Source organism: Lissotriton vulgaris, chromosome 9 (genome assembly GCF_964263255.1).
Source record: "Lissotriton vulgaris chromosome 9, aLisVul1.2, whole genome shotgun sequence".
Classification (NCBI taxonomy): domain Eukaryota; kingdom Metazoa; phylum Chordata; class Amphibia; order Caudata; family Salamandridae; genus Lissotriton; species Lissotriton vulgaris.
This window is the reverse complement of record NC_141697.1, coordinates 294,848-439,026: the sequence shown is the minus strand read 5'-3', so window position 1 is coordinate 439,026 and position 144,179 is coordinate 294,848.

The window sequence follows — 144,179 nt, the reverse complement described above, 5'->3', positions numbered from 1 at the left end:
GCTCCTTATAACTCATATAGGATGTTTGGCAGAGCTATCCTTTCAGGCAAACTATGTGCCCCCTGGTTGGAAAACAGCGCAGGTAATCCTGATAAAAAAAGGCCAATCTCAACCTGTCCCATCTGGACAATTTTTGCCCCATTTCGCTCTTACCTTTCTGTGCTAAAGTGGTGGAGAAAATTGTTAATGCCCAGATAGGTAAATTCATGGAGGAATGCCAACTTCTCCATCCCTTACAGTCTGGCTTTAGAGCCAACCACTCCACGGAATCGGCTCTACTTTTTTCCACAGAACTGCTTCGGAGGAAAGTAGATTAACGGCGGACGGCCGCTCTGCTGATGCTAGACCTTAGTGCGGCATTCGATACCGTCTCGCACCCTCTACTACTTGCCCGCCTTAAGGAGGCGGGGAATGTAGCGCCGGCTCATGAGTGGCTGTGTTCGTTCCTTGCAGATAGAAGGTTCCAAGTCCACTGTCCCCCCTTTAAATCTGAGGTACGATCCTTAAAGCAAGGGGTTCCTCAGGGCTCTATTCTGAGCCCTACTTTATTCAATCTCTATATGGAACCCCTTGCCAAGATAGTGGAAGCCTATGGGGTGGAGATAGTGTCCTACGCTGGTGACGCTATCCCAACCATCGGAAGAGGCAGCGGCTAATTTCTCCACCTGTCTAAGGGAACTGGCAGGCTGGATGAACAACAACTACCTTCGCCTCAATGGGAGCAAAACCGAGCTTCTAGTGATGGGGAAAATGCCGTCGATCTGGTCTTCAGCATGGTGGCCGCCCGAATTAGGGCCCACCCCCAACCCTTCTGAGCAGGTGAAAAACCTGGGAGTACGACTGGACGTCAATCTGTCCTTTGAACACCATATCAGAGGGGTTGCAGGCAAATGCTAAGGCATTCTAAAAAGTCTGCGAAAAACCTTGGACCTACTCCCCGCTACTGGTAGGAAAACGCTAATTCAAACCCTTGTCACCTCCCACCTGGACTATGAGAACTCACTGTATATCGGTCTGAGTAAGAAAGGTCTGCACCAACTTCAGTGCGTGCAGAATGCGGCCGCCAGGTTGGCATTGAATTTTTCCCGGAAGTCATCTGGGAGCCGTGCCCTAGCCACCTCTCATTGGCTTCCCATTCGAGAACGTATTGTGTTCAAAACGATGTGCATGGCCCAGAGCATCGCACAGGGTAAGGGACCTATCTATCTAGAACATTTGCTGACCATGTATTGTCCTAGGCAGTATGCTCTTCCAGGTTCCGCGTATTTATAAAGCACGGATTGGCGGTCGCTCATTTCGATACCTGGCCAGTAAACAGTGGAATGCACTTCCGATCGAGCTCCGTATGGAGCCATCTGAGGTGAGGTTTCGTCAGAAAACTCACCTATTCCCGAAGTAGTTATTTTAGCTTTTCTTGGTCTGTATCCATAGCGCGGGGACACACTGTTCCAAGTGTAACCAGGCGCTTTATACATTTTTTTATTATTATTAACTATTATGTGCTTGTTTTTCCTTACGTAGCTCCTGAAATCTTGGAGTTATTTTTGAGATCGCAACACGCATTTCCTTTTCAAGGTTAATTTTTGCCCTATATTTGGACTTTATTACTGCAACTGCTGAGAAACCAGCTTCACAAAGGTATGAGTAGCAAACGGGATCAAAGCATGCAGGGCTCTCTTGCTTATCTTTGGGTATTCATCCCCAGCTTGGCACCAGAACTCAAACAGTGACTGAGACTGGAACCTTACTTTCAATGCGGAGTCACTTGCAACATCAATAAGCTGTTCTGCTTCCTCCTTGTTGAAATGCTGAGGTATCTCAGTATTGAAAGGGTCGCTCACCCATTTTATTGGCTCCACTTCATCAAGGTAAAAACGCAGTTGAGACAAATACAGAACAAACACTGTCTGCAGTTCCTCCTTTAACACCATTCCATTCTCCTGCAGAAACGGGTCCAATGAAGGGAAACATTTATAGTCACCTTTGCTTACACTGCTTTTCCAAAGGATCACTTTGTTCTTGAAGCCTGAAACTTTGGCTGACAGTTACAAGATGTTAGTGTTATTGCTTTGCAAGGACTTGTTCAGTACATTCAGTTTTTCAAATAGATCAGACAGAAAACCCATTTGTATTAGAAAGTCTGCATCAATACATCATGTAAATATGAGTATATTTCATTCCTCAGCTCATACACTCTAAGCAGGGAGTTACCGAGAGACAGCCACCGAGAGCTGCTGTAGAACAAGAGGCATGAGTGGTCGGCACCCATGTCCTCACACAGTTTAGCAAAAAATCGTGCTTTCATTGGTCTTGTTTTAATATGATTTACCACTTTGATTACTATTTTCAAAATACCATGCAGTTCTTCACTGAGGTTTCCTGCTGCCAGTGCTTCTCGGTGTATTATACAGTGTGTCCATACAGCATTGGGCGCTTTAGATCGTATGCAAGCTTGAAGTCCTTGGTACCATCCTGCCAGGACCCCCATCTGTACAAACATCAACACATCTCTCCCAGTCAATTTGATTCTGTTGCATAAAATCATCCATAACTTCATACAAGTCTTGACCTGTAGTTCCACCTTTGATTTCTTTACAGAACAACAAATCCTCAACAATTTGTTTTTCGTGTAGAAACCAGACGTAGCAAATAAGATGGGTCTCTTTGTGGTTGTCTGTTGCCTCATCCAACTGGAGTGCAAAGTCTTTTCCTCTTAGATTTCAGATGAGCTGATCATTAATATCTTCAGCCATATCATTTATCCTCCGGCTGACAGGATTATTAGAAAGAGGCCCTTTCAGCAGATGTTTACCCGCATCTTCGCCGACCATGTTTGTTTCCATTTTAACAGCAGCAGGCAAAATCAGCTCTTCTGCAATTGTGTGGGGTTTTTTACTCTGTGCAACTAGATAGGCCACTTGATATGAGGACAGGAGGGCATTACTATTCATTTTGGTTTGTTTAGAGGAAGTGGACTTTTGTAGTTTGGCTTCTGCAACTTTTCTTACAAAAAATTCCCTTGGCTTTCCGACCACATTTGGGTGAAGACTTTCAAGATGCCGCTTAAGTTTACTTGGAAGCATGGATTCCAGAGCCGAAACTTTTCAACAGATTGCACATTGAGGACGGTCCTCATTATTAACCTGAACACACGTGAAACCATAATCCAGATACCCGTCATCGTACTTTCTGTACTTGGCCTTTCGTTTCCCGTCGTCTTTGTCAGAAGAACCTGCAACTTCACTTTGCGCAGTTGAACTTGAACTTGGCATTAGAAATCTCTTCATTGTCAATCAGAAAGATGGAAATCAGTTCCACGTGTCTGAATTATTCAGATGGAGGAGTCTTTCTATCTGTAAAGTTCCTGGTCTTCTTTTCTTTTCCTTTGCTCAAGTATTTCCAGGTTTCTTCCGGGTCTCATCCTGTCTCAACGGTATAATAAGTCTGAAGTACCAAATATCCAGGTAAGACAAGTATAAGAAGAACAAAAGTTATCCTCTTTCTAATGATGGATTTATTATTGATGTTCATTTCCAATAGCAGCACGTGATGATGATGACCATTTGGATTAATTATTCCGTTTTGTAATGAAATCTAAGATGGCGCATTTTTGCAAACAATGAAGAAAGCCAAATGGCAGCTAATGTGTACATCAGACTGATGTGTAACACCAAAGACCACACTTCAACAATTCCTGGGCCCAGCCAAGGACATATCGCAGTAGTACAGAGTACGCTATAGAATGGACATATAGTTTCTAATCCAAATCAGTCTAGAGATAACAGCACTACCTGCATCAACTTTGGTGAAGGACTACAGCAACTTTGAAAGGAAGCGTACTGCATTTACCAGGATGCAATGGGATGAACTCTGCTGGGATGAGAGGCAAATGCTGCAAAGCACGAATAATTTCTGCAAAAGCTAAATAGGCATCCAAGTAGCTTAGTAGCAAATGCAACAGAGCACATTCAAGTCATTGAAGCAAACACAAGACAGCACACACAGATACACTACCATTCACACACAAATGCATGAAAAATGCTAACACAGCGCTGCTCACACATACACACCATCACAGAAAATGTAACTACAACACCCACACCAATTCAGCAAATGCTGTGGAGCACACAAACACCACTGCAAAAGTGCAGTACAGCACATGTAAGTCACGCATCTAGGTGCAGGACTGTGCGTGTCAGTACCTGCTCAGAGGCTTGACGCTGCGCCGCCCAGGCCTATGCGGAGAAAGCTATGTGCCTGACTTCATAACTCATTCACCACTAGCAAGAGAGAATCTGGAGTGAACCAGGGCAGGCAGCGACATGGAAGTGCAAAAATCTGTCAAACGTGTGCATGCAGATGAGTGTGTGTGAGCGAGAGACAGGAGTGGACAGTCTGAATACCCCCACCGCATTTATGGTTCCATTCCTGCCCTCCCTCTCACTCCTGGAGGGGGCGTGGGCCTATGCCTCCCCCACTGAAATTGAGTGAAGAGATGTGTGGGATAGATATACTGCAAAGGAACGGCATTTGGTAAAACCGCGTGCTTACCACACAGCAGTCAGCGCCAAAACAGGGCATCAAGGGCCAAGTACAGAACGCTTGCATTAGTGCAAAAACTAAATAACATCCTTGATAAAGAGCCTTCAGACACTGTGCGCGGCACCTGTCAAAGCAATAATGGGAGCGCAGCAGAACAGCTTTGAGCCGCAGATAGACTGGAGTTATGAACAGAGAGCATGTTCATCAAAGTATTGCTGCATGGAGGCGCCCCCTGGATCAGCCAAACTCCGTTTACCAGTCACTAGTTTCACCAGGTAGTGACAAACTCGCCCTGCTTGGGGGCCTTTTTCTCAAAGAAAACCAATTTTGTCTGCATGTGTTCGGTAGCCACCACCTCCTCCCAGGCCTTCAAAACTGACCTCAAAGTTCGCCTCCTTCAAAGACACTTCCTAATCTAACTCACGCCCTCTCTATTATCTTAAGGAAGACCTTCCAGTACAGAAAATTCTTTTCCCCATGACTATGGAAGTACGTTCCCAGTGTGTTCTTGTGGTTTGAGTGTCTGCCATTTATTGCAGTATTATCCTTCTACCTGTGTTTGGTACTCTTTTGTAACATGCACACGTCACTTTTCTCTTGTAACACTGTTTGCTACCTCTTACATTTTGTTTGCTCTAGATACTTGCACAAGTGCCACTATTGCCTACATAACGTTTGTTCTTCTGCTTGAGTGTCTGCCATTTATTGCAGTATTATACCTCTACTTGTAGTTTGTAAGTTTTTGCAACTTGCACACATGTCACTTTTATCCCCTGTAATGTACCTTTTGCTACCTCTTGTATTTTGTTTGCACATATTACTGCCTCATGTAACTTAACGTTTGCTTTTGTAATTTGGTCACTTGTAATTTTCTCATGTATCATTACTGTTCCTATTGTGAAGCGCTCTGACACCTTCGGGCATTCCACGTAGGCCAACGAGTGCCTGACCTGTGCAGCAAATTCACGATAGCCATGTGAGGTTAAATTACATATAATGATGCCCTGATTTGGCATAGGGTGGGGCACTTAATGCACCTGCAAATACTGGAAGATGAGGATCGGGTATTTACTGGAAGTGGTAAATACCTCCAAATTCTGAGCTCCACTCCATTGTAAATGGGGCATAACATGAAGGTGTGGCATTAAAGCACCAGACTCTGTTGTTTTGCCTTTTTGCCTTTTTACCCAGAGTTTTTGCAAATGCATTTTCGGAAACCCATCAGTGAAAAACTGCAAGGGTGCAGTCATGACTGCTAAATACAGATGTTTCATTTGTGTGTGCTTTGCTTTGTTCCCACCTGTCCTGGTTAATTTCGGACTATTTAACACTCCCCCAGACCTGCCACCGTGCGGCCCCTGTAATGTACCTTTTGCTACCTCTTGTATTTTGTTTCCTCATATTACTGCCTCATGTAACTTAACGTTTGCTTTTGGTCACTTGTAATTTTCTCATGTATCATTATTGTGCCTATTGTGAAGCGCTCTGACACCTTCGGGCATTCCACGTAGACCTCCGTTCACACTATCTCCCACTGAAAAGCCGAGAACACACGGGTACAAGGAAGACAAGCTGGAAAAAGACTTTGAAAAGCAACTGTTCTGAAGGGTTTGATCAACTGGCTCGCTTTTAAAGCTTGGCATGAATCTCACGTTACCAGCAAAATCGAAGGGCTTTTATGCGGAGCCCCGTGAAATCGTGCGCCACTAAACTTGCTACTGTTCAAATGATTGAAGAAGCATTATGATTAGACATTCCTGCATTCGTCTGCGACTACGCTTACTTACCGATTTGAACAGGGTCCTACGAGGCGAGGCAGGACAGGGCACAACACAGGGGTCACAGCAACGTTTCTCGGACGCTCCAAGTTACTATTATCCATCACAGAGGTTGAGGAATCCCCTTACACCATGACACAACTCTTAGAGGAACTGGAAATCGATACAGACCTTTCTTTGTCCAGTGGTCTTGAGATTCCGTGACGATTTGAACCCGTGTTTTCAATATTGTCGGAAATACATAATATTGGTATCAGCGAACCGCAAATGATCCATTTAGCATATCCTGGTGTTTTCGCTATGCTACGAGCAAGAGCACTCCTGTTATGAACACATTTCTGATCTACCCACGGCATCCATCTTAGATCATGGCAGCCATTTTGTGTTTCTTGCCCTCACATACGCAATAACCTCTGATCACTTCATTTCGATTAAGGACACGTAGCCTTAGCCGGAGATTCACCCCTTTGATGACACGTGCACCTTAAAACCAGATCACGCTGTAGCTGCATGACTCGACAAAGGCTGCCTCCTCTGCCCGAGGCCAGTCCTGCTAAACTGGTCTTCGTGTCCATTGTCCTGATCACGATTAGGCGGCCGAAGCCGGTAGCCTTGCCCATTTACAACCCACAAACATCTCTTATCCCGCTTTCCTATCTTCCACACCTGGCTCCGTTCCTTTCTTTCTGAATCTTTATTAGGGGGAGGTAACGAAATTTACGATGAGGCGGTCCGGCTCCTGAATGCAATTTTGACAAGGGATTGTGATGAACTAGTGGGAACCCCTCTTCGTAGATGTTTGGTATCAGATTTTATCGACGGTTCCTGTGTAACGCCAAATATTTATTGTTTTAGACACAAAGGTTTTGGGAATGTATTACATGTAAAGAATTCGCCCCCAGCTTAAAATTTAGTATATAAGGAGCAACCCTCTTTGTACAATTTGAACAGGCTCCTAGACACTGCCCATGCGTAGTTTCTGTGACTTCTGTGTCCCTGCAGTAATAAACCTTTGGTCTTTGACGCCACCATCGAGAAGCCCGTGTTTCTGTTCATTTGTGCACCAAGGCAGGTGGAACTCCGGGGTCTTCGGGTGTTGTTCCCTGGCACCTCTGGACGGAACCAAAAAGTCCAGAACTCCAATTGGCGCCCAAAGTGGGGCGACGTCATTCGGTACGGGTCCAAAAGCCTGAAGAGTTCGAGAAGCTTCGTGTGAAGATTCCTGAGGGAGGCGCCCCACTTCATCGATCCCGGCATATCGCAAAAGTGGCCCGAAGTTCTCTTCCACGAGGGTTCCCGTTCAGGACGGCTGCAGTGGGCCGTTGCCTTGACCGTCGCCCTGTCTTGGACCCGAGGTGCAGTCCTTAGTACAGCGAAACGTGACGGGTTTCTCCTTGGTGACGTCTTCAGTGCCTCAGTTAAGTATTTAGTGGTTGCTAGTTGGTAACTTCGTGAGGGTTGTTAAAATCCTTTTTGGTTCTTGGTTTGGTTTGGTTTCGTAAGATTATCACTGGTTGTTCTGGTTACGATAATCTATTTGGTTTAGTTTGGGTATCGATACATCAGTTCGTTTTGGTAGGCCTAAGTTCTTGGTTCAGGTGCACATATCTGTTTCTTGTTTGTTTGTTTTTGTGTTCCGGACTGAAAATGGTAAGTCGGAGAAACTGTATGTTGTCTTGTTTTGGTTGCAACAGTGACTCACGATTGGAGGACTCATGTCTGGTTCCTCCGATTGGGACTCCCCTATATGACTTGTACTGTAAACATGGTGTGGGTCCTATATCTTATAATGAGGTATGGGTCCGTTACACTGCGAAGGATGGTGTCCTTAGTTGGCCACTGCATGGTAGTTTAGAAGCGAAATTGTTTAGGAAGAAAGCCCGGCCGGCAATGTTTGATTCTTTCCGTTACTGGCGAAAAGAATCCAAACAGAGAGAAATGAAGAGGTTAAAGAAAGAACAGAAAGAGCAAGAAGAGTTGACTCTGGAGCAAGCGGCTAAGCAGCTGCAAGATAACGAGTGTGAGAAGGCCATAGAGGTGGCCATTAGAGAGCATAATTTGGCGATTGACAAGTGCTATCCTGCCTTGCCATCGAAAACAGCTAAGATACTAGAGGACCCCGAAAACGATCCTCTGTTATCTTATCTGTTACGGTCACCTCCACCGTATGCACAAGGTGCTACGGCTCCACCTTTACCGAATGTTCAATTGCCGGTTGCTGGACAACCTGGTATTCCTGCTCCTGCCCCTCAGAATCAAGCTCCTGTACCTCCTGTGGTCAATATAAATGTTCCTACGGCTCCTCCTCCTCCTGGGTTGCCGACTTCTCTACCTGTATCTGTCTCGCTTACACCTACTGTTCCACAAACTATTTTCCTCGATACTCCTACTGTTCCGCTATCTGTTCCTACCTCTACTGTGTTCTCTACGTCTGCGAGTGTGTTGACTCCACTTTCTGTTCGTCGAAGAATCACTGATTCTGTTTCTAACATTCTGTCTCCTTTCTATAAAACCTTAATCAAGACTCCTACTTCTGACTCTGTTCAGAGGCGTAGTCAGCTTCCGAGTACTGAGGAACGGGGAATTTTAGATTCCACGGCTCTCAGATGGATTTCGAAGAGTAGGAGATGTGCTAGACACATTTATGCAGTGGAAGGAACCAACGCAACGGTATGTCTTCGATGAGATGTGCTTGCTGTTACGTGAGGAGATAGAAGAAGATGATGTTGAATCAAATTTAGAAGACTTAATTAAGGTTCAGAAAGAGTTTGCTGCAGGAATGATAGTAGGTCAAAATATAGAAGAAGCGATGGAACTAATTTTAAGTTATAGGAGTGATCCATCACTTCGTTCACCGAGAGATTTAGAAAAAAGCAAGATGAAGTTAAGTCGCCAATATCCAATGAGGGAGGTTCCTCCAATTTGGCGCGAAGCTGTGCAAGCTGATAATGTTAATGGTATTGTAGCTGCTCCGGCGCAATTCCAAAGAGTGTGGATACACATTCCGTGGAAGCGAGCCGAAGTGCTAGCAGTGAAGCAGGCCTTGCCAGACCCGCGTAAGAACCCTGCTGGATACTATAAAGAACTGACGCAAACAGTTGAGGCTTGTATAATGAACTTAGCAGACATCGATATGTTATTTGGAAATGTAGTTCCGCAACCAATTTGGGCTAAAATTCGTAAAGAGAATCATCCAGTTGCCCTAGGTGGTGATTGGGCAGCTATCGTTGCAGCGGATGGTCAGCAAATAGGTGGTGCAAAACCCGAACCCATAATTGCTAATCTTCCAGGTAGGATAATAGACTTAATGAAGACTCTGATGCCCGCATTGCGTGTTAATTGGGACAAGTTATCCGCATGCAGGCAGAAGAAAGACGAAAGTGTCTTCGACTTTTTCACGAGGTTCGAAGAGACTTTTGTAGATCACAGTGGGCAAGATATGAGCACAGAAGGAGGACAGAGACTGTTTGTCGATAAATTCGTGCATAATTTGTTACCTGAGTTATGCAATAAATTAAATGATTCAGAGAGTGCGTGGGCTGTTTCTACAACTGCGCAAATACTTGCAACTGCACAGTATTATGAAAATAGGGATAAAGAGGAAAAAGAGAAATCAGACAAGAAAACGACAGATTTAAAGACTAAAGTTCTTTTGCAACAGGCGTATCCGCCTCGCATGAATCAGACTAATACGCAGCAAGGTTTGTATCAAAGGACAGATTATAGTTCACCTAGGCCTCAATATCAGTGGAACCAGTGTGCGTACTGTAAGAAAGAGGGTCACTACAAGAATGAGTGTCCGATCTTAGAATAAATCAAGGAGGACACCACCCCTACCAGGTGGCAACGCCATTGATAATCTTTACACAAACAAGTTTTGGAAGATTTAGATAAATACAATTCTAATACAAAGAAAAAGAACAACAGATATCCAGAATCTGGAGAAAGACGAGCACTTAAAGATCTAGGAGAGGATCACACCATTTTAATTAGAGAAGCGGATAAAGGGGCAATGTAGTCATCATGGACAGAGATGACTACAACAAAGAAATACTGTCCCAATTGAGCGATACGACATGCTATGAGGAAGTCAATCACAACCCGATGGGACCCCTTAGCACCGTGATAAGCAAACAGCTACTCATTTAGCACACTCAGGGTTTGCTGGATGATGACGAGTTGGCATATTTGAAGGTTTTTCGCCCTTGCTATCCCATTCTCTACACTGTACCGATGGTACATAAACATCTGCCATTTCCCCCTGGCAGGCCAATTGTTTCTGGAATTGGTGGGCCAACAGAAAGATTATCCGAATGCGTATATCTTTTTCTTGGTCCTCTAGTTCGCACATTGGCCAGTCACATTCAAGACTCCAACAGATTTACAATGGCAACCTGATCTACTTTTAGCAACACTTGACGTGGTGGCACTGTACACCAGCATTCAACCGGAGACGGGATGGAGAGCCATCACACAGTTACTTAACAAGACACCAGCCACTCGGTGGCTATATAATGAAATGCTCATTGGCATGATGAGACTCATATTGGAGAACAATGCTTTCATTTTTGAAAACAAGTGGTTCAGACAAACAAAGGGTATGGCGATGGATTCCAAGTTCTCACCCAGTTTTCCCAACCTGTTCATGGGCTGCTTAGAAATGGACTGGATCTGGGGTAAAGAAGGTGCCACCTGGATCAACCACATAATTTACTGGGGCAGGAACATCGATGATTGTCTGTTGGTTTATAGCTAAGGTTTCACACATCATGCATTATGCTTTTACGTTTTGTCTGCAAGTTATTTCCTGTTGTCAACATTTAAAACATTCTAAAGCTCAATTCTAAATCAATTGACAAGTCACTTTTCAAATGTTGCACTATTTCCCTCAAATCCCTTCCCCTTTGATGATGCGAATCATCACAATTTGGTTTCACATTCAATTCTGATTCTAAAGTTTCATCCTCATATGTATCCTGTCTTTTTGTTTGTCCCCCTAGTGTGTTGCACTGTTTACATGTAGTGGTCATTCATTATTCCCACTAACTCCATGTCCTTTTTGATACATTTTTATTGATCGGCATCATGTCTTTTCTGCAAGAAATGTTTGAAGTTCAAAAATAGAACATACAGAAACATTATATGCCAACTCGTCGTCATCCAGCAAACCCTGAGTGTGCCAAATGAGTAGCTGTTTGCTTATCAACATTAAACATAGTCCTATTATTAGTATAGGCATTAGTATAGCTTTTATTATTTTTTTCCCAACTCTTGAGACCCAGTTGCCAATTGTATTTAAACCCTTCCCAAAATGTTTGTGCAAAGTTGGTGTTTTCAATTCTTGTAAATCGGGTTTCAAGTTTGATATGTTCCCTGCAGTTCTTCCATCTTTCTTCTGTCGTCTGGAATGTATGTACAGCAGTGAGTTAGCTTAAGCATGTGGCAGACTTCTCCTTTCTCTGCAAGAAGGTTGTCTAAAACCATAGACCTCATAGCAACTAATTCAGTGTTAATTAAGAGCAAAGCTCCAGTTGTGCTTGTTGCCAGTGTATCCACTATGGTAGCTGCTTCCTGATCTTTTATTCATTCACAATTAGCCTCACTGGTGGTATCACTGCTCCAAATATTTTTCCACAAACGGAAGGTGATTTGCTATATGGCGTTTATGTTTACATGATGGTGCTAGTGCCAAAACGTCCATGTTCGTAACGTGATGCATTTTCGGAATTAGTATGCCCAACTAACATGTTTCCTCCCAATCAGCAGGTAACCGGAAGTAACCACTTTGTAAATATATGTAATATACTCCAGGAATCTTGTTTCCGTCTCCTTGTAAAATTTGTCAAGACCCCCTAAATTTTCAAACGTTTGTTCACAACCACTAGTCCTGCATGTCTCCTTCTTTTCTGTGTCCTTCTTTAATAAAAACAAACTTTCCCCTTGTGTCGACTGTGTGATTTGAGTTGTGGATAAATCATTTTCTTTTTAAGTTCATTCTCTTTCTTCGATGCATTCTCTAACACATCTTCCTTTCGTTCTGCAGTCTGTCATGTTCATGTAACTTTCCTCTAGGGCTATAAACATAAGCTTTTTCTTTGGGATGCAATAAACAGGTCAAATTATTTTTAGAAGCGTCTTTATTACTTATATGTAAGTGTAGAAAGAAATAATATGAAGCAGTGCCCATTGTATTCCTTTGCAGGTATAAAGTCATAGTGTTTATCAGTGGCATTTGTGACCGCACTATATCCTAGTTTGAGTATGTCCTCCTATAGACTAGTAAAAGCAAAATACTACAGGAGATCGCATAGGACATAGTAATGTGAGAGTTTGAGACACATTCTGAAACTAAAGCCAGCAATTGTGCACAAACACAGAAATCCTCAACATCTAAATAATGTGTATATTCTTGAACTAATCTAGAATGTACATTCGTGGAATAATCCTCTTTTCTAAAATGTGTCAAGGTTTTAGTGAAAGTGTTATCTCTATAATTCTGAGCATACACCTTAGTGGCATTCATTCCAGGAGACTCTAGATCATGAGTTAAACACAATCCTATCAATACTATAGAGATCATGATCACTGTTATTACGAAAATCACACACAATACATTTGCAATGTCTTCTAATATGACACATCTTTCTGAGTCAGATATTAACTTTTGAGGAATTTTTCATTTTCTTCACTCATGCTCTCTGCCTGTGCGGACACTCGTGCTCTTTACATACCCCAGACCTGAGGATCTCTGCTGGACCCTCGGCATGGCTGCAGTGATCCCGCCACCGACCAGGTGCACATGAGGAACCTGGTGGAGGATGCCTGCTGATGCCCCTGCAGGGGGACAAGGAGGAGGCGTACGAGGAGCCTGGCGGCCTTCCTCGCGGACGAGGCCGTTCTAAACCTCGGCCTTCTGCAAGAGATGGAGGCCCTGCTGGGGGCCCGGCACTGGCTCTGCATGCGGCTGCAGCGTGGGTTACTGGGGGAGTTCAGCACGGCGGCGGAGGACCTAGAGACATCTCCTGACCCGGAAGCAGCATTCCCAGTCTCAGCATCAATCATCGGTGCCAAGGTGCACTAAACACCTGCTGCAAAACCAATGAGCGACCCCGAGGAGCTCGTGCAGATGTCTACGGTAGTAAAGAGAAAGGTCGAGAGTGACTCAGATCACGTGCACCTGGCCATTGGGGACCGCAGCAGCAAGGTAGGATACTACATGGAGATAAAAAAAAACAGAAGCAAGAAAGTGCTGCTGGTGGGCCGCGAGAAGCTCAGTTCTATCCTCACAGCGGGGGCCCTCAGCGCCCCGGGGCGCTTCAGCCCCACCCACAAAAACAGAGTCTGCTACCACCTGGTCTTCTACTCCGCCGACAAGCTGGGCCAGGGCACTCCGCCACGCAGACCTGAACAAGGTCCTGAGGATGAGCAGCACCTCAAAGCAGGAGGTAGACGTCTATGAGGAGGCGTGGGGCCTGCCCTAGAGGGAGGTGGGGGCATGCATAAAGGAGGTTAGGCTTCCCTTCTAAGGCACCTCCTACAAATAAATATACAATAAAACCTTCACACATTATGCCTCATCAACAGACTTGTATTTGCATGTCTCCCACAAGCTGTCATAAACAAAAGCAGATTCATTGAGGGTTACACCTAGCTGAAACAGGGCAAAACGCTTACAAAGTGACCACTTGTGTTCCATGTTAAAAGGGATGTTTGGGAGAAGCTCCATAGGTTTGTCTTGTAAGAACTGGGATCACCAATTCCACAGTGGTAGCTTGGCGTGAGCGGGAAGGCACCCGAAAGCTAGGTGTGAAGTTGCAGTGCAGCACACTGAGACAGGGAACGCACACAATAAACTGACACCACAACCAGCTATTCTGTTCAAAACAAGATGTGTTTATCTAGATTAAAGAAACAAGAACAAATCGTGGCGAACTTCATTTTTTTCAAATTTCATTTGATTTTACAAACATTGTTGTTGATTTATGTGTGCACAGGTCATTTGTTTTCCAGATCAGATCAGACGAGCCTGCCTGTGGATTGTGCCGACCCACCACCGTGCTCCTGCCTCCCTCCAACACTCTCTCTGCCGGCTGCCCCTGCCAGCCAGCCTGTCTGCCTCCCTGTATGCACCAGCCGACAGCCCCTGCCTGCTGGTACTCCACAGCCTCCCCACCGCTGACCCCGACCGCCCTAGATGTCTGGATTGACGCCCACCCGACCCCTGCACCTCTTGCTCCACAATACTTTGGAGGCGGCCTACCGGCGGGTGCTCCGACGCCTCCGGGAGAACGTGCTCTTCAGCCCGGAGGGCGAGGATACCCTGCGGCGGTGCGCCGCCGTCCTCCTGCAGGCCGTCCACTGCCTGCCCACCCCCCCACCAGGCCCGGGATGTGGCTCTGCTGCTTCTGGAGGCCTGCAGCTGCAGCCTGCTGCCCCGGCGCTCCGCCTTCTGGAGGCGTTGGACCTGCCACACCTCCAGCAGGCCGTGCTGCGCGAGCGGCGGCTGGCGGCCCTGCTGGCCACCCAGGGCGGGGTGAGCTACGCCCTCCACGAGGAGCTGGAGACCCATTGCTACTTCCGCCAGGCCAGGCTGACCACAGCTGCCGCCCTGCAACAAGGCCAGCGGCAAGTCAACCATCAGGAAGGGGTTCTATGTCACCATCTGCCGAAACCCAGAGAACTTGGAGGCCGGGCGGGCCCAGCTGCGGGACATTCTGGCGGGCGAGAGGGTCAGCGCACGCGGAAGCATCATCACCGGGCCGCACCTGCCGCCTGGTAGTCTTATATGGCACCAGGGAGCTGGGCCAGGGGGCAGACCACCACCAGGAGGCCCTCATGACAGAGCTGGCAAACCACAGCGCCTGAGAGCAGGCGGATGATCCATATGAGGCGGCCTGGGGGCTGCCCTCCCGGGAGGTGGGGGCCTCCATCCTACCTGTCAGGCCGGATATTCAGCAATTGGCAGGCGGCTCCGCTGCGGAGCAATAAATATCCATCTATCAGCCGCCTTTATTCATTCTTCTGTAGCGCCGCCCGCCGAGGGCCGCAGCTTTACAGCCAAGAGCCCTTTTTAAACGTGTGGAGAGAGGCCTTGTCCTCACATGGATCGATGAGGGGGAGGGTGGGGGCCAGGCTCACCGTGCGTCATGGGCCGTCACAGCTGCCAAGGTTTCAGATTCACATCTCTGACGTGTTGTGTCATTTTCCTGTTTCCAGTAGTAGATTTTCTAACCTATAAGCATTGTGTGGGTTTGAATTTGTTTTGAAGTTGTGTATAGTGCGTTGGGCGTCTTCTCTTCTGCCTATCACAAACGGGGCCATTGCCTCTTGTTCATGATGCAGCCTGCAGTTTGCTGCCTCAGAAGTGTGCAATAGGGAATCCTATTCTACTCCTCATCAAAGACGCATGTGGCTTACAATATTACAGCAGAGCACAGTCCGCAGTAGCAGGATTCAGTATTGTTTCACCAAAGCAGCGTGCCAAGTCCGAAATGCCACTCACAGTACCTTCCCAGAAGAGAATTTCGGCTAGTTTGAGTTCATTCGGGTGAAGTGGTGAACCCCGTCCGATATTCTTTATTCAAGACCTGATAAGAAGAAGCTCAGAAAACAGTTTCATTAGAAGTGAGCTTGAAGGTTCAGTTTTCAGGTCTTTTATTGAACTAATTGTTCAGTTTAGCCTATGGACTCGGGAAGTTCTACACTCCGCCATCCAGAACACTATCCACAGTGCTGTCTGCAGAACAAGAGGGGCCATGATGGTCTTATAGGTGAATGTTCCACTTCAGAGAACAGTACAAGATCTGTGGCTCTTAGTATTTTCCACTGGCTCTTGCCATACAGTCGCATGAAATCTCTGTTTCTGTGCCTCGAAGTTAGGAACGTCTCTTCAAATTATTGTGCGTATGCTTTTCTCTGACCTCTGTTTATCTTACTGTGAGGCTTAAAATGTCGTCTTTGCAAAACAAATTTATAATCCTCCATGTCACAATTTCTCTTCCTCCTGTTACATTTCTCTACAGATTGGTCAGGGCAAATGTATTGCACTCTTCTTAGCACGGTTCTTTACTTGTTTTTCCATCATTCAACCACAAAGGACACTGATCTGTCAAATTTTCATTCTCTCTACGTAAATGCTGTTTAGCCTTTATGCGGGTTCGCTACAGTTTTGTATGGAACCCTACAGCCGGCCTTCTTGAAGCTGATTCACCAACAAACATCCAGTCAGCAGAAACTTGAAGGTAGATTATTGGGCATTAAGAGCCCCAGACTCTAGATCTCTTTAACTCCACCTTGTCAACAGAATTCAACCATAGTCTTGAAGAATCGCTGGCAAAAACACAACTATTTGGGCTGGCCGCTTTTGAGACATTGATTCATCCAAGGTAGCACACAGTGTATACAGCATAGGCGTGTATGCTTCGAATTCCGTCGGATCCTTCACACAAATATCCTCAGCAGAGAGTTCTCAGACTCAGATAAAAATATAAGCAGGACAGGAACAGATGACGGGCCACCGAATTTTCAATGGAACGACCAATTTAGCAGGACAGACCGAGAATCACAACTCGGCTCTTTTTATTTCTGATGAGCAGGCAGCCCTACCAGATACCCCACGGAATCGACAAGGATGGCCCACTGCCAAACCCACTTTTTCAGAAACCGTAATTCTACCCTACATGAATCAGAAATCACCTTTTAACTTTAAAATCATTTCATGGAACGTGGCAGGAATACGTAAAGCACTCAAACACGAAACAGTAATTAAGTCACTGCAAGAGGGGGACATAATATGTCTACAAGAGACCTGGGCCACAGAGCATGTCCACCTCGAAGGCTTTGCCGGTTTTCACACATTGGCAACTAAATACAATCGGTTTGGTAGACCATCAGTAGGAATATCGATTTACGTAAAACATCTAAAACAAATAAAAGTAAAAAGGATCCAAATAGAGTCAGAAGTGCTACAGGCGCTCCTAATAGAGGGATGCATGGACAAAGATGTACGTGCTGTAATCCTAGTTATAAACAAATACTTAAATGCATCTGGCCAGAAAAAGCTGGAGGTTACAAAAAATACCATAACTTTAATAAAGGATATTTTACACGCAAATGCACTATTGCCGCAAGTGATAGTAGGAGACTTTAACCTCCACCATCTAGGGAAAAAAAATGATATGTCACGACCAGCCAGCTCGGAAAGAATTTTTAATGCATTTCTGAAAAACTATGACCTAAAGTCCGTCAACGAAACCTGGAAAAGCTTAGATCTCAAATATTCAGATACTGCCACTTTTAAGAACTGTTCTATAATCGACTACATTCTCCTATGCAATCTACTTACTCAGAAATTGGTCACATTTGAAGTAAAAACACATGAAACTAGCGATCACAAACTGTTGCAGGTGGAATTAAATTTCAGTATTTTACAGAAGGAACAAGTGGCTGTAGTATCCCATTCAACAGGGACTGAAGACCATACATTAGTTAGAAGGTTAAAATGGAACGAGCATCAGGCTACGCTATTTAATGTATGGAAAAAATAACAAGAGCACAATGGGAATCCTCTTGGAAAATAACCTAGTGTGGCGAATTGGACGAGTTGGATTGGTGCCTTGAAATCTATATTTACTAAAAACGACAAAGATAGCCCACATGGAACGACAACATCCTTTTCACATTTTAGATACAAAAATAAAATACTACGCACAATAACAAGCAAGCTTAAGACGGCTAAAAGAGCATACAGGAAGGCAGGAACAGAAGAAACAAGGGAATTGTGCGAAGATCTATCGAGAAAGCGCAGACACCAGTTATGGTCTCTGAAACAAAATAAATTAGAAAAAGACTGGATAACGCTACACGAGCTCTCTAAACCAAACCAACAACGTCACCTCTGGCAATTTATAGCTAGCCTGGAGAAAGGTAAAGTAGACAGGCGCAATTCCATACACGCAGACGCCTGGCTCAGACATGTTGCCACAATCTACATTGACAAGGAGGGTATCATAGTCCCTGGAAGTCCTGACATTTGTCCCTCAGAGAGCGAAATAACAGAGGAGGATGCCTTAGTGGAATTCTGGGGTAAAAAACAAGACCGTACGGCAGTTGAAAAGGTAATAAAAAAGATAAGAAAAGACGGTGCACCCGGACCGAACGGTCTTCCAGGAGCCATTTTTAGAGAAGATCCGGTATACTGGGGCAAAATGTTATCCAATTTGTTTATTGAATGCCGATTGAAAGCAAAGGTGCCGGATTCATGGCGAGGATCTTTTTTACATCCTATCTTCAAAAAAGGAGATAACACAGATCCAAAAAATTATAGACTAATTGCCCTTTTAGATGTTGAAGGAAAAGCCTACGCCAGCACCTTATTGAATGAAATAAATAGTTGGATTAAAGAGAATGAAATCCTCCCCTCCTACCTGACCGGATTCCGCAAAGGCTGCTCCACAATTGACAACATCGTGGCCATGTCGTATCTGAACTAGCACGCTAACTGCAAAAATAATAAACCAATCTTTGCATGCTTCGTTGACTACTCAGCGGCCTGTGACGGAGTGCCTCGACACAAGCTTTGGAATATCCCAGTAGGTCTTCTTAGCGCCATTATTTCATTGTACAGTAACACCTGGATCAAAGTGAAGCTAGCAGATGATACCACAACGAAGAAGTGTTGGACAAACCGTGGCCTAAAACAAGGATGCGTTCTTGCCCCCACATTGTTTAACTTATATACGGCAGACCTGGGGAAGAAGCTTCAAAATGCTAGTCTTGTAATTCCGAAAATTGGAACCAACAAACTGCAAATATTACAGTATGCAGATGACTTGGTGGTAATGGACCACACAAAAATCGGGCTACAAAGGGGCCTAGATGCACTCAATAACTACAATGAAAGAAATGAACTTATAATAAATGCTCAAAAAAGTAAAGTAGTTATTTTTGGACACTATCCAAAAAAGGCTCTTTTGAAATGGTATGTGGGCAAAGAAGTCATCGTCACAGCAAAATCCTATAATTACCTAGGTTGCTGGCTAAGTGAAACCGGTAAAGCAACAATATATCTACTTAAAATGAAGGCTAAAGCAAATTCAACAACGTACGCCTTATGCAAATAAAATGAGATGATGCAAAGCCCAACAACTGTTCCGATTAGGAAAGTAATGCAAGCAAAAATGAGGGCAATTGCGGGTTACGCACAGCAGGCATTCCCGGGTAAAATGGTATTAATGTTAGACAAAGCACAATGCCAGGCCTACAAACGCATTTTCAAACTGCCCAAACACACACGCAACAGCCTAATTCGTCTAGAATTCGGTCTGAAGCAACAAAGTAAAGAATGCTTGGGAACGCACGCGAAATACTACTACCAAGTCCTAACAGCTCCAGCTGGAACCCTAAAGAGCATGCTGAAGCCAATCTTTGGGGAGTTAATTAACCCGTGGTATTGTTACACAGAGGAAGCAGTGGAAACACTGGGATTAGCAACGGAAAATTGGGATCAGGGAACGGTAAACTACCAGGCCATCAAAAATTCAATCAATAAACAATGTTATCAACTGTCGCACCAAAGTGATCTAGCAGAACACGCAACAGGAAGAGGCTCACCTTGGCTGAAAAAATCATTTGCCGGGAGTAAAATCCAGCCATACCTGAAGCAAGCTCTGGGAAGGAAAGCACTAAAAAACATTGTATGGGCCAGATTGGTGCCCCTCCCATTAAGGAATTAAATCCCGGGTGGAGATCTCTAGAAGATAGAATCAGATGCAGAATCTGTGATTATCAATTTGAATCTTTGCTACACTTGATTTGTTGTTGCCCCGGTATGTCGCAGTCCCGTAGGATTCTTTTAAAACAAATATGGCTCCGTAATGGGATACGGACAGTGAAAGAAGCAACTTCGGTTCTCTTTTCCCGTACTACACCACAGGACTTGGCAAGATTTGGGAGATACATGGCCGAGCTGCGTCTTAGGCTTATGGAATAAGAGGGGACAGGCATTATTAAAGGCAACTTGGTCTGTTAAACCAGTATTTTCCAACAAGGCCGAACCGACAATGAAATGACAATCATTCGCAGACTTTTTAAATGTATATAATATATCCTCTTACTTAGTATTTACACGGTTGCAAGTAAACCCAATGTTCTTTTATTGTATAAGTATGTATTTTTAAAATAATTGTTTCTAAAACCGCATGTAAGTTATATTGCAGATGGTTTTAAGTAACTGTGCAATTAAATACAATAAATACGAAAAATAAAAAAAATACGAATACTCTCTGGCACTCTGCAGTGGTCATAAGGCCGCGTGTGGCTGTTTATAAAAGCTGCAAATAAATAAAAAATGCTTCGAGGCGTGGGCCCTGCTCAAAACGGGTGCCCCACAAATAACACTATGGTGTCTCCAGATGTAAAAAAATAAACTGGACTTGAATGCTTCTGCTACCGTGTAATGAATGTGTAAAGCAATTTGAGCTTAAAATATGAGCATCCACTTTGGGCAGGCGTCTCATTGGGCGTTAATGACACGTGGTAGCGTTTGGTGGCCTTGCCACTTATGTGGCACTGGTGCAATGCTGTCTCCTCTCATTGTCTCACTGCCACCCCCTATGAAGACAGCAGCGCGAGGCTGCATAGGAGGAAGGTCTTGCACGGCTCTGAGAATCCGAAAAGATGTGTACTACTGAGCGCTTAGTGTGCAAATGGAATAAACACTTGCGACTGGCGTAAAATGTGGCTTTGTGCATGTAACAGACACATTTACGAGCACAAACTTCATTTTAAGGGGGGTGCTGTTTTTGATACTTTAGTTTGGAAATATACTCAGGCGTTTAACAACGATCCCCCAGGATGCAAGATATAAGTGACTATTCTGTGGCCTCCATTCACAGGCCAAGGTGCGTGTGATGTGTCACAATCAACTTCTTAAGCTGTTGACATGATGGCAGAAAACATACAAACATAGCACAGACACTGTGTGATCTTAGACAAAAACCGTTTCCATTGAGAAATCTGAGATGACTGTTAAGAAATACTGCAGCCCTGTCATATTGAAGTGAAATACCAAGCAGAGCGCCCGATGTTTTCAAATGAAGCACCTTCAAATAAATGTAAGGATAGTGGGAATGAAAAGCCACGGAAATGCGTGCACTCACAGCACTTAGTGCACAGCAATCCCATCCAGTGCAACTCTCAGCAATATATGAAACGCAGCAATCACACGGCAGGCTTGGAAATAAAGAGAAGCCACTGCAGGTGTGAGAGGCGCTCTACAGGCCTATTAACCCCTCTACTGCGCCCGCGATTTTGCAGAAGTGCAGCAGTTCCACAAAAGGGTGGTGCCATTGGCCGACGGCAGCACTGAAGGGGTTAAGGCCCAGCTCGAGCCCAGATGAGCCTGCTTCTTTCACCCTGTGGATTGTGCTGACCGTGCTCCTGCCCCTCTCTGCCGGCTGCCCCTGCCTGCCTGCCTCCGCGGTGACCCTCCCCGTCCTGCTTGACCCCATATCGGTTGTCAGTTACCCGTTCCATGCTTAATTTTGAAGGTACATGCTTTTTATCCGTGGCTTGATAAGTCTTAGCCTGCCGACTGACTCTGCCTGCATCTGTCTGCCTGCAGACTGACTCTGCCCGACAACTGACTCTGCCTGCATCTGTCTGCCTGCAGACTGACTCTGCCCGCATCTCTGTGCCTGCAGACAGACTCTGCCCGACAACTGACTCTGCCTGCCTCCGTGGTGACCCGCCCTGACTGTCCCCGTGGTGACCAACCCTGTCTGCCCCCGTGATGGCTGGAGCAGCAACCCATGTCTATTCATCAGGGACCTCCTGGAGGAGGCCTGACAGCGGGTGCTGCGCCGCCTCCGAGAGGCCGCGCCGGTGCGCTCCAGCGCACCGCCGCCAAGCTTCTGCAGGCCATCCGTGTCCTGCCCGCCCCCCCGCCAGCCCCAGCACGTGGCCCTCCTGCTGCTGGAGGCCTCAAGCAAGTGCAGCCTGCTGCGCCGCCTGCGGGAGCGACGGCTGGAGGCCCTGGCCACCCAGGGCGGCCTCACCTATGCCCTGTACCAGCAGCCGGAGGGCCTGCTCCGGGGCCGCTGCCTGCCTCACCTCCACCTCCAGGTACACTATCAGGTCCAGCTGACCTCAGCCGCAGGAGAAGAAGACCCGTGGCGCGTGGACCTGGCCCTGGGCGAGAGCAGAAGTCAGATGGGCTTCTACATGACCATCTGCCACAACCCGGATATGCAGGCCCTGCAGGCCGGCCGAGCCCCCCTCCAGATCATCCTGGAGGCCAAGCAGGCCAGCGCCCCAAGACAAGTCACCACTGTGGTGGAGGGCCGCAGATGCTGGTCTACAGCTATGAGGCCCCACTGGAGGTCACGGATGTGCTGAGGCGACACAGCACCTGGGAGCACGCAGTGCAAGTCTACGAGGAGGCCTGGGGCTGCCCCCCGGGAGGTGGCGGTCGCCATATTACACATCCGCTTGGACTTCTAAAACCAACTCCTATTGACTATTGAGTCACACTCCTGGGTGAGTGTGTGTGTGTGTGTAAAAAAAATAATAATACTGTGTTCCACGCACAGCAATTCCACCCAGTGCAACTCTCGGCAATATATGAGAAGCCGCCACAGGTGTGAGAGACGCTCTACAGGCCTATCAAGGCCGAGCCCAGATGAGCCTGCTTCTTTCAGCCTGTGGATTGTGCCGACCGTGCTTCTGCCTCCGCGGTGACCCTACCCGTCCTGCTTAACCCTATATTGGTTGTCAGTTATCCGTTCCGTGCTTAATTTTGAAGGTATGTGCTTTTTATCGGTGGCTCGATAAGTCTTAGCCTTGGCCTCTGCTAGCTCCCCTTATAGGTCCCCTCCCCTTACTTCCTATGTGTCATTATTTCAGTGCAGTATCCCGTACATTTGAACCTGTAGCTCTAGATATACCCATCCCTTGGTTTTTCAGATTTGGATTCCTCTTAATTTCTCTTCCAAACCCAGGTATGTCCCTCCATCTTTTTGGTTTATTTCACTTTGAGCTTGAGATGGTCACAGTGATTTCAAAACTCCTTCCCTCTTCCCCACAGTGAAGATTCCTGATTGACATACGTTTATTTAATTTCCTGTTTCTTAAGACCCCCGACCATGTTGGAATTATCACCGGCAAGTGGGTAAGTTTCCCAACCCCCACTTTTTTTACCGTCCTTTACCTTGGTGGCCGAGTCCTCTTTTATTAAAGAGTACGACTTAAATCCATTATATACTTATATTTTTTTCATTCCATTTTTTACTTATCCAGATTACTGTTTCTGCCCTCTCGGACGAGGGTATGTGTGCTTGGTCTACTTCGCACGTTGTATTTCGCCGCAATCCATGCTTTTCTCTCTCACCATGGTAGCACTAGGGTGGTTGCTCCAGTGCGTAGAATGAATCAAGATAAAGAAGCTAATGAACTATTTGGGAACCTTAGAGCAGGTACAGATAGCAATATCCCGTCCACCAGTGGGAACCAATCCCGCAGTATAGGTTTAAGGTAAAAGTTTCTTAAATTAGAAAGACTCAAGAAAACTGAAAACGCGCGGTGGTGGGATGGTACAACATTAAAACAATATCTTAAATTAACAAGCATTTACAATGCAATAGGTCTCGGGTTAATTAAGTTTGAGCTATTGGCACTGCTAAATAATGCAATACCAACAGCAACAAAAGTCTATAAATTGCGACCAGGGGAAGCCCGCGTAAATAGAATAAAATCTGGGCACCTTGAAATACTTTCAGGGGAGATATATGCGAATTGCTGCCAGAGGACGACATGGATAGTTCAGATGGAGAGATATAGCGATGCAATGCATAGATGGACCTGAACAGTCAGTTGAGAAGTGTAATATATGACTAATGTCTTGAGAATTGTTCGACTGCCTAAGTTTTGCGGATTGAAAGTGATATTAATATAGGATTATTCTCATAACTGCCACTGTTTTATTCAATAAAAACATTAAAAAATAAATTTTTAAAAATCTATAAATTGTAGGCCAAAAAAATGTGTCATTATTTTTGTAGCAATGGTGGCATGCTGCGCTTTAGATAAATATGTTTAAAAGTAAAGTGCGCCTTACTGCGATTGCTACAATAGTTAATTGGGGATTCGCTAACAATTGATGTGTGCGCTGGTGGTGTGTGTGCGCCTGGTGGAAGTGTGCACTGCCGGCTGGTGGTGTGTGTGCCTGGTGAAAGCGTGCACTGACGGCTGGTGGTGTGTGTGCCTGGTGAAAGCATGCACTGATGTCTAGAGGTGTGTGCCTGGTAAAAGCGTGCAATGACGGCTGGTGGTGTTTGTGCCTGGTGAAAGTGTGTGCTGACGGTGTGTTGTGTGTGTGGCTGTCTGTGTGTGGCTGTGTCTATGTCTGTGTGTGGCTGTCTGTATGTAACCCAGAATGCACCTAATCAGAGTCTCCCAACTTACATAAAACCAATGATAGAAACCGGCCTAGATCCTAAAGGGCCGAGCCAGAGCACCAGATGAAACCCACAAGCAGTCCAACCAGCAACACCGGAAAACTCCCAGTCATTCAAATCCCAGACAAGAGTGTCATGCAACCCGCTCTTGTTAAAATAAGCCACAAGAAACAAAGATATATCCTAATTCTTCCCCCAAGCTAGCGGCAAACCCAGAATGCAATTTACTCTAAGTCTTGACAGAGCACAACTGCCTCCTGTGGGCCCGCCCCTAGAGACCGGTCGCATTTACGGAGGCATACACATACAAAACCGGTGTTGATTCCTCCTAGGAGCCGGAATCAAGCCAACCGCCGCTGAGGCTCCATGTTTCCAACAGAGCCAATGCAAACTCGCTTCTGGAGGGGCCTGTGCCCCCAAAAGCCAAAACCGAGCGTTCTCCCTCACCACCCAGAGAAGGGCCGTTTTACCACGCCCCAGGCGTGCCGAGAAAACGCTGCAACAGCAGTTCTCGGAAACTAGTACAGCGCCAACTATTTAACAGAAATTACATGTATTGGGGGGACGTTAACACCCCACACAATCCACCCACCCTCCGCTCCCACCCCCGAAGCTTTGCCCTTGGCTGAACTAAGTAATGCCAACATCTATGCTCCAGGTGGGGTTGTGTACATAGAATGTTGTACCTTATCGTGTAGAACATTAACCGCCCGATTGCACTGTAACTCCCTGCGTTTCGACGGCGGATTCTGATTTCTGCAACCCCTGAGTCACCGGCGCTCTCTAAGGTCGAGGTGGTGCCCTTGAAGGACCTCTGAACGTCTCCCCATATGCGCTTCTATTGTTATCCATGCGACACAAAGAACTTTTCAGGCAGCAGAAACTAAAATAATACAAGTAAAAACGAAACCTAAGAGCCGCGCGCGTGAGCTTCTACCGTAGACAGCTAACGTTGCGCTGCTCTTAGGTTTCTAAGGCGCATGGCAGATTCGGATTCCGACGCGCGTGACCCAATCCCAAGGCGCTCATCAGATTCCGACTCTGCCATGCTTTTTAATGGTGCGCGCGGCCACCTCTTGTCTCCCGTCATTAGGTCTCGGCTAGAAGCTGAAACGATCACTATAGTTCTCTGGAGAGAACGCGCTTCTAGCCGAGACCTATAAAGGATCCCTAGAGGCCTACAGGTACAAATACTGCCCACCTATGGCGAACTAGATGATGATTTGTTAACCAAATGGGAAGAATCCCTTAATATAAATTCCTTCACACTAATGGATATCCTAATAGAGAGTACTAATAGGAAGGTGGGCAAGTTACAAATAGAGATTAACACACTGGAAGGAGAGATTAGGGATCTTAATTTAAAGGATGCTACTGAAAATAACTATGCTATTCTTAAAGATGTGCTGATTGTCCACCAAAAAGATCAAAGACCGAAAACTAAGACAACTTAAAAGAGATGAAATTGACTATAGAACAGGCAGAATTTTCACTTACGCAAGGAAGTACGACTCAGTGATTCAGACTAATTCCAAATCTAAGGACACAATCAAAACTGACACCATTTCAATCTCCTCCAGCTCAACCTCAATGAGTGCACCACCATCTAGCGACAGTGGGTCAGACAACAATCCTGGTAGCGCCCCAATGATTTCCTCTTTTTTACGGGAGGTACGAACTGTATGCAAAGGCAACAGGCTGCAGGGCACACGCATGACACATACAGGAAAACCCGTAGAGGCAAACGGGGGGGGAAACGAGGAGTACAAAAAGAAACTGAGATCGGGCAAAGGTGTGAACAAATAGTGACGCAGGCTAATGACGTACAAGTGGTCAATCTTTCTTCCAAGATATTAACCCCAGATATGATTTCTTTGTTAAAGAGGGGTCTTAGCTTGAATCCATGCGAGACTGGAGATATTTGTAAACTTAAAGTGGATCTGTACAAGTTGATACATACATTGAAATTAAAGAAACACTTTTTGTGTAATCCTACTCCAAATAAAAGAAGTTGCAATACGACGTTGGGTTATGTGTGTGTGATGTTCCTTCCATTCATGACATCCAGGCCACCAAGTTATTGGAAAACGGCGGCCGGGAAACAAAGGAGGAGGGATGCCACAGATTTGAAATTCCCATGACTCCAGCTATACCCGCAGGATCTGGAACCAGATTGTGGATCCCCTCCCGGTTATAAACTTAATATATACACGTATTGAGCGTGACTCATATGGCACTCGTTGACCCTATGTGCTCATGAATGCCAAGATTTTTTCGAATATTGGACTACAAAGATAGACAACCAAACCGATGTTACTGTGATCAATGATTTCTGATTCCTTGTGAATATTTTCGTCCAGACCTGTAGGTCGTCCCACAAGCCCTGATGAGTCGTTGTGAGTTGTTCCCACACGACGAAACACGTGTCGGCTGGTTGTGGATTCATTAAACTACCCATCTTTAAGAATATACATAAGAAATTGCATCTGTCAATTCATTGGCTATATGTTTACAATATTGACTGTTACATAACTACCATTGTAATACCTTGCTTGTTGTGTTCAAGAGCTTTGCTGTTTTCACCAAGTTACTATTATCCATCACAGAGGTTGAGGAATCCCCTTACACCATGACACAACACTTAGAGGAACTGGACATCGATACTGACCTTTCTTTATCCAGTGGTCTGAGGAATAAATCAAGGTGGACACCAACCCTACCAGGTGGCAACGCCATTGATAATTTTTACAAACAAGTTTTGGAAGATTTAGATAAATATGACTAATACAAAGAAAAAAACAACAGATATCTAAATTTCAATCTAGAATCTGGAGAAAGACGAGCACTTAAAGATCTAGGGGAGGATCACACCATTTTAATTAGAGAAGCTGATAAAGGGGGCAATGTAGTCATCATGGACAGAGATGACTACAACAAAGAAATCCTGTCCCAATTGAGTGATACGACATGCTATGAGGAGGTCAATCACAACCCGATGGGACCCCTTAGCACCTGTATAAACAAACAGCTACTCATTTGGCACATTCAGGGTTTGCTGGATGACGATGAGTTGGCATATTTGAAGGTTTTTCGCCCTTGCTATCCCATTCTCTACACTGTTCCGAAGGTACATAAACATCTGCCATTTCCCCCTGGCTGGCCAATTGTTTGTGGAATTGGTGGGCCAACAGAAAGATTATCCGAATACGTAGATCTTTTTCTTGGTCCTCTAGTTCGCACGTTGGCCAGTAACATTCAAGACTCCAAACATATTTTGGGGATTCTTACAGATTTACAATGGCAACCTGATCTACTATTAGCAACACTTGACGTAGTGGCACTGTACACCAGCATTCAACCGGAGACGGGATTGAGAGCCATCACACAGTTACTTAACAAGACACCAGCCACTCAGTGGCTATATAATGAAATGCTCATTGGCATGATGAGACTCATATTGGAGAACAATGTTTTCATTTTTGAAAACAAGTGGTACAGACAAACAAAGGGTATGGCGATGGATCCCAAGTTCTCACCCAGTTTCGCCAACCTGTTCATGGGCTGCATAGAAATGGACTGGATCTGGGGTAAAGAACGTGCCACCTGGATCAACCACATAATTTACTGGGGCAGATACATCGATGATTGTCTGTTGGTTTATAGCTAAGGTTTCACACATCATGCATTATGCTTTTATGTTTTGCCTGCAAGTTATTTCCTGTTGTAAACATTTCTGCAGCATTTGAAACATTCTAAAGCTCAATTTTAACTCAATTGACAAGTCGCTTTTCAAATGTTACACCATGGGTGCCTTTCTTTTCTATGACTGAGTTGCACTGTGCTCTCAGAGACAGCCCAGGGCTGGGAGGCCAGTGGACCCCAAAGGGCGCCCTGTCCAATAAAACTCCCCCATCAGCAGATTAGGGGCACCAAAGCTAGCAGCCCTAGCAAGGTGAAAACTTCAGAAACTCCTGAGGGATCCCCCTTACACCTAGTTAGTAACCTCCCCCAGATGGACACTGTTGGGCACAGCCAAACCTGGGACCTAAGGGCCCCAAACCAGACCTGTCCCTCCAGTAAGCCAACAAATGGGACCCAGCCAGAGGTTGACCCTGAGAGCACAGTGCAACTCATTCATGGAAAGCAAGGCACCCATGGTGGATCGTGATTGGAGGAAGTTGAGCCCTACATTAGTGGATCCTCACTTCAGTACTCCATCTCAACACCAGCCTTTTACTTTGCCAAAACACACCACAGGTAGTAATTCCCAATGGTGGAGACCCTCTGATACCCCTAGGGCAGTGTTTCCAAACTGTGTGCCGCGGCTCCCTGGTGCGCCGTTAGGAGTTGCCAGGGGCGCCGCGCACGATTTGGGAAACAGCTGGTGCCGAGAAAGCAGCTAATCATGTGAGAATGAATCAATTAAAAAATGATGCGTCTTTTGACGCCTTCTAACGGATTCCGATTCCACCAACAACTGTAGTACTGCTCTCTAATTAGAGCTCCACTCTAGTCTGTATTTGTTTTCGTCTGAATTATATTTGTCCTCATTTTATCTGCATTTATCCGAATTTAGCGTTTTCTGAGACAATGAACTTGGAACTGGTATTTTTCCTATTTTCTTTCACCGGAAAAGGTACACTTGAAATTTGATGGCTGATGGGTTTTACTGATGCTACAAGAGGCAATGTATAATGCATCACTCTTAGTTAAAACATAGATGTAACATTAATATTTTGGTACAAGCACACCTGCAACTGTTTAAAGCTTCATTGGAAAAAAATGTCCCTTTTTTATTAATTCTTCTCGTCTCCTCGTTGGTCTGCACAGCTATTGGCATCATGATGGGCAGCACAAAAGATCCGAATGCCTCGTTTCTGTGTTTGTTTTCATATGTAACAATAAATGTAGACAGAGAAATTGTGTTCTCTCTGTAGTTTCTGTTAAAGGGCGGTACTGTACTTCGAAGTGAATGACAGAATCACAGCCGCCTTGTCTATTTTGGAACAGATTATTGAGTTTGCGGCAATTGCAGGGGTTAATTTTGGCCGGTGCTTGAAGGTGGGGCCCACGGGCACACATGTTTTTGGGGACTGGTGCCTGTTTTTCCTCAACAAACTTTTATCCGGAGCACGAGACAGAAAGACAACACAAAAGAGAAATATGGAAACGCCATAGCAAAGGGAGAAAGTAGGGATGAAAAAGAACGTGCGAGCGTGAGCTGAAGGGGCAGGAGTCTCAGATGTGGATGAAGGTCGAAGTGAAGTGAAGTGGAGTGGAACTATGGGCACCGAACATCTCAAACCTCTCATAGTTTAATAATAAAAATATCTAGTCTTGGATGTATAATCCGCTTTTTTTACGTATCAGAATCCGACGGGATGAACCTGTGAAATGTTCCACTTTGCTGTGAGCAACAAGCATTGGCAAAGGCTTTAGGTCTCACCTATGCAAGATCTATTGGCTTTGTCAGTTATTTTTGAGCCATGCTGTGCAGCAGCGCAGCTTCTATTCTCCATTGCTAAAAGCAATGAGGGGGCAGTAGGATGTGGCGCTAAGGCAGAGCTGCCATCCTCAGAACTGGGGCACCTGGTTTGAGTCTCAGCATCAGCTCAACATCCTCTGGATCTGGGCCAATCACTCAATCACCTTTTCTTTCCAAAAATAAAAAATGTGAAGTTGTTCGATGTAATTAGTGCTCATTTGAAGCGCTGAAAAAAATATGAATTTGTGGAATGTAACTGGTGCTCCTGTAAAGCGCTGATACCTTCAAGTCGAGTTTGCGCTATAAAATACAATAAAATGCCAAAAAAAGAAGAAATGGTACATTAATCACAGCACAAGCAGCTGAGGGACATTAATTAACATTAATTAATTTGTACTTTGGTCATAGGCTTGCAAACAAAACGAAGTGACGCCTCAAATATTCTGCCGAATTAGAAGGGAGCAAAAAAGAGTGATAAGGATGGCAAGAAATGTTAAGTAATGGGGGGCTAAACGCTCCATTTTAGGTTGTTTTTTTTAGACACAAGTGATCATCACCATTGCGCGCTGCCTGCAAGTGAGACCTAAAAACGGGCTTACCCCCCCCCCCCCCCACCCACCCACCGGTAAAAAAAAAGTGACATGATGGGGAGCCATGGCCAACTGCCAATTAGGTCGAAAAAGTTTGGGAACCACTGCCCTAGGGTGAGGGATTGCTTAGTGGACCATGAGGCAGGGGGTAACCATGCCAGTGCATGTCCCTCCTTATATGGCCACTCAGGCAATATAGGCTTACCTGGCCAAGGATAGCCTTATCTCCTTTCGTTTGGGGGGGGGGTTGTGTAGGAGGATGGATATCTGACTATGGTTACCCCAGATTTTTGCCTTGTGTTTAGCTAGTTCTCGACTTAGTTGGCCTGGGATCCTGCTAATCAGGACCCCATGTACTCTAGGTACATCTCCAATTGGTATTTGGGTCACTCTTGTGAGCCCCTGTACAGTGTGCCATAGGCACCCAGGGCATAGAGGCACCCAAGGCCTACCAGGGGCTGCAGCATATCGTTTGTCACCCCTGGCTGGCTATCCAAACTGACACAACTGGCTGACCACTCAGCTGGGGCAAGGTGGTGTAATCACCCCTTGCCTAGATATAGTATTCCTATATCTACCTTTACATATAGACACATATACACCTATAAGTCACTCCTATGGCAGGCCTTAACAATCCTGGAGGTAGAGTGCTTGGTTTTATGTGAGATTGTGCTCTAGCATGAGCTGAGCCTGTCTGCAGCTTTCGGAACCATGTCCTTATAGCTGATCTATGATATTGCCATACCATATACTCTTAAATGCATTATAATCCTAGCGGTTATTGCTAACTTTGGTTTGGCTATGTCGTGTAAGGTGTCATACGCTTTGGAATACTACCCCCTTGCCAGACTAGCCCTTGCTCCCCTGAAAAGGAGCAGCCCATCAGACTTCGATTCCTGCATGGGTTGCATTTGCTAAGGCTTGTTGACTCCAATCCGGAAGCCGACACCGCGAGCCTTTGTGGGACGGTCCGTGCTCAGCTCCTGGTCATCGTCGATACCTCCTGGTCCACGTGGCAGCAGAGACAAGCTTCATGACAACCACCTGATTGCAACCCGACATCGCCTGGTTCCTTCCTCGTCACTGGCTAGTGACCCAGACTCTGTCTCCTCTGCTTTCAGGTACTCTACATCTTCGATCCATCCTTGGATCCAACGGGACTCTTCTCTCCTGTTCGCCTACAGCATCTTTTCTCCAAGGCTCCATAGAACTCCATGACGAAACCCGACACACTTTGACCCCTATGCACCCGCTTCCTGAGGGTTAGGTAACGCAAGTACTACGGTGCTCCTGTAGAGATTTACATCCCTAGTGTCCTAGTTTTAAGTGGTTAAGTTCTAGTCCAGTCGGAAGACTTCCAAATCTGCAACTTTCTAACTTTTACGCACTATTGGTGCACGCGTGTGCATTTAGACACTGCATCCGCATCCTGTGGGCCTCCCACGTCCTAACTTCTGTTAGTCCAGTGTAGCCCCAGGGATTCTCAAGGCCCTAGGCCTTACCATTGTTCGTGACGTGGTTCTCATACCACTATTTTAGTATATGGTTTTAGGGGCCACCAGGGCCTATCCATATTTGTGCAACTTTTGTATGTTATATGAAGTTCTTTGTTTAACGCTTGTGCTTCTGGCCTCATAAAGAGTACAGAGGATTATTCTAGTAATAAATACATATATTTTATAATATATAACTTGTGTGGTGTCCTTTCATTTGGTATTAAAAGCATTGCATCTGGTTAAACAGCTGGCTTCACATGCCCTCTTGAGTTTAGCCTAAGACTGCTTTTGTCCATGCTACCCCTAGGATAGCTGGTTTATAAGGTTGACTTACAACCAATCTCCATAAGGGTCGTTTGGACTGGTGCAAGATGCTCACTAGAATAGTGAACATCATATACCAGGCCAACTTCTCACACAATGTTCAGGATACTGCTTGGGGCAAAACACCTCTAACTACGGCCTTGCACTGTAGGCCGCTTCCATTGTAGTGACAAAATTGCTTACGAGTCTAATGATGCTAGGATACAAGCAGTATGTTTTCATTATCTAAACCACTGTGTCTTTCCTTCTTCCTACAAACTCACCCTGCTCTATTCATCCCGCACCGCAGTCTTGCTCCCCCCCCCCGAGCCACACTGGCACCTGCAGTCCCACCACCTCACCCTCACTGTTTCCCCGTTTTCCATACTCACCTCTGTGTCACTTATGTTCTGTATCATGCATGTCCGTGTCTATATACTTATATATTTTCATATTGAAATTTACAGCCCTGAAGAAGTTCATTGTTATGAGCGAAACGCGTTGGCTGACAAGTTACTTTATTTTGGATTTGCTTTTCAATAAGACTGTCAAAGACAACTTAACAAAGACTAAGACTTATTTACAAGAATCTTCTTACACAAAAGGGTGGTGTACCATTCCATTCTCTGGTTTCAATTGTGCTCTCTGCCTGTGCGGACACTGCTGCTCTTTACATACCCCAGAATCGAGGCTCCCTGCTCGACCCTCGGCATGGCTGCAGTAATCCCCCCTCCGATACCTGCCACCGACCGGGTGCACATGAGGTACCTGGTGGAGGAGGCCGATGAGGAGCTGGCCTGCGAGATTGTGCAGTGGTGCATGGGCCACCTGCAAAAGAGCGACAGCAGCTTGGAAGTCCCGCAGGACCCCCAAGAGGTGGCTCACCTGCTGCCCTCCACTGTGCTGGAGGCCCTTGAAAGGAGGCTGATTAGGTCCAAGGACTACCTGTCGGTGGTGCGCCTGGTGCTGTTCCGTGAGGAGAGGCTGGCGGCCTTCCTGAGCCGCAACCTCCTGCAAGAGATGGAGACCCTGCTGCGGGGACGGCGCCGGCACTGGCTCTGCCTGCGGCTTCCTGGTGCAGTTCTGCGCAGCGGAAGAGGACTAGGCTGATGGCCTCGAGAGATCTCCTGACCCGGAAGCAGCATTCCCAGTCTCAGGACCAATCACCGGGGCTGAGGCTCACCAAACACATGCTGCACAACTGATGAGCGATGACGGGGAGCTTGCGCAGACCTCTACGAAACTCAAGAGAAAGGCGGAGAGTGACTCGGAGCCTCATCAACTGGCTTGTATTTACATGTCTCCCACAAGCTGTCATGAACAAAAGCAGATTTATTGAGGGTTACACCTAGCTGAAACAGGGTAAAACGCTTACAAAGTGACCACTGTTGTTCCTTGTTAAAAGGGATGTTTGAGAGAAGCTCCATAGTTTTGTCTAATGTTTTTACTTGCAAATGTTCCTCTTGTGTTGGCTTTGATTGATTCACGCTATGTGAACCATCTACAATTGTAGTGAATGCATGACATCATTTGTTCAGGATCCTATAGACACTGAACCCTTGGGTGCGCTCCCATCAGACCACACCTCTCACCTGAGCCCCTGAACCCTTGGATGCGCTCCCATCAGACCACACTCGCCCCTGGCACCAGAGCTCCTGCACTCTTCCGTGCGCTCCCATCAGACCACTCCTTGCCCCTGGCGCCTTAGCTCCTGAACCATTGGGTGCGCTCCCATCAGACCACGCCTCGCCCCTGAGCTCCTGAACCCTGGGGGCACTCCCTTCAGACCACACCTTGCACCTGAGTTCCTGAACCATTGGGTGCGCTCCCATCAGACCACACCTCGCCCCTGAGCTCCTGAACCCTGGGGGCACTCCCTTCAGACCACACCTTGCACCTGAGTTCCTGAACCATTGGGTGCGCTCCCATCAGACCACACCTCGCCTCTGGCACTTGAGCTCCGGAACTCTTCCGTGCGCTCCCATCAGACCACACCTGCCACCTGAGCTCCTGAACCCTTGGGTGCGCTCCCATCAGACCACACCTCGCCCCTGGCACCTGAGCTCCTGAACTCTTCCAGGCGCTCCCATCAGATCAATCAGTCAGTTGTTAGGTGCACTACATACCCGCGAGGGTCTTAAGGCGCTGGCAGCTACTGATCGAACAGCCAGGTCTTTAGTATCCTCCTGAAGGTCAGCAGGTCTTGGGTCTGTCTTAGGCTCAGTGGGAGGGTGTTCCATGTCTTGGCGACGAGGTGGCAGAAGGATCTCCCGCAGGTGGTTGTTCGTCGGATGCGCGGGACGTTGGCGAGTGAGAGGTCAGCGGTGTTTAGTTGGTGGTTGGGGGTGTTGAAAGAGAGCCGTCTGTTGAGGTAGGCCCGGCCGGTCTTGGGGAGTGTGGTCAGGGCTACTGCGTAGAGGGTGTTTCTGTAGTCGAGTCTGCTGCTGACGAGGGCCTGGGTGACACCTCTGCCCATCGCAGCTGCCTGAGCATTTAACTAAAAACCCTTTCAAGTTTCGTATTCCACTACATCCTTGGATTAAATGTCACGGTGCTCATGCCAGTATAGGAGTTGGGCCAAATGTCACCGTGCTCGTGCCTATGTAGGAGTTGAGTTTCCTAATCCACAACATCTTTGGATTAAATGTCACCGAGCTTGTGCCTACATAGGAGTTGGACCTGAGCCTTTAACTAAAAACCCTTTCAAGTTTCTTTTTTCACAACGTCCTTGTTTTAAATGTCACAGTGCTAGTGCCTACGTATGAGTGCCCCTGCTCCTGCCTGCCTCCTCGGTGACCCTACCTGCTTGTGCTCCTCAGCCTCCCCACCGCTGACCCTGAGATGGCTGGACTGATGCCCTCCATGCCCGCCGACCACCGGACCTTGTGCCTCTTTATCTGCAACACCCTGGAGGAGTCCTGCCAGCGGGTGCTCAGCCCCCTCAGGCTGGACATGCAGTTCAGCGAGAAGACCCTGCGGCGCCGCGCCACCGATCTCCTGGAGGCCCTCTGAGGCCTACCCACCCCCGCCAGCCCCAGGACATCACCCCGCAGCTGCTGGAGGCCTGCGGCTACAGCCTGCAGGCCCTGGCGCGCCGCCTGCTGGAGGTGGTGCAGGTGCACCATTTCCAGCTGGTGCTGGGCAACCTCCAGCAGGCCCTGGTGCGGGAGCGGCTGCTGGCCACCGAGGGCAGCGTGAGCTATGCCCTCCAGCAGGAGCTGGCGGGCCTGCTGGAGGCCCACTGCTACAATTACTTGCACCTCCAGCTGCTCTACAAGGCCAGGCTGACGACAGCCGCCACCCCTGATGAAGGAGACCTGCCGCAAGTCGACATGGACTTCGGGGAGAACACCAGTAGGATGGGGCTCTACATCACCATCCGCAGCAACCCGGAGGATATGCAGGTCCTGCAGGTCGGGTGAGCCCAGCTGCAGGACATTCTGGCGGCCGAGAGTGTCACCGCGCCCGGAGGTGTCATCACCAGGCGCCAAGGCTGCGCCTGCCAGCTGGTTGTATTTTACAGCGCTGGGGAACTGGCCAGGGGGTGGACCACCACCTGGAGGCCATCACGGCTGTGCTAGCACACCACAGTGCCTGGGAGCAGGCAGTGGAACTATATAAGGCGGCCTGGGGGCTGCCCTCCCAGGAGGTGGGGGCCTCAATCATGCTGGTCTGGCCAGACATTGGAACAATGCGCAGGCTGTGGAGAAATAAATGTCCATCAATCAGCCGCCTTTATTAATTCTTCTGTAGCGCCGCCCAGCGAGGGCCGCAGCTTTACAGCCAAGAGCACTTTTTAAACGCGTTGAGAGAGTCCTTGTCCTCACATGGATCGATGAGGGGGAGGGTGGGGCCAGGCACACCGTGCGCCATGGGCCGTCACAGCTGCCAAGTTTCAGATTCACATCTCTGACGTGTTGTGTCATTTTGCTGTTTCCAGTAGTAGATTTTCTAGCCTATAAGCATTGTGTGGGTTTGATTTTGTTTTGAAGTTATGTGTATAGTGCGTTGGGCGTCTTCTCTTTTGCCTATCACAAACGGGGCCATTACCTCTTGTTCTTGAGGCAGCCTGCAGTTTGCTGCCTCAGAAGTGTGCAATAGGGAATCCTATTATACTCCTCATCAAAGACGCATGTGGCTTACAATATTACAGCAGAGCACAGTCCGCAGTAGAAGGATTCAGTATTGTTTTACCAAAGCAAGGTGCCAAGTCCGAAATGCCACTCACAGTACCTTCCCAGAAGAGAATTTCGGCTAGTTTGAGTTAATTCGGGTTTAGTGGTGCACCCCGTCCGATATTCTTCATTCACGACCTGATAAGGAGAAGCTCAGAAAACAGTTTCATTAGAAGTGAGCTTGAAGGTTCTGTTTTCAGGTCTTTTTTGAACTAATTGTTCAGTTTAGCCTTTGGACTCGGGAAGTTCTACACTCCGCCATTCAGAACACTATCCTCAGTGCTGTCTGCAGAACAAGAGGGGCCTTGATGGTCTTATAGGTGAATGTTCCACTTCAGAGAACAGTACAAGATCTGTGGCTCTCAGTATTTTCCACTGGCTCTTGCCATACAGTCGCATGAAATCTCTGTTTCTGTGCCTCGAAGTTAGGAACGTCTCTTCAAATTATTGTGCGTATGCTTTTCTCTGACTTCTGTTTATCTTACTGTGAGGCTTAAAATGTCGTCTTTGCAAAACAAATTTATAATCCTCCATGTCACAATTTCTCTTCCTCCTGTTACATTTCTCTACAGATTGGTCAGGGCAAATGTAATGCACTCTTCTTAGCACGGTTCTGTACTTGTTTTTCCATCATTCAACCACAAAGGACACTAATCTTTCAAATTTTCATTCTCTCTACGTAATTGATGTTTAGCCTTTATGCGGGTTAGCTACAGTTTTGTATGGAACCTGAAGTCGATTCACCAAAATACCAAGGTGAAGCCGAAGTGACCGCTAAGGGGCGTGGCTAGCCATCTAAGATGGCGGTCGCTTGATTGTGCTCCGGAACCTCCCGGGGGAATCATCCTCTATACGCCGAGATCTCGGAGGCTACTGACCTGGGGGGAGACGTACCTGGAGAGGTGTTGAAAACTGCCTGACATTGCGAACGCCATCTGGGGGCCTACACGCCACTCGCCGTCACTGGAGACCGGGGCCTGGAGTGGAGGCAGGGCCCGAGCGTGGCATGTTTGGCTGGGTGTGCTGCGGTACAGAATGACCCCCTCTGCTTGGAGACGGAGACCAGCAGCTGCCTCCCCACTTGATCACAGCCCACGGGAGTCCCTGCCCGTCCAGCGGCGGCAGCCCTGGTGGAGAAGAAGCCCAGCTGAGGACTCCGAAGGTGCTGCGGCCCTGCTGTCCTGGGGCGCGGCAGGAAGATGGCGGCGGCCCACTAAGATGATACAGCAGGGACGGTCGCGTGGTCCCACAGTGCCGTCTGCTTCCCGTCTTCCAATGACTCTGACCAGGGTTGATCTGAGTATCCAGCCCCGGTCCTGGAAGCGAGCGGGACCAGGTGAAAGGGGAGCCGGGGGTGTCTCTGGGCCGGGAGTGCAAATGCTTGTTTTGTTTTATAGATTTTAGATGAACGTACCTGAAATCCATAATTTGTTGGTTAATATTTCAGGACTGGAGGCAGTGGTCGGAGGGGGTCATCCTACACATCAGACTCTAGATAGAACCCTACAGCCGGCCTTCTTGAAGCTGATTCACCAACAAACATCCAGTCAGCAGAAACTTGAAGGTAGATTATTGGGCATTAAGAGCCCCAGACTCTAGATCTCTTTAACTCCACCGTGTCAACAGAATTCAACCATAGTCTTGAAGAATCGCTGGCAAAAACACAACTATTTGGGCTGGCCGCTTTTGAGACATTGATTCATCCAAGGTACCACACAGTGTATACAGCATAGGCGTGTATGCTTCGAATTCCGTCGGATCCTTCACTCAAATATCCTCAGCTGAGAGTTCTCGGACTCAGATAAAAATATAAGCAGGACAGGAACAGATGAGGGGCCACCGAATATTCAATGGAACGACCAATTTAGCAGGACAGACCGAGAATCACAACTCGGCTCTTTTTATTTCTGATGAGCAGGCAGCCCTACCAGATACCCCACGGAATCGACAAGGATGGCCCACTGCCAAACCCACTTTTTCAGAAACCGTAGTTCTACCCTACATGAATCAGAAATCACCTTTTAACTTTAAAATCATTTCATGGAACGTGGCAGGAATACGTAAAGCACTCAAACACGAAACAGTAATTAAGTCACTGCAAGAGGGGGACATAATATGTCTACAAGAGACCTGGGCCACAGAGCATGTCCACCTCGAAGGCTTTGCAGGTTTTCACACATTGGCAACTAAATACAATCGGTTTGGTAGACCATCAGTAGGAATATCGATTTACGTAAAACATCTAAAACAAATAAAAGTAAAAAGGATCCAAATAGAGTCAGAAGTGCTACAGGCGCTCCTAATAGAGGGATGCATGGACAAAGATGTACGTGCTGTAATCCTAGTTATAAACAAATACTTAAATGCATCTGGCCAGAAAAAGCTGGAGGTTACAAAAAATACCATAACTTTAATAAAAGATATTTTACACGCAAATACACTATTGCCGCAAGTGATAGTAGGAGACTTTAACCTCCACCATCTAGGAAAAAAAAATGATATGTCACGACCAGCCAGCTCGGAAAGAATTTTTAACGCATTTCTGAAAAACTATGACCTAAAGTCCGTCAACGAAACCTGGAAAAGCTTAGATCTCAAATATTCAGATACTGCCACTTTTAAGAACTGTTCTATAATCGACTACATTCTCCTATGCAATCTACTTACTCAGAAATTGGTCAAATTTGAAGTAAAAACACATGAAACTAGCGATCACAAACTGTTGCAGGTGGAATTAAATTTCAGTATTTTACAGAGGGAACAAGTGGCTGTAGTATCCCATTCAACAGGGACTGAAGACCATACATTAGTTAGAAGGTTAGAATGGAACGAGCATCAGGCTACGCTATTTAATGTATGGAAAAAATAACAAGAGCACAAAGGGAATCCTCTTGGAAAACAACCTAGTGTGGCGAATTGGACGAGTTGGATTGGTGCCTTGAAATCTATATTTACTAAAAACGACAAAGATAGCCCACATGGAACGACAACATCCTTTTCACATTTTAGATACAACAATAAAATACTACGCACAATAACAAGCAAGCATAAGACGGCTAAAAGAGCATACAGGAAGGCAGGAACAGAAGAAACAAGGGGATTGTGCGAAGATCTATCGAGAAAGCGCAGACACCAGTTATGGTCTCTGAAACAAAATAAATTAGAAAAAGACTGGATAACGCTACACGAGCTCTCTAAACCAAACCAACAACGTCACCTCTGGCAATTTATAGCTAGCCTGGAGAAAGGTAAAGTAGACAGGCGCAATTCCATACACGCAGACGCCTGGCTCAGACATGTTGCCACAATCTACATTGACAAGGAGGGTATCATAGTCCCTGGAAGTCCTGACATTTGTCCCTCAGAGAGCGCAATAACAGAGGAGGATGCCTTAGTGGAATTCTGGGGTAAAGAACCAGACCGTACGGCAGTTGAAAAGGTAATAAAAAAGATAAGAAAAGACGGTGCACCCGGACCGAACGGTCTTCCAGGAGCCATTTTTAGAGAAGATCCGGTATACTGGGGCAAAATGTTATCCAATTTGTTCATTGAATGCCGATTGAAAGCAAAGGTGCCGGATTCATGGCGAGGATCTTTTTTACATCCTATCTTCAAAAAAGGAGATAACACAGATCCAAAAAATTATAGACTAATTGCCCTTTTAGATTTTGAAGGAAAAGCCTACGCCAGCACCTTATTGAATGAATTAAATAGTTGGATTAAAGAGAATGAAATCCTCCCCTCCTACCAGACCGGATTCCGCAAAGGCTGCTCCACAATTGACAACATTGTGGCCATGTCGTATCTGAACCAGCACACTAACTGCAAAAATAATAAACCAATCTTTGCATGCTTCGTTGACTACTCAGCGGCCTGTGAAGGAGTGCCTCGACACAAGCTTTGGAATAAGTTGCACAAATCGCATATCCCAGTAGGTCTTCTTAGCGCCATTATTTCATTGTACAGTAACACCTGGATCAAAGTGAAGCTAGCAGATAATACCACAACGAAGAAGTGTTGGACAAACCGTGGCCTAAAACAAGCATGCGTTCTTGCCCCCACATTGTTTAACTTATATACGGCTGACCTGGGGAAGAAGCTTCAAAATGCTAGTCTTGTAATTCCGAAAATTGGAACCAACAAACTGCAAATATTACAGTATGCAGATGACTTGGTGGTAATGGACCACACAAAAATCGGGCTACAAAGGGGCCTAGATGCACTCAATAACTACAATGAAAGAAATGAACTTATAATAAATGCTCAAAAAAGTAAAGTAGTTATTTTTGGACACTATCCAAAAAAGGCTCTTTTGAAATGGTATGTGTGCAAAGAAGTCATCGTCACAGCAAAATCCTATAATTACCTAGGTTGCTGGCTAAGTGAAACCGGTAAAGCAACAATACATCTACTTAAAATGAAGGCTAAAGCAAATTCAACAACGTACGCCTTATGCAAATTAAATGAGATGATGCAAAGCCCAACAACTGTTCCGATTAGGAAAGTAATACAAGCAAAAATTAGGGCAATTGCGGGTTACGCACAGCAGGCATTCCCGGGTAAAATGGTATTAATGTTAGACAAAGCACAATGCCAGGCCTACAAACGCATTTTCAAACTGCCCAAACACACACGCAACAGCCTAATTCGTCTAGAATTCGGTCTGAAGCAACAAAGTAAAGAATGCTTGGGAACGCACGCGAAATACTACTACCAAGTCCTAACAGCTCCAGCTGGAACCCTAAAGAGCATGCTGAAGCCAATCTTTGGGGAGTTAATTAACCCGTGGTATTGTTACACAGAGGAAGCAGTGGAAACACTGGGATTAGCAACGGAAAATTGGGATCAGGGAACGGTAAACTACCAGGCCATCAAAAATTCAATCAATAAACAATGTTATCAACTGTCGCACCAAAGTGATCTAGCAGAACACGCAACAGGAAGAGGCTCACCCTGGCTAATAAAATCATTTGCCGGGAGTAAAATCCAGCCATACCTGAAGCAAGCTCTGAGAAGGAAAGCACTAAAAAACATTGTATGGGCCAGATTGGTGCCCCTCCCCATTAAGGAATTAAATCCCGTGTGGATATCTCTAGAAAATAGAATCAGATGCAGAATCTGTGATTATCAATTTGAATCTTTGCTACACTTGATTTGTTGTTGCCCCGGTATGTTGCAGTCCCGTAGGATTCTTTTAAAATAAATATGGCTCCGTAACGGGGTACGGACAGTGAAAGAAGCAACTTCGGTTCTCTTTTCCTGTACTACACCACAGGACTTGGCAAGATTTGGGAGATACATGGCCGAGCTGCGTCTTAGGCTTATGGAATAAGAGGGGACAGGCATTATTAAAGGCAACTTGGTCTGTTAAACCAGTATTTTCCAACAAGGCCGAACCGACAATGAAATGACAATCATTCGCAGACTTTTTAAATGTATATAATATATCCTCTTACTTAGTATTTACACGGTTGCAAGTAAACCCAATGTTCTTTTATTGTATAAGTATGTATTTTTAAAATAATTGTTTCAATCTGTTTTTAAAACCGCATGTAAGTTATATTGCAGATGGTTTTAAGTAACTGTGCAATAAAATAAAATAAATACGAAAAATAAAAAAAATACGAATACTCTCTGGCACTCTGCAGTGGTCATAAGGCAACGTGTGGCTGTTTATAAAAGCTGCAAATAAATAAAAAATTCTTTGAGACGTGGGCCCTGCTCAAAACGGGTGCCCCACAAATAACACTATGGTGTCTCCAGATGTAAAAAAATAAACTGCACTTGAATGCTTCTGCTACCGTGTAATGAATGTGTAAAGCAATTTGAGCTTAAAATAAGAGCATCCACTTTGGGCAGGCGTCTCATTGGGCGTTAATGACACGTGGTAGCGTTTGGTGGCATTGCCACAATGCGGTCTCCTCTCATTGTAGCACTGCAACCCCCTATGGAGACAGCAGCGTGAGGCTTCATAGGAGGAAGGCCGTGCACAGCTCTGAGAATCCGAAAAGACGTGTACTACTGAGCACTTACTGTGCGAATGGAATAAACACTTGTGACTGGCCTAAAATGTGGCTTTGTGCATGTAACAGACGCATTTACGAGCACAAACTTCATTTTAAGGGGGGGTGCTGTTTTTGATACTTTAGTTTGGAAATATACTGGGACGTTTCACAACGATCCCCCAGGATGCAAGATATAAGTGACTATTCTGTGGCCTCCATTCACAGGCCAAGGTGCGTGTGATGTGTCACAATCAACTTCCTCAGCTGTTGACATGATGGCAGAAAACATACAAACATAGCACAGACACTGTGTGATCTGAGACAAAAACCGTTTCCATTGCGCGATCTGAGGTGACTGTTAGGAAATACTGCAGCCCTGTCATATTGAAGTGAAATACCAAGCAGAGCACCTGATGTTTTCAAATGAAGCACCTTCAAATAAATGTAAGGATAGTGGGAATGAAAAGCCACGGGAATGCGTGCACTCACAGCACTTAGTACACATTCTTGCACCACACACAGCACGTGTACTGCGCACAGCAATCCCACCCAGTGCAACTCTCTGCAATATATGAAACGCACCAATCACACGGCAGGCTTGGAAAGAAAGAGAAGCCGCCGCAGTTGTGAGAGGCGCTCTACAGGCCTATAAAGGCCGAGCCCGAGCCCAGATGAGCCTGCTTCTTTCAGCCTGTGGATTGTGCCGACCGTGCTTCTGCCTCCGCTGTGACCCTACCCGTCCTGCTTGACCCCATATTGGTTGTCAGTTATCCGTTCCGTGCTTAATTTTGAAGGTATGTGCTTTTTATCAGTGGCTTGATAAGTCTTAGCCTTGGCCTCTGCTAGCTCCCCTTATAGGTCCTCTCCCCTTACTTCCTATGTGTCATTATTTCAGTGCAGTATCCCGTACATTTGAACCTGTAGCTCTGGATATACCCATCCCTTGGTTTTTGAGATTTGGATTCCTCCTGATTTCTCTTCCAAACCCAGGTATGTCCCTCCATCTTTTTGGTTTATGTCACTCTGAGCTTGAGATGGTCACAGTGATTTCATCACTCCTTCCCTCTTCCCCACAGTGAAGATTCCTGATTGACATACGTTTATTTTGTTTCCTGTTTCTTAGGACCCCCGACCGGGTTGGAATTATCACAGGTAAGGGGGTAAGTTTCCCAACCCCCACTTTTTTTACCGTCCTTTACCTTTGTGGCTGAGTCCTCTTTTATTAAAGAGTACGACTTAAATCCATTATATACTTATATTTTCCTGGCTGCAATTTCTTCTAGCTCTTCTGAATTCTCCCAATGGATTAGCCTGAATCAGATGAGGGATGTGCGCTTGTGGCATGAAATAAGGAATGGTAGGTTTTCGATGTTGTCTAATCTGTAATTTGTTCCACACATAAAAAGACTATGTCAGTGTTACTGTACAGGTAAGTGAATTTAATGTCCAAGGTGTTTGTATTTAAGAATTCACATAATTGTATGAGCTTTGCGAGGCCCCTGACCATTAGGCAATCATCTAGGTAACGTCCCCAATTTATGATTGAGTCGTTCCATTCGCCCCCCTATGAGCCCAAATCCATTCATCTTCTATCTATCCCATGAACAGGTCTGCAAAGGATGGAGATAATTTGGAACCCATGGCCACCCCTTGTGTCTGTCTATACCATTGTCCCTCGAAAAGGAAGATGTTATTGCTAAGTATCAGATACACCATAGTCAATAACATTTCCGTCTGCTGCCACTGAGAGGCCGATCTCATGTTGAGATATCATTCCATTGTTTTCAAGTTCGATTTGATGCTTGGGTATAGTGAAACTACGTCCAATGTGGCCAGGGTCATTCCTTCTTCCCATGGTAAATCTGCAAGTAGACTTAAGATGTGCTTGGTGTTCCTGATAAAAGAGGAGAGTTTCCGTACTAATGGTTGAAGGAAGAGGGCCACATACTTGGCTAATCTTTCTGTCGGGCCCCCAATGCTGGACACAATCAGTCTCCCTGGTGGGAAGGGTAGGTGCTTGTGTATTTTGGGCAGTGTATAGAGACGTGGGAATGTTGGTCTAACCACCTTTAAATGCATGTATTCAACATCATCAAGAAGGCCATTTTCATGCCATTCCTTAAGACTGGCATTGATTTTACTCAAGAGAGACCACATGGGATTCAACATCAGTGTTTCATAACAGCTAGTGTCATTCAATTGTGTCATTGACTCTAGATCATAGTCATCTTTATTCATGACAATGTGCCCTCCCTTGTCTGCTTCTCTAACTATGGTCAGTCTGCCCGATTCTGGTTGTGTGATTGCTGAACGTTCCCCCTTGTTCCGATTGTCTTTGAATCTGTGTTTGTGAGTTTGATGTATCCGACAGTGCTTCTCCCGATCCTCTAAAACCGGTTTGTTGAAGGTATCCATCGTGTTACCACCCCATAGGACCAGAGTACATTTTGATAACATTTTTAAACTGCTCTATTGTGCGATCTGTGTCAATGTTCAAGTCCTCTAATAGTCTGGCCATGTTGCTGGGAGCTTGTTTTAGATCTGTAATGGACAACAGTAATGGAGTGTCATGTATATCCTGTATACTCAATGTATCAGACACTATAGAAGATGGAATATTTACTCTGGTTTTATTATGTGCAGCATTATTACTAAAAGAAAATTTCAGTTTTAACCACCTTACAAATTTGAAAAGATCCACTTTAATTTTCAGAAATACCCCTCCTCATTCAGATAAAAACTCAAACCTTTTTCCAGTAGTGTTATCAGGTCGGAGGTGAGTTTTGTTGGAGAGATTTATAAACTTCACCCCCATGTTCTAGGCGTTGAATAATTACTTTTGTGCCCTGATCTCAACTTCATGCTGTCTTCCTCCATTTCCTGCTCTCTTGCCTCTACGGGTTTTCTTTTTTTTCTTTTTATGTTTTTATTTAGAGTTCATACAGACAGAATAAACATGACAAGCCATATTTGTAGTAGGATTAATACAGTACAGGACACATAAATACAGAAACGTGTTCAGATTTCATCAGTTCAGGACTTACTTATAAAGTGCAATGTGTATAAATAAAAACAATCTAGCAGACTGATATTAAGAAGATGTGGTTAAAATTAGATATCGACAGAAAGCAAACTAGGATTCGAACAAACTCCAGAACTTTTCATATTTCTTAAGGGCCCCTGATCTCAGTGCATATTTTCTTTCCCTGCCCTGGATTCGTAGTCATTTTACCTTCCATGCCTGAAAGGTTGGCAGTAGATTTGTTTTCCAGGACTGCAAATAAGGGATTTAGCTATTAAAGAGGCTATAAAAAGGGACTCATCGTATGGAGTGTGACTCGAGGAGCAGCCTAGGACAGGAATTAAATCATCGAATATTATAATGGCTTTGAGCTCAATAGAGAGGTATTTTTCTATTTCCTCCGAGAATAAATGAATTTTTGAGCACTCCCAGACGATATGCTTCCAGGTGCCTTTTTCTTCACACCGAAAGCATTTGTCGGCGACTTGGGGAAAGATACTGTGGAGGAAAGAGGGGGTTCTGTAAATTAACCATTTATTATAAAATTGCATGCGTTTAAAATTAGCGCCGCGGAAAATGGTTTTATTAAATTTTTATTTATCTTATCCCATACCTGCTGGCTAATTTCAATGTCTTCCCTCTTTTTCCACCTCTCAATGATCATACTAGAGGATTCCTCCCCAATATTTTCTTTTAGTATTTTAATCCAAATACTCATCTTCTTTTGTATTTGGTTATTCAAAGCTGTAGAGATATTTTCTTTATGAAATAAATTTCCTATATCAAGCTCTCTGAGTTTTGGATTAAGCATAAGAAAAGACCAGTTCAACATTGTATAGGAGTGGTGTAACTGTCTAGAAATTTCATCCCAAGACTTCCACCTATTACCCATAAGGAAGTCTTCAATTTTCTCAAAGCCATTCTCCTTCCAGAGATTTATTATATTATTGTCCATGCAGCCCTCTTCTCCTAAACTGAGGTTGATTAAATCCGTTGTATTACCTATTTTAGGGATACAATAGAATTTCAAAAACTGAGTTTTCTGTTTAAAAAGTCCACTGTAGGGACTTATAACAAACTTTCTTTGGGTCTTTCGTAATTCTAACCGGGTCAGCGATTTTTTTTAATTCTGACAACATCTTCTTCATAAAAAAATTGTCTGCCTCGTGGGTTTCTAAAAAAAAAAAACTAAAACTATGGTGTGCAAAAGACGTAAAATAATATTCTCTAATGTTTGGAAGGGACAACCATCCTTGTGCGGATGGGAGATATAAAGTGCTAAGTGCAAGTCTAGGAGATTTTTTTGCCCAGAGAAAAGAAGAAATCAAAGCATCTACTTTTTTAAAAAAGGAGACCTGGATTTCACAGGGTACGGCACTGAAAACAAAATTAAAAAGAGTTAAAATCGCCATGCGTACCAACGCTGCCTGTCCCATTAAAGACAAGGGTAATAAATTCCAGCGATCTAAAAGAGACCCAACCTTTTTTAACAGAGGTAAAAAATTCAGCGAATACAGATCTTCCAAATTGTCCGATATGACTATTCCCAGATATCTCTTTGGGCATGTGTTGTATATCTGCCTGAATTCCAGTACTAAAGTGTCTACAGTGCAGTTTTTCTAAGATAATTTCCGTTTTGTTGACATTAATCTTGTAGCCCCCTAATTTTTGTAAGTCAGAATTTTTTTTTTAATTTTCAGTTGACTTGAGTGATTGCTATCTAAAAAAAGGGCAATATCATCCGCGTATAATTTTATATTTGTCATTCCAATTACTGGGGCTGTGTCGGTCCTTGTATCCCTAATTGCAATCGCCAAAGGTTCAATAAATAACGCAAATAAAATTGGCGACAAGGGGCATCCTTGTTGTGTGCCTCTAGTGACCTGACATGTCCCAATATTATTATTATTAATGATAATCTGTGCCCTAGAATTCATATAAAGGTGTTTTAAAAGAGAAATAAAAACAATTGGGAAATTAAAACTGTGCAAAATAGCAAAAAGGCAGTCCCATGACACTAGATCGAAGGCTTTCTCCGCGTCTAAAAGCCAGATTTGAGCCTTCACCTTGTTAGTCTTGAAATAATCTAGTGCCTCCAATAAATTCTGTATTTGAAGGAAGATGCCTGCCTGCAATAAAACCACACTGATCATGGGCTACCAGGAACCCCACTATTTTATTCAATCGGTTTGCTAAAAGTTTTGTAAAAATGTTATAGTCTGTATTTAAAAGACTTATGGGTCTGTACAAATTTATGTTTTCCTTGTCCTTTCCTTTTTTTGAAATGCTATCCACCGCCGCTGAATGAAAAGAGTCCGGTGGAGGTCCTCCTTGAAGTAAGTAGTTGACTAAAAGCAGAAGTTCTTTACGCAGGGTTCCTCCAATTTTTTTAAAAAATTCAATAGGAAGACCATCATCACCATTGGGGAAGGAGCCAATCACCTCATCTAACTAACATTGAGAAGTCCTCTGTGAGGCATTTCTTGCCCCCAACATCTAATTTAGGTATTGCGAGTGATGGAATCGGATGTAGCCCCTTCAGTTGCTTGATAGGCTCCCTCATAGTGTTTCAAAAACAACCCACCAATGGAGGCGGTGGTCTTAACATGTAGTTTAGTGATCGGGTCAGTTAGTTGGTCTATCCTATTTCGGGCCTGCTTTTCTTTGGCTTGCCAGGCCAAGAGCTTCCCTGTGTATCCACTCTCCTCGTATATCTTTTGGGCATAGAGATTACTATTAGTTTTTAACTTCCCGAAAATGCAGCATGAACAAATGCCATATTCTATCAATAAAACTCCACGTCTGCGCAGATGCTTGAATTTCCCTGCATCAGCCAATCATAAAGGAGAAAATATTATATATCATCCTTTAAGCCAACAATGTCCCATTAGTACGAATGCACAATTTCTGGAGGTGTATAAAGCTTATCAAGACATAAATGATTATTTTATGTTAGTCGATAGGTGGTCTTTTAATGCAGAACATTCTTTCATTTTTACATTTTATTGTGTACAAATCACTTTTGAGTGAGAATTTTCGAGCTCCGCAATGTAATGTTAAAGTAACAAACAGCTGACTGTTCTACAGTTTTATATTGTCTTTATGTTTTATAGATAGATAACTGTGAAAACTGCACCTTTTAAATTATAATGCCCGATATAATTATTTAAATAGATAGCAATCGTTTGAAAACAGTAGAATTGCATTGGACTTTTGGCGCTCTAGGCGCTGTACCGCCTTTGCCATCCCGGCTGTGGCCCCCAACCAATTTGAAATTTTACCGCCAAGCAAAAGAGAAAAGTAGTTAAAACAGTATTTACATTAAATAAGTTTGCGTATCTGGTTGTGTATATAAGGCGGGATCAACCTAAGAGCATCAGGACCTGTGAAGCTACTATTTGCAATAACTGGTGCCTCCGTGAAACATTTCTGTCCCACACCATGGTTGCAGCCTGTAATAGGTGCTGAACATGTGAGATTGGCTATTTTTCAGCATATTGACAGTCTTGACGAGGCACTGTGATAAGAGTGAGGCAGGTGGGTGGGCCGTTCAATGGGGTGATGCATGAGTCCTAATGTCGATGAAAGCCGTTGTACAGTACACGGGGCAGTGTTTCTCACGTTTTAATAGTGTTTGACAAATGCACGTAATTTATATCAGCAACAATTTGTTTGTGTTTCAGTAACTTAAATGACTGCAGTACGGTTCTGTATCGGTAATTCAGCCAGCAACAGTTCCACTGAAGGTAGATTTACGCCATCCGAGTAGAACCTGCCCATTTTACACTACCCCATCTGTAAATCACGCCCAGTTATCCTACAATGGATATTACTTGAACCGGATTCAGCTAGTGGAAGCCGTCTGTGAAGGACCATCCAGCACTGATGGTTGCAAATGGTCGACTGGTGCCCCCCTTGAGATGTCTCATCGCCCCCACAGGGGGGTGGCCCCACGGTTTGAAGACCACTGCACTAGAGTAACAAAGTCAGGAAGTGTCAGAGTGAATTAACGAGGTCTAGTAACCTACAATAAACACTATACAGCCTTGGTATCGGGCACCCCAAGCTTCCATAAAACCAGCTGCGCTCTTAGGAAACAAAACTTTGGGCCAGATTTTTTTATTTTTAAACAAATTAAGCACTGACATGTTAGGTATTTCTGCAAATTTAATTAAACATTAAGCATTTACAATTGCAAGGATTTTCCCTAAAATGCATTGAATCGTTTTATATAAACTCAAAAGCAGGAGCATTGATTAGAACCCAAGAATACTTCTGCTGAACTTAAAACATTGAGCGCAGGCTGGCACCCCCTTCATCTCTCTTGGTGGGGCCGTCTTGACACAATCAAAATGATGCTTCCTCCAATAGTTTTGTGTATCCTCTCCAACATCCCACTGCCTATTCCATCTAAATTCTTCCAGAGGTCAATTCTATTCTAATCTCCTTTTTATGGAATGATAAAAAATCAAGAATGGCGTTACAGAAATAGTAAAACCAAAATCTGAGGGCGGTGTCCAAATCCAAACAAGCTTTATTCGATTTAAAATGTCAAATCATAAAAGCACATAATATTTAAAACATTTGACAACAATCGGACACAAAGCCCGTCCACAAGACATCATTATGGCTAATAGTCTTAGGTTATTAAGTTAAAAATATAGCAAATCTACAATGAAGCTAAAAAGACAATCTTACTTTAGCAATGAATATTGATACAAAGGATGTTACATTGTTTTCCGAAATTTAATCACAATTTTTAAAAAACTAGTAACTGCAAGAATGACATAATCTTCATCTAGTTGTTGGAGCTTGATGAAAGCTGCAGAACATGATCTAATCCCCCAGTATTAAAGAACCGGTAATAAGAAGGCCCTTCGTGGTGCATGGTCAAATTTACAAAACAAAATAACATGCATGTTTGTTTGGGAGGAAATATTGTCACAGGGACAGAGGAGTTTGTCCATTGACCAATTATTACATAGGGGAAAAGTAGTTAAACGAAAAAAGGTACCTAGCCTAAACCGGGTCAGCAGTGTGCGAGCTAGGTTCAACCACAAGATACTTTTGAAGCCCCTCATGAGCAGTAATGTGCTGATATCTAAGGGTGGTATTTTTCTGTTTTTCAAGGTTCCACCTAACACCAACTAAGTGGTCTAAGGCCATCTTTTCAAGGAACCTCTTGACAGCATCTCCAAACTAGCAGGGTTATCGAAGAATTCTGGATGTCCTATCTCATGACACATACGTCTAAGATAGGAGAGCCATGGAATATTAGAGACCCCATCCAGAGATAAACAGCCCTTTATTAGGTCTCTGTTTAAGGCGGTCTCGCTGGTAACCCAGACCTTGTGCCAAAGGAGTATAGGGGCAATCCTGATGGTATCCAATATATAGGGGAGACCCACTTCTATGTGTGTCAAGTATGTTGAAGACGTTTTAGGGAGGCCCAAAAGATGACAGATAAAATTATTTTCACCGGTTTGTAGGACCTGAACTTTTTCCCCTCCCCACACACCCGCTCCATATATTGCTACTGGGACACATTTGGCTTTATATATATAAATCAGCTCTTTTGCTGGTTTCCCTCCTAGTTTTGAAGAAAAGGTTCTTAAGGCGCCCATGGAACGCATGAAGGACAGATGCCTGGCATGTATGGCTGCATTCCAAGTTCCCCTCCTATCAGAATTTACCCCTAGGTAAGAGAACTCATCCGTGGATTCAATTCTCTTACCATCGAGGTAAATCGGGAACGGCACCCTCTTTGACCCCTTCCCACAGGACATTGTGTAAGTTTTTGATATATTAATTTTAAGGCCTCTAGCCCTCTTAAAACCTGAGAATTTATCCACGGTCTTCTACAATCCTAATCTGGTGCGCGACATTAATGCCGCGTCATCCGCGTACAACAATATTGGTTTAGGGGTCCTACCAATAGTTGGGTAATCATACTGCGACTCTCTGAGGTGATGTCCGACTGAGTTTATATATAGGGTGAATAACAGGGGTGCCAAAATGCACCCCTGTCTTACCCCCCTCTTTATGGGAAATTTGTCGGAACACTCCCCCTTCAATCCATATCTTACCCTAGCACCAGCTCCCCTATAAAGTTCCTTTATAAACAAAATGAGGTGGATGTCAACCCCCAAATCACTCAATGTGTCCCACATAAACTCATGATCTACGCAGTCGAAAGCGGAACTTAAGTCAATAAAAGTGATAAAAAGGTTCCCGCTCTTTGCATGAGTGTACTTTGAATTCAGTAGGGCTAGGTCTAAGCATTGCTCAGCAGTCCCCCTGCCAGGTCTAAACCCATACTGGAGATTTGAGATGATGTTCTTCTCCTCCCCCCGGTTCAAATCCTGTTGAGGATAATACGAGGGCGCTGTCAATTTCCCTCATTTCACAATTATCACAAGGCCTTTCAGTTACGCCAACTAACAAATTGGATTACCAATCAGACCGAGGATACACCTCTCTGGGTCGATCTGGAGACCTCATTTTTAGTTCCCATCTCATTTCAGGAATATCTCTCCTTCACCCGCAAACCGCAAACGCTCTCTACTCCCATGATTAAGCAATCCTGTAAATTACTATCTATTGCACATAATTTACATACTTTTCTCAATTCTACAATCTGGCACAACAAACAAATCCTTCTTAAAAAAAACACCTATATACTGGAAGAGCTGGAGACACAAGGGTCTGCTCTGGGTTCATCAACTTTTTGATCAGGGCACCCCTTTTCAATTTACGCAATTACAGTCTTTATATCATCTACCTTCTTCCTTTAAACCTACATTTTTGATCTTGCGGAATGTAATACTTGATACGAAAATCAGGAAATCATCTAGAGCAGCCCGCACAACACAAACACTTTTCTTTCTTTATAATCAATTATTTTATCACCTGTCCACATGTTTTTATATTTTGGGGGCATCAAACTAACACTATTTTTCACACAACAACCCCCTCTACTTCACAAATGTTTTCCCAGGCCGTCTCACACCGGACTGGGAGGGAGGCCGATCCCAATTGCTACTTATTGACTTATTAAAAGTCGTAGCTTTTCAGCAGATATCAAAGAACTGGAAACATTCCTCCAAATGGTCTTATTTACTTGGTGGTATGGTTATGTCACAACCATCTCCTTGAGGCAGCATTTGTCCATCCCATCTCTCTTGCTACAAAACAACTCCACCTCTGGGGCCTTTCACACAATATCCAGACGATACGGGGAAGAGAAGTTCTTTACGCGATCTCTCACAAGGAGAAGCCTCCGGACTTCCTATTACTCATTTTACAGATTTGTTTAATTCATTATTTCCTATTATGTATTTTAAGATCATGTATTATTCACAAGTATTGGTATCTACATTTCATGTGAACCTGCGACTACACTCATATCCTCTTCTATAATTCCTTTAATTATTTCATGTGTAGTATCTCATTACTACTTTTTATTGTACCTTCTTGTATTTGTGCTTTAAAAAATAATTGCTTATACGAAGTATTATGTTTTTGTGACCACATTAATATTGCTTAATAAACCTCTTCTTGAACTTTTTTTTTTTTTAAAGAACCCAAGAATACACTTTACACGTAGACAGCTTGGCCACCGCGCCTCTTTCTTGGTTTTATACCCCTCAGTAGTTATGCAATCTGAACTGCCTCCCCTGCAGTGTAACCACCCGCTCAAAAACGTGTAAAAAAGAATCCAGCAGATGAAGTGATTGAACGTTGAAACAGACCACACTTCATTTTTTTGCGAAGAAAAAAAAAATCTACTGTCACAATATAAGTTTGATTTGTAGCCCAAAAAACGTGTAAAAGTATTCAAAAAGCTGAATAAATTAATTTTGTTAAATTATTCTCACATAAAAACAAGCACAGAGTCCACAGACAAAAGTGTCTGAACAACTAAAAAATAATTCCCATCACATTATCGACCCCCCCAAACCACCCACCCTGCCTCGAACGTTTCAATCAAACAACTAACTCGGGAAGGCTGCCAGCTGCTGCTTTTAAAGGCACCAAAAACCCCACAATCCTTCAGTGCAGGAAGTGATGACAGTGAGGGCCCAGCCAATGGAAGCCCCGAGAAAGAGTTCAAACTGGCGCCTTTCAGAGTGCCTCACCTGGCATTAATTATGCAAATGAGGCAGGTACATAGGCGGCGGGGCTCCGCCCGCTCGGGTTTGGTCCTTCTCATCCGACAGTAGCGCCTCGAGGGTGTTGGCGCTCTGAAGGCCTGCAGGGAGGGGTTCTATCGGTAAGTAGCGCCTTTGAGGGGGTGAACAGGGTACAAGTCAGGGGGCCATGTGGGTAGATGTCCCCCTTCCTGGAAACTGCACTATAGAATACGGGGGGGGGGGGGGCACGACTCGCGTCGCGGCCCCCTTAACCTTCAGGGCTGGCGTTAGCCGGGTGTAGAGGGGGGGCGGGGGGGGTCTCCATGCCTGGGGGGGCCGCGCGGGGTGGGGGTCTCCATGCCTGGGGGGGCCGCGCGGGGTGGGGGTCTCCATGCCTGGGGGGGCCGCGCGGGTGGGGGTCTCCATGCCTGGGGGGCCGGGCGGGGGTCTCCACGCCTGGGGGGGCCGGGGCGAGGGTCTCCACGACTGGGGGCCGGGGCGGGGGTCTCAATACCTGGGGGGTCGGGGGGGGCATCATTTGCTGTTGGCAGCACTGGCTTGGCTGCTTCTATGCGCTTGCGAAGCTTCACAGCGTCCTGAAGTCCAGCTCGTAAGTAGCGCCTCTGAGGGAATCTTCAGGGCAGGAGTCGGGGGGCGACGGGGGTAGACGGCGCCCCCTGCTGAAAAGTTGACCTGGGGAGTCACTCGCTCCTCCCCCCCCCCCCCCCCTCTAAGATCCTTCCCCGTATGTCTCTCTACCCGAGGCCCCCCCTCCAGGGCCGGCGGTGAAAGCGCAGGGGCGGCCCTGGAAGAGGGAGCCCGGGGGAGGGGGCTGGGGCAGGGGCGTAGGAGACACTACATTTCTGGGGGGACAGGGACAACCTTGTGGTCTTTCCAGTGACCCTTTAGAAATCGCCCGTTGCATGAGACCGTCCGCCCGTTGATATGATCAGATCGTTTCAAAGTGAGACATTGAGGAGGGGCGCGCGTGTCGTCACAGCTTGTAAGCTTTCTTTTATTATTTGTATTCACAAAGTAATTAGACAAATGTGGAAAAATCATGTATACCTTTTATAGCGCTACTCCTAGTGCACTCCGTTCTGTGATCTGCAAGGTGCGCGTTCTCTGAAGCAGGCACATTAACCCTCCGCACTACTTTACGATGAGATAAAACTTCCACTGGACACAATTTCGAACGCTTATTAGTAGGAACACGAATAACCAGCGTGATCTTGACATTTTTATTGTTGCCGGAAAACTGCCTGATGCGCAAGGAAGTTCATTTACTTAAAAACCAAATACTATTTTTAACACAGCGCCCCGACCAAAGTCAACGCCGGGTGCGGCTGTACCGGTTGCACCGCCTTAAAGCCAGTCCAGCTCCCAGCAATGGGGTAGGACAGGCATTTACAGGAGTGGGGTCAGAGGTGACCTCAGCCATTATAGGAGGAAAAAGACCTGTGTAAGGGGTGGAGTGCAATGCACCCCCAAACTGCAGCAAGCAACACGATTGAACAGATTTCTTGTACATGTTTAAGGGAGAGTCGACTTCAACTACGGAGAATTGTTTAAAAATTGGGATCAAATTTCGAAAAACGCAGCAGACCCTTAGGGGCCTTCCTGAAATATATTCCAGTTCTTCCATGGTGCACCTTGGAAGCCGGGCTTTTCCTAGGAGTAAATCTGATTTTTTTAAATGTCTTAAGTCAGAAATAACTTCCACTCTACCAAGGTCCTAATATTTCATGGGTGAGCCGCTGAGGCCAATGACTACATTCCATGGGGCAGTGCCAGCATGTCACCATGGATACTGCAGCCACAGTCGTGGGTACCTTTAAACATTCCCTCCAGTATGCAAGAGACAGAAGTTTGCCATTGACGACCCATTTATAAAATGAGTCCTGGAAATCTTATGACAAGTGTTACCTCAAATATGAGTTCCAACATGTTGCTGCGGATCCAGCCCTTGTGTTAAGAATGATGTGCATCATGTCAGGACCTTCAGCCAGGCGTGGTGGTGGGTGTTCCGTGTCCCTGTTGCTGGGTATGAATGGGTGATCAGCTTTGAGACCCCACAGCCACTGGCGGTGCCTTCAGAGAAGCACGTCAAGGCCTGCAGACGGCCATAGGTAACGCGTCCCATGTATATGCTGTTAGTGTCTCATCTCTAGCCCATCTTTTCTGTGTATGTCCGGCACTGACAGGTTGAGACCCCACAGCCACTGGCGGTGCCTTCATAGAGGCATGGCAAGGCCTGCAGACGGCCATAGGTAACGCGTCCCATGCATACGCTGCTAGTGTCTCATCTCTAGCCCATCTTTTCTGTCCATGTCCGGCACTGACAGTTTGAGACCCCACAGCCACTGACGGTGCCTCATAGAAGCATGTCAAGGTCTGCAGATGCCATAGGTAACGCGTCCTATGCATATGCTGTTAGTGTCTCATCTCTAGCCCATCTTTTCTGTGTATGTCCGGCACTGACAAGTTGAGACCCCACAGCCACTGACGGCGCCTCATAGAAGCATGTCAAGGCCTGCAGACGGCCATAGGTAACGCGTCCCATGCATACGCTGCTAGTGTCTAAGCTCGAGCCCATCTTTTCTGTGTATGTCCGGCACTGACAGGTTGAGACCCCACAGCCACTGACGGTGCCTTCATAGAAGCACGTCAAGGCCTGCAGACGGCCATAGGTAACGCGTCCCATGCATACGCCGTTAGTGTCTAAGCTCTAGCCCATCTTTTCTGTGTATGTCCGGCACTGATAGGTTGAGACCCCACAGCCACTGGCGGCGCCTCATAGAAGCATGTCAAGGCCTGCAGACGGCCATAGGTAACGCGTCCTATGCATACGCTGCTAGTGTCTAAGCTCTAGCCCATCTTTTCTGTGTATGTCCGGCACTGACAGGTTGAGACCCCACAGCCACTGACGGTGCCTCATAGAAGCATGTCAAGGCCTGCAGACGGCCATAGGTAACGCGTCCCATGCATATGCTGCTAGTGTCTCATCTCTAGCCCATCTTTTCTGTGTATGTCCGGCACTGACAGTTTGAGACCCCACAGCCACTGACGGTGCCTTCATAGAAGCACGTCAAGGCCTGCAGACGGCCATAGGTAACGCGTCCTATGCATACGCTGTTAGTGTCTAAGCTCTAGCCCATCTTTTCTGTGTATGTCCGGCACTGACAGGTTGAGACCCCACAGCCACTGACGGTGCCTTCATAGAAGCACGTCAAGGCCTGCAGACGGCCATAGGTAACGCGTCCTATGCATACGCCGTTAGTGTCTAAGCTCTAGCCCATCTTTTCTGTGCATGTCCGGCACTGACAGGTTGAGACCCCACAGCCACTGGCGGCGCCTCATAGAAGCATGTCAAGGCCTGCAGACGGCCATAGGTAACGCGTCCCATGCATACGCTGCTAGTGTCTCATCTCTAGCCCATCTTTTCTGTGTATGTCCGGCACTGACAGTTTGAGACCCCACAGCCACTGACGGTGCCTCATAGAAGCATGTCAAGGCCTGCAGACGGCCATAGGTAACGCGTCCCATGCATATGCTGCTAGTGTCTCATCTCTAGCCCATCTTTTCTGTGTATGTCCGGCACTGACAGTTTGAGACCCCACAGCCACTGACGGTGCCTTCATAGAAGCACGTCAAGGCCTGCAGACGGCCATAGGTAACGCGTCCTATGCATACGCTGTTAGTGTCTAAGCTCTAGCCCATCTTTTCTGTGTATGTCCGGCACTGACAGGTTGAGACCCCACAGCCACTGACGGTGCCTTCATAGAAGCACGTCAAGGCCTGCAGATGGCCATAGGTAACGCGTCCTATGCATACGCCGTTAGTGTCTAAGCTCTAGCCCATCTTTTCTGTGCATGTCCGGCACTGACAGGTTGAGACCCCACAGCCACTGGCGGCGCCTCATAGAAGCATGTCAAGGCCTGCAGACGGCCATAGGTAACGCATCCCATGCATACGCTGCTAGTGCCCATGTCCATAAGGCATGAATAACCTCCAGTGTGCCAGACCAGCACCACACTGGCATGCACAACAAACATACACTCACACACACACACACAAACACTTCAATTAGTACATTTGCTTTTATTGTGTTAGAAAAGCCTGCCCTGCTGTTTCTGCTTTACCTGCCTTGCTTTTTAGTAAAACTGAATAAAAACAGATTCTCAATACGTTATTCAAAATAATATATTGCCTTGACAATATTTGTTACAAGTATGATGTGAATGAAAAATGCACTTCTTAAAATAGCTGTGCGGGGCTTATGTTTGGTTTCACGAATTGATCAAGCAGTTTCAGTATTGAACATTGATTAATCCACATTCTAACATGTGGTATCACAGCTTCCAGCTGACCTTATGAAATGCTTGACTTCTGCTGCAACTATGGATTTCATCAAAAGCACTTTACATTTTGGGGTTTTTGAGACCCAACTTGCAATGTAAGAAAAGAACTGCATGTCTCGCGATGAAGCATTGTGGTGAATGGAAAGCTAGGAATGGCTGAAGGTGTCACATGTTCTTCAATCCAGCACCATACCCTAAAGCCTCCGCCCTAGTCTCCCTCATTCTCAGTCCACTCTCCCCTCTTGCCCCAGCCCCATTGTTGCAGATGGAATTAAGTAGGCACCTAGTACTACAGAAAGAGCCGGTATTCTGTGGGTGCCTTTGTACAAATGTGTGGATTCATGAGTTGTGTATTTTTTATATGTGCAGAGTGATGTGTGCTCATGTAAGTGCTGGATGATGGTGAATAGTGTGAGTGAATACAGCATGAGTGGTGCGAGTGTAGGGTGAAAAATGAGTCGATGTGAGTGTTAGGTGAGCTACATGAATGCAGAGTGAGGGGAGGGCCCATGTGAGTGTCTGTGATATGAGTGCATGCAGTGAGAGGAGCAAGTGCAAGGCAGTGTGAACGGTGTACATGTAGGATGAGTGATGTGCCTGTGTGTGGTGCAGGGTGAGCTGCAAGAGGGAAGGGTGATCAGTGAGAGTGACTGGTGAGAGGAGTTGGTGCAGGGGGAGTGGTGAGTGCACGGTGAGAGGAGTTAGCGCAGAGTGAGTGGTGTGTTCCTATGAGTCTGGAACACTATTGTCCCTGTGTGCAGGCAGGATGAACTGGGTGTCTGCATGAATGCAGACTGAGAGGTGTGTCTGCGTGAGTGCAGGGTGAGAGGATGAAGTGCCGGGTAACTGGTGTGACTCCAGGGTGTGTGCTGTACTCGTTTATGTGATATGAGTACGAGTACAGGGCGAGTGTTGTGCCCATGTGAATGAAAATGTGCTTGTTGAGTGAGACTACAAATGAGCAGCGAGATGAGCAAAGTGGCACATGAGTGCAGTGTCAGTGGTGTGCTTGTGTAAGTGCATGGTGAAAAGCATGAGTGCATGGTGAATGGTGTGAGTGCAGTGCGATCACTGAGTTCAGGGTGAGCAGTGTGCTGATGTGACTACAGGGTAAGTGGAGGGACAACGGCATGAGTTAATGGCGGTGCGAGTGCAGTGTGATCACTGAGTTCAGGGTGAGCAGTGTGCTGATGTGACTACAGGGTAAGTGGAGGGAGAACGGCATGAGTTAATGGCAAGCGGCATAAGTGCAGTGTGGTCGCTGTGAGTATAGGGTGAGCAGTGCGTTTGTGTGAGCGCAGGGTAAGAGGAGGATGAATGGTGTGAGTGTAGGGTAACAGCGTGAGTTCAGTATGATGGTTGTGAGTGTAGGTTGAGCGGTGACAGGGACAAGTGAGTGGATTGTCATGTGCATGCATTGTGATCAATGCGCTCGTGTGGGTGTAGCAAAGGAGGAGGGTGAATTGTGAGTGCATGATGAGCAGTGTGATCGCTGAGAGTGCAGGGCGAGGGTGAGTGATGAGAATGAGGAGTGAGGTGTCTGAATGCAGGGTGTATACCCAAACACCAGAGTAACGTATCCTTGTATTGATGTGTGAGTGCATGATGAGCAGTGTGATCGCTGTGAGTGCAGGGCGAGGGTGAGTGATGAGAATGAGGAGTGAGGTGTCTGAATGCAGGATGTATACCCAAACACCGGAGTAACGTATCCTTGTATTGATGTGAGTGCATGATGAGCAGTGTGATCGCTGTGAGTGCAGGGCGAGGGTGAGTGATGAGAATGAGGAGTGAGGTGTCTGAATGCAGGATGTATACCCAAACACCGGAGTAACGCATCCTTGTATTGATGTGTGAGTGCATGATGAGCAGTGTGATCGCTGTGAGTGCAGGGCGAGGGTGAGTGATGAGAATGAGGAGTGAGGTGTCTGAATGCAGGGTGTATACCCAAACACCGGAGTAACGCATCCTTGTATTGATGTGTGAGTGCATGATGAGCAGTGTGATCGCTGTGAGTGCAGGGCGAGGGTGAGTGATGAGAATGAGGAGTGAGGTGTCTGAATGCAGGGTGTATACCCAAACACCGGAGTAACGTATCCTTGTATTGATGTGTGAGTGCATGATGAGCAGTGTGATCGCTGTGAGTGCAGGGCGAGGGTGAGTGATGAGAATGAGGAGTGAGGTGTCTGAATGCAGGGTGTATACCCAAACACCGGAGTAACGCATCCTTGTATTGATGTGTGAGTGCATGATGAGCAGTGTGATCGCTGTGAGTGCAGGGCGAGGGTGAAAGTGAAGGGTGAGTGATGAGAATGAGGAGTGAGGTGTCTGAATGCAGGATGTATACCCAAACACCGGAGTAACGTATCCTTGTATTGATGTGTGAGTGCATGATGAGCAGTGTGATCGCTGTGAGTGCAGGGCGAGGGTGAGTGATGAGAATGAGGAGTGAGGTGTCTGAATGCAGGGTGTATACCCAAACACCGGAGTAACGTATCCTTGTATTGATGTGTGAGTTGTATATGCACAGTATAGAGCCGGGGACAGACTGAAGCCTTTTGGTTAAAAGTTGTGCTCGTAAAATGATCTTTGAAGTGGTAAATGAATTAAATACCAGTTACAAAGATACAGGAATCCTGGCACATTGGCAAGTGGTTTCTGTCCAGTACTTCTAGCAAGTCGGCAGACAGACTCCGCTCTCTGACCTGTTTCAGGCAGTCCTGGTCTTTGGTGTATTCCTTACAGCCATAGCCTTTGCTCCAGCGCCAGCAGGAAGGCAGGGTTACTCTGTGCAGTCAGAGGAGACCCCAAACTAAGGCACAAAAGATGGAGGCTTCTCCATTCAATTTCCCTCATCTTTCTGTGGGGAACACCGTCAGGAAAGAATGGAGCTAGAGGGGGCAAAGGGTTTCCCAACACTACAAAAGGACCTTCGTCTCCTTCATGCCAATCCTTAGTCCGGTCCAGCACAAACGATGCCAGTAATGCATTGGAGGAACCCCACAATTCATAATGGTGTCTGGGCTCTTTCTAACCACTACCTTATGCACTTCGCCAGAACAGGAAATCAAAATGGATTCCTGAGGGCCCATGGCCTCATGTAGCGTTTAATCTACACACACATCTTACTTGACACACTCATAAGTCATCCATGTCTAAGGTCCCAGCATCCAAAGACATTTTTGAGGATTACCTTCACAGGGGGGGAACGGACCCATCTCAAAGGGGAAAACCCCTGGAATTCCATCACTTGATTCCTCCTAAATCTCAGCACATCATCAGCAAAACACCATCAGATGCGCATGATCCTCCATCTGGATGTTGTCATGCTGAGTGCCACGCGGCTTTTATTGTTTAATGGCTTCCATCCTTCTCTAGCTCACCTGTTGCACCATTGGCTGTCTGGAGGCGCTTCGGAACACAATTCCTGAATTTCAATTGGAGATCGCAGTCTGTATCGTCCTAGTAGGTGCTCCTTGCTTACTGCTGAGACTCTACATTCACTAGGGATCTTGTAATCACTCAGCAGAGTGGGGGTGCCGCTACATTAACTTCATGGGCAGTGTGTGTTGTAACGGTCATCACTACCAACAGCACAACACAAAAAGCTCTTCACTTTAGAGACACCAAAATGATGGGTCTTATTTTACTAATTGTTAGAAGGCTTAAAATACAGTTTCGATCACATTTGACTACAAACATAATGTGAAGAGTGCTTGAAGTACCAGTGCTAAGTGGGGAGTGGGGAGTGCTGCCTTCTTGCCCCAGGGAAATTACTAAACTTGTATATCTTATGAAAGCAGCTTCAGGTGTGACCTCCAATCCTTATGCCAGGGGTTCTCTTAACCTGGAAGTGGGAGCCAGTAGGAGGAATCACAAGGTTCATTTACAGCATCTTTCCCACTGTCCAGCCACAATCAAAAACTCCTTCTGCCTGTTTCCTCTGCCCTTTCTCGGGACCATACCCTGCTCACCTATGTTCTGTTCGGTTTGCCATCCTTTCCTCTGTTCGCTGTGTCGGGTGGGGGGGGGGACCTTCTATCCACTCTGTGCCACAGTCGAGCCTGCATACAACTTTATATGTACACCGCCTGCACCAGTGGTAGAAGTGGGCAGGGACGGAAGGGCACGGCGTGCCCTTACTTTTAAAATGTAACTTAGTCCGTTCCCCCACTTCTATATTTTAAAAATGCGTCCCAGGATGACAGGAATGGTCCGAATGTATAAAGTACGGCGCGATTGTCCAGCCCTGTGTGATGCAGATTGAGGAAAGCCTCTGTAGTCGCCACAACTTCCTCCCCCTTCCCATCTGTATCTGGGCCCAGGAGCCCGCCCACCCCTTCCCATCTGTATCTGGGCCCAGGAGCCCGCCCACCCCTTACCGTCTGTATCTGGGCCCAGGAGCCTGCCCACCCCTTCCCGCCTGTATCTGGGCCCAGGAGCCTGCCCACCCCTTCCCGTCTGTATCTGGGCCCAGGAGCCTGCCCACCCCTTCCCGTCTGTATCTGGGCCCAGGAGCCCGCCCACCCCTTCCCATCTGTATCTGGGCCCAGGAGCCCGCCCACCCCTTCCCGTCTGTATCTGTGCCCAGGAGCCTGCCCACCCCTTCCCGCCTGTATCTGGGCCCAGGAGCCTGCCCACCCCTTCCCGTCTGTATCTGGGCCCAGGAGCCTGCCCACCCCTTCCCGTCTGTATCTGGGCCCAGGAGCCCGCCCACCCCTTCCCATCTGTATCTGGGCCCAGGAGCCTGCCCACCCCTTCCCGTCTGTATCTGGGCCCGGGAGCCTGCCCACCTCTTCCCGCCTGTACCTGGGCCCATGAGCCTGCCCACCCCTTCCCGTCTGTATCTGGGCCCAGGAGCCTGCCCACCCCTTCCCGCCTGTATCTGGGCCCAGGAGCCTGCCCTCCCCTTCCCGTCTGTATCTGGGTCCAGGAGCCTGCCCTCCCCTTCCCGCCTGTGTCTGGGTCCAGGAGCCTGCCCTCCCCTTCCCGCCTGTATCTGGGCCCAGGAGCCCGCCCACCCCTTCCCGCCTGTATCTGGGCCCAGGAGCCTGCCCACCCCTTCCCGCCTGTATCTGGACCCAGGAGCCCGCCCGACACTACTTTAGGAGAAGTGTTTCACTGTAGGAGCAGTGACACCGGCTCCCTTCGATGGCCCGGCTGCTGCAGGGATTTCCACCTCATTTAGTGAGGCGGCCCCTGCCTGCCCCCACTCTGACAAATACGACGGTCACATCAGGACGTATTTACACCCCACCCGTGACCTCATCTGCCCTTTGTTCTCGGGCTCACTCAGACTGACCACACCACAAAGAATTCCTGGCAGGCTGTGCCCAATCCGTGGCGCTTTTAAAAATAAGTATTTACAATGCAATAGGTCTCGCATTTGCTAAATTTTAAGGTAATGGTATTATTAATGACAATGCCTTTATTTATCTGTTTTCTAAAACCAACTTAGATAAAAGATATGTAATTTACAATGTCAAGAGCTCAAAGTCTCGCAAATGGGAGACATATTCCACTGTAAATGCTTGTCCATGCTTTTGAAAAGCAAATTTTTACAATCTTGTATACCGAGCGCTGTGTAGTAAATTTTCAGTTAAAAAAGCACAGACAAAGAAAATCACAGTATACACGTAAAAACAGCAAACAAAGCAAGAACTTAGGGGCAGTTTTGCAATAACTGGTGCATCCCCAGGGATGCGCCAGTTATTGTGCGCCATGCCACCGCCACCTTGGATGCGCCGCATTTACAATGCGGCGCACCATGGGGCAGAAACGGCACAGATGCGTCACGCATCTGTGCCGTAAAAGCAGCGCATTGCTGGAGTTGTCGGAAGCGCAACGCAGCTCCAGCAATGCTCTGGGGGGCCCTATTCTCACAATGCTGCGTGAATCCTTATGCCTGCTTCAAGCAGGCGCAGGGTTTTGACGCAGCATGGGCCCCAAAGTGACTGAGTGAAATCTTGTAGATTTCACTCAGCCACTTTTAGGAGGCGTTCCTGCGCCGGAACGCCCCCACCCCCTGCACAGGAACGCCTCCTTCTGGCGCTGGCCTTTACAACATGACTCATCTGGGAAATGCGTCACGTTGTAAATACCCTGCACGATGGTGCATCTTTTGCGCCACTGCTGCGTCACAAAAGTGACTCAGCGGTGGCGTAAAAGAGGCGCAAGGGCTGGTAAATCTGCCCCTTCCAATGTACAGAGAACACGCGGGGTCTCCATACCATTGATTATGATCTCTGTCCAACAGCACCGACCCTTATAAACCTACTCATAAGGAAATATACAAAACCTGCCCAGACACGTGATCAGCGGTTATTGAACGGCACTTCTATTAATTAGACATAGTTTCACCGGACCCGGTGAGAAGCATCAGGCAACGCAGCCATTAACAGCAAAGAAAAAGGTTTAAAAGGCGACAGAAACAAAAACCCAGGAGTAATGACCGTCGTCCAGCTGGATTGTGGCAAAGGCTGGAAACAAACTAGAGAACATCTGTGTTCACTGCAGCGACAGCTTAGAATTGGCACCTCTTAGTCTTTATTGATTTAAACTATTATTTAACCAGTGCAAATCCCCTTCTTAATTACATACATTCTTTATTTTATATATTTTGTATTTATCATTTGTTCAATAATACACAATAAACAACTGATAGGATGCAAGCGGATCCAGTTTCAACCCCTTCAGACCAGTTCAAGCAGAGCCATTTACAATTGTTCAAGTCGAATTTTCACCAGTCAGCCACCTGACCACAGACTAACTATTTAAAGCTTAACAAAGGTTGCTTCTAAATAAGTTCTGACAATTCACAGAACTACTGTATGAAATAATAAAGTATTCCTTTACTGTGGTGACCACTCTGGCATGGCATACAGCATACAAGGTCTGACCGCCCCCTGCCCCAGGAAACCCACACAAAGTAGTGAGCCATCAGCCACACATAGGGTGAACTGCAAGACTATTTCAAGCCTACCCTACAAAGAAACTCAGAGTAGTTCCCTTCTACCTCGCCGGACGGGTAGTCGCTTTGAACACCCCTATTCGTTCCATGAGATCAGCTCACTATCATCCTCTCATCGCGAGAAGCCCTGTCTTGCCCTCCAATGTGCTCCCTCAAAGTTCTAACTCTTTCGACTACTCTGAACTCTTCCACGGAAATAAATGTCTTCCAAATCACATATGGGGTTCACTCTTCCTTATGTGATTCAAATAAATAAATAATTTGGAACAAGGTTCCCCTATATCTTAGAGGTATGTCGAGCCTTATGGCCTTTCGAAAAGCTTTAAAAACCGGGCTATTCACCGATTAGCATGAGGCAAGATTTCACATAGCGCCAGGATACCTACAGTAGGTATCAGTAGGGCTCAACAAATGTTATAATAATATTAATAATAAAAATATTAACTTACCTCATTCAAGCGAGGTCTAACTCGACCTTAAACCTCCCACCACTAGCCTAGTCCTCAAATGTAAGTATGAATATATAGTATATAATAGTGCATTATCATTATTTGTATGCATGGACGTACAAACTGCGACGTACTACTGGCAGCTATGCAAAAAACTATCCTAAGCTTTAAAACTCAATAAAGTGAAAGCGCAATACAAAAATAAACACGAGGCCGCCATTGCCAAAGCCGGCTGGGGGAGCGCAAAACAACGACTGGCTTCGAAGCTGGCATCTCACAAGTATATTTAAAGTAAACAGCAGGCATTAAAGCGAAAGCGCGCATGGCGCACTGCTCAAATACAAACAGGAAGGGTGCACTTTCTTTACGCTCTGACGTGCCTGCTTCAGCAAGACTGGAATTAAGTAAATAGTGCATCCAACCTCTTAATGAAATGCAGAGAGCAGGGACACATGTAAAAGGGGCAGTCCTGATAGGAGGTAACAGGAGGCAGGGAGGTACTCAGGAGGGACTAATGAGCCTATTAACAAACCAAAGCCCAACATTTACAAAGGACAATACAAAATTGGGGGGAAGAGTGGATGCAGCTCCAACTCTACACCTCAATACAGCGCGGCTCGGAGAGACCGCGCAAGCGATGCCGAGGCAAAACCTAAAAATAACTGTAGAAACCTTTGATGTCTTAGCTGTTTTCCATATTTTATTTTATACAATGGGTAATGCTGCTCTGTCTGTGTTCAGGGATGCAGTCTTTTTAAAAATACTGTTTACCTTTTTTAAGGATATGAAATAAAAAGCAGCCCTAGGTGTCTAGTTCTGTGACACTCGAGCATCAGAGCCACATGTGTACCCCATCCAAAGTGGGAATGTGAAAACAAATAGGCCCAGGCACCAAGGCAGGACTGGTGTAGTGGGCATCGGATGGGAGATAGGAGGCTGGAGGGGTGAGACTGGTTTTGTTACTGGGGGCTGAAAAACCACCCCTCAGTAACAAAACCAGCAGGACTGTCCAGCACAATTTCTTCTCACTCTCAAAAATTAAGTCACATCCAGGTGTTTATAACTGGCATTGTATGTTGATGTAAATGGTCTTTAAAAGACCTCTGAAAAATCGGGCGCTCTGGAGATAAGACTCCAGACACTGCCCTGCCGAGCCAGTCAACCAGCCCGGGCTGAGACACACGATGACGGTGGGTGGGGGGTGGCTAAATCCCTTTTAGCACCTTCAGGCGTGTAGCCTGATCACGGGTAACTGGGGGCAAGTCATAGGTCAAGTACAGCCTGGGCAGGGCCATTGTACAAAGCGCTTTCGCGCGCAAATGGCCCTGTGAATACAGAAAGGAGAGGGGAACATTTCCCCTCGTCCCCCCAGTCTTGTCCCCCGTGTACCTTCCACTCCAAAATCTGGGGGGATATATCCCCCTCGTCCCCCACACTTCCTACGCCCATGGGCTGGGGGCTGGCAGGTAGCTGGGCAGGTAGTGAAGTGCTATAGCGGGTACAGATGTGGTTGGCGCTAAAAAGGATTGTAGGAAGGGGGAGTCTCTAGTTGGCGCAGTGCAACACTAGCGACAAGCAGGGACTCTCCTCTTCCTCGTCAGGGCTGAGGGTTACCTTCCAGACAACCTCTGCTTACCCTCTAGGTAGTGTGGCTTAAGCAGTCGTAGGCTAATCTTTGGGGCACATAGGGTTAAACACTTGCAACAGTACACCTTTACAACCAACCCACCACACAACGAGACCAGACTGTATTCTTGTAAAAATATATATCTTTATATAGATTTTAAGCAGGTTTGTGAATACAGTCAACGTACTTTAAGATAACGGTTGCAAGTTACTCAGTTCAGGTTACCACAGTTCTTTCTAGCAGGTTAAGCGTTCTCTTAGGGCCCTCAGGCCGATGTCAACAAAAGTTCTTGTGGAGCAGGCGGCTCCCAGGGGATCTGTCCCACGTCGCGTTGCCTTCCCGGGGTCGCTGTTCGTTGCGGCTCTCAGCCGAGCAGTTCACGGGTCATCCGGGGCAGCGGTGTTCTGTGGCGGCAGGGTCCTCTCCTCGTCGTCCGCTCCGACCCTGGAGGCGGCGGCTGTGCGGTGGCGGCAAGTGGCAGTACGGTCCCCAAGTGCAGGACGTACCCAGCCAAGTGCCGGTGCAGCTGTATGCTCACAGCTGGGCTGTCGGGCAGGTCACCGACTTTGCGGATTCTCACAGGGCAACTGTCCGTCTTTGCAGGTGAGTGGCTGCTCGTAGCGCAGTCAACTCGAGAGCTCGGACCGGACGGGTCCTCCTTTGCCTTGCTCTCGGGCTCCCGGTGCAGTTGCGGTCATGGTGTTCGGGCCAGCGGCGGCTGGTCCTCACTTTGCTTTCGCTGTTGCTTTGGGCCCCGGACACGGTGGTCAGGTGGATGTCGTTGCCTTGGAGGAGATTCCTCCGTCGGTACTGCAGCGATGGTCAGCACCCGCAGTCGCTTCCTTTCAGGGGGTAGCGTCCACTGGTCCTGGGACGCTGGTCAGGGGGCAAGTTCAGTTGCAAGCCCTTGGAGATCTCTTTAGCAGAGTTTGGCACAAAGTAAAGCAAAAGTCTTCTCGTAGTCTTTTCTTCTTCCTCTCCTTCGGCAGCAAGGCACCAGACACAGGCAAGAGTCAGCACCCCTCCTTGTCTCTCACGGTCCTTCTCGTCGGGCAGAGTCCTTCTGTAGCCCAAACAGGATCTAATTCTCAAGGAGCAGGGCTCCTTCTTTTATAGGCCAATTCTTTTGTTCTCGCAGGCCAGGGGGGCCTTTGCATAGCCACTCTCAGTCCTTGAGTACCCTGGTGGGTGTACTCCGGCTTCTGCTTTCAGTGTGAGGGGCAGGCGCATCAGACGCCCCACAGGAGGTGGAGCCAGCATTGTGCGGACAGGGGCGGCCAGAGTACCTTGTTGATGGGGGCTTCGCCCTTCCTGGGCCAGGTGCCGGCCGAGTCATCCGCCGCTCCCCAGGAGGGTGGAGCCAGCATTGTGGTGGCCGAGCACAGCTACGGTTCGAGTCAAGAGGCACTCCTACCTCCCACTAAGGTGTAATCTGCGCATTCACCACCTGTCATCCCCCAGCCCTGTCACTCACACGTCCCAGACAGTCAGATACACATACCAGCAGAGGCGGACTGAAATGATTAGGCAAGCAAAGGCTAACTTTCTAAAAGTAGCATTTGCAAACCCAGGATACTAAAATAAACTTTACTAAAAGAAATATTTTATCATCCTGAGTTCAGGCATACTAAACATGACTCGCTACCATGCTCCTTGAGCCTGCCGGGGTTATAGGGTGTAATAACTCCAGCAGCTCAGTCTGGCCTAATGGAGCAGGTAGCCTTCAATAGTGAAGTACGGTTTTGGTTGTAAGTCACTACTAGGACATGCCACACACATCAGGGCTTGTCCTACCTTACACCTACAACGCACCCTGCCCGCAGGCCTACCATAGGGGTGACTAATATGTAGTCAAGGGAAGGTTCGAGGCTGGCAAGTGGGTGCACTCGCCCAGCTAGCGTGACAGTACGAGACCGCACGCGGGTTCTGCGGTCGCAGTTCCCAGACACATCTTTACGGCTGCTTCGGTGGGTGGCGCAACCAGCGCTGCAGGCCCACCAGCAGTATTGGCATCTACAAGCCCCGGCACTCTTTAGTGCGCATTACTAGGGACTGACAGTAAATCCAATGCACCAATCGTGGATACCAATCGCATATACAATTTACAGTAGGGAGCACTTGCACTGCGGCACGGGTCAGCCGTGGCGCAGTGCCCTGAGTATCGGAAAACCAGCAAAACATCGGAGGCACATCAGCAAAAAGTGGAAGGGAGACTCACGCCAAGGTGCCAGGTCTAACAAGGATGTGATGTGTAAATCATGGAGTCGACATATTCACGGACTGAAAACGAGGTGATGGAGCTGCTAGAGATGCGATGTGAGAAGTGAAACGATGGGAGCAATGGATGTGAAGAGAAGTGGGAGAAGAGGCGGCAGATGCTGGGGCGGAGGGGGGAGAGGCGGCAGGTGCCAGGGTGGGGAGAAAGGCGGCAGGTGCCGGGGTGCGGAGAGGCAGTAGGTGCTGGGGTGGAGGGGGGCGGCAGGTGCTGGGATGGGGAGAGAGGTGGTAGGTGCTTGGGGGGGAGAGAGGCGGCAGGTGCCGGGGTGGGGAGAGGCAGTAGGTGCTGGGGTGGAGGGGGGCGGCAGGTGCTGGGATGGGGAGAGAGGTGGTAGGTGCTTGGGGGGGAGAGAGGCAGTAGGTGCTGGGGTGGGGAGAGGCAGTAGGTGCTGGGGCGGAGGGGGGCGGCAGGTGCTGGGATGGGGAGAGAGGCAGTAGGTGCTGGGGTGGGGAGAGGCAGTAGGTGCTGGGGTGGGGAGAGGCGGTAGGTGCTGGGGTGTGGAGAGGCGGCAGGTGCTGGGGTGTGGAGAGGCGGCAGGTGCTGGGGTGGGGAGAGGCGGCAGGTGCTGGGGTGGGGAGAGAGGCGGCAGGTGCTGGGGTGGGGAGAGAGGCGGCAGGTGCTGGGGTGGGGAGAGAGGCGGCAGGTGCTGGGGTGGGGAGAGAGGCGGCAGGTGCTGGGGTGGGGAGAGAGGCGGCAGGTGCTGGGGTGGGGAGAGAGGCGGCAGATGCTGGGGTGGGGAGAGAGGCGGCAGGTGCTGGGGTGGGGAGAGAGGCGGCAGGTGCTGGGGGTGGGGAGAGAGGCGGCAGGTGCTGGGGGTGGGGAGAGAGGCGGCAGGTGCTGGGGTGGGGAGGGGGGCGGCAGGTGCTGGGGTGGGGAGAGAGGCGGCAGGTGCTGGGGGTGGGGAGAGAGGCGGCAGGTGCTGGGGGTGGGGAGAAAGGCGGCAGGTGCTGGAGTGGGGAGAGAGGCAGCAGGTGCTGGGGTGGGGAGAGAGGCGGCAGGTGCTGGGGTGCGGAGGGGGGCGGCAGGTGCTGGGGTGTGGAGGGGGGCGGCAGGTGCTGGGGTGCGGAGGGGGGCGGCAGGTGCTTGGGGGACCAATCACAATAAGTTGTGGACCGTAAAAGTTTCAAATTTAGTTATATAGCTAGAGAAAAAAGGGTATGGAAGAGCTTCTTCGAAAAGGGTAACAAAGCTTGCTCCTGAATTTTACTTTGCACCACGACATGCTGTCGGTCTGAGCGATTCGATGGCGCCAGAGTTGGAAATATTGTGGACTTTAACTTTGGAGCAATGAAGATGACTGATGCAGGTTTTATTTTGAAGCGTGAAGGAGAATAGAGGCAGTTTGAGACTCGTGCAACTGTTATTTTTTTATGGCAGAGTGAGGTCATATCATTTCTCTTCCATTTCTTTTTAACATGTACTAAATAAAAGGCTAATTTCTTGTCTGAATAAACTAATTCCTGTCTACGAAATGAATAGATAAAGCTGATTTTAAAATTTAAAACTTGCGTTGTGATTTTATTTAAATTAAATGTCATGACAGAATAAAGTTAACGTTTTATGTGGATTACTAGGATTAAGCTGGTCTTAGTCTCCAACTAACTTCTACTAGATGATCTATTGACCAGATAGTTGAGTGCCTTGGTGCAGAGTTTCCCAGGTAACGGGTTAGCACATGTATAAAAGAGTCTATAAATGTATATAATGTATAAAGCATAGACCTAGGTACCCCGCTAACCAGCAGCTCTACTGTCACTGATTCAGATGTAATGTGGATGTTTGTGTGAGCCTCACGGTGCTATGGGCCCCACTGATGAGCAAATAGTGGTTATATCGGAGTTAGGTAAAATGAGATGGGAAGGTTGCTAGAGAGCCGCGCTGGATCAATCTCTGGTACCAAGACACTCCGATTGGATGGCTAGGTGCTGCCCTTGGGCAACTGACTACATAAGAGTAACATGGTTGAGCAGTGCAGACTTACTCCAGTAGGAGGAACCCACCACACAAGACACTACTCACAGCTGTACCTGTGAATACACAGTAAGTATTTTATTTACAGGTAACAAAATAGGGAGGTTACATTTTGGACATCACAAAAACAGAAGTGTGGATCAACTGTTGCCTGGCGACAGCATAATATAGCACTTTTATTCTGAGGTCTGACATGATTTCTCAGCAGCCCTGGGTTCAAGGCTTGACAACTGACTGAATTTGATAAAAGTAAGTTGTGAATCCAGCAAAACAGTCCCAAAATGTTAAACGTACCACCCGAAACAAAAAAGGGTGCCAGCCAAGCAGAGGCGCAGATTTCATGTGTTGAATGTCCATTAGCTTGAAGCCTTGATGTTGGGTGAAAGGGGCTACTGTGAACTAGGACATCTTTGCCTGGGGCACGTGACTGAGCTCAGACTTGGGACTTGGTCTCCCCGCAATCTGGGGCTACTACGGGTGGTGCAATGGGGCAAACAATCAAGGTATGTCCGTCAGAGCACCAAACTTTGTGGGCGCGTATCCCAAAACTCCTCCATAGCGGTCAAGACTTTTAGTTGGTGGGCGGACCCACTAGTCCGGGAGCAGCGACTTCACTGGACACAGAAAAACCAGTTGGAGCTGGGATTAAGGGAGCACACTTCACCTTCAGTAGGTAGTAACTCGGAAAGCAGAAACTTCAGATGGAAAATCTCAAGTTCTAGGACTACAGTGACCGCCCTCAAACAGGAAACTGCAGTGTGGCCCGAAGTTGAGGGGAACCTCTGTGGACCCTAGAGCAGTTAGGGCAGAAACAAACTCCTATAGTCATGGAAAGTACTGAGATCAGGGCCAGACAGGGAAATTAAAACAACCCTGGCAAAAATGATAAATTCAACACCCATGTACAGACATTCTAATGTGCTCTAGAACCAGATTAACTCTTTCAAGCTGCCGCCGGGATCTCGTAACATGCACCACCACTCCTGGAGGACGAAACCGGCCTCTAAGTGTAAAAACCAGCCTCCTGGGGCTCCAGCCGCCGGGGGATTGCCCGGCTGGCCAGTCAGTTCATGACTGAGGGTTGGGATGATGCAGGTACACCAGACATGCAGGCATGGAACACCTCTTAGCAGGCCCTCAATCTTCTCTTCACTCAAATGTTCTTGGCCTTTTTGTGGCTGCGGGGTCTTTAGGACTTCTGGGTTGCTAGCTCCCTGGAGATGGCCTTCGGCATCTGGACCTTGCTCTCTATCCTACCTGTCAGATGTCTGCTCCTCTTCTGACACTGGCCAGTAGACACTCCTTTCCTTCCAAGGAAGTTCCCAAAAAATGGCTTCACTAGTTCTTTGCACCAGTCTTGAGTTCTTTTCTCTGGTCCTGAAAGATAGAGGGCCAGTTTCGCAAAGGTACACCTATACTTGTGTGTAAGTTTACTTTTCGATATTCACAAAGGTAAGCTTAGACCAAAAGTGTAACTTTACTACTTTTCGGTATTCACAAAGATAAGTTTCTACTAGTAAAGTTAGACTTTGTGTCAAAATTTCCATTTGTGATAACCGAAAGTAGTAAAATTATATAAAGATGTAAGTTTACGTTTGTGAATTCATCCCACAAAGAGTAAGATAGAGAAAGATAGGGCAGGGTATAGATGGAAAAGGCATGAGAGTGAGAGATGGCAGGAGAGAAAGGTTTGAGGGAGTGCAGGCAGCAGCAGTGTCCACTTCCTGGTAAAGGTCTCACATAGTTGGTGAAAAAACTCTACCTTGGAAGACTTGCTTGGGGGTGATTGTGTGCTTTGGGGACATCCGCAGGATACGAAGGCCAAGCAAAGCCCCGTCTTTTTTCAAAATGTCGATCTCCGTGTATATGTGAACGGGCATGTGATAAGCGAACGATGTATCATTTCATACGACACGGTGTCCTACTGGTCGTACTATGTCTTACTGTCAACCTTGTGTGATAATTGTGCTGAATCTTATCATATGGGATGGTGTCCCACTGGTCATATCTGGGATATGCTACACTGGGCCATACTAGGCAGGAATGTGACGCTTGATCATCAAAACTCTACAGTCGCCTCCCATCTGTTGACCAATGAATGGCACGGAGCTGCCTCAAATTGATCAAAGAAAAAATACTCTTGTGGTGACTGGAAACCTGACTCTCTCGGAACCTGGCCTGAGGACCTAGGGTCACTGTAAAACAAATTCTTTGGAGGTCCGAATCCTTGGAATTACCATGGACGCCAAGCTGTCAATGAATGCACATGTGGGCAAGGTAGCTAATTCAAGCTTAATCACAATCAAAACACTGCAACACATCTTCCCGCACCCAGGAGTCCCTCACAAGATTCACGCTCCCTTCTCACTTGTTCCATCAAAACTGGAATAAGCTAATGCTCTGTATCACGGCTCACCTCTGTCAACTATAAGAACATCACGGAGAATTCATAGCCCTGCGCTAGACTACTCCTTCATGTAAAACCACAAGAACACGTATCTCCCCTTCCTCCAGAGCCCTACACTGGTTTCCAGATGCCATAAGCTCCACAATCAAGCTGCTTTGTATCACACACACAAAGCAAAACATGGCAAAGGCATAAAGACCACTCTTCATCAGGAAGGAAATCAACAAATACATACAGCAAAGGAACCTGTGCTCGAGAATGTCTCCCCGCCTCAATGTTCCTACATACAAGAAGAACAACTTGAATGGAACATCTTTCTCTGTTTAAGCAGGCAAACTATGGAATCACTAGTCAAGTCAGTATTTATATAGCGCACTACATACCCAGAGGGTCTCAAGGCGCTTGATGAAGGGGGGAGAATTACTTATCGAATATCCAGGTTTTAAGCTGTTTTCTGAAGGCTAGGTGGTTTTGAGTAAGGCGGAGGTGGATGGGAAGGGAGTTCCAGGTTTTTGCCGCTAAGTAGGAGAAGGATCTTCCCTCCATGGTGGTTTTGTGGATGCGCGGAACAGAGGCGAGGGCTTGGTTGGACGAACGCAGCTGGCGGGTGGGGGTGTAGAAGGATAGGCGCGTGTTGAGGCATTCGGGTCCAAGTTCGTAGAGGGCTTTGTGTGCGTGGGTGAGGAGACGGAATGTTATCCTCTTATTGACTGGGAGCCAGTGTAGGTCTTTCAGGTGACCGGAAATGTGGTCTTTGCGAGGGATGTATAGTATGAGTCTGGCTGAGGCGTTTTGGATGCGTTGGAGTTTTTTCTGAAGTTTTGCGGTGGTACCGGCGTACAGGGTGTTTGCGTAATCCATTCGGCTTGTGATCAGTGCGTGGGTGACTGTTTTTCTAGTTTCGGTGGGGATCCAGCGAAATGTTTTTTTGAGCATGCGTAGGATGTTGAAGCAAGATGATGAAACGGCGTTGACTTGTCTGGTCATCGAGAGTGAGGAGTCCAGGATGACGCCCAGGTTCCGTGCGTGGTCTGTCGGTATGGATGCTTTTCCTAGGGCCGCTGGCCACCAAGAGTCGTCCCAGGCAGAAGGGGAAGTACCTAAGATGAGGACTTCCATTTTGTCCGAGTTCAGATTAAGACGGCTGTGCTTCATCCATTCGGCTACTTCTTTCATCCCTTCATGTAGGTTGGTTTTGGCGGTGTTCGGGTCTGTGGTGAGTGAGAGGATCAGTTGAGTGTCATCAGCGTAGGAGATGATGTTGAGGTTGTGTTGACGTGCGATGGTTGCAAGGGGGCTCATGTATACGTTGAAGAGGGTGGGGCTGAGAGAAGATCCTTGTGGAACGCCGCAGATGACTTCGGTGGCCTCTGACTTAAAAGGTGGGAGGCGGACTCTGAGTTCTTCCAGCGAGGAACAAGGTGATCCAGTCCAATGCTTTTCCTTGAATTCCGATGTTTCTGAGGCGTTGTATCAGGGTGCTATGACAGACTGTGTCGAAGGCTGCAGAGAGGTCAAGGAGGATGAGGGAGACTGTGTCTCCATTGTCCAGAAGTGTTCGAATGTAGTCTGTTGCACTCACATTAGATGCAAAGACAACCGGTGCTTAATTTGAACCAGTGATTTCTGGTGCTCGGCACCGGCACTTATTTGTCAACACCGTCACTTATAGCACGAACCGACCCAAAGGTACTGGACTGCTTTTCATGAGCACCAGTTAAGGACACATTCATTTTTTGTAGGCACTAGAAGATTAAGGGATTTGCCCAGAATCGCAGGATGTTGAGCCTATGCCGAGACTCGAACCTGGTTCTCCATCTCCAAAATCTGCATCTCTTGCCATTATTGTACATCCTCTCCCTACTTGTAGAGTTTCATGGTTACTAGTTATGTTGTATAGGCTGCACTAATGGGAGCAATGGGCTGGTGCAAGATGCCCCTTGAGAGCCCCTGCACTTATATTTTCACAAATTAACCACTACTGACAACCATCTTTCCTTCTGAAGATTAGTCAAAAGCTGGCTCTTCCCCACATGGCAAACTCACTGCACAATAGTGCAACAGTATACTCTGACATGACAACAACTATGCTTCTAACAGAATATACATGAAGTTGTTGTTATACATGTCATTGCACGTTGAACTATGCCTCCTGTTATAAGAAAATACATTCATATGAGGAAAAAAATTGTATTCCACTACAAAATGCATGTGCATATCTGGAAATGTCACAATTGCTGCTTCTATGTTCATATGTTGGTGCATATATAGAAGAGTATATGACTGCTACAAAAAATCTAAGAAACTACAGGAAAGCATTTGCATACTTTGCCACAACACGTGTGCACATCAGACCTTGTAAATGACTGCTTCTGTACCCATATGGGTGTTTATAGAGGGGTTTTCTCCAGTCAATACAACCTTACCAAGTATCATGTGCATATGTGTATGCATAAGCTAATTCCTGTTTTTACATTTAAAAAAATCCACCTTTCATCCTTCATCCTATACCTCCTCTCTCTGACTCATCCCAAATCTTTCTAACTATTAGAAACCCCCAAACATCCTTCTCAAACTTCCCCCTCCTTTTTTAGCCATGTCATCAAACTAACTGGCACATAATACCACTGCTTTTAAAAATATCTACTACTTCCCTTTCAAATCCTTTCTTATCATTCATTCCCTGCGGTTGTCGGAAACTAATCCCTTGTTCATTCGAGAAGTTTCTAGTGACCTCGCAGTTAGCTGGCACACACAAGTAATTAAACTGTGTCAAGGTGATGACTGACACTCTGCACACTTGCACAGTGCTGGCGAATAAAACCTTGTTTTTAAACTGAAGTATTTCTGTGCTTGCACCCCTGTTAGAAGGTGTAGTCTGAATGATCTTGCGGCGCCAGTCTGTAAGAGCAGATCCTCCATATTTGTCGGTCAGCCTTCTAGTCTTTCACCTAAACGTATTTAAGCAGCATGCTGGCATGGCCGCACACCGGCTCAGCGCCCTCCATGCTGCCCGTTACGAGGAAGGGAAGGAAGCTCACAAGAAACTCTGCTATACCAGTGAGGCTCTCCGACAATTAGGTAAGAATGTGGACGATAAGGCTGGCTTGCTCAGACTTGAGGACACTGCTGGCTTAGTCGGACTTTTTTTAGAGAAGATGTCTTGGTAGGAGGGCTTCTCAATGTTATATCTTTACCAAAAGATTATGTGGAGATCCAGTTACTATTGGAAAATCACTGCTTAGATGCCCTCTTCATGACTGAAACCTGGACACACCCTGGATCTGGTCTAGAACCAGAATGGCCTGTCCTTTAGGTTATAAAGTTTTACATAAACCACGAGTTGGAGGTCGAGGAGGTGTGGTAGAGTATTTTTAAGGAGTCCTGGGATTTCGCCCTAATGGAGGTGGATGAGATAGAGGCGTTTGAACTCCTGGGATTCTCACTCAAAGACCCCAAAGGACACCTACTGGCGGGCATTCTCTGTTATAGACCTCCAGGAGTAATTAGCTCCCTACATATGCAGGGACTGATGGATGTCATCTGCAACATGGCCCTCACTCATTCTAATCTGTTAATTTTGGGTGATTTTAATTCATGGCTAAATGGAAACTTGGATTCAGTATACAATAACCTCATCCACTCCTGTGCGAGCCTGAACGTGTACCAATGGATTACAGAGGCAACCCATAAGGGGGGGGGGGATACACTGGACTTGGCTTTCTCCAAGGAACAGGCCTTGGGAGCAGTAGAAGTTTTTCCAGTCGACTGGTCCGATCATTATTTGGTCAAATTCCGGGTATATATTCCTAGGATGAAGCTGTTGGTTACTAGTGGGACAAGGAAGTTCAGGAGTAGAGATTGGAAGGGACTTCTTAAAGGGAAGACCACATCATCTTCAATCTTCTTCTTTGAAGAAGATTTTAACAATGGGAAGAAAGGGGAAGATAACTATGCACATTTTTGTGATCAGATTAAGTCGAGGCTTGATCAGGTCGCGCCCATGAAAAACTGTAAGAAGACTGGCAGACCATCCGCTTGTTGGTATAATGAATATCTTAAATACCTTAAACTGACTTCTGGATCAGTATCAGCCTGTTGGAAACAGGCTGTGGTTACCCCACTTCTGAAAAAAGTGACACTTGATCCCATCTGCGCTAGTAACTACAGACCTATTTCTCTTTTACCTTATCAGGTTAAGAACATCGAGCCACTGGTCAGCAGGACCTTGTCCCAGTTCCTAGAATGTAACACCAGGCTAGATGATGTGCAGTTTGGTTTTCGTCCTGGATGTGGAACTGAGACTGCACTGGTGACTGTGTTGGACGATCTTAGACTGCGTGCAGACAGAGGAATTTCTGGCATTCTCATTCTGCTTGACCTGTCCCCTACTTTCGACACGGTCAACCATGAAATCCTGCTGACCAGACTTGGAGAGGCTGGAGTATCAGGCATGGCTCCAGATTAGTTCCGTTCTGATCTATCTGGTAGATGTCAGGCGTTTTCCCTCCCTCCGTATCAATCCGAGTGTTCCGACATCTACCATGGCGTTTCTCAAGGGTCTGCAATCCGCCCCATTTTGTATAACATGTATATGAGACCACTGATTGATATTATAAAGACGTATGGTGTAAAATTGGTGAATGATGCTGGTACTCAGCTTTTTTTCTCCATGTAAGCTAGCCAATCTATATCTTTAGAGACCATCCTGCCAGCATGCAGGACACTGTTTTTATGCCAGTGAGAAACAGCATTAAGCGGACTACACTGGAATCCTATCCGATGCAGTGCTACATGATTTCATCTATTTGGCTATTATAGTAGAGGGAGTGCAGGAATACAACTGGGTGAGAGTTTGGGTTGTACAGTGGCATGATTTCCCATGGGTGTCACGCACACCCTCACCACAGGGGAGGTTGGTATGTGACTATTTGTATTTAAGGTTCTGGTTGTAGGCTATTCAATTTCTGCACCAATGGGAGTTCCTAGATGTTTGACTAAACAGTGCTTGATCTAAAATAATCTATTAATTATTAAGTGGTTGAAAAAAGGCTTCTGGTTCATTGTATTTTTGTTCCTCCCTCTCTATGATCGTTTTGCAGTAACTACAAGCTACTTTAAAGGTTAGACATCTTTTTTTTTTAAAGGAGTGAGTTATGAAATGCACGAAAACAATGGAAATAACAGATTTCAGCCATTTTACCATCATTGGATCCATCTGTCAAAACATTTAATTGTCTGTTATTTTTTTACCAAGGGGAGAAATGGTGCTCTGAGGAGCTGAAGAAAGAACTGAAGAAAGTTCAAGGGCAACTGAAGCAAGTAAATATTTTAAACTACTTCTAGTAGCTTTCTAGTCATTGAAATGCAAAATATGTATTTTTAGGTCTCGCTCGAGACCTATTGTGATTATGTCGGCTCTCAAGGGACGTAGACAGGGGCACGCGCGGCTATTTCACAGCGTGGACGCGCATGCCCCGCCCCCCCCCCGAGCCGTGCACATCTCCAGAAGCCGATTGCCAGGGTCAGCCATGCCTCTCCAGTCACACGCGCACACACACTGCATACACGCACGCGCACACACACACACTGCATACACACACGCTGACACACAGGTGCCAAGCCCCCCAAGCCCCACTTACCGCCTCAGCCGCCTCTCCTGACTTCTGCTGCCATCCACTTTGTGAGAGTGGGCGCGGGCTTCTCCAAAAGACGGAAGTCCCGCCCTACGACTGCCGCGAGCGTGCACATCCCGAGACCGGAAGTTCGGGAGAGTGCACGCTCACGGCTTGTTGGATACAGTAAGAGAGGGCGAGATTGTTATACTGATGCTTGTGCAGGACACCTAGCGTGAATGAAACTTGCTAAATTGAAAGCAGTTAAGCAAATTCAGTTACGTGTGAGCGCTACACCTAAACGCTATAATTTATTAGCAGAGACCGGTATTCAGGTAAAATTTCTTACAGTGCCTGACTCGATTTGTCGAGGATTGTGTTCAACTTCTAAATGTTAGTTTCAGCTGATCAATAAGTTAATGGTGGTTTAAATGGATGAAACGCCAGCGTTGCCCTTTATGGACAGCTGTGTGGTGATTTTTTTTAATACATCTGCTGTTTTTAAGGATTTGGACGTCTTGGTTTGAGAGTGGACTTTTATTGTGGCCCAGAGTCTTTAATGTGTAGAACGTTACTTTGAGGGATGAACAATTTTTTATTTCTGTTCAGTGGGACGGCGATACGGTTTACTTGCTACATAAAGGGTAGAAATTAGGCTCTGAATCCCGCAAATCGATTTTATCAGACGGAAATGCGCTTTTCTTCAATTCCAGGCAGGAATGCTTCTTGCCCAAAAGTGCAGAGCAGATCGTTTGGTCTGTGGTGTACTTTCCAAAGTGGGTCGCGTCTGTATCTGGGATTCATTGGCGGAGTTGACGTGAGGCCTAATACGGGCGGGGCACAAAGGCTTAAGAGTTAGGATCACTAATAATGTACATTGGCAGAGCTAGTTAAAAGCCTGTCACCAAAATAACTACCTCTTAATGCCATTAAGGTGCAGGTGGCCGTGGCATTGGAGTAACATGGGAGTATGTCAGTGAGGGGTGTAGCGACAGGGTGTATGACAGCCCCCAAAACAAATGCATACATGGCATGGTAATGGGCGAGGGGGGCTGAGTCGGGTCTACTATGTCTGTTTTTTTGTAGTTGTCTTGATTTCACTAAGCGGTTTTAATGAGTTCATTTTTTTGGATCAGCAACTTAAATATACATAGTGGCCGGTTTATCAAACAAGCATTGGCGATACCAGTAGGTCTGCTTTTTAAGGAATGTTGTATGGTAATGTGAAGCATTACAAGTAAATAGCATGGCAATAGCTATGTATTTGCGTGGAAGCAAATAACTGTAGAATAATAATGGTCTGAGTTAAAAGGTAAGGTGACAGTTGCACTGTCAAGCAAGATCTAAAAATCTATGTAGTTTAATGATTGCCCTCCTATCTGTGTTGCTGCTAGAGAAATCAACATAAATTATTTCGTTATCTGAGACACTTTAATAGCATTGCAATATCATATGTGTGCCCCTGAAAGATCAAGCTTTGGCTGCTGGATAAACAAAATGATCACAGCTGCGTGGAAGGTAAGCACATTTTTTTCTGGAAGCAAACAACTGCCCAATCGAAACATGAATTGGCTCCCAGCATGTGGGCAGAGTCAAAGCCCGTCTCTAGTGATTCTCACATGTTGTCTGATGAAAGCTGTGCTGTCAAGCCAGACCATAAAAAGTAGCAAATCTACACCTGTATAAATAATTCTTGATTGGATGCAAATGTTCTACTTGCTGGAATTCACAAATATTGGCAGTAGTAGGTTCGGAAAGCTGTACTAGTCTCAGGTTTGCTAGCATATACTGGTAATCAAACTCGTTAAAGTTAATGAAAAAAATGAAGGCAAATATTTTAATCACAGTCGGTTTCTTGTGGTAGCATTCCAGCCCATCATTTTTCACAGAGTGTGCCACTCTAGATAGAAGGCTTAATTTTGTTTTTGAAAAATGACCCACACACACCACCAGACATTTCTCCCACGGCCTGGTGTTCATTTTTAGGTCTCGCCTGTGTGAGCTTGTGCTAGGGCATGCATTCTCGCTGGCAAGACTCTTGTGTTCAATAATGGGGGTGGAACCGGCCGATTGGTTACCATTCAGTTGCTGTGTTGTCACACTTCTTTGATGGCTTCTAATGTGGCAGTGCTTGCCATGTGCCACTTCCCTTTCTTTTGGTGGTGCATGCACCAAGCACAGATTAGAGTAATTTGTGTCCCTCCTGTGACCATCCGCTGATCGTGCTGTGATTTGGGTGATATTTTATTGCATTAGCCCTTTGCAACTTAACTTTCAGTTACCGCTTGGATATCCGATAGGGGGTCATTGACCAGAAATGCTACTTTATTTGTAGAGGGGTTTACAGCACCATAAGACAGCATTACATCGCTGCAGCTCGAGGTCTGGCAGACAGGAGAGATGAAAAGTAAAATGCTGTGGTACATAAATAATTTCTGACTTAACCAGTGAACGGCTTACAAGGTCCCAAGCAAAATGACATTTTCATTTTTTCGGTGCACCCTCTTTCCTAGGACAGGGTATTTTTTTATTTTTTGTAAAGACCTTTGTTCTAAATTTGTCTTTGTCTTGTGGTCATGTGTAGTGGATCCCCAAGGCAGCAGCCTGAAGTGGTTTTAATGTAGCACCCAATCTGTTTACTAGTTTCACTTCAACATATTAGCAGACAGGTTTTATTATGTTCTTGCCTCATGTAAACAGATTTCACACTTAACTAGGTGAGACGGAGGCAATACAAATTGTATAGTGCTGACGTTCCGCATTTTAACGAAGGAACTGGCAAAATAGACACCACCAGCTCTAAGCTAGCTAAGAAGAAAACCCTCAGGGTTTAGCTGCAAAGCTCCCATGTTTTTTTGAAAACTCCACACTGGTTTGTTAGCTAACATTTGACTGCTTTCTGTGACCTGCAGTTTCACAGTTAAAAATCCCACAAATTTCCCAGTTCCTTGTGCGATTGGCTTGTACAGTCCATATTTATTATTTGCACTCTGGGATTGAGAATCCTGATTTTATAATTGGACAAACAGGACTGCAAATAGTAGAATGCATAGAAGCTGGCTGCTTCGTACCACTTTTTTAAATAGCTCAGTTACACTCCCAACCTGTTATCTACTGAAATCCATTTGCTAATGCCAAAAGCTTTTCCATAGGTGTGACGTATGGGGTTTGCCAAACTTTGTTTGTTTTTGTTACTATACCTCATCGCCAAGATGTACTTGGTTATGACAGACAGTTAAAGAAAGCCACCCAACCGTCCACTCTGAATAGGATGGACTGTCGGGTGGCTTACCGCTGATGACCCCTCCTTCTTCGGGCCTCAAAAGGAAGTTTTACTTCAATTGAGTACATTTTACTCTGTTGATGTAAAACTTGCAGTCCGCTAGACTCCAAAATGGGTAGGCTGTCCTTGAGTTTGGTGGACAAGTTATGCTGTCTGCTAAACAAAATCTGCTCCAGAAGCCCACCTATTGCAAATCTGTACTGACCCTGCTCCTTATATAACAGTCCATCCCGAGCCGTGGTCATCTCACCCTTTTACCCTGCAGCCCTCTGCGTTTTTTAGTTTGAAAATTTGACATCCACACCCCCTGAATCTTACCATGCACCCCAGGGTGCATTGTCACAGCTCCTTGGATTCCAGTAATGTAATTGTGGACTGCAATAGAAGGGGTGTTGCAGTGAATGACTGCTGTGTATCAATACGTTTCTGAATCTCTTGCGTGATTTGCAGGGCACTCGCAGGAATTTATCAATTGTGTGTGGGACTTTAGAGAGGACAGCAAGGTGCGCTGCTGGTACTACTACACACAAGAGCCCCATCACTGACACAGACTGGCTTCTGCAGTTCAGGATTGAGGTGCAGAGGCCTGAGGGTCCCAGTATCACTTGTAGCTCCGGGTGGAATCTGTCACGGTGCATTGGCAGAGATGTGTGTGTGTGTGTGTTTGTGTGTCAGTAACGGAAAGGCTGTGGGTGCCATAGGTCATGACTGGGGTGCACTGGAATAGCTGTATGTTTGCTTCTGAACTACTACAACAGTGTATGCTATATGTCAATGTCACAGTCGAAGTGTATTGCCAGAGTGAGTGTGCATGTAGATCCCTGCTCTAGAGTAACCAAAAGTGTTGTGGTTATGAATTAATTTGTATTGGCTAAGCAGGTTTGGGCATCAGTTCTGGAATGGAGTGGGCTGCCTTAATCCTTCTTAATGTAATTCTGCAACTGGCGGATACTCCTCTTTAAAACCCTATCCCTGTAATATAATATTACCTAAACTTCGCTAGCCTTTCCATCTCACTAACCATTCACCTGAAACCACAGCTGTGAGAAGTTGGCCCGATATGCAACGTTCGCTATTCTAGCGACCGCTATGTATCGTTCCAACGACCCTTATGGTGTTTGGTTGTAAGTCAACCTATAGACCAGCTATCCTAGTAGCGTGGATACGAGCAGTCTAAGGCTAAAGACTCGAGAGGGCGCGTTAAGCCAGCTGTTTACCACACATGTACCCCTTGAACACCCAGTGAAAGGACACCACACAAGTGTTATGAAAATAAACAGTATATTTATTAAGAATCACAACAGCCCTGTACTCTTTATGAGGACAGGGTACTAAGCACAAACCAAATCTCTTTAGCAAATACTTCAAGTGCACAATTAAAACAAGTGTCCGAGGACACGGAAAGGTTAAGGTCTCGGGCGGACCCGATAAGGCAAGTCGGAAGCGAGGGACTCGGGACCCTAGAGTAAAGAGGCTATGCAGGCACCGAAATGCCGAGTTACCTAGCCACGAGGGCTGCGGCTGCACAAGTCTTACAGGCGTCGGGGTCTTCGCTGACGAGCCAGGAGCCGGAAGAAAAGGAGTTGCTGGCCGGCGACCAGTGCTGAATAGTTCGTAGAGATCCAAGCCTGGATCAGAGATTGATACCTGAAAGCAGAGGGGACCAAGTTCGTACTACTAGCCAGTAGTCAGAGGGTACCAGGAAGGCACCGGTTGGCCGTCACCTCGACCAGGTGAGTGGGCGACGCTAGGCTCTGCAGTCTCACGGGCCAGGAGGCGTTGTCGGCGACCACGGTGGAGGTGCGAGCTGTCCCACGAAGGATGATGCTGTCGGCGTCGCTGGGCCCAGGATGGGGCAACAAGCCTTGGCAGATCTCAGGGCCACGTGGTGGGCCTAAGATGGCGTCTTGAGTGGACCAGGAGGGTCCGGGGTGCTTCTCGCAAAGATGGAAGCAAGGGCCAGTCTGGAGCAACCAGACCAGCAGTGTTGATTGTCGGATGTCGTCACAGAAGGGCACAAGCCAGCGGCTAGTGACCAGACAACATGCTGAGCAGCGAGCAGAAGGGCCCCACGCAGATCGTGGAGATGCTGGGAGACTGCACTTCGGTGCTGGAGCGGCTCAGGGTCGGGGCTTCTCGGACCCCAGAGCACTCACCAGAGAGTTACCTCGATGGTCGTGCTGGTTTTAAGAGCGTGCAGGTTCTGATGATGGCCGGTCCCTCGAGGTCTCGTCGCACCCACAGATCACAGCTGAGCTGATGACGTGGGTAGAGGTCAGAGGTGCCAGGGAAGCCGGTTCTCGTCGAGCTGGGCCGTCGGATTCCTTGAGGAAGGACTTACAGCAAACCGCAGAGTTCTTAGATGGTGCCCGCTGATGCAGGGTGACTACTCCTTAGTCACAAGGGAGAAATCTTGAGAAGAGTCTTGAATGTCCTTTCGTAGAAAGTAGTTCTTGAATCAAAGATGATCTAATTTGGAAGGGTCCCCGCTCCGGTCTTTATCCTAAAGAAAGGGGTGGGTACATGACTAGGTCCTGCCCTAAGGGCGGGACCAGGAAGGGGGGTAGTTACACCCCTCTCCCCTGCCGGACTTTCCCCAGGCCAGGGCTGTCGCCCCTGGAACTGGTTCTAACCGGCAGATGCGTAGTGAGCACCGGGGTGCCACTCCGCAGTCACCTTCTCGCCAAAGCCCTACCTACCCAGAATACACAAACCCTGTCTGGGACGGTGCGAACACCGCCCTCGACAGGAAACCCTTTGTCCGAGCGCTCCTCGCTGGAAGGACTCCCAGCAGCAGGAGGTCAGACTCGTGTCTGTGGTGGCAGCATCCATTTTGTGGAGCTGAGGCTTCAGTTAACTTTAACCGGGGTTCACAGTTACGTACATGTCGTGTCCCTCTAGAAGGGTGGAATGCTAACCTCATCGCCAGAATTGGTGAGAGGGCAGCACCCCGATTCGTATGACACCTTACTCGACATGCCTTGATAACGCGACACCGGAGTTACCGATATGGTACACGTTATCATGGAACAGCCATTGGGTCTTGATTCCGCAAGCTGCAACCGGGCTCGGCTCGGGCCTGAACCTAGCTCACACGAGCCCACGCACTCTGCCTTCAGGATTGTTAAGGCCTGCCATAGGAGTGACTGATAGGAACTCGGGTGTCCATTGTATGGTTAGATATAGAGCTACTGTACCTAAAGCGAAGGGTGGTTACACGTCTTCGCCCCAGCTGTCGTGCAGCCAGTTGTGTCAAATTTAGGAGGCCAGCCAGGGGTGGCATAATACATGCTTCAGCCCCTGGCGGCCCTGGGTACACCTATGCCCTGCGTTACGGGGTCTGATAAGGTGGCCCAGTACCAATGGGTAAATGCACCTAGGGTACATATCGTAATTTAGAAAGAGAACAGCCAGGCTGTGGGTCTGATTAGCAGGCCCACAGCCAGAGAAAGTCGTAAACCAGTGAAACAAAAGCAAAAAATCTGGGTGATCATAGGATTGCAGACCCTACTCTCCTACATGACCCCCCCCCAAACGTCGGAACAATAAGCTAACCTTGACCAGGTGAGTCTTCTTGTTCTAAGTGGAAATATCTGGAGAGCCCATCGGCATTGCCATGATCAGTACCAGGTCTATGTTCCACTGTAAAGTCCATCCCCTGTAGGGAAATGGACCACCTAAGCAGTTTGGGGTTTTCACCCTTCATCTGATTTAGCCACAAGAGGGGCTTATGGTCGGTCTGAATCTTGAAGTGAGTGCCAAACAAGTATGGCCTCAGCTTCTTCAGGGCCCAAACCACAGCAAAGGCCTCCCTCTCAATAGCTGACCAATTCTTCTCTCTGGGGGTCAGCCTTCTGCTCATAAAAGCAATGGGCTGGTCTTGACCATCAAAATTCAGTTGAGATAGAACAGCTCCCACACCCAACTCAGAAGCATCTGTTTGGACAATGAATGGTTTGGAGTAGTCTGGACTCTTAAGGATAGGCGCCGTGCACATGGCCTGCTTTAGGTCATCGAATGCTTTTTGACAGCTCGCTGACCACTGAACCTTTTTTGGCATTTTCTTACTTGTCAGTTCGTTTAATGGTGTCACAATTGAACCATAGTTCCTGACAAACTTCCTATAGTAACCAGTCAGGCCCAAGAAAGCTCGAACCTGAGTCTGGGTGGTTGGAGGAGCCCAGTCCCTGATTGACTGTATCTTGCTCTCCAGTGGCTGAACCTGACCTCCACCTACAAGGTGGCCCAGGTATACAACCTGTGTCTGCCCTATCTGGCACTTGGTGGCCTTGATAGTGAGACCTGCTGCTTGCAGCGCCTCTAACGTCTTCCGCAGGTGGACCAGGTGATCCTCCCAGGTGGAGCTAAAGACAGCAATATCGTCAAGATACGCCGCACAGAAGTCATCCAGCCCAGTAAGGACTTGATTCACCAACCTTTGGAAGGTGGCAGGTGCATTTTTCAGACCAAAGGGCATTACCACGAACTGATAATGCCCACCAGGGGTTGAAAATGCGGTTTTAGGCTTGGCGTCCTCAGCTAACCTGATTTGCCAATACCCGGCTGTCAGGTCAAACTTACTTAGGTAGTTGGCCGAAGCCAATCTATCGATAAGCTCGTCTGCCCTTGGTATTGGGTGGGCGTCAGTCTTAGTGACTGCATTGAGACCCCTGTAGTCTACGCAAAACCTCATCTCTCTCTTACCACCCTGGGTGTGAGGTTTCGGCACTAGAACTACGGGACTAGCCCAAGGGCTATCCGAGGGTTCAATGACTCCCAGCTCCAAAATTTTCTGCACTTCACTCTTGATGCAGTCTCTAACGTGATCAGGCTGCCTGTAGATTTTACTCTTGACGGGCAAGCTGTCACCAGTGTCAACCTCATGGGTGCACCAATCGGTCTGACTGGGTGTTAGAGAAAACATATGCCTGAACGACTGAAGAACCTGTTTACAGTCGCTCTGTTGATGTTCGGAGAGGCTGCCACAAAAGACAACACCATCTACCGATCCATCGTCAGGATTCTGAGTGAGCAGGTCGGGGAGAGGGTCACTCTCCTCTTCCTGTCCCTCATCTAGGGCCATGAGCAAACTCATGTCCTTCCTGTCGACATATGCTTTTAGCCTGTTGACATGAAGCACCCTGTGGGGGCTCTGGGGAGTTCCCAGGTCGACCAGGTAGGTGACCTCTCCCTTTTTCTCCAGGATGGTGTAGGGCCCGGACCATTTGTCCTTGAGTGCTGCTGGGGCCACTGGCTCCAGCACCCACACCTTCTGTCCGGGCTGGTAAACAGTCAAGACAGCCTTTTGGTCATGCCAAGCTTTTTGGAGTTCTTGGCTGGCCTTAAGGTTTTCGGATGCCTTTTCCATGTATTCAGCCATCCGCGAGCGGAGGCCAAGCACATAGTCCACTATGTTGGCTGCAGGCTTTTTGAGAGGTCTCTCCCATCCTTCCTTCACCAAACACAGGGGTCCTCTTACAGGATGCCCGTACAGAAGTTCAAAAGGGCTGTAGCCAACCCCCTTCTGTGGGACTTCTCCGTAGGCGAACAAGAGGCAGGGGATCAGGCCGTCCCATCTACGCCGAAGCTTTTCTGGTAGTCCATGAATCATCCCTTTTAGGGTCCTGTTGAATCTCTCAACAAGCCCATTGCATTGTGGGTGATAGGGTGTAGTGAACTTGTAGTTGACACCACATTCCTTCCACATAGCAGTTAAGTAGCTCGACATAAAGTTTGCACCTCTGTCGGAGACGACCTCCTTAGGGAAGCCCTCTCTGGAGAATACTCCAACTAGGGCTCTTGCCACAACAGGTGCTGTAGTGGTCCTAAGGGGAATAGCTTCAGGATACCTGGTGGCATGATCCACTACCACCAGTATAAACTTGTGCCCTGATGCTGTAGGTGGTTCCATGGGACCGACGATGTCGATCCCCACCCGTTCAAAGGGCACCCCCACCACAGGCATTGGTTTAAGGGGGGCCTTTGTCGTGCCACCTGACTTACCACTGGCTTGGCAAGTGACACAGGAGCGGCAAAACTCCTTGGTATCTTCGTTCATGTGAGGCCAGTGAAAGTGCGAGACAAGCCTGTCCCACGTTTTCGTCTGGCCTAAGTGACCTGCTAAGGGAATCTCGTGGGCCAAGGTAAGTAGGGAACCACGCTGAGACAAGGGTACAACCAGCCTCCTGGTCATGCCAGGCTTGGGGTCTCTCGACTCAGTGTACAGGAGTCCATCTTCCCAGTATACCTTGTGGGTACCTGTGGCGTTCCCAGCAGCCTCAGCAGCAGCCTGCTGTCTGAGGGGTTCAAGAGAAGGGCAGTGTAACTGGTCCTTCCCCAGGTCTTCCCGTGAGGGTCCCCCTGAACCCAAGAATTCAACTTGATCAAGTTCGAATTCCCTAGGCTCAGTTTCCCTCAATTCCTGTAGGTCAGCCTCCTCTGAGACTTGATCCTCGACCTGGGGCAAGGGGGAAGGCGCAGCCTTAACCCTACTGCTCTTTTTCTTGGGAGGTGTCTGGTCCGTTGTTCCAGGATCCAGCACCTGTTCAGTGGGGCATTTTCTGACCTGTGACCTGGTCACAGCGAACACATGTGCTGGCAAGCCTAACATTTCCATGTGAGTCCTTGGCTCCACTTCTGACCATTGTGATGACTCCAAATCATTGCCCAACAAACAATCCACTGGGAGGTCTGGACTAACTACAACCTTCTTTTGGCCAGTTACCTCTCCCCAGGAGAAAGCTACAATTGCCATACTGTGATTGGTAGTGACATTGCTTGCATTGGTCACCAGGAATTCTGTACCTGGCATGATCTGTCCAGGGTCCACAAAGTTAGGCGTCACCATGGTGACGCTGGCACAAGTGTCCCTATAGGCCTGAGCCATCTTTCCATTTATGAAAGGCGTCTGTCGGTATTTGCCCAAGGTATTGGGACTTACGTCAGGGGATACGTCCGCGTCCCCTGTACTGACAAGGACAGCCTGAGTGAGTGTGCCAACTAAGTTGTCACGCCCCTCAGAACCCAGGGTTAACCCTACTAAACCCTTGGGAGGCGCACTACCACTGCTGACTGTACTAGGGGGCACAGGTGCCTTAGGGGCTGCAGTGGCAGGAGTCTGCCCTCCTCCTTTCTTGGTGCACTCACTAAACCAGTGAGATTTACTTTTACAGTACTGGCACCATCTTTTGGATTGGCCTTCTTTCTTCTTTTGGGGAGCCTGACCCCCACCCTCTTTGGGTTGTTGGGGACCTGTCGAAGACTTCTGGTCATTTTGTTCCCCTTTAGAATCTTTACCCTTCTGGTCTGCTTTCTTCTGACCACCTTGATTCTGGCCCTGGTTCTGTTTAACTCTTGTACGAACCCATCTGTCTGCCTTCTTTCCCAATTCTTGGGGAGAGGTCAGATCCGAGTCGACAAGATGCTGATGCAACAACTGGTTCTGACAATTGTTTAAAATTTGTTCTCTCATCATCAAATTATACAATCCTTTGTAATCAGTAACCTTACTGCCCAGCAACCAGCCCTCAAAAGCCTTAGTGGCACAATCGACAAAATCAGACCAATCTTGAGACTGCGTTTTCTGGGTATCCCTGAACAGCACCCTGTACTGCTCAGTGGTTAGGCCGAACCCTTCAACGAGTGTATTTTTCAAGACTTGGTAATTGTTAGCGTCCTCCACCCTTGTGGTGAGGAGCTTGTCTCTTCCTTTTCCTTCAAAGGAGAGCCACAAGATAGCTGCCCACTGACTCTGGGGAACGCCTTGCACCGTGCAGGCCCTCTCCAAAGCAGTAATCCATTTGTGGATGTCGTCCCCTTGTTTAAAGGGGGGCACTATCTTACCAAGGTGTTTCGTATCGAAACTCTTTTCCCTATTGCTAGGTACATTGCTGCCACCAGTGGGGACTGCCCCACTTAACTGTTGCTCTCTCGCAAAGGCAAGCCTCTCTTTGGCCAGGGCAAGTTCTTCCCTTTCGATCCTCAGATTAGCTGCCCTTTCCTTAGCTTCGTACACTCTCCTCTGAGGGGACGTCATCCCTCTCTGAGAAGAGTTGTGAGAGCCATTGGTTCGAAGGGATCCGCCAGAGTCTCTCGACAGAGATCGGGCTCGTCCGTTCCCAATGTTAAGCGGACCTGACAGTAGCGCCGGGGGTCCCCCAGTACCACTATCATGTTTGCTTAAGTTGGACCTGCTTAGTCTGACGACTTCTACCTGTCCCTTATCTGCCTCATCCCCAGAGAGATCCTCATCCTCATCATCCTCCACACCTTCGTTCTCAGTTGCGAGGTGGATGAGGTCAGGATCGTCTCTGGTTCCCTCGAGGGGAGGCATGTCTCCTTCTGGATTAGAAGAGCTAAGAAGTTTCTCGGCCCTTCTGGCATCATAAGTCTCCAAGAGACCAATCAGAAAGGACGTTGTGGGGTTAGACCCCTGCTTGATCTTCCTGGAGTGACATAGCTGTCTTAACTCCTTAAAGCTCAGCACAGTATATCCTGAAGGGATGACCTGTGGAGGGTCAACTGACACAAGGGGAGACCCAGAGTTTCCTCCTTTGTCCGACATACTGTTTCTAGTGTGGTGTAAGTGATGCACCTACCTACACTACGTGTTTACCTACTGTTCCCTTGCTAAGAGTTGTAGCCAAGGTGTGCTAAGCCTTGAGGAGCTACAACAGCTGGTTCAGTAGAACTCGGAGTATTCTAAGCTTTAGTTATATGTACTAACAGTACTTGTGCGATCTTTCAACAAGATATTCTTAGGATACGTGTGGTAAAACAACAGCAAGCTCAAATCCCAACCGCTGCTCACCAATGTGAGAAGTTGGCCCGATATGCAACGTTCGCTATTCTAGCGACCGCTATGTATCGTTCCAACGACCCTTATGGTGTTTGGTTGTAAGTCAACCTATAGACCAGCTATCCTAGTAGCGTGGATACGAGCAGTCTAAGGCTAAAGACTCGAGAGGGCGCGTTAAGCCAGCTGTTTACCACACATGTACCCCTTGAACACCCAGTGAAAGGACACCACACAAGTGTTATGAAAATAAACAGTATATTTATTAAGAATCACAACAGCCCTGTACTCTTTATGAGGACAGGGTACTAAGCACAAACCAAATCTCTTTAGCAAATACTTCAAGTGCACAATTAAAACAAGTGTCCGAGGACACGGAAAGGTTAAGGTCTCGGGCGGACCCGATAAGGCAAGTCGGAAGCGAGGGACTCGGGACCCTAGAGTAAAGAGGCTATGCAGGCACCGAAATGCCGAGTTACCTAGCCACGAGGGCTGCGGCTGCACAAGTCTTACAGGCGTCGGGGTCTTCGCTGACGAGCCAGGAGCCGGAAGAAAAGGAGTTGCTGGCCGGCGACCAGTGCTGAATAGTTCGTAGAGATCCAAGCCTGGATCAGAGATTGATGATACCTGAAAGCAGAGGGGACCAAGTTCGTACTACTAGCCAGTAGTCAGAGGGTACCAGGAAGGCACCGGTTGGCCGTCACCTCGACCAGGTGAGTGGGCGACGCTAGGCTCTGCAGTCTCACGGGCCAGGAGGCGTTGTCGGCGACCACGGTGGAGGTGCGAGCTGTCCCACGAAGGATGATGCTGTCGGCGTCGCTGGGCCCAGGATGGGGCAACAAGCCTTGGCAGATCTCAGGGCCACGTGGTGGGCCTAAGATGGCGTCTTGAGTGGACCAGGAGGGTCCGGGGTGCTTCTCGCAAAGATGGAAGCAAGGGCCAGTCTGGAGCAACCAGACCAGCAGTGTTGATTGTCGGATGTCGTCACAGAAGGGCACAAGCCAGCGGCTAGTGACCAGACAACGTGCTGAGCAGCGAGCAGAAGGGCCCCACGCAGATCGTGGAGATGCTGGGAGACTGCACTTCGGTGCTGGAGCGGCTCAGGGTCGGGGCTTCTCGGACCCCAGAGCACTCACCAGAGAGTTACCTCGATGGTCGTGCTGGTTTTAAGAGCGTGCAGGTTCTGATGATGGCCGGTCCCTCGAGGTCTCGTCGCACCCACAGATCACAGCTGAGCTGATGACGTGGGTAGAGGTCAGAGGTGCCAGGGAAGCCGGTTCTCGTCGAGCTGGGCCGTCGGATTCCTTGAGGAAGGACTTACAGCAAACCGCAGAGTTCTTAGATGGTGCCCGCTGATGCAGGGTGACTACTCCTTAGTCACTAGGGAGAAATCTTGAGAAGAGTCTTGAATGTCCTTTCGTAGAAAGTAGTTCTTGAATCAAAGATGATCTAATTTGGAAGGGTCCCCGCTCCGGTCTTTATCCTAAAGAAAGGGGTGGGTACATGACTAGGTCCTGCCCTAAGGGCGGGACAAGGAAGGGGGGTAGTTACACCCCTCTCCCCTGCCGGACTTTCCCCAGGCCAGGGCTGTCGCCCCTGGAACTGGTTCTAACCGGCAGATGCGTAGTGAGCACCGGGGTGCCACTCCGCAGTCACCTTCTCGCCAAAGCCCTACCTACCCAGAATACACAAACCCTGTCTGGGACGGTGCGAACACCGCCCTCGACAGGAAACCCTTTGTCCGAGCGCTCCTCGCTGGAAGGACTCCCAGCAGCAGGAGGTCAGACTCGTGTCTGTGGTGGCAGCATCCATTTTGTGGAGCTGAGGCTTCAGTTAACTTTAACCGGGGTTCACAGTTACGTACATGTCGTGTCCCTCTAGAAGGGTGGAATGCTAACCTCATCGCCAGAATTGGTGAGAGGGCAGCACCCCGATTCGTATGACACCTTACTCGACATGCCTTGATAACGCGACACCGGAGTTACCGATATGGTACGCGTTATCATGGAACAGCCATTGGGTCTTGATTCCGCAAGCTGCAACCGGGCTCGGCTCGGGCCTGAACCTAGCTCACACGAGCCCACGCACTCTGCCTTCAGGATTGTTAAGGCCTGCCATAGGAGTGACTGATAGGAACTCGGGTGTCCATTGTATGGTTAGATATAGAGCTACTGTACCTAAAGCGAAGGGTGGTTACACGTCTTCGCCCCAGCTGTCGTGCAGCCAGTTGTGTCAAATTTAGGAGGCCAGCCAGGGGTGGCATAATACATGCTTCAGCCCCTGGCGGCCCTGGGTACACCTATGCCCTGCGTTACGGGGTCTGATAAGGTGGCCCAGTACCAATGGGTAAATGCACCTAGGGTACATATCGTAATTTAGAAAGAGAACAGCCAGGCTGTGGGTCTGATTAGCAGGCCCACAGCCAGAGAAAGTCGTAAACCAGTGAAACAAAAGCAAAAAATCTGGGTGATCATAGGATTGCAGACCCTACTCTCCTACAACAGCCCCCACCAACGATCACACCTACTGGTATTAAAATATCACAAAGTTACAAGTAAATTCACGCAATTCTTTGAGAGCACATAACTAATTGCAATAACTAATATTCCTGGGTTCAGAAGTAGCGTGCTACTTTCCCTAAACCGCTTAAACGCCTATATAGGCGCTATATAAATCCAGTCACAATTACAAATCAGCCCAACTGGGAAAATGCAAATGGCACACAGGCTAGTCTGGTTCCGAAACACAATCTTGGACATCTGACCACTCATGTTCATTTTTTGTATTTCTCTTAGGTTATGTGTTATGTTATGTGCTCTCAATAAAGAATTGCGTGAATTTACTTGTAACTTTGTGATATTTTAATACCAGGAGGTGTGATCGTTGGTGGGGGCTGTGTGGTTTCAGGTGAATGGTTAGTGAGATGGAAAGGCTAGCGAAGTTTAGGTAATATTATATTACAGGGATAGGGTTTTAAAGAGGAGTATCCGCCAGTTGCAGAATTACATTAAGAAGGATTAAGGCAGGTATGACAAATGGAAGGTATGCATAAGATGTAAAGTAAAAAGAGGATCACTGACACTGACTCTCACTCACACTGCCTCTCACTCACACTGATTCTCTCACTATCACTGACAGACTGTCCCACTCTCGCACTCACTCACTGTCACTAACACTCTCACTGACTGACTCTCCCACTCACTAACTCACTCACTGTCCAGACTCACTGACCGACTCACCCACTCTCTCTCACTCACTGACTCACTCACTGACTGACTCGCCCACTCATTCTCACTCACTGACTCACTCACTCTCAACACATATTGCAGTACAAATGCAATAGGTGTCACATTTGCGAAAGTTATAAGTATTGACATTGTCCTACACAATGCCAATAACTCAAACTTAAATGCTGCGAGACCTATTGCATTGTAAATGCTTGTTTGTTAGAGGTGATAAACATTCCTGTATTTTTTCCTTAGCTTGCAAATCTGACTATTAGTTAATTTATTACTTACATGTATTTAAGTTTTGCAGCTGTTTTCCCACAATGTTTTTTACCACAAGACTTTTTCAGATGTGAAATTGTGCTTGCTAATCCTGGCATTTTCAGACACTGTTCTGTAGAACGACCTCCATTGTCCTCAGTCAGGGTTAAATGGCCGCAGGTGACTAATCTGTGTATTCCCTCTTTTGTTAACCCTTAATGTAGCACTGAACTTGACGCCATCCCACATAGTACTGCAGGATGGCTTGTGGCCCCCTCCCCACATTTATAGTTTTCACCATAGTGTGTTTTCACTGAAATTGCTTGCATGAAACACTGTGGAAAACCTATACTCCAGGCATCAGGTCTTTTTTTTTTTAAAGTCAATGTTTGTAAGTTTGTTTAAATTGATTTAATTAGTATATCACACTATCCATTTACAAAGTGCATTCATAATACTGTAGTAATAATTGTAATAATCCTTATAGCAAGGTTAAAATAACTAGTTAAATAGAACTGAGATGAGAACAATAATTCATCCCATATTGGTGCACAATCAAATTTCCATGCCCTGTGCACCCATCTGTGAGTCTGTTAATCATAGGTTCTAATTTTGGCAAAAACCTCTTGTGGTATCCAACCTCAGCAGGGCCTACCAATGCAAGGGGTTTGCCCTTCGCTGCACAAGTCCTCAGACCAATAGAATAGAAGTTGGCACGGAAACTGGAATATAAAACGGAGACTTTATTAACCTCATGAGGTGGAACTACATTCACACAACACCCTTCGGTAATGTATGAAGTAGCACCCTGAATGGAAGGCACCATGCCATTTTATACCCACACAGGAGCTCAAAAGCAGGCGGTACAAGCACAAAGACACTTCTTATGTACATATATGGTCATACAGAAGATGCAGAGTCAAGTGGGAGGAGCTAACAGTTTGCTAATTGTAGTAAACACATCCTGACAGTTACATACTAGGGGCAGCTGCATGGACAGCTGCAGGCTCAACTGAGCATGTGCAGAGCAGAAGAAGCTAAATATAACCTGTCTCTAGGCAGAATACACGAGCAGTTAACAGAAAGGTAGGACAGAGCACATGGTGAACTGTCAGGCTTCTCAAATTATGCCAAGATTCCACAGGAGCGAAGATGAGAGCTCCCCGAACTTCTAGGAAACAACGCTCTGGAGTTGCGACGACAGGCACAGTGACAGTGACACACTTCTTCTCATTGAGTCGCGCTTCCAGCTCCTTGCGACACGCAGTTCCTCAGAAGGCCCAAAACAGCAGCAGGCACTTCCACAAGAACTCTGGGGAGCTGGGGGTTGAAGTCTGTTGTCACCGAGACTTCAGCAGGAGGCAAGCTCTTTTCCAAAGCCCTTGGAGAACCTTCACAAGTTGAAAACAAAGTACACAAAGTACAGTTCTCCTTCCTTTGGCAGCGAGGCAACCACTGAAGGCCAAATCCCCAAGCAGCACTTAAACTTGGGAATAGTCTCTCCTCAGTTTCTTCAGGTTCCTCTCCTCAGTAAAGGTTTCTTCCTGTATTCCAAAGTGATCTAATTTCACGGGAGCAGGGTCCCAATATTTATACCCTGAAATCCTTTGTTCTCTGAGGGGAGAGGGGCCTCTGCCCAGTCCAAACCAGTTCTAAGCCACTCTGTTTACCAGACTTCTCCTTTCCTTTCACAGTCAGGTCTTAACCATCAGACGCCCCACAGAAGGTGGAGCCAGCATTGTGGAAGGTAAGTACAGTCCTGGAGCACTTTGTTTACAGGACTCCTTCTCTTCTTTCAGTGTGCAGGGCAGAGACATCAGCCGCTTCCGAGGGGGTGGAGCCAGCATGTGGAAGGCAGGCATAGCCCTATTCAGAGTTCAGGTGCACTCCTCCCTCCCATCCGAATGCAGATCTCTCTATTCGCCACTGGGTGACTCAGCCTGTCTCCTGGAATTCCCCAGCCCTGTCACTGACAGAAACCAGACAAAGGAATACACAAACTAGCACAGGCAGGGTTGAATGGTTAGACAAGCAAACACCTAGTTTCTAAAAGTGGTATTTGCAAACACAGAATATTAAAATAACCTTCACTAAAAGATGTATTTTATTATCCTGAGTTCAGGCATACTAAACTTGAATTTCTACCATGTTATCTGAGCCTGTTAGGATTGTAACGTGTAACAATTCTAACAGCCCATTCTGGCATATGGAGAACAGGTAGCCTTGATATAGTGAAAAACGAAAATGGCTGTAATTCACTATTAGGACATGCCACACAGACACCAGGGCTTGTCCTACCTTATACTTACAATGCACCCTGCCCTTGGGCCTACCATAGTGGTCACTGATATGAAGAAAAGGGAAGGTTTAGGGACTGACAAGTGGGTGCACTTGCCCAGTCAGCATGACAGTACCAGACTGCACGCAGGCTCTGCAATGGCAGACCTTAGACACATTTTACCAGGCCGCTTCTGTGGGTGGCACAACCAGTGCTGCAGGCCTACCAGCAGCATTTGGATTACATGCCCTGGCACACTCAGTGCACTAGACTAGGGTCTGACAAGTAAACCAAAATATCCAAACATGGAACCACTGATTAATACATACATTTACAATAGGGAGCATTGGCACTGGATAGCAGTGGCACAGTGCCTAAAGCATCTAATACCAGCAAAAACCACATGAGGCAACAGAAAAAAATGGAAGAGACCCCCACGCCAATAGTGCCAGGCTTAACTGCCATGTACTTCTCTCTTCTGATTTAAAGATGACCTGTTCTCTACTTTCCAATTTTAGGTCCAGCCCCACATTTCTTTGAGCTAATCCTGCTCCTTGTGTCTGTACCCCTTTTGGGCTTTAATACTTGTAGGATGTTGTACTTCTGGTGGGTTTTCATATCCTGCTGCTTGAGGGCAAGAGATTTAGGTATATTCCTACTTATGCAGGGAGGGAGTGGGGTGATGTGGGTCCTGTCTCTGTCTTTATCCTCAAGGTTTTTTTAATCTGTACCTCTTCTTGATTCGCAGAGCTGTTTTAAAATATAGACCATAAACTAAGCATGAACTCTTTTGGCAATGAATGTTTTGTTGTGGTTCCCCTTTGCCATTCTTGGTTATATTTGTTTAGTCTTTCTTTGTCACGTTAAACTTTCTTTAGCATGTGTTCTAGGAGAGACCCCTTTTTAACCTCTGAATGTATTTTATTCAATAGAATGCAGAAATCATTAATTTCCTTATTCTTCTTGGATGTCTGTAATGTGTAGCGTTCTACCTGCAGTGTTTCTAATCTTTTTTTTATGTGATATTTGGTAGCTGGCTGTCCTATCTTTTTTGGACTAATTTAATTCTCTTTAGAGCCTTTATGTATTTCCACAGACTTGCTTATTTATTATAAACTAAATCTGATATGAGCCATATCTGCAGAGTGGTACAAGTTCTCCGGTCCTCCATCAACTCACTCTTGTAGATTTACATTCTCTTTAGATCAAAGTCAAAGTCAAAAAGCTTTATTTCGATAAAACAATTATCATAAAAGCAGCACAGTAGGTCAAATCGTACATATAAAAACAGTAATGGATAAAGAGAGAAAAAAAAAAGATTTTGTTGTCTATGTGCATAACGTTAAAAGTGACACTGATTTCGGTAATAATTGTTTGTACAGTCAAAGAAAAAACTAGCCAATTAATTGGTTAAATTTTCACAGATTTCTTAATCAAGAAGAAAAAAGATGGCAGTTCATTTCGGTTAAAACATTTATAAAAATAGAATTAAACAATTGATTTCAGCCTTTTGGCTCGAATAGCCCAAGCCCATGAGAGAAATTTGGCTAGGGCACAAGCATAGGGTACACTACTGTCGGCTATGAGTATCCTAATTGCCACGTCATGGCTCCTGGTCCCCAGCTGGCGGCATAAGTTTTTGAGCCAGACCCTCCTTGGAGTTGCGTACTCACTGCACTCGAACATGAAATGTGCCAGTGACTCCGGTTTGGCAAGGCAGGCTGGGCATAGCTCGGACATTTCCATGTGGGATTTCCATCTTGCGGTAAAAGTATTAAATGGAAGGGTTCCCACTCTGAACCTAAAGTACAAGGCCCTATCAAAGGGTTTTCCAATTGCATCAAGGTACAATTCCCGTCTGGGACAATCTTTGAACTTCAAGAAATCCTCTGTGAGCCTGCCCAGGGTGGTGCTAGAATTCCTTTGTGAGCAGATCCAGTCCCAGTAAAGCTTTTTGAGGACTAGCTTCGGGGGTGATGTTCTACTCGACCATGATTCAATATGGCCCAACTTTGTTAGTAAGCTCTTCATGTCTCTCAGCCATTTGATTTTGTGCCAACTTGGCGATGACATGATTTCTGCTAGACCTCTGGCATATCCACTTAGTTCTTCCACCCGCCAGATGCGTGCCCATAACAATAATGGATGGAATTTGGCGATATCATCAATCTGGGGGCAGCCTAAGTCCAGCATTAGAGGAAGTGTAGGGGTGCCTTGAAGGAGGGACATAATTGCTCTGCAGAATTTGTTTTCAGATCTCTGCAGAGCATCAGTGGTAGATGAACCCCAAAGTTCGGCCCCGTAGAGGGCAGAGCTAACACCTTTAGCTGAATAAATCTCGAGGACTGTAGCTATAGGCCTTGTTGTGCAGGATCGTTGCTCTTTCAAAAGGGCTCCAGTAATCCTTTTGTGACTCATCAGCATTTTGTCTAAGTGTGGGGTCCAGTCCATTTTGTGCGATAGTCGTATCCCAAGATAGTCAAAGACCTTTACCCTTTCCAAGAGCTCCGCATTCAGAGTGGGAGAGCGCACATGTTGCTTCGGTGGATTCAGCACGAGGTATTTCGTTTTGTTTGTGTTTATTACCAGACCTCGTTTGGTGCAAAAGGATTGAAAATTGTCCAAAAGTCTCTGGAGTCCCATTGGGGATTTGGAAATTAAAAGCGTATCATCCGTGAAGAGGAGGGTCGGTATGCGTTCACCAGCCAGGGATGGTTCATCAGAAGGATGTTCGAGGAGATGCTCAACCACCCCATTGATGTAAAGAGAGAAAAGGGTGGGAGCCAGAACACATCCCTGGCGGACACCTCTCTCAACCGGAATACTTCCCGTTTTCTCCCCTCCAGGGCCCCACCTAACTTGGGCAAAGCTATCTTGATGCAACCTAACTAGTAGGGACAGCAAATAGTGTGGCTGCCCCATGTCAGCGAGTACTTTCCAAAGTGATTCCCTAGGTACAAGGTCAAAGGCAGTCTTTAAATCGATAAACGCGAGATAAAGACTGCCCTTGCCTATAACCACCGCCTTCCAGTACACCATCATGAGCCTAAAAGCTTGCTCAATCGTCCCAGTGCCCACTCTGAAACCTGCCTGAAAGTCAGAAAGAATTTTATTTTCTTCTACCCAATTTAGAATTCTAACTAACAGGACTTTGCCGACAACTTTTTGGTCAATGTCCAGCAAGCTGATCGGCCTGTAGTTGGATGGATCATCCCTCGATCCTTTCTTGTAAATAGGGACCACCTCGGCCCCCTTCCACGATGAGGGAATAGGGGCACCTTTACAAATGGCAACAAGGAGAGAATGGATCAGTTTACCCCATTTTGCACTATCAGCCTTTAAGAGGTCGCCAGGAATGCCATCGGGACCAGCCATTTTTTGTGGAATAATAGTACTTATTGCATATTCCACTTCCTTGACCGTAAAATCAAGGTCAATATGACAGATTTCATGGTTAAGAGTGAACGAAGGTAGGACCACCCCACCCTTATCAAGATCATCATTGCAAGTATAAAGTTTAGAGAAGTGATCGACCCACGCCTGGCTTGGGATATTACAAGTTATCAGATCACTATCTGGTCTATTGCGGGCTCTTATAGTATCCCAGAACCATTTCGAGTCTTTTTTAGAGCTAGCTTCTTTGAGAGTTGACCAATAGGCGTCTTCCCACTCCCTTTTCGCTAGCTCCAAAGCTCTTTTATGTTCTCGCCTAGCCGTCTGTATTAATGGTTGGGACTTTCCTTTGACTGCCTCAATTAGGCGTGCTTTGGCTTTCCTACATGATGCAGAGTACCAGTCGTGTCTCCCTTTAGCTTTGTTTTGGGGCATGGTTTTCCCTGCAGTCCCTTTTACCCAAAAAACATCCCCTATTGTTTTTACGGCTGCTTCATAAATAGGAGTTACCCTGTCAGCTGCCATGAGTGAGTCTATGGAACTGATTTCCTCTTGTGAGCCTTTGAGCACTACTTCGATAGTGGAGAGTTTATCAACATTACCCGAGATTTTATTCCACTTAAGGCGTCTTCCACAAGAGGAAACAGTGATCCCCTGGGGACAGTTCGGAGGTGCTAACGGCACTCCGGGGGACCAGGGATTCATTATGGATAAAGAAAGTGAATTATGGTCACTCTCTATGGTCGGGATAATAGCCATATCAATGACCGAACTCCAGAGCCCCCGATCCAACAGAATATAGTCAATCCTCGAGGAATGGCCAACTCTGTTGAATGTTGGGGCACCCATCCGGTCAGAGGATGTGCGGCCATTAGCTGCCCTTAATCCGAACTCTAGAGTCAATGCATTAAGCTGTATTGCACTACGAGTCCAGCGCTTAATAGGAGGGATAGAGAGCGTAGGAATACCCCATCTACTGTCCTCTTCTCCTAGATCAGGTATACCTTCCAGGGGAAGTGGCTCATATGTGCAGTTAAAATCTCCTGCTATTATAATATGATCAGAATCTGTATGATCCCCAAGTTGGGCCTCAAGCTTGGATATTACGGGGGAAGTACACCCATTTTTGGAACCTCTAGCATAGACATCGTAGAGATCTACTGTTAATCCCCCACGATGGCCAGATAGAGAAATGCCAAGAATATCTGGGCTACCTGTCCGCTTAATAGTTATTCGACAATTAAGCGAAATGCTTACCAAAATGATAAGCCCCCCTGATGGACGCCCCTTCCTATGCTTAGGTTTATCAGCTGGTGCAAAGATGGTAACAAACCCAATCAATCAATCAATCAATCAATGACACTTGTAAAGCGCGCTACATACCCGTAGGGTCTCAAGGCGCTGGGGGGGGGGGGGGTGCCGCTACTGCTCGAACAGCCAGGTCTTCAGCTTCCTCCTGAAGGAGAGGTGGTCTTGGGTCAGGCGCAGGTCGGTCGGGAGGGAGTTCCAGGTCTTGGCTTGGCCAACTCGATACAGTGGCTCAGTGCTCCAGGTCTCCTGGAATACACAGATCTTGTGGTCTTCAATCAGGACGTTCCACTCAGGCAGACCTAATTTCCTAGTAATCCCCGCAAGGTTCCAACTAAGGATTTTTATTTCACCATATGTTAGATTACCTCTAATGTTGGTAGTACTTTTGGGGTTAGTTAGGTCTTCGCAGTCCCTGGTTGGAGCATCGGTTAGTGGTATAATAGCTGCCACTGTTGGAGATTCGGGACAAATAGAGTGAGGGATGGCTGAGGGAACATCCTCCATATCCCTATTGGTGTCAGAGTTTAGGGCTGGAGTTTCCATGAGGTTAAGTCAATCTACCTCATCTAACACACAGAATCTATTTGGGTGAGCGAACTGTGAAAAAAAGGGATCAAAAGGAGGGGGCAATCCTTGCCACGGCTGTTGCCACTGGTGGTTTGCAAGTTGTGTGGGCTGAAGGGGTTGCTGCCATTGCTGAGCAGGATGATGGAGGGGTTGTGGAGGTTGAAAAGGTTGTTGCCACTGAGGAGTAGTATGCTGTGGGAGTTGTGGAAAATGTAGAGGTTGCTGCCATTGTTTGGTGGTATACTGCGGAGGGTAAGTAAACCCTCTGCTATTTGGGAAAACAGGCCGATGGGAGTTTAATCTTGGGGGCATAGGAAGAAAATAGGACAAGGGGAGTGGGTTGATTTGGGTAGCAGGTCCACTGTTGGGTGTGTTACATATATAACTTGCTGCCCCTATATCCCTGAAGTTCACTGTGATTACATCACCTGCTATAGTTTTCGTATTCCTGCCCACCCAATCCCCTCTACGCACAGAGAGAATTTCCCCACTCATATGGCTAGGTAGAGGCTTGTGTAACTGGAGCCACTGGGCGCACTTATTTCTTAACTCTACAAAAGTTTCTTTTACGCACTCCTTCAGTGGCAGAACGGCCGTCAACACTACCACAAAGGGAGAGACTTCCGGTGGCAAGCTAATTATCTTAAAGCGTGACTGTTTTGGCTTAGATCCTTGAGGCTTGTTTGAGGAAGAAGGTACTGTTGGGTTGGTGGAGTTCTCATTTGGGTCTCTGGCTTGTAGATTGTCTGCTTTGGGTAGACCAGTAGATGTTTGTGATGCTGGAGCAGAGCCCACCACATATGGGGTAGGTAGGGATAAAGGTAAAGCAAGATTGTTTCCTGTTAGGGTCGAGTGTAGTGTAGTTGGATCCTTGCTGGCTAATGGGATATTAGCCTTGCTGGATGGGTCTTTTACGTGCTTAGTGCAAGGTGCAGTCTTGGAAAGTGCTTCTTTTGTCCCTTGCGGCTGAGTGGGCCCAACCCCACTCGTCTTGTTAGCACATTTCGAGTTTATTAGTGATGTTAGCCTATCAAGTTTAGAAATTAGAGGCTTGATTTGTGCTGCTATTGTAGCTTCAAGGTCCAGTTTTAGGTCTATTACCATATTTTCGACCCAGCAGGGTATGCCTGATGCAGAGTGTGGGGTGGGCGATACCAGATTGTGATTCCTAGCTTTAGTCCTGGGTTTATCCTTGAATTTAGTCTTAGGCGCGACCTTTGCAGGAGTAGTGGCCCTTCTCCCTGAGTCGATCACTACAGGAGCCGCTCCTATTTCAGGTTGCCTATCAGCACTCAGATCTGGCTTATCAGATGGCTGGCAGGCTTCCAAATCTGGCGTGGCCTCAAGGTCAACATAGGACGGATCGGAGTCGGATTGAGTCACTGATAGATCGACAGCGTTCGGGACTGTGAACGTGCCGGTAGTAGTTAGAGGTAGGGGTAGAGAACAATGGTTCAAGGCTTGTTGGGAGGGAGATTTTGCAGTTGCAAGAGAGCCCAAAGACGAGCGCTTAGCGTTCATGAGATCCAAGGAAACTCTTTTTTCCAGCAGAATGATACTCTTGTCGATGGTTTCATTTACCCGTGAAAGGAAATGATCTATGGGGCCAGTCACTTGTGCCACGGCCATAGCTTTTTTTGTGCAACTTCTGGTTCTGTTGCGCATGGTTGACATCTGCGCTGCGGGGCCTAATACAGCAAAGTGGTCCTCAGAAAAAGTAAATGTTAGGTTTAATAGCCGGCCACTCTATGCAGGGAGAAAGGGTAAGAATCACAATGCCGCCTACCTTGCCAATAGATAGGAGGCAGTGATGCAGGGGTTCAGGGCCAGGGCCGTCCTCTGCCGTCCTCGAACGGCCTAAAACGGCCCGCTCTTTGCCCGCTTCTCCGTCCGCGCGCGTCCCGCGTTCTGGGCGGAGCTAAAATAGAGGGGGAGAGAAGGGGGCGTGAAGAGGAACCAGGTGCGCGCGATGGACGGCGCTAGCACTTCTGGTCCTCGCAGCCCCGCTCCCTGTGCTGGTGGCCTTTGTCTCTCTCCCTCGGGGTATGTAACCGAGCCGATTGCTCCCAGGTTACTCAGAAGGCTTGTTGGAGGGCTCCGGCAGTAAAGGAAATCCCAGGTATGGCCAATGTCGATGACAGCAGTCTCGCTTGCAGCACGAGCGGCACCCGCGCCAGCGGGGGCCGCGAGGAGTTTTTACAGCCCACAGGAAGGTCAGAGGGAGGAGGGGGCGGGAAGAGGAACCAGGTGCGCGCGATGGACGGCGCAAGCCCTTCTGGTCCTCGCAGTCCCGCTCCCTGTGCTGGTGGCCTTTGTCTCTCTCCCTCGGGGTATGTAACCGAGCCGATTGCTCCCAGGTTACTCAGAAGGCTTGTTGGAGGGCTTGTTGGAAGGCTTGTTGGAAGGCTTGTTGGAGAGTCACCCCAGCCCTGGTCTGGGGTGACTCTTTAACCTTAGAATAAGGTTTTGATCTAAATGTTTAGACATATTTCTGCTCTCAGATCTGCTTTCCTCACCAGCCTGTGGTGTGGAGCTCACTTATGCATAACCTAGATCCCTTGTGCACATTTACCATAACATACTATTCTTTATCACAACCTTACTTTAATTGTTATAATTTGAGAAGTTTGCATTTGCCTCACCTTATGACAGCGACAACCTCAGGGGGAGGCTTACCCATGATAATAGACTGTTGGTCAAACAGGTGTCTGCTTACCTTCTTGGAAAAATGTGCAGTCCTATTCCCAATGGGCAGTGTCATGTCTGTCTTTTGCCATCAGCGATGACCTTTGGTACCCTCTGTTGTGTGTCGATTTAGATACCGTATATAGATTTCCTGATTTATGCCCTTATATAGGTACAATTCACAATGTCCTTATTTAGGCCTAGAAATCCAGCCCTTATTTAGGAATTGCTCATGCTAACCAAATACAGGCATGGTCAACTACATCCGTCGATCCACGCCACAAGTTCGTGGAAAACCAGATGCTTAAGCCTTTAGGACTTCCCCTTCCTTGGATATTGATTTCTCAAAGAACTCATTTATGTAGGAACATCTATTCCTTAGGGGTTCATTCGTGATGTTCCTCTGCCCGACTTTTACGTCAATACTGGAATTCCTAAACACCTTCAAGGTATAAATATACTTTCATTTGCCTTGACAAACAACGGTACGGCACAGCTTGGCTGCATACTTGCACAACGCGGTTCACCACGGCAAGTTCGGAAGGAGATTGAGTCCCCAACTGACGCACTGACCAGACTCCGTCATCCACCTCGCAGAGAATCCAGCTCCAGTGTTTCTAAACCCCCCCCCCCAAGAGATTGAGACCCAGAAAGATTCCAACCTCTCTCATTCTAAGGTATGAAGCAGATTAGAACCTAGAGAAACTTTTGGCAACTCTTGGCTAAACTAGACTAGAGCTAAACACCACCTTCTTCCCTCGTACTACACTGAGGTAAGGTACACTGGGGTAAGAATATTTTAGAAGCACCAGATGAGTATTTTAGCCTGTTAATGTGTGTATGTATTTTTATGAAGATGTCGTAGCTACACACTATGCTCTTGCAGTATTATTTTATCTTAACAAAGCATGCACGATTGACTGAGTGAAACTGTTATCTATTGTTTCCACAATTCTGAGATGTTCCGATTCAAAGGGAAACAAAGTTGTCATGTTAATGCGTTTGTCAGAAACGAATCCCTTGTTCATTGGAGAAGTTTTTAGTGACCTCAGAGTTAGCTGGCACACACAAGTAATTAAGTGTAATGTACTCGATAGAAACATACTGACCTCAGTCTATGTCAAATCTATTGTGTATATTATTCCAATGCCTAGAGCCTATCAGGGGTATAGGAACTACACTACATGGCGCCCAACGGTTTGGTAAGGCACTAATGTAACGCAAGATACTGAAGTAACTCAGTCGTGCTTTTCTCAGAGACCCTCTACTCATAATACTCCATAAGACATCTGGAGTGGGTAGGGATAATATCTGCCATAGAGGAGTAGGATGAAAATCCGGTGTTAGCTGTTTGGTTTGTTCAACGTTGAAGGATACAGTGTTCTAAAATGTTGTGCACCTTGTCTTTGTTCCCTTGAAACGTACTCTGCAATTTTCATTAAACAATGGCTAATAACAGCAATAACACCTAAACCGGTGGAGCTGCGGCTTACCAAGCCGAAGCAGCTTTTAACTTTAAATGTTTTGATGAAACTGATAATGCTATAATCATTCCTATTAATTTAAGAAGAGCCATCCCTCTAAAACATATGAGACATGGTCTAACACCAAGAGGTGATAGAGCAGTTTTTGTGATAGAGGCACATGAATCTCACCAGACAAAGGTATTCTACTCATGGATAACATTCCCTGAGTCCATCCAGTAACTAAAAGGTTTCACTTCTACAAAGAAGATCCAGCAGAGGAATATATTCCTTTCAAGGATATTGAAATTCCTCTCACATACCAGGAGCATGAGCTCTGGTCTAAAGGCGCCCTAAAACATTTAAATAACATTACCAGGCTTGCTTCACTAGGTAGACCAGGAGCAACATGGCCGGTTTTAGCCGGCTACACACCCAACCCTGACATTGAATTAATGTCGGACGAGGAATTACTTAATAATATCTAAAAATTAATAGAATTATACAGTTAAACCACAACTGTCAGAGTTCTGAAAATACCTCTACTAGACACAATCCTACCTCTTCTAAAAATAAGTGGGCAAAATAGTAAACATCATTCGAAAGAGAGGCGTTCTCATTCCCGAGGTAGGTCTACTCAAAAGGAGCCCTCTGAAAGGAGGTATAACCTTAGGAATAGGGATAATTTTAGAAAACCTGACGGGTATCAAGACACTAATACACGTTCCTCTCGTACCTTTTAGATATCGTCACAGATATCAAAGAAGACGACGGTCAGACAAAGAACGCGTGAAGTCCAAAGACAATCAACACGTTCAGAAAAACAAACCAAAACCTCAATTCGCATAAAAGGTAGCAGGTCTAAAGATCAGACATGCTGAGCACACAACTCAGGAACGGAGAATGGGCTCAGACAATGCTGGACAGTGGAGCAGAAGTAACAATAGCTCGCCAGAACCTGAAGGGACTTATGGAGACAGTGGACTTGAATGAGGACATTCAAGTTGAAACTGCAGACATAAGGGTTAATTCTCCACATAGGTTACATGAAATAACACTCTGGATGGAGGGAGATATACCAAGAAAAGTGAAAGCACTCTTTTGGGAGCGACTTTCAAAGGGTTATGGCATACTTCTGGCAGAACAGGACTGGCCTCCAGAATTTGTCAGGGAGGGCTCACAGGGTGAAGACATCATTATGCCAACCTTCTCCAACCATGTTCCAGTACATTTAAAATATACTTAAGCCAGGAAATGGGCAGTTGCCCAAGCCCCAGAATTATACAAAAATCATGTAGTATGGGATGAGGATTCACCTCCTCATAAGATCCAGTTACAAAATCAACCGACTGCACAAAGGCAGTATCCAATTAAGCAAGAAGCTAAAAAACAGGTCAGGGAGATTTTAGATCAACTTGAATACCAAGGGGTGATTGAAACATGCACCTCATCCATGAACAATCCTTTTTCCTGTTTCCAAACCAGACAATACATATCAACTAGTTTTGGATTAGACACCTAAACTCTTGCTGTAAAACATTTGCAGTGCAAAATGCACAAAGTACAGCATTAATGAATAACACTGCATAAAAAAAAGAAAACCACATTAGATATTTCTAATGGTTTCTTTTGTCAAAACATTGCACCTGAAAGTGGGTATTTGACAGCTTTCTCAATAATGGGGACCCAGCGTCACTTCAATCAATTCCCTCAAGTGTTCAAGAATAGCCCGGGGTTATTCTCAGCAAGACTTACCGAGTTACTACAAATGTGTTTGATAGTTTCCGTCCATCAGATGATGCTGACACAGACAACCCTACATGGCCGCCGCCGAGTAAACCGGAAGTACGGTTGGTGGTCTGGAGCCCAACGAGGAGGGGTGGACTGGACCGTTGAATAAGGCAGCTGGCGTCCGGAAGGGTGTTCAGGTGTTTTGGAGCTACTGAGAGGACGACACCACATGACCCGAATGAAAGGAGGACCTAGGATACCGAGTAATGAGGAGCAGGAGGACGTTGGCTTTATCCTCGCAGGAGGCTTCACTAGGTACCACTGTATGAGATCTCAGCGTTACAAGGTATCACTGTAGGAGATACAAGCTTCAAACGTAACCAGGTACCACTGTGAGATGGCAGCATCACACGTCACTAGGTACTACAGCAACCGCCCTCAAACAGGAAGCTGCTATATGGCCGGAGGTTGAGAGGGGAACCTCTGTGGACTCTAGAGCTGGCAGGACAGAAACACACTCCTATAGTCATGGAAAGTACTGAGATCAGGGCCAGACAGGGAAATTAAAACAGCCCTGGCAAAAATGATAAATTCACCTCCCATGTGCAGACGTTCTAATGTGCGCTAGAACCAGATTAACTCTTTCAAGCTGCCGCCGGGATCTCGTTACATGCACCACCACTCCTGGAGGACAAAACCGGCCTCTAAGTGTAAAAACCAGCTTCCTGGGGCTCCAGCCTCCGGGGGGGGGGGTTCCGGCTGCCCAGTCTGGCCATGACTGAGAGGGTTGGGATGATGCACGTACACCAGACATGCATGCATGGAACACCTCTTAGCAGGCCCTCAATCTTCTCTTCACTCAAATGTTCTTGGCCTCGTTGTGGCTGCGGGGTCTTTAGGACTTCTGGGTTGCTAGCTCCCTGTAGATGGCCTTAGGCATCTGGATCTTGCTCTCTATCCTACTGGTCAGATGTCTGCTCCTCTTCCGACACTGGCCAGTAGACACTCCTTTCCTTCCAAGGAAGTTCCCAAAAAATGGCTTCACTAGTTCTTTGCACCAGTCTTGAGTTATTTGCTCCGGTCCTGAAAGATAGAGGGCCAGTTTCTCAAAGGTACACCTATACTTGAGGGGAAGTTTACTTTTCGATATTCACAAAGGTAAGCTTAGACCAAAAGTCTAACTTTACTACTTTTCGGTATTCACAAAGGTAAGTTTCTACTAGTAAAGTTAGACTTTGTCAAAATTTCCATTTGTGATAACCGAAAGTAGTAAAATTATATAAAGATGTAAGTTTACGTTTGTGAATTCATCCCACCAAGAGTAAGATAGAGAAAGATAGGGCAGGGTATAGATGGAAAAGGCACGAGAGTGAGAGATGGCAGGAGAGAAAGGTTTGAGGGAGTGCAGGCAGCAGCAGTGTCCACTTCCTGGTAAAGGTCTCACATAGTTGGTGAAAAAACTCTACCTTGGAAGACTTGCTTGGGGGTGATTGTGTGCTTTGGGGACATCCGCAGGATACGAAGGCCAAGCAAAGCCCCGTCTTTTTTCAAAATGTCGATCTCCGTGTATATGTGAACAGACATGTGATAAGCGAACAATGTATCATTTCATACGACACGGTGTCCTACTGGTCGTACTATGTCTTACTGGCAACCTTGTGTGATAATTGTGCTGAATCTTATCATATGGGATGGTGTCCCACTGGTCATATCTGGGATATACTACACTGGGCCATACTAGGCAGGAATGTGACACTTGATCATCAAAACTCTACAGTCGCCTCCCATCTGTTGACCAATGAATGCCATGGAGCTGCCTCAAATTGATCAAAGAAAAAATACTCTTGTGGTAACTGGAAACCGGACTCTCTCTGAACCTGGCCTGAGGACCTAGGGCCACTGTAAAAAAAATTCTTAGAAGGTCCGAATCCTTGGAATTACCATGGACGCCAAGCTGTTAATGAATGCACATGTGGGCAAGGTAGCTAATTCAAGCTTAATCACAATCAAAACACTGCAACACATCTTCCCGCACCCAGGAGTCCCTCACAAGATTCACGCTCCCTTCTCACTTGTTCTATCAAAACTGGAATAAGCTAATGCTCTGTATCACGGCTAACCTCTGTCAACTATAAGAACATTACAGAGAATTCAGAGCCCGGCGCTAGACTACTCCTGCATGTAAAACCACAAGAACACGTATCTCCCCTTCCTCCAGGGCCCTACACTGGTTACCAGATGCCATAAGCCCCACAATCAAGCTGCTTTGTATCACACACCAAGCAAAACATGGCAAAGGCATAAAGACCACTCTTCATCAGGAAGGATACATGAGCCCCCTCGCGGCCATCGCACGCCAACACAACCTCAACATTGTGAGAAGTTGGCCCGATATGCAGCGTTCGCTATTCTAGCGACCGCTATGTATCGTTCCAAACGACCCTTATGATGATTGGTTGTAAGTCAACCTAAAGACCAGCTATCCTAGTAGCGTGGATACGAGCAGTCTAAGGCTAAAGACTCGAGAGGGCGTGTTAAGCCAGCTGTTTACCACACATGTACCCCTTGAACACCAAGTGAAAGGACACCACACAAGTGTTATGAAAATAAACAGGATATTTATTAAGATTCACAACAGCCCTGTACTCTTTATGAGGACAGGGTACTAAGCACAAACCAAATCTCTTAGGAAAATACTTCAAGTGCACAATTAAAACAAGTGTCCGAGGACACGGAAAGTTTAAGGTCTCGGGCGGACCCGATAAGGCAAGTCGGAAGCGAGGGACTCGGGACCCTAGAGTAAGGAGGCTATGCAGGCACCGAAATGCCGAAGTTACCTAGCCACGAGGGCTGCGGCTGCACAAGTCTTACAGGCGTCGGGGTCTTCGCTGACGAGCCAGGAGCCGGAAGAAAAGGAGTTGCTGGCCGGCGACCAGTGATGAATAGTTCGTAGAGATCCAAGCCCGGATCAGAGATTGATGATACCTGAAAGCAGAGGGGACCAAGTTCGTACTACTAGCCAGTAGTCAGAGGGTACCAGGAAGGCACCGGTTGGCCGTCACCTCGACCAGGTGAGTGGGCGACGCTAGGCTCTGCAGTCTCACGGACCAGGAGGCGTTGTCGGCGACCACGGTGGAGGTGCGAGCTGTCCCACGAAGGATGATGCTGTCGGCGTCGCTGGGCCCAGGATGGGGCAACAAGCCTTGGCAGATCTCAGGGCCACGTGGTGGGCCTAAGATGGCGTCTTGAGTGGACCAGGAGGGTCCGGGGTGCTTCTCGCAAAGATGGAAGCAAGGGCCAGTCTGGAGCAACCAGACCAGCAGTGTTGATTGTTGGATGTCGTCACAGAAGGGCACAAGCCAGCGGCTAGTGACCAGACAACGTGCTGAGCAGCGAGCAGAAGGGCCCCACGCAGATCATGGAGATGCTGGGAGACTGCACTTCGGTGCTGGAGCGGCTCAGGGTCGGGGCTTCTCGGACCCCAGAGCACTCACCAGAGAATTGCTTCGATGGTCGTGCTGGTTTAAGAGCGTGCAGGTTTTGATGATGGCCGGTCCCTCGAGGTCTCGTCGCACCCACAGATCACAGCTGAGCTGATGACGTGGGTAGAGGTCAGAGGTGCCAGGGAAGCTGGTTCTCGTCGAGCTGGGCCGTCGGATTCCTTGAGGAAGGACTTACAGCAAGACGCAGAGTTCTTAGATGGTGCCCGCTGATGCAGGGTGACTACTCCTTAGTCACAAGGGAGAAATCTTGAGAAGAGTCTTGAATGTCCTTTCGTAGAAAGTAGTTCTTGATTCAAAGATGATCTAATTTGGAAGGGTCCCCGCTCCGGTCTTTATCCTAAAGAAAGGGGTGGGTACATGACTAGGTCCTGCCCTAAGGGTGGGACCAGGAAGGGGGGTAGTTACACCCCTCTCCCCTGCCAGACTTTCCCCAGGCCAGGGCTGGCGCCCCTGGAACTGGTTCTGACCGGCAGATGCGTAGTGAGCACCGGGGTGCCACTCCGCAGTCACCTTCTTGCAAAAGCCCTACCTACCCAGAATACACAAACCCTGTCTGGGACGGTGCGAACACCGCCCTCGACAGGAAACCCTTTGTCCAAGCGCTCCTCGCTGGAAGGACTCCCAGCAGCAGGAGGTCAGACTCGTGTCTGTGGTGGCAGCATCCATTTTGTGGAGCTGAGGCTTTAGTTAACTTTAACCGGGGTTCACAGTTACGTACATGTCGTGTCCCTCTAGAAGGGCGGAATGCTAACCTCGTCACCAGAGTTGGTGAGAGGGCAGCATCCCGATTCGTATGACACCTTACTCGACATGTCTTGATAACGCGACACCGAAGTTACCGATATGGTACGCGTTATCATGGAACAGCCATTGGGTCTTGATTCCGCAAGCTGCAACCGGGCTCGGCTCGGGCCAGAACACAGTTCACACGAGCCCACGCACTCTGCCTTCAGGATTGTCAAGGCCTGCCATAGGAGTGACTGATAGGAACTCGGGTGTCCATTGTATGGTTAGATATAGGGCTACTATATCTAAAGCAAAGGGTGATTACACGACTTTGCCCCAGCTGTCATGCAGCCAGTTGTGTCAAATTTTAGGAGGCCAGCCAGGGGTGGCATAATACATGCTGCAGTCCCTGGCAGCCCTGGGTACACCTATGCCCTGAGTTACAGGGTCTGATAAGGTGGCCCAGTACCACTTGGAAATGTACCTAGGGTACATGGAATCCATTTTAAAGAGAGAGCAGTAGGCCTGGGGTCCTGATTGGCAGGATCCCAGGTCGACTATGTCCAAAACCAGCTAAAACACAGGGCAAAAAGTTGGGGGCAACCATAGTCAGGATGTACCTTCCTACAAACATCATCTCCTACGCTGATGACACTCAACTGATACTATCACTCACCAAAGACCCCAACACCGCCAAAACCAACCTACATGAAGGAATGAAAGAAGTAGCCGAGTGGATGAAGTACAACCGTCTAAAACTGAACTCTGACAAAACTGAAGTCCTTATCCTTGGTACCTCCCCCTCCGCCTGGGATGACTCTTGGTGGCCAGAGGCCCTTGGAAAAGCACCCATCCCGACGGACCACGCACGGAACTTAGGTGTCATCCTGGACTCCTCACTCTCTATGAACAGACAAGTCAACGCCGTCTCATCTTCTTGCTTCAATATTCTTCGCATGCTCAAAAAAACATTTCGCTGGATCCCCACCGAAACTAGAAAAACGGTCACCCACGCACTGGTCACGAGCCGCCTGCACTACGGAAACACCCTATACGCCCGTACCACCGCAAAACTCCAGAAAAAACTCCAACGCATCCAGAACGCCTCAGCCAGACTCATACTAGACATCCCGCGTAAAGACCACATCTCTGGACACCTGAAAAACCTCCACTGGCTCCCCGTTATCAAGAGGATTACTTTCCGCCTCTTAACCCACGCACACAAAGCACTCTACGAACTTGGACCCGAATGCCTCAACTCACGACTCTCCTTCTACACCCCCTCCCACCACCTACGATCCTCCAACCAAACCCTTGCAACTGTACCTCGCATCAACAAAACCACCATGGGAGGCAGATCCTTCTCCTACCTGGCAGCTAAAACCTGGAACTCACTTCCCACTCACCTTCGCCTCACTCAGAACCACCTTACATTCAGAAAGCAACTTAAAACCTGGATATTCGACAAGTAATTCCCCACCCTTCCTCAAGCGCCTTGAGACCCTCTGGGTTGTAGCGCGCTATATAAATCACTGACTTGAATTGACTTGAATGTTCCTACATACAAGAAGAAAAACTTGAATGGAACATCTTTCTCTGTTTAAGCAGGCAAACTATGGAATCACTAACAACTCACATAAGATGCAAAGACAACCGGTGCTTAATTTGAACCAGTGATTTCTGGTGCTCGGCACCGGCACTTATTTGTCAAACCGTCACTTATAGCACAAACTCGACCCAAAGGTACTGGAGTGCTTTTTATGAGCACCAGTTAAGGACACATTAATTTTTTGTAGGCACTAGAAGATTAAGGGATTTTCCCAGAATCGCAGGATGTTGAGCCTATGCCTAGACTCGAACCTGGTTCTCCATCTCCAAAATCTGCATCTCTTGCCATTATGGTACATCCTCTCCCTACTTGTAGGGTTTCATGGTTACTAGTTATGTTGTATAGGCTGCACTAATGGGAGCAATGGCCTGGTGCAAGATGCCCCTTGATGAGAGCCCCTGCACTTATATTTTCACAAATTAACCACTGCTGACAACCATCTTTCCTTCTGAAGATTAGTCAAAAGCTGGCTCTTCCCCACATGGAAAACTCACTGCACAATAGTGCAACAGTATACTCGGACATGACCACCAACTATGCTTCTAACAGAATATACATGAAGTTGTTGTTATACATGTCATTGCACGTTGAACTATGCCTCCTGTTATAAGAAAATACATTCATATGAGGGAAAAAATTGTATTCCACTACAAAATGCCTGTGCATATCTGGAAATGTCACAATTGCTGCTTCTATGTTCATATGTTGGTGCATATATAGAAGAGTATATGACTGCTACAAAAAATCTAAGAAATTACAGGAAAGCATTTGCATACTTTGCCACAACACGTGTGCACATCAGACCTTGTAAATGACTGCTTCTGTACCCATATGGGTGTTTATAGAGGGGTTTTCTCCAGTCAATACAACCTTACCAAGTGTCATGTGCATATGTGTATGCATAAGCTAATTCCTGTTTTTACATTTAAAAAAATCCACCTTTCAACCTTCATCCTATACCTCCTCTCTCTGACTCATCCCAAAGCTTTCTAACTATTAGAAACCCCCAAACATCCTTCTCAAACTTCCCCCTCCTTTTTTAGCCATGTCATCAAACTAACTGGCACATAATACCACTGCTTTTAAAAATATCTACTACTTCCCTTTCAAATCCTTTCTTATCATTCATTCCCTGCGGTTGTCGGAAACTAATCCCTTGTTCATTCGAGAAGTTTCTAGTGACCTCGCAGTTAGCTGGCACACACAAGTAATTAAACTGTGTCAAGGTGGTGACTGACACTCTGCACACTTGCACAGTGCTGGCGAATAAAACCTTGTTTTTAAACTGAAGTATTTCTGTGCTCGCACTCCTGTTAGAAGGTGTAGTCTGAATGATCTTGCGGCGCCAGTCTGTAAGAGCAGATCCTCCATATTTGTCGGTCAGCCTTCTAGTCTTTCACCTAAAAGTATTTAAGCAGCATGCTGGCATGGCCGCACACCGGCTCAGCGCCCTCCATGCTGCCCGTTACGAGGAAGGGAAGGAAGCTCACAAGAAACTCTGCTATACCAGTGAGGCTCTCCGACAATTAGCTAAGAATGTGGACGATAAGGCTGGCTTACTCAGACTTGAGGACACTGCTGGCTTAGAGTCGGACTTTTTTTTAGAGAAGATGTCTTGGTAGGAGGGCTTCTCAATGTTAGATCTTTACCAAAAGATTATGTGGAGATCCACTTACTATTGGAAAATAACTGCTTAGATGCCCTCTTCATGACTAAAACCTGGACACACCCTGGATCTGATCTAGAACCAGAATGGCCTGTCCTATAGGTTATAAAGTTTTACATAAACCACGAGTTGGAATTCGAGAAGGTGTGGTAGAGATTATTTTTAAGGAGTCCTGGGATTTCGCCCTAATGGAGGTTGATGAGATAGAGGCGTTTGAACTCCTGGGATTCTCACTCAAAGACCCCAAAGGACACCTACTTGCGGGCATAATCTGTTATAGACCTCCAGGAGTAATTAGCTCCCTACATATGCAGGGACTGATGGATGTCATCTGCAACATGGCCCTCACTCATTCTAATCTGTTAATTTTGGGTGATTTTAATTCATGGCTAAATGGAAACTTGGATTCAGGATACAATAACCTCATCCACTCCTGTGCGAGCCTGAACCTGTACCAATGGGTTACAGAGGCAACCCATAAGAGGGGGGGGGGGATATACACTGGACTTGGTTTTCTCCAAGGAACAGGCCTTGGGAGCAGTAGAAGTTTTTCCAGTTGACTGGTCCGATCATTATTTGGTCAAATTCCGGGTATATATTCCTAGGATGAAGCTGTTGGTTACTAGTTGGACAAGGAAGTTCAGGAGTAGAGATTGGAAGGGACTTCTTAAAGGGAAGACCACATCATCTTCAACCTTCTTCTTTGAAGAAGATTTTAACAATGGGAAGAAAGGGGAAGATAACTATGCACATTTTTGTGATCAGATTAAGTCGAGGCTTGATCAGGTCGTGCCCACGAAAAACTGTAAGAAGACTGGCAGATCATCCGCTTGTTGGTATAATGAACATCTTAAATACCTTAAACTGATCTGTCGGCAGGCAGAGAGGAAATGGTGGCAGCTATACTCTGACAAGGACAAATCTGCCTGGAAGGTCACAGTAGTGAATTACAGGAAGGGAATTGGCAAAATCAGAATATTTTGCAGGCATCATTCTGAATTCTAAAAACTACACAAGAAATATTTTTAAAATAGCGAAGGGCATTAATACTCCTGAATGTGCGCAAACTAAGATCTTGTCAACTCAGGCGCTTTGTAATAGTTTGGCGACCTTCTATATGGAGAAAATAAATAAGATCATTGACGGATTGAAGGTGGTTAATCTGACTGGGAAGGAGGGTCTTAACAGCAGAACTGATAGGACACAAGACATAGGGATGGAGAATGGGGCAGACTGGCACTCTGACATCTCTGAACCATTTTGAGCCACCCACAGAATTGATCTTTAACAGAATCGCTTTGGGTGTGTCATCTGGCTCTCCGTTGGATCCTCTCCCACATAAAATCTGGAAGGAATTGGGCTCTGAACTGTTCCCCACTCTCGTGCAGATTTTTAACAACTCTTTGACTTCTGGATCAGTACCAGCCTGTTGGAAACAAGCTGTGGTTACCCCACTTCTGAAAAAACTGACACTTGATCCCATCTGCGCTAGTAACTACAGACCTATTTCTCTTTTACCTTATCAGGTTAAGAACATCGAGCCACTGGTCAGCAGGACCTTGTCCCAGTTCCTAGAATGTAAACCCGGCTAGATGATGGGCAGTTTGGTTTTCGTCCTGGATGTGGAACCGAGACTGTACTGGTGACCGTGTTGGACGATCTTAGACTGCGTGCGGACAGAGGAATTTCTGGCATTCTCATTCTGCTTGACCTGTCCCCTACTTTCGACAGGGTCAACCATGAAATCCTGCTGACCAGACTTGGAGAGGCTGGAGTATCAGGCATGGCTCTAGATTAGTTCCGTTCTGATCAATTTGGTAGATGTCAGGCGGTTTCCCTCCCTCCGTATAAATCCGAGTGTTCCAACATCTACCATGGCGTTTCTCAAGGGTCTGCAATCAGCCCCATTTTGTATAACATGTATATGAGACCACTGATTGATATTATAAAGACGTATGGTGTAAAATTGGTGAATGATGCTGGTACTCAGCTTTATTTCTCCATGTAAGCTAGCCAATCTATATCTTTAGAGACCATCCTGCCAGCATGCAGGACACTGTTTTTATGCCAGTGAGAAACAGCATAAAGCGGACTACACTGGAATCCTATACAATGCAGTGCTACATGATTTCATCTATTTGGCTATTATAGTAGAGGGAGTGCTGGAATACAACTGGGTGAGAGTTTGGGTTGTAAAGTGGCATGATTTCCCATGGGTGTCACGCACTCCCTCAACACAGGGGAGGTTGGTATGTGAATATTTGTATTTAAGGTTCTGGTTGTAGACTATTCAATTTCTGCACAAATGGGAGTTCCTAATGTTTGTCTAAACAGTGCTTGATCTAAATTAATCTATTAATTATTAAGTGGTTGAAAAAAGCCTTCTGGTTCATTGTATTTTTGTTCCTTCCTCTCTATGATCGTTTTGCAGTAACTACAAGCTACTTTAAAGGTTAGACATCATTTTTTAGGTCGAGCTCTCTCGACCTATTGTGGGCGAGTTGCTCCTCAAGGGATGTAGAGGGGTGCACGCGCGGCGATTCAGGAACGTGAATGTGCACGTACAGGCATACGCACATCTCTTGCTCCACTTTCACACTCACGAAGCACACACACGCACACACACACACGCGCAGACACACACACACGTGCCAAGCCCCACTTACCGCACCAGTGGCTTCAGCCGCCACTCCTGACGCCACCGGTCCTCTGGCCATCCACTCCATGGGCACGGGCTTCTCGCAAAGACGGAAGTCCCTCCCCACGACAGCCGTGAGCGTGCACATCCCGAAACCGGAAGTTCGGGAGTGTGCACGCTCACGGCTTGCACAGCTCATGGCTTACTGTACGAGAAGCCACTGGGTTATTTTTGGCATATTTAATTTTAAAGGATAGCCTAGATTAGCATGGGCAATCATCAGTGACCTCGACGCAGGGGACGTCACATCCTGCTACTGGAGCGGGGAGTTTGAGAGTGCAAAAGGCGGCCGGCTACTGTATCCTGGCCGGACGGAGGCCTGTTTTCATGGCCGGAGGGAGGGAGCGCACCATTATAATATCGTGGCCTGAGCGCTTCAAATGATCAGGGCCGCCCGGAGCTCTACAGATATCATATAGCACCCGGCCGTGATGCTCGCAGCTCTTCCTGAAACAGCTCACATAGGCCTGGGCCGCCGTGTGCTCTCAGCTGATATTATTTCAGTCCCCCCACCCCCTGCTGAATTAAATAATGTATGGGAAGAGTCGTGAAGACTGGATGGCCCTGCCCGACTCACAGCGGTCAAGGCAGTACAGCGACCTGGACGGCTTGTGATCAAGAAGTCACTGAGCGCGGTGCCACTGTAGCTCCCCCGACCTTGCTGCTCGAACCCAACCGCAGTCTGGTGCAGGTGACCTGCCGTGATGGAGGCCAGGACAAGGAACAGCCTTCCAGCAGCTGTTCACTGCCATCACCGCAGGTAATAAATCGACGATAATTATGCGGGAATATGAGATCCTGCCCGCACTCGATCCCAGGCCTGCGAGTGACCCAGTATGAGGTAGGCCATTGTTACTACAGTTAGTAGCTGGTGAAGTCTTCACTAACAATATTCATAATCCGACTCTCACTCTGCTGCTAAATTTGGTTCATAAATTACAAATATTATTAAATAAGTTTTGCGCAGTTGCCTGCCCACAGCTGCACTGTAGTTTTCAAGGACGAGGCGCTGCGTGACAAAGCATTTTTGAGCCGGTCAAGTGAGTGATTCTCTCTGGTGGTGGGCTGTCCGATTCAAAAGAAAAATTAATTTCAGATCCACTGCGTCACTTAAATCAGCAGAGCCTTGTGTAGCTCGATGTGACAGCCTGCTAGTGGTGTGATCTGAGGGCCGGGCAGGTAGCGTTACGCCGCCCAGGGTATAAATATTTATTTTTATGGCGAGTCAGACTCAGTGGTTACTACTCCTTTTTTTATTTAAATAATTATAGCGCTCTGGCTCCCGGCTGTAACCTGTATGTCAGCCTCAGGCATGCCAATCAATGATGTCTGGTGCCTATCTGCGGCGTTCGCTTATCAGCTGTGTTGACTGAGACTGTTAATTTGAATATATGCAGCTCATCTGTGGTGCGAGGCAGGTAGTTGTGTGCCGGCCGGGGTTGCCGAATTAGGATATTCATGGGTTAAAGGTGGTTTTTCAAAATAATACACTACAGTACACTGGCTGTTGGCTGTGACTGACTGTGTGTGTGTCTGTCAGCCTGAGGCCTGCTCAGTGCCTGACTGACTGCGGCGGCGTCCACGCGTCAGCTGACTTGTATAAACACTTAATTTTTGTGCCCTTCCATTTCTGTGGCTTTGCAGCAGTTTGATCTGCTTAGAGTTTCTCCTTGCTAAAATGGGGAGAATTCGTGATATTTATGTTGCCTTCCACTTTCTTGTCACTCATAGTCGTTGAAATGTCACTCATAATCACCCTGAAATTATAAAAATGTCACTCGTACAAATCTGAAACCTTGGCAGCTATGGGCTTTCACTGCAGGCAGGCCTGGGGGCCAACTTGAATTAGCAAGGCCTGCGTGGCTCAAGCCTCACGCAGCCTTCAGCCAGCTGTAGGCCACAGACATTGCGGCCTGGAGGCCAACTTGAATTGCCACGACCCGCGGTGGCTACAGCCTGCCTTCAGCCATCTGCACACCAGAGTCTGCCTGCAAATATACAGCACGAAACTCCAGAAATAGTTTAAGATCATATTTACGAGTGCGGAACCAATCTACTGCTTCTGAAGGTGTACAGTGGACTCTTCAGCGGTCATTTGATGGGAAGATCATTTTTTCTTCAGATGATATGGTGACGTGCATAGTAACATGTGCAAACCTATTACTTTGCAGGGGAAAGGTTGCTGTTTTCCCAGAATAGAAATCCCAAGGTGCGCCAAAGGTAAGCCCGTCTACGCCCGTCCGCGCCTGGACCGCGCCCAGCGCCAGACCCCCTGGCCCTCGCACTGCCCAGCCCTCCCGCATTACCTACGATGCCACCACCCTCCTAGCCCTTAACCCCGGCCGCTCCCCCAACTGCGTCCAAGCCGCTCCTGGACACACCCATGGACCCTTCTCCAGCTACTCCTGCAAGTTTGACGGCACCAAGAACAACTTCTCATCTTCGAACACACAACAGATATCCGATCCCAACCACCTACAATGCATCCTGCTCAACACCCGCTCGGTCCACAGACACTCCATTGACCTCTGGAATCTACTCGACACCATCTCTCCGGACGTTGCTTTCCTAACAGAAACATGGATGAATGCCTCTTCAGCCCCAGACATCACCATTGCCATCCCGGAAGGCTATAAGATCATTCGCAAGGACTGTACCGGCCAAACAGGAGGAGGCATCGCTATCGTCCATAAGAAATACATCCGCATCTCAACCAGCTCAGACGTCAATCTCGGCAACTCTGAACACCTCCACTTCCAGATCCACATCGACCCCAAGACCACACTCAGAGGCACCCTCCTTTACAGACCCCCAGGACCCCGCGCACAATTTAGTGAGGACATCACGGACTTCATCACTCCACACGCGCTCCCCTCCAAAGATTACATCCTTCTGGGAGACCTCAACTTTCACCTTGAAAAGAACAACGACCTCAACTCCACCACCCTTCTGGACAACCTCGCCAACCTCGTACTTAAACAACTTGTCACTTCCCCCACCCACATCGCAGGTCACACACTCGACCCAATCTTCACCTCCAGCAATCATGTCTCCTTCAGACACACTACGGCTCTCCTCTGGACCGACCACAGCTGCGTTCACTTTACCTACAACAAGCCCAAACCCAACAACCACCCCCAACCAACTCTGCAAAGAAACTGGAACAAAATCACCATCGACCAGATCACCTCATCGCTTCTTCTAAACCCCCCAGCCCACTCCTCAAACCCCGACCAAGCCGCCACCAACCTCACACTATGGTTATCCAACAGCGCCGACATCCTAGCACCACTGAAAAAACAACAAATCAAACTTGGCAGCAAGAAGGCCTCCTGGTTCAACGATGATCTTAAGAAATCCGAGAAACTCTGCCGCTCCCTTGAGAAGAACTGGAAAAAAGACCCAACCTCCAGCACCAAGGACGCCTTCAAAAACGCCACCCGCATACACCACCAACTGATTCGAAAGGCCAAGAAAAGCGCCCTCAAGGACCGACTAGATAGCAACGCCCACAACAGCAAGGAACTTTTCAACATCGTCAAGGAATTTACCAATCCCTCGGCCAACTCTAACGACATCACCCCCTCTCAAGCCCTCTGCGACTCCCTAGCCTCATTCTTCTACAACAAAATTGCAGACATCCACAACAGCTTTGACAACCAACCCGGAGACCAACCCACCGAACCACATGCTAGACCTTCACCCCCCTCGAACACCCTTAACGACTGGAAGCCAATCTCCACTGAGGACACCATCCGCCTGATGAACTCTATCCACTCAGGATCCCCCACAGACCCATGACCTCACCACATCTTCAACAAAGCAGACTCCATCATAGCACCGCACCTCCGAGACATCATCAACTGCTCCCTCAACTCCGCCACCTTCCCAGAAAGCTGGAAACACGCTGAACTCAGCGCCCTTCTGAAAAAACCCACAGCGGACCCCACCGAACTCAAAAACTACCGTCCCATCTAGCTCCTTCCATTCCCGGCCAAAGTCATTGAGAAAGCTGTCAACAACCAGCTCGCTGCCTTCCTCGAAGCCAACAAATCCCTTGACTCCTCACAGTCCGGCTTCCGAGCAAAACACAGCACTGAGACCGCACTCATCACAGCAACAGACGACATTCGAACTCTACTGGACAATGGAGACACAGTCGCCCTCATCCTCCTCGACCTCTCCGCAGCCTTCGACACAGTCTGCCATAGTACCCTCCTACAGCGTCTCAGAAACATCGGAATCCAAGGAAAAGCACTAGAATGGATCACCTCGTTCCTTACCGGAAGAACCCAGAGAGTCCGCCTTCCACCATTCAAGTCAGAGGCCACTGAAGTCATCTGCGGCGTACCACAAGGATCTTCACTCAGCCCCACCCTTTTCAACGTATACATGAGCCCCCTCGCGGCCATCGCACGCCAACACAACCTCAACATCATCTCCTACGCGGATGACACTCAACTGATCCTCTCACTCACCAATGACCCTAGCACCGCCAAAACTAACCTACACGAAGGAATGAAAGAAGTAGCCGAATGGATGAAACACAGCCGTCTGAAACTGAACTCAGATAAAACAGAAGTCCTCATCTTAGGTACTTCCCCCTCTGCATGGGATGACTCGTGGTGGCCAGAAGCCCTTGGAAAAGCACCCATCCCGACAGACCACGCACGGAACCTGGGCGTCATCCTGGATTCCTCACTTTCGATGAACAGACAAGTCAACGCCGTCTCCTCATCCTGCTTCAACATTCTTCGCATGCTCAAAAAACATTTCGTTGGATCCCCACCGAAACTAGGAAAACGGTCACCCACGCTCTGGTCACGAGCCGACTGGACTATGGAAACACCCTCTACGCCGGTACTACCGCTAAACTCATGAAAAAACTCCAACGAATCCAGAACGCCTCAGCCAGGCTCATATTAGCCATCCCAGGCAAAGAACATATCTCTGGTCACCTGAAAAACCTCCACTGGCTTCCCGTCAATAAGAGGATCACTTTCCGACTCCTAACCCACGCACACAAAGCACTCTACGAAATCGGACCAGAATGCCTCAACACACAACTGTCCTTCTACACCCCCTCCCGCCAGCTACGATCATCCAACCAAGCCCTCGCCACGGTACCTCGCATCAACAAAACCACCATGGGAGGCAGATCCTTCTCCTACCTGGCAGCTAAAACCTGGAACTCACTTCCCACTTACCTTCGCCTTACCCAGAACCACCTAGCATTCAGAAAGCAACTTAAAACGTGGATATTTGACAAGTAATTTCCCACCCCTCCTCAAGCGCCTTGAGACCCTCTGGGTATGTAGCGCGCTATATAAATTCTTTGACTTGACTATCAGTCCACAGACCTGCAGGTACCAAAACTAACTAACTTTCTGTCGGGTGCTGCTCTCTTTGATACTCTCTCTGTGATTGATGGTCATGCTGACAGCTCTTACCTGTGTATGTGCTACAGTACATATATGATATGATTCCTGCATCTTCATTTCTGGATTTTGCTTGTGAGAAAGTGTCACTCCAAGTTGTTGAAATGTCACTCATATTTACACTGAAATTATAAACATGTCACACATGCTAATCTGGAACCTGGGCAGCTATGCCGGTGAAGCATCCTGCTTGACAGTGGCAGCCTCAATGATGCCCCGGGCGGCCGCCATTGCTTTGCTGCGGTCGGGGTCCGAGTTGGTTTATGGTGGCCGGACACCATCAGCAGGCTCTTGATGCAGCAAAAATGTAAGTGCCCAGCCTAGCGCCTGATCTGACACACAGGCACATTAGCCACATTCAGTAAAGACATGTACGCATTTATTGGTGTTAATATTAATGTGTTTAAGTTAATTTTGCGTAGCGTGACCTATGGTGTATCAGAAATACTGCAACAATGTGTCCAGCATTTGCCCAATGGCGAGAGAGGGCTTATGATAATAGGGCTGCTGAGAGCCAAGCTACACAGTTGACTTCATTGGGGGCTCCAGAGCAAATATGTCCTTTTTTCTGCTGCCCCCCTTCCCCTCCCGCTATTGGCCATGGGCGGCAATCTGAGGGATAGCCCCGGGCGCCAGAAGCTCTAGCTTTCAACTTCAGCATGCTCAAGTAATTGTTTGGTCAAAAGTGGATGCGAGGTAAGTTCCAGACGCTTGCCTATCCGAGTCAAGCGGTTTAAATCGGTAAGAACAGCGCAAACACCCCATGGATTCCACACACAGGCAGATCTTCTGAAGTAGTAACAGCCGTGAGCGTGCACATCCCGAAACCGGAAGTTCGGGAGTGTGCACGCTCACGGCTTGTTGTTGTTCTGTTTTAGTGCACATATTCACTTTCATGGCAACCTTAAAACATTCCTGATTAATTAAAACTTACTGCGTGCTCTCCCTGAGAAGGAAATTCTTCTAAAATCTTTCTTCGGCAAAGTTTGCTGTGGTTGACAAGAAAGTGACGTTCATTTTTTTTTTTTTAAGCAAATAGCCCCGCGTTTCTTTATTCTGCCGTTATTGGTTGACATTGTGATGTTTGGTGAAGTCCTGGCAGCTAGCATTTTCATCTGTCTGTAGCGCAGTGTGAAAAAGAGAATGTTGACAAATATTGACAAAATAATGATTCAATACACATTTAATTTTGCTACTGTCTGTGAACATGCATTGAAATATATTTCTGTTGTAAACTCGACTCGCAACTGGGAGTGTGTTCAATAAAGGAGCACACCGTACACTTTGGGACTGAACTGTTTTCTTGTCTTGATAAGGCTACAGCAGTTACCTGCAGTGAGCAACAATTAAGTCAATGCTTTGTTAGCTGAGAATTGGAGTTAAAACTCAGCCTTACCGTTGGACACAGAGATTTTAGGATGCATTCTGGTCAAATGTGTCCGTTTCATGTTTTAACGCTGCCTCTACAGGCTAGCATCACCTATTCCTTACACTGATTATTTAACTAGAAAGACAATGAGGTCATTGTTGACAGTAACAATTCCCTTTAGTATCTTTTAATGTACCTGCTTTTGTTTAATAAAATCTCATTCCACTGGTGTGCCGTCTCATTAGTGCATAGCACACTACAGATTCCCCGTATTCACTTTCAGAGACCTGCTTCCACAAAGAGGACGAGGAAGGTAATGTTAAAATGACATGGGGGTGGTTGCGAATCCAAGTACTTTAACTGTTGTCATGCCAGATCATGTGGCTATAAATATAACTATATTCTCTGCGCAACGCTATGTTTTTAGGTCTCTTCTATTATATTCCGAAAGGAATAAATAGACGAGAGTATTGTGGACAAACCAAGCTCTGAAACCATCACAGATTTTGGACAGTTCGTGTGGAGCACTCGTGCGGAAAGCGCGTCCACATCAAAGCCATCAGCCTCCCTCCCACAGGCATCTGTTGGTTCCCCAGCGTTGGCGCAGTGCGTGCTCGGCCTCACTTCTCCTCCCCCCTAATTACATCCCTTACATCCCTGCTTTCACTTTCACGGACGCGAGGCCTTGAGCTTCACTTCAAAGGCATCCTCCCTTTGTGGTCTGTCCGACCACTTTACTGTGTCCTTCGTTGCCTCTTTCTCTCTGACTCTACTGATATCACTCACCCAATCTGTGCCCCCTCATCTCGGCATCTCCTTCGCCCTCCCCACTCACCCTCTCTTCCCACCCTCGCCCTCTCTTCCCACCCTCACCCTATCTCTAATTTTACTTTTAACTTCTCTCTGACCCCTCGTCTCCTCTTCCCGTGCCCCTCGTGCATGTCTGCCTCGCCGCCCCTCTCCAGGCGCTCATGTCTCCCTCGACTCCTCCTTTCTACCATCCTCCCTCTTTCCCTCTGTTTCCCGTCATCTTTTCTCGCACGCATCTCTCTAACCACCCCCTCCCCCTCATCTTCCCAGATGTGTCTCCCCCTCCCATGTCTCTTTCTGTTGTCCTCTGTCTCACTCAGCCCTTCTCTCATCCTTCCTGTTTTGCGCGCCCTCCATTTCGTTATGCCCCTCTTTCCCTTATGCCACCTCATCTCCGTTATGCCTGCACGTGAGGATACTGACAGCATCAACACGCGCCCTCGGCCTCTTTCCAGCTCGGATTCATGCACAGCGGGGAGGGGTGCAAGGCCAGCGTCTCAGCTACTGGAAAACGCTGCAGGCAGCATTTCAGTCCATCGTTTTTCGCCCACTATGTCACCCGACAGACACCAGCACGTGCACAGCAGCTTTGGAGCTGCCCCGTCCAGCCCCAGCGGGCAGGCCAGGGCTTCTCTGGATGGGAGACAAGCCACTGCTGACCGTTCCTGCCCATGTCTGCCCGGCCAGGGGGTGGAGCCAGAGTTCTGTGGCAAGAGGGCGGTGTTTAATTGGTTTCCGGTGCTGAGAGATAAGCAAAATGGCAGTTTATGAATACAGTATGAATGTGAGAAGTTGGCCTGATATGTAGTGTTTCCAATTCTGGAACCACTTGGTATCAGTCCAAACAAACCCCAAAGATGTCTGGTTGTAAGTCAACCTTGTTAGACAAGCTATCCTAGTGGTAGCATGGACTAAGCAGCCTTAAAGGCTTAACTTAAGAGGTCGTGTTAAGCCAGCTGTTTTACCACATACAATCCTGTAATCAAATGAAAGGACACCACACAAGTATATATTATAAAAATATATGTCTTTATTTCTAAATTAATCCCCAGTACTCTTTGAGGAAAGGTGCACAAGCGTTAAATCAAAAGCACAGTATAACATATAAAGTTCCACAATTATGGATGAGGGCGGGTGGCCACGCAAACCATATACTAAAAAAGTGGTATAAGAGATACCAATCGGACAGTGGTTAGGCCTAGGGCCTAGAGAATCGCTGGGAGCAGTCAGGACTAGCAATTCTGAAGTCGGGAGTAGCCCACGGAATTCGGGTGCAGCACGGAAAGTGCGGCTTACACCAATGCAATGTCAATGGTGCGTAAAAGTTACACAAAGTGAGTTTAAAGATACTTCCGCTGAACCTAGAGGAACAAAACTTAAAACACAGACCCTAGAGGTGTGGACCAGTGTAGGAACACCGGCGTTGCAATGTTACCTCACCCACAGGCAGTGGGTGCACAGGGTCGAAGTGGCGTCGGGTTTTGACACGCAGGTTCTTGGTGCTTGGAGCTGAAGAAGCTGCAGGCGATGGGAAGCAGAAGTGTCCGGTGTGATCCAAGGGCGGATCGAAGTCGAGATGTATCTGAAAGCAGAGGGGACAGAGTCTGGGTCACTCAGCAGTGACCAGGATGGAACCAGGACGGAACCAGGCAATGTCGGGCGCAATCAGATCGCTGTCGAGAGGCTTCTCTCCGCTGTCACGTGGGCTCTGGGGCATCTGCGATGTCTAGGAGCAGGTCACGATCTGTCCCATGCAGGCTCTCGCCGTCAGCACCGTCGGCTTCAAGATTGCAGCAAACAGCACTTGGCAAAAGCAATCCACGCGGAACCGGGAGATTGCTTCTCACTCGAACCAGGAGGGTCAGAGTGGGGGCTCCTTTTCACAGGAGCTGGTGCAGACCTGGAGCAACCAGGAAAGCAAGTCGTTTTCAAGTTTTTGTCTGCACAGGGGCCAAAAGCCAGCTGGCAAGTGACCGGGCCAACGCGTCGAGCCAACACAAGCAGAAGGGCCCCACGCAGCACTCGTCGAGTGTGGAGGGGGTAGCTTTGGTGCAAGTGTAGCTCGGGTGGGGTCTTCTCAAACCCCGGTGCACAGCTTCGAGGGTCACTCGTGGGCTGCACGGTCAGCGTCTCGTGGCCTTTTCAAGATGGCGTGCCTCACGCTTCCGGTCGCCTCCACTGGTCTCAGCTCTGCAGGGACTGTGGATCGGGCTGGGAGAAGGCAGGCAAGCTTGATCTCGTCGATCTCTGTCGCTCGAGTTCCGGCGGGAACTGCAACAAAGCAAGGGTCGAGGGCTGGATGGTGCCTGTTTGCACAGGGTGGTCACTCCTTGACCACAAGGGAGATTCTTCAGTCTTCTATGTTGAGTAGAATGTCGAAGGGTCCAGAATTCGTTTCTTATGTTTCTTCAGGATGATCTGAGTTGCATTGGCACTGCTCCCACTCTTATTCGAATCTGGTGGGCTGGACATCCTGCTAGGTCCCCTCCTATGGGTGGGACCCAGGAAGGGGGTGGTTACACCCCTTTCCTTTGATCCAGGCCACGCTGGGACTGGGGCTGGGATGCCCCAGAACCGGTTTGGCCGGATTATGCAAGGGTCAGCCTTGTGCTCCCCAGGCAGTGTCTGGTTTCTTTGAAACCTCCCTGCTACAATCCACTATCTCCTGTCTGGGGTGGTTTGACACCGCCCTGCGACAGGAAACCCTTTTGTCCAGGCCACCATTTGCTGAGTTTCCGTCAGCAGCAGGAGGCCAGACCCGTGTCTGTGGCAGAGGCATCCATTTTGTGGATCTGAGGCTCATTTTAAATCAACTGCGTTTCAATAAAGTAACATGTCTTATCCCTCTAGAAGGGTGGAATGCCACCCCCGTCGCCAGAACTGACGAGGGGGTAGTATTCCAATTCGTATGACACCTTACACAACATGTTTTGATAAAGCCAAACCAAAGTTGCTATATAACCGCGAGGATTATAAGGCGCTTAAGAGTATATGGTATGGCATTATCCTGGATCAGCTTAGGGAGTTGTTCCCGACAGCTGCAGACAGGCTCTGCTCATGCCAGAGCTCCATCTCACATAAAACCACGCACTCTGCCTCCAGGATTGATGAGGCCTTCCATAGGAGTGGCTCACAGGTTTATATGTGTCCAGATATAGGTTTAGATATAGGTATACTATATCTAAGCAAGGGGTGATTACACCCACTTGCCCCAGCTGAGTGATCAGCCAGTTGTGTCAATTTAAGAACCAGCCAGGGGTGGCAAAAGCTATGCTTCAGCCCCTGGTAGGCCTTGGTGGCACCTATGCCCTGAGCACCTATAGTGCATGGTACAGGGGCTGACAAGGAGTCCATTTCCAATTGGGGTATGTACCTATAGCACATGTATTATAAATTTAGAGAGAGAACAGCAGGCTGGGGTCTGATTAGCCTCAGTAAGTCGAAAACCAGTGAAGCAAAAAGCAAAAATTGGGGTGACCATAGGATAGCAGAACCTACTCTCCTACTAGTATGCATTCAAAATTACTAATACCTTCTTCCCCAGACTATATTTTAGCTATGGGGATTTGGAATAAAGAGCACTTGCTACCCAACATAAGCACTCATGTCAAATAGAACCTCTGGTAAAAAGTACACCATCATGAAGTTACCTATTGGATTTTTTGGTCGGGAGGGGGAACATGCCTTTATGCATTGGGGTGTAGAGGAATGACTTGGCAAACTGGATGACTAGCTTATTGCAAGAGACTGAGTGGTTCAAGGTTTACATCACTCTACCGCCCTCACTCTACCGCCCTCACGCTACCGCCCTCACTCTACCACTCTACAGCCCTCACTCTACCACCCTCACTCCACCACTCTACTGCCTTCACTCTATCGCCCTCACTCTAACACTCTACCACCCTCACGCACTCATTCTACCACTCTACCGCCCTCACTCTACTACTCTACCGCCCTCACTCTACCGCCCTCACTCTACCGCCCTCACTCTACCGCCCTCACTCTACCGCCCTCACTCTACCGCCCTCGCCCTACCGCCCTCACTCTACCACTCTACCGCCCTCATTCCCTCACTCTACTGCCCTCATTCCCTCACTCTACCGCCCTCATTCCCTCACTCTACCGCCCTCACTCTACAACTCTACCGTCCTCACGCCCTCGCTCTACCTCTCTGACTCTACCACCCTCACTGTACCGCCCTCACTCTTATCTATCGCCCTCACTCTTATCTATCGCCCTCACTCTTATCTATCGCCCTCACTCTTATCTATCGCCCTCACTCTTATCTATCGCCCTCACTCTTATCTATCACCCTCACTCTTATCTATCACCCTCACTCTAGCTCTCTTCCACCCCACCTCCTTCTTTATATCCATGTTCTCTTCACCTGTGCTGATCTGCTACTCTCTTTCACCCCGCCTCCTTCTTTAACGCTGTTCTTTTCTCCTGTGCTGATCTGCTGTTTCCTTCCACCACCTGCTTCTCTAACTCCCTGTTCTCTTCTCCCATGCTGATCTGCTGTTCGCATCCTCTCGCCTCCTTCTCTAACTCCCTGTTCTCTTCTCCTGTGCTGATATGCTGCTCTCTTCCACACCGCATCCTTCTTTAACTCCCTGTTCTCTTCTCCTGTGCTGATCTGCTGCTCTCTTCCACCCGCCTCCTTCTGTAACTCCCTGTTCTGTTCCCCGTGCTGATCTGCTGATCTCTTCCACCCGCCTCCTTCTTTAACTCTGTTCTTTTCTCCTGTGCTGATCTGCTGCTCTCTTCCACCCGCCTCCTCCTTTACCTCCCTTTTCTCTTCTCCTGTGCTGATCTGCTGCTCTCTTCCACCCCACCCTCCTTCTTTAACTCCCTGTTCTCTTCTCCGGTGCTGACCTGCTGTTCTTTCACCCCACCTCCTTCTCTAACTCCCTGTTCTCTTCTCCTGCCCTGATTTGCTGTTCTTTTCCACCGCCTCCTTCTATAACTACCGGTTCTCTTCTGTGCTGATCTGCTGCTCTCATCCACCCACCTCCTTCTTTAACTCCCTGTTCTCTTCTCCTGTGCTGTTCTGCGGTTCTCTTTCACCCCACCTCCTTATCTAACTTCCTGTTCTATTCTCTTCTCCTGTGCTGAACTGCTGCTCTCTTCCTCCCCACCTCCTTCTTTAACTCCCTGTTCTCTTCTGCTTTGCTGATCTGTTCCTCTCTTCTATCCATCTCCTTCTCTAACTCCCTGTTCTCTTCTCTTCTCTCATGCTGATATGCTGCTCTCTTCCACCGTGCCTCCTTCTCTAACCCCCTGTTCTCTTTTCCTGTGCTGATCTACTACTCTCTTCCACCCCACCTCCTTCTTTAACTCTGTTCTTTTCTCCTGTGCTGATATGCTGCTCTCTTCCACCCGCCTCCTTCTTTAACTCCCTGTTCTCTTCTCCTGTGCTGATCTGCTGCTCTCTTTCACCCCGCCTCCTTCTTTAACTCCCTGTTCTCTTCTCCTGTGCTGATCTGCTGCTGTCTTCCACCCACCTCCTTCTCTAATTCCCTGTTCTCTTCTATACTCCCGTACTGATCTGCTGCTCTCTTCCACCGCCTCCCTCTCTAGCTCCCTGTTCTCTTCTCTTCTCCTGTGCCGATCTGCTGTTCTCTTCCACCCGCCTCCTTCTTTAACTCCCTGTTCTCTTTTGCTGTGATGATCTGCTGCTGTCTTCCACCCACCTCCTTCTCTAATTCCCTGTTCTCTTCTATTCTCCCATACTGATCTGCTGCTCTCTTACATAGCCTCCCTCTCTAGCTCCCTGTTCTCTTCTCCTGTGCCGATCTGCTGTTCTCTTCTACCCGCCTCCTTCTTTAACTCTCTGTTCTCTTCTGCTGTGCTCATCTGCTGCTCTCTTCCACATATATCCTTCTGTATCCGCACACACATACATACAACTACGCACACACATACACACAACCCCACACACAAACAGCACCCCACACACAAACACACATCATCCCACACATCATCCCACACATCACCCCACGCACAACCCCATCTATCTATCGCCCTCACTCTATCTATCGCCCTCACTCTATCTATCGCCCTCACTCTATCACCCTCACTCTATCTATCGCCCTCACTCTATCTATCTAACGCCCTCACTCTATCTATCTAACGCCCTCACTCTATCTATCGCCCTCACTCTATCTATCGCCCTCACTCTATCCAGCTAACGCCCTCACTCTATCCAGCTAACGCCCTCACTCTATCCAGCTAACGCCCTCACTCTATCCAGCTAACGCCCTCACTCTATCCAGCTAACGCCCTCACTCTATCCAGCTAACGCCCTCACTCTATCCAGCTAACGCCCTCACTCTATCCAGCTAACGCCCTCACTCTATCCAGCTAACGCCCTCACTCTATCCAGCTAGAGAAGTGTGGCTCAATGTGGAGAGGAGGCATACCCGGAAGCTGAGGTCAGACCCGGGACCAGGGTTCAATTCCCGACGTGGCAGAGTCTGAGCCCAAGAGTCCACTGACTCGATAATTCTCACTTCGGTGCCTACTCGAATCACGGGTTCACACTCTGCAACTCTGGGCAATAGCTTGCTTAATCTCCACTACGGCCCCCCGCGGCGGGATGCCTGGCTTTCACCTTGGGGATGCCCAGTACGGGTTATCTCACAGGGAAAAGCCAGGACGGGTTCCCAATGCAAGCGCCGGGACACCCCGTTGGGGTAGCCGTGCGCTATATAAGATACACTAAATAAATAAATAAATTAATAAGCTAACACCCTCACTCTATCGATCTAACGCCCTCACTCTATCGATCTAACGCCCTCACTCTATCGATCTAACGCCCTCACTCTATCGATCTAACGCCCTCACTCTATCGATCTACCGCCCTCACTCTATCGATCTACCGCCCTCACTCTATCGATCTACCGCCCTCACTCTATCGATCTAACGCCCTCACTCTAGCTATCTATCGCCCTCACTCTAGCTATCTATCGCCCATCTATCGCCCTCACTCTATCGCACGACCACAGCATCACTCAGGGGCACCACAGCATCACTCAGGGGCACCACAGCATCACTCAGGGGCACCAAAGCATCACTCAGGGGCACCACAACATCACTCAGGGGCACCACAACATCACTCAGGGGCACCACAACATCACTCAGGGGCACCACAACATCACTATGCGTTACCACAGCATCACTGAACGCCACGGCAGCACTCGTCGCCACCACAACATCACTCAGCGCCACCACAGTATCAATCTGTGCAACCATTCAACAATAACTGGTTCAAATATTTTCTCTCAATGTTTCAAGCTTTATTACAAATGTCACAAAAAGATGTTAATATATTACTTCTGTTCTTGTATTTTCGTCACAATAAAATGCACTGAACATAATCTTCACAAAAGTTATTTACAAAAGTTTAAGCTATTGCAATTCTAAATTACAATAACTTTTATTTAAGTATTAATTATTTAAAGAAATTAAAAGCCATTGTTATTTGTAATATCAATACATCTAAGTCACGTAAATACAAAACATGTTGCATCATAAATGCTATAGGTGTCACATTTGCAAAAGATAAAAGTATTGGCATTGTAAATGACAAAGCTATTAATTTCGCTATTTTCAAAACCAACACATGAATAAAAAAAATGTCATTTACAAGACCAATAGCTCAAACTTTCCTAATGCGAGACCTATTGCATTGCAAATGCTTGTTTTTTAAAGGAGTGAATTATTAAATGCACGAAAACAATGGAAATAACAGATTTCAGCCATTTTACCATCATTGGATCCATCTGTCAAAGCATTTAATTGTCTGTTATGTTTTTTACCAGGGGGAGAAATGGTGCTCTGAGGAGCTGAAGAAAGAACTGAAGAAAGTTCAAGGGCAACTGAAGCAAGTAAATATTTTAAACTACTTCTAGTAGCTTTCTAGTCATTGAAATGCAAAATATGTATTTTTTGTTAGAGGTGATAAACATTCCTGTATTTTTTCCCTAGCTTGCAAATCTGACTATTAGTTAATTTATTACTTACATGTATTTAAATTTTGCAGCTGTTTTCCCACAATGTTTTTTACCACAAGACTTTTTCAGATGTGAAATTGTGCTTGCTAATCCTGGCATTTTCAGACACTGTTCTGTAGAACGACCTCCATTTTCCTCAGTCAGGGTTAAATGGCCGCAGGTGACTAATCTGTGTATTCCCTCTTTTGTTAACCCTTAATGTAGCACTGAACCTGTCGCCATCCCACATAGTACTGCAGGATGGCATGTGGCCCCCTCCCCACATTTATAGTTTTCACCATAGTATGTTTTCACAGAAATTTCTTGCATGAAACACTGTGGAAAACGTATACTCCAGGCAGCAGGTCTTTTTTTTTAAAGTCAATTTTTGTAAGTTTGTTTAAATTGATTTAATTAGTATATCACACTATCCATTTATAAGGTGCATTCATAATACTGCAGTAATAATTGTAATAATCCTTATAGCAAGGTTAAAATAACTAGTTAAATAGAACTGTGAGATGAGAACAATAATTCAGCCCATATTAGTGCACAATCAAATTTCCATGCCCTGTGCACCCATCTGTGAGTCTGTTAATCATAGGTTCTAATTTTGGCAAAAACCTCTTGTGGTATCCAACCTCAGCAGGGCCTACCAATGCAAGGGGTTTGCCCTTCGCTGCACAAGTCCTCAGACCAATAGAATAGAAGTTGGCACGGAAACTGGAATATAAAACGGAGACTTTATTAACCTCATGAGGTGGAACTACATTCACACAACACCCTTCGGTAATGTATGAAGTAGCACCCTCAATGGAAGGCACATGGCCATTTTATACCCACACAGGGGCTCAAAAGCAGGCGGTACAAGCACAAAGACACTTTTTATGTACATATATGGTCATACAGAAGATGCACAGTCAAGTGGGAGGAGCTAACAGTTTGCTAATTGTAGTAAACACATCCTGACAGTTACATACTAGGGGCAGCTGCATGGACAGCTGCAGGCTCAACTGAGCATGTGCAGAGCAGAAGAAGCTAAATATAACCTGCCTCTAGGCAGAATACACGAGCCGTTAACAGAAAGGTAGGACAGAGCACATGGTGAGCTGTCAGGCTTCTAAAATTATGCCAAGATTCCACAGGAGCGAAGATGAGAGCTCCCCGAACTTCTAGGAAACAACGCTCAGGAGGCACCAGAAAGCACTCACAGAGGGCTGTTCTCTAAAAGTATGGGGGAATATTCCAAGGAGTTTCCACCACTCTCCCCATACGTAGGAACTTGTGATGCTGGTCGTGATCTGGAGATATATATACTGGCAGTATAGCAGGTACTATAAATAAGACAGTAGATATAATAAGCAATAATCAAAAATATCTTATAAACAATGTCTAGTAACCTTAGAGTATACTCAGCTTCCGCACTCCACTTACCCCAAGATGAAGTGCCAGGTCCTTGAAATAGGAAACCCCAAGAGAGACTTCACAATGGTAATCCCTTGAAAGGAAAGTAGGACACCAAAAAGGACAGGGGTCAAAGGGTACACTGGGAGAGTAGAACTACCAGACAAATACCACCAAGAGAGGATAGGCACACAAAAAAAAGACAGAAAGAGAAGACAGCAAGAACAACAGTCCTTAAAATAAAAGACCTTAGAGAAGCTCTGGCCGGCTCTTGCGTAATAAACTACAGAAGCCGAGCAGAAACTCACTATGGAGGTGTCATCCAGCCTCAATGACAACAAGGAGGCGGAACAACAACACACTCGACAAGAAATACGGGCTACAAACGTCAAAGGCAGAAAAATGAGCAGTGCCGTCTGGCTCCGAGGGTAGCGAGGAGCGGAACAGCGGCTGACTCACAAGGGCAGGGAAATGAGCAACACCGTCCGGCTCAGAACAGCAGCTGACTCACAAAATAGTCTGAAAATACCGCCAAGCTTCAGCAAAACTCCAGCGAGGGTAAAAGAGCAGAACTGCAACAGGAACTCCCATCAGGAACAACCTCAATCCAAGACAAAGGATGCCAGAAAACACCGGGAAAAAGGAGGGGGGCGTGGTCACAACAGTCAGTAAGCCAAGCAGTGGCTTACGTTGAGGACGTCCCTATATGCTAGTAGGGACCGTCTCCAAAGTTCTAACCACAAGGGGCATTGAAAGCTAGGGGATGTTAATAATTTCCCCGTAATGGAAGTGCATGAAGCCGAGTACACAATAAGGTTCCCTACTCTCTACCTATCCCTAACAGTTCCCCCGCCTAAAGGCATTTTCACTAACCAAGGCTTAGTGGGGTGAAGAATGTGAAATCTCCTAATTAACGTGGATATTCTTTGCAGGTTCCTAAGACCTATCTTCAGGGGAGTAGCCTGTCCAATCTATTAAATAATGCAATTTGCCCCTAAGTCTTTGAGAGTCTAGTATTTCCTTTACTTCAAATTCTTCTTCCCCATCTATAATGATTGGAGGGGTGGTTTTTCGGGTTTTTGTGGAGGAATATCTTTCTTGAGCAATGAACAATGAAAAACGAGATGAATCTTCAATTGTTTGGGTAATTGTAATTTTACTGTGACTTGATTTATAACCTTCTGTATGGTGTAAGGACCTATAAATCTTGGCTGTAATTTTTTAGGGCCTCTTAAACTTAAATTTCTTGCTGATAACCAACCCTTTTCTCCTACTGTGTAAGTGAGTTCTGGGGTGCGATGTTTATCTGCTTGTCTTTTCATGGCTTCCTTAGGCTTGCATATTTCTCCTCTAGCATGTTCCCATACTGTCTTTGTTATCATGATGATCTTTTAGTGCAGGGATTCTTTCAAACTCTGTGGGAAGATATATAGGTAGACATTTTGGATGTTGTGCATAATTGAAGAAGAAAGGAGAAACCTCTGTAGAAGAGTGTATGGTGTTATAAGCAAATTCTGCTAAGGGCAGGACTTGTATCCAAGAGGTTGTGAGACTGGCTAATAAACTGAGGTACTGCTCTAGGGTTTGATTCGTTCTTTCAGTCTGACCATCAGTCTGAGGATGATAGGCAGTTGAGTCTATGATCTATATCAAGAGCTAAACACATACCCTGCCAAAACTTAGAAAAAACTTGCTGGCGGACTCGGTCTGAAATGATGACAGATGGAAGACCATGAAGGCGCACTACGTTGTTTTAAAAGGATGTACACCAACTCTTTGGAAGACGGCACCTTCTTCAAGGGAATAAAATGAGCCATCTTGGATAACATGTCTACAACCACGTATATGGTGTTATACCCTTGGCATCGGGGGAGGTCTGTAATAAATTCCACACTAATGGAATGCCAAGGCGCTGGAGGGATAGCAATGGTTTTCAATAATCCAGTGGGTACACAATATGACGCCTTTTGTCTAGCACAGATGGAACATGCTTTGACAAAAGCAGATGTGTCTTTGAGCATGTTCTCCCACCAAAACCATCTTCGACAAGTATTTATGGTCTTGGAGCTTCCTGGGTGTCCTGTGAGAGAACTATTGTGACACCATTCAGTCAATTGTTGTTGTAAGGAGCGAGTAGAGATATACAATTTATTATCATGGTAGTATAAGCCTTCTTTTCTTGTGTTCAGGGGTCCTTTGTCCATTCTTCCAAAGGAATCTTAACATATAGATTTCTCAGATGGTCAAGGAAGCTTATACTCTTATGTTCCTCTACCCCTATGATCTTATGTGTTAGAATAATGGGGAGACAATATTCTCGTGATTCAGATTCTTGATGTCCAAGACGCGATAAAGCATCTGCTTTTCCATGTTGTGGACCAGGGCGATAAGTAATAAAGTCATACTCACTAAAAAATGACACCCATCTCATTTGTCTAGGAGTGAGGGCTTTAGCTGATTTAAAGAATTGAAGGTTCTTATGATCAGAATAGATAGTGATGACATGAGGAGACCCCAATAAATAATGCTTCCATTCTTGAAAGGCTAACTTAATAGCCAACAACTCTCTCCCCTATGGTATAATTCTGCTCAGTGGGAAGCAAGGTCTTGGAAAAGTATGCCACTGGATATAAATGCTGTGTGCTCCTATGTCTCTGTGATAACACTCCCCGCACCGCATACTGTGAAGCATCCGTTTCAACAAAATAAGGTTGAGTGTTCTGAATGCTTGATTATGGGGGCTGAGGTGATTTTACTCTGCAAAGCACCAAAAGCCTGTTCTGCATCTGCTGTCCAACTGAAAACTACCCCCTTTTTTAGTAGCCTGGTTAACGCAATGATCAAATCGGAGAAGTGATCAATGAATCTCCTATAAAAATTTACAAATCCAATAAAGGATTGAACTTCCTTTTCCGAACTGGGACTAGGCCAATGAACCAGTGCTTTAATTTTCTGGGGATCCATGCGGATACCATCGGAAGAGATAACAAACCCCAAAAAATCTACTTCTATAGTGTGGAAGGTAGTTTTATCCAATTTTGCAAACAGTTAATGTTCTTGCAAATTGTTCAATATTTTCTTTACATGTATTACATGTTCTTGTTCAGACTGAGAATAAATCAGAATGTTGTCAATATACACTATTACAAAGATGTCCAGGAATTCTCTCAAGATGTCGTTGACGAAATACTGGAAGGCAGCTGGAGCATTGCAAAGGCCGAACGGCATTACACAGTATTCATATATCCCAAATTTTGTGTGAAATGCTGTTTTCCATTCATCCCCTTCTTTAATTCTAATGAGATGATATGCTCCTCTAAGATCTATTTTGGTAAAAATCTTCACTCCTTTGACTTGGTCCAACAAAACGGAAATAAGAGGAAGGGGGTATTTGTTCTTAAAGGGGATTTTGTTTAAGGCACGATAATCCAAACACGTTCTCAAAACTCCTTCCTGTTAAGGTATAAAAAACAGAGGCAAGGACACAGGGGAGGTAGAGTGTCTTATAAAGCCTTTTTGCAACATCTCATCCAAATAAGTTGTGAGATACTCTGAGGGGGCGAGTGCATATATTCTACTGTTAAGTAATTCAGCGCCAGGTACCAGATCTATGCGGCAATCATAGCTGCGGTGGGGAGGTAGCTTAGTGGCTTCTGATTCACTGAAAATGGTTCGGAATTCTGCATAAATATCACGCACGCAGGAAGCTGCAGTTTTGCAGCGTGAATCTTTCTGGATTCACTATGCTGTGCAATATTCCGCGGTCTTGTGGTTGGGTCCGGAATCATAGTCTTTTTTTTTTTTTCGTAGCCCAGGTGGGCGTCGTGTCACACCTCCTCGGGTGTATTTCCGGTGACGTCAGCATGCTTCCTGCGGAAGCTCCCACTCTTGTGCGCCATCTTCAGATTCTTTTTTTCCGCGGTCGGGTCTGGATCGTTCCTGTTTGGGCTCCAGACATTTTTGGAGAAAGAAGGAAAATACAGAATTTGGAAAGAAAAATCACCTGAAGACTCCAGGAGACTTCATCGATCAAGAACCAGCAAAGGAGAAGGAGAATTCATCGAGATCTTCGACGAACACGCGACCAGGGAGGCCCTGAGCGCTCGATGATGGACAACACGCCGTTCAAGTTCTGCCGTAACTGCCACCACAAGTACGCGCAGAAGGACCAGCACCCGGTTTGCAACTTTTGCCTACCGGTAGATCACGGAAGGGAGGACTGCAACGCCTGCTCCGCCTTCGCCCCGAAGACCCTGCGTGTGAGAGCGAGCCAGAGGGTAGCGCACGCCACCCTCCAGGGGAAGGCCCCGACTCAAGTTCAAGTTCCAAAATTTGTGTAGCGCGCTACTCACCCAGAGGGTCTCAAGGCACTTGGGGGAGGGAGGTGTATTTATTGATCGAATATCCAAGTTTTTAGTTGCTTTCTGAAGGAGAGGTGGTTCTGTGTAAGGCGGAGGTGGGTGGGGGGAGAATTCCAGGTCTTGGCCGCTAAGTAGGAGAAGGATCTTCCTCCCATGGTGGATCTGTGGATGCGCGGAATTGCGGCGAGGGCTTGATTGGACGATCGTAGTTGTTGGGAGGGGGTGTAGAAGGATAGATGCGTGTTGAGGCATTCGGGTCCTAGGTCGTAGTGGGCTTTGTGTGCGTGGGTGAGGAGACGGAACGTTATTCTCTTGTTGACAGGGAGCCAATGGAGGTCTTTCAGGTGGCCAGAGATGTGAGCTTGCCGAGGGATGTCCAAAATGAGTCTGGCTGAGGCGTTTTGGATGCGTTGGAGTTTTTTCTGTAGTTTGGCTGTGGTTCCAGCGTAGAGGGTGTTTCCGTAATCCAGTCGGCTTGTGACCAGTGCGTGGGTGACCGTCTTTCTTGTTTCGATGGGGATCCAGCGGAAGATTTTTTTGAGCATGCGTAGGATGTTGAAGCATGAAGATGAGACGGCGTTGACTTGTCTGGTCATCGAGAGGGAGGAGTCCAGGATGAATCCCAGGTTACGTGCATGGTCCGTAGGTATGGGTGCGGTTCCGAGGGCCGGAGGCCACCAAGAGTCGTCCCAGGCAGAGGGGGGTGGTCCTAGGATGAGGACTTCTGTTTTGTCCGAGTTTAGTTTTAAACGGCTGTTCTTCATCCATTCGGCTACTTCTTTCATTCCTTCGTGTAAGTTGCTTTTGGCGGTGTTTGGGTCTTTGGTGAGGGAGAGGATCAGCTGGGTGTCGTCTGCGTAGGATATGATGTTGAGGTTGTGTTGGCGTACAATGGAGTCGAGGGGACTCATGTATACATTGAAGAGGGTGGGACTGAGTGATGATCCTTGTGGTACGCCGCAGATGACTTCGTGGCCTCTGATTTGAAAGGGGGGAGGCGGACTCTGTGTTCTTCCGGTGAGGAACGAAATGATCCAGTCCAATGCTTTTCCTTGTATTCTGACATTGCTGAGGCATTGTATGAGGGTGCTGTGACAGACTGTGTCGAAGGCTGCGGAGAGGTCAAGTAAGATGAGAGCGACTGTTTCTCGGTTGTCCAATAGTGTTCGGATGTCGTCTGTTGCAGCGATGAGGGCGGTTTCGGTGCTGTGTTTGGCTCGGAAGCCGGACTGTGAGGGGTCGAGGGATTTGTTGGATTCGAGGAAGGCAGCGAGTTGACTGTTGACTGCTTTCTCAATGACTTTGGCGGGGAATGGGAGGGGCGGTAGTTCAGTGGGGTCTGCTGTGGGTTTCTTCAGGAGGGTGCTCAGTTCGGCATGTTTCCAGCTTTCCGGGAAGGTAGCGGAGTTGAGGGAGCAGTTGATGACGTCTTGGAGATGGGGTGCGATGATGGAGTCTGCTTTGTTGTAAATGTGGTGGGGACATGGGTCGGTTGGTGATCCTGAGTGGATGGAGTTCATCAGGCGGATGGTGTCTTCGGTGGTGATTGGGTTCCAGGCGCAAAGGTTGTTAGGGTGCGGTTTTGGTTCCGAGGTGGGAGGAGTGGACTGGTCTTTGGACTGGTTTTCAAAGCTGTTATGTATTTCGGCGATTTTGTTGTGGAATAACGAGGCTAGAGAGTCGCAGAGGTCTTGGGAGGGAGTGATGTCGTTGGTGCCGGCGGAGGGGTTAGTGAATTCTTTGACGATGTTGAATAGCTCCTTGCTGTTGTGGGTATTGTTGTCAAGTCGATCCTTGATTGCTGATTTCTTGGTGGATCGGATCAGTTGGTGTTTGCGGGTGATGTTCTTGAAGGTGGCTAGGTTGTCAGTGGTTGGGTTTTTTCTCCAGGTTTTCTCGAGAGTACGACAGAACTTCTTGGATTTTTTAAGGTCATCGTTGAACCAGGGGGACTTTTTGCTACTTTGCTTGATTAGATGGTTTTTCAAGGGTGCTAGTTCGTTGGCGCTGTGGGTGATCCACTGTGTGAGGTTCGTGGCTACTTGGTTAGGGTCCGATGAATTGGCAGGGGTGTTTTGGTGACGCGATGTGAAGAGCTGGTCGGTGGTGATTTTGTTCCAATTTCTTCTGGGAATGGGTTGGGGGGGGTTGTAGGTCGTGGAATTTTTGTAGTTGAAGTGAACGCAGCTGTGGTCCGTCCAATGGAGAGCTGTGGTGTGATCGAAGGAGATGTGCTTGCTGGAGGTGAAGATAGGGTCAAGCGTGTGTACGGCAAAATGGGTGGGGGTGTCAACGAGTTGGTTGAGTCCGAGATTGGCCAGGTTGTCTAGGAGGGTGGTGATGTTGTTGTAGTTTTTCTTTTCCAGGTGAAAATTGAGGTCTCCCAGTAGAATGTAGTTCTCGGATGGGAGGGCGTGTGGGCTGATAAAGTCAATGTCTTCGCTGAATTGTGTGCGGGGTCCTGGGGGTCTCTGGATGAGGGTGCCTCCGAGTGTGGTTTTGGGGTCGGTGTGGATCTGGAAGTGAAGGTGTTCGGCGGTGGCGAGGTTATCGTCGGAACTGGTCGTGATGCAGATGGTGTTCTTATGGACGATGGCGATACCTCCTCCTGTTTGGTTGGTGCGATCTTTTCGGATGATCTTGTAGGTGTCCGGGATGGCTATGGCAATGTCGGGGGCTGATGAGGCGTTCATCCATGTTTCTGTAAGGAAGGCGACGTCCGGCGATGTAGTGTCGAGTAGGTTCCAGAGTTCGATGGAGTGTCTGTGGACAGATCGGGTGTTGAGCAGGAAGCACTTTAGGTGGTTGGTGTCGGAGCTCTGTTTGGAGTTTGTGGATTTGGTGTGGGTCCTGATGCAGTTGAACTTGCAGGAGTGGCAGGTGAAGGGTCCATGGGTGTGTCCTGGGGCGGCTTGGTAGCAGTTTGGTGAACGGCCGGGGTTAAGGGCTGAGAGGGTTGCGGCGTCGTAGGTAATGTGGGTGGGATGGGATTTGCGGGGAGCAGGGGGTCTGGCGCTGGGCGCAGTCCAGGCACGGACGGGCGTCGACGGGCTTACCTTTAGCGCGCCTTTGGCGCGCATGAGGCGCAGCCGCTGCGCGTGAACGCTGCGCGCAGAAGCATCTGTCATATGTGGATTGTGGAGGGGCGAGGGAGGAGCAGCTGGGTGGCGGGAGCGGGGTGGAGGGCCGGGCAGGGAAGCACAACAACAACAACAAAAATGGCAGCAAGCCCAAAAGCGATACTGGACAAGATTGGGGCACAACCTGGAATTGCTAATGAATGGGCAATGGCGCCGGTGCAATCAGGTACAAATACTTCTAGCAGGCCAAGCGAGCAGTGCACAATTTAGCAGATAATGCCGAGCAGTCTATCACTATATCCCTCTATGATCTGGGGATGTCCTCCGAGGAAGAGGACGCTACCACCGAAGAAGACAGCTACACGGTCGTAGAGACCGATTACACCAAGACTTCTGATAAGGTAGGAAACTCTATGGCCCCTAAGAACCCGAGAGACTCCGACTCTCGAAAAAACAAGGGCAAGGCCCCGAAAGCGCTGGCGCCAAAAAACATGGCGCCTGCGACTACACACAGGCCCAGCGGATCCTCTGAGAAGGAGTCCCCGGTGCCAAGAGCTGTTGAACAGCAAAAGTCGTCGAAAATCGTCCCCGAAAAGGATCGATCGACGCCAAGGGAGAAGGACCCTAAAGCACCGACGCCGACCAGAGACCCGAAATTCGGCTCAACGTCGAATCCTCCGGCACCGAAAAGCCAAACGCCGAAAAGAGCGGCCGAACCATCCGACGCTGAACACGCGGCTGAGATGGAGGAAAAGAGAAGGCGCCTCGAGGCTAAAATGGAAAACATCTTGCAGCGGAAGAAAGAATTCGACGCTAAGATGAAAACCTTCACGATTCCGCTCGAGACCAGGCCACCCGTGGTGGTGGAGGTGG